Source organism: Lithobates pipiens, unplaced genomic scaffold (genome assembly GCF_037356315.1).
Source record: "Lithobates pipiens isolate NorthernLeopardFrog02 unplaced genomic scaffold, aLitPip1_a1.2 Scaffold_3, whole genome shotgun sequence".
Lineage (NCBI taxonomy): Eukaryota > Metazoa > Chordata > Amphibia > Anura > Ranidae > Lithobates > Lithobates pipiens.
In genome coordinates, this window is record NW_027507790.1 from 101,710,501 (window position 1) to 101,821,713 (window position 111,213).

Sequence of the window (111,213 nt, forward strand, 5' to 3'; positions counted from 1 at the left end):
ATGGGAGGGCAGGTTGATTGTACACAAGTCGATCTATCAATCAGCTTGTGTACAACTAGCCTGTTGGATTTTTCCTGAATCGGTGCTGCCGGCTATAGCCTGCAATACTGGTCATTGTACTCTGATGGCTGGGAAGTCACAGTGGAAGTGATTCCTCCATCCACATCATGTGTGTGGATAAGGGAATTGGATCATTTTGTTTTCCGTTCAACACACTGGTTGAAAAAAAAAAAGAAAAAAAAAAAAGGATGAATGTATGGACTGCTTTATAATTTAAAGTGAGGCTGAACTCACGTTTAAAAAGATGTCTATTGAAGTATGTATTCTTAAAAGAGAAGTATGATTTTTTTTTTTTTTTTTTTTGATTCATCCTTACCTAGGTGGATGCAGCATTGGTCTGATGCTGCATCTGTCCCCCGGCACCTCTAACGTTGAGAACCGAGCGATCGAACACCACCGATCAGAGCCCCATGAGCTCTGCTGCCTCCTCACTCACTGGAGCGCTGGGCTGTGGAGGGGGGGCGGTCGGCTCAGGCTGTCAGGGGCTCGCTGAGAGGGTTTCGGTCCAGGGATCTGGTGGATCTTGACTCCTTGGTTGGGATGACGCTGAGCCTGGACTGACTTCTGTGATGTCAGCAGAGAGCGGACTTCAAAACTAACTGCACTCCTGTGATCCACAGGAGTACACACAAACAAGCTTTGGCTGTACTTCTCCTCTAACTCAGAAAGTCTCTTCTATTGCTCTAAGCCTCCTCTAAACCTGAGAACTCTTCTTTTTTTATGCTAATGTGATCTGTCTGTTAGAGGATGGCTCAGTTGTTCTCCATGGTTCCACGCTATGAAGAAACATTCACTTCTGAGATGGACTAGAGACTATGATCTATGGACTTTGTAGTATCCATAGAGCAGTGTATGACCGCAACTGATGTGGACTACTCATTCCAAACAAACAGAAGGGGGGGGGCATGCAGAGGCCTGGTTGGAATTTAAACCAAGGACGCTAGTGCTGTAAGGCAGGAGTACGAAGCTACTGTGCTACCTGTGTTTTCTTATTACCTTCACCATGTTCAAACTTTAGAACATTTATTTGAAATCGCATGAAGTCAATAGAAAATTATCTTTCACAGATTTCCTCTATACATTGCTCTAGTTAATCCTAGCCTCTGGCTGCCCTGAAACATACCATATAAAGAGTGCAAAGTCCATATGAATCAACTTTCAGTACCCCAACTGGGTACCCACCGGCCACCAAAGTGAAGCTCCAAAAAGGGAGAACAGAGTTACATATGTCAGCAGTCCTCTGTGCAATTTCCCTTCTAAGGACCCAGTAACAATTCCTCCCCTTGTATTTATAGCCCACCACAATGGGGCAGAGCCATGAACACCAGGGAACTGGCAGAATCAACCCCTTCCTAACTTTTGGGCAGCCTGATAGAACACTACATGCTAAATATGTTAAACCAGCACAGTAAGTGACAAAATGAGGTAGGACATAACTAGTTATTACCCCAAAGTAGACACCTTCCTACATGGTGGTCTCTCTGTCATTGAGTTGCAAAGCCTGCGATCACTTATTGCACATCATAAGCACTTTTAGAATTTGCCAATTTAGCCAAGTCTTAATTCTATACCATTAGTCCCTATTCCCAGAAAGAGCTTATCACCTAGGAAAGTTATATAAACAGTGTAGGCTTATTATAGGCATAAGGGAGAAGCCAAAGTAAACATTGGAGGAGAACACTACTTTCCTAGCTGAAATCAAACCCAGGGCTAGTTTACGCACTCCCTATAGTGGTCTACTGGTTAGCATCCTGGCTTTGCAGCACTGGGGTCCTGGTTTCATTTCATAGTAGGGATTTTATCTACTTGACATTTATATATTCTCATGTGTTTATTTGGGTTTCCAGTGGTTGTTCTATTCACCCCTCAACTCAAAATGGTCTTGGTATAGGTAAAACTTACTGAGGAAGTATGGAGCCTGTCAATGCTTAAGCTGCCAAGTACTGCGTGCAATCAGCCCATTCCTGCCGATGGGGACTCAGGGGCTGCAAGGACACAGCTGCTCATCCCTAGTTAACAGAAATGCAGGCGCTCAGCTCCAAATGCACACTGTCTGCATGAAACACCTGGTGGCTTGAGCTGCATAAACACACAACCCATTCATTGACCACGGGTGTAGGTGCCCATGTAAATGAGGCCAAAAATTGCTATGGGTCTCAGTACATGCATCAGATTATAACATCAGGCTATATTAGTACCAAAGCAAATCTTGTTTCTAGTCATATATGCAAATTGTGCTTGATAAATAAAATATTAGAACATGCTTAGTCTACAAAGTGAATGTTCAATAAGTTTAGTGAATGAAGTAAAAATTCACTTTGCAAAAAATGCCCAATCATGTGCAAGGGAGATGAAAAACAGGAATTTTGCTGACACATGATTGGATGATTGTAGTCAGTTTGACCTCATACACTAAACAGTTCAATCTCTGTATTTGCAGACGATACTAAGCTAAGCAGGGCAATAACTTCTCTGCAGGATGCAGGAAGATCTAAACAAATTAATAGGGTGGGCAACTACATGGCAAATGAGGTTAAAAGTAGAAACATGTAAAATAATGCATTTGGGTGGCAAAAATATAAATGCAATCTATACACTGGGGGGAGAACCTCTGGGGGAATCTAGGATGGAAAAGGACCTGGGGGTCCTAGTAGATGACAGGCTCAGCAATAGTATGCAATGCCAAGCTGCGGCTAACAAAGCAAACAGAATATTGGCATGTATTAAAAAAAAGGGATTAACTGCAGAGATAAAACGATAATTCTCCCGCTCTACAAGACTCTGGTCCGGCCGCACCTGGAGTATGCTGTCCAGTTCTGAGCACCAGTCCTCAGGAAGGATGTACTGGAAACGGAGCGAATACAAAGAGGGGCAACAAAGCGAATAAAGGATCTGGAGGATATTAGTTATGAGGAAAGTTTGCGAGCACTGAACTTATTCTCTCTGGAGAAGAGATGCTTGAGAGTGGAAATTATATCAATATACAAATATCATACTGGGGACCGCACAATAGGGATAAAACTTTTTCGTAGAAGGGAGTTTAATAAGACATGTGGCCACTCATTAAAATTCGAGGTTTAACCTTAAACTATGTAAAGGATTCTTTACTGTAAGAGGGGCAGGGATGTGGAATTCCCTTCCACAGGCAGTGGTCTCAGCGGGGGGGCATCGATGGTTTCAAAAACCTTTTAGATAAGCACCTGAATGACTACAACATACAGGGATATACAATGCAATACTGACATATAATCACACACATAGGTTGGACTTGATGGACTTGTGTCTTTTTTCAACCTCACCTACTATGTATGTAACTAAGCTAAGTGACAATTTACTTAACATGAATTCCTTTAGTAAAATTATCCCCTATGTCACTCACATATAACAAACTAGAAAGAATGTCTTGATTATTATTTTACCGCTCTTGCATATGGCTATAAATATAAATATAATTGTATACAGAACTGTTGACTCAAGTTAAAATAGCCATACAGTGAGCGAAATTGACTTTTGTTAAAAGAGCCTGCTAAAAAATGTTTTGGACAAACAGCAGCTGCATCCATTCAGACAGTGTATGGTCAGCACAAGGAAGGCCAGTTCCATTATTTATGACATCAATAGAGTTAGAATTTTGTAAATACAGCAGCATGTTTCATGGCTTTAGACAGAGTATTGGCATATTTCTGAAATTTCTCTGGACATTTACTTTTTCAAAAGAGCTACAATGTTACAGCCTATTTCATTCATAATTGTGCAATGCAAGGGAAGTGATGTGTTAAGTTTACACAAAGCTTCAGAATGTCACTCGTCAGATAAGGCCAACATTCATACATCTACTGCCTATATGAAGGCTGAAGAAATTGTATGTCCCCTTCTACAAGACAGGTGAACACATCCAGGGCTGGGCAAGCGGTGGGCAGGAGGAGCGGCTGCCCTGGGCAGTGTGCGATCATGTGAGATCAAGGAGATTGTGGGAGAGGGGATTTGTGTTGAAACAGGGAATTTGGGGAGTAGCAGGGGGTTAGTATTGTTTTAGGAGGGGAAATTGGGGGGGTGCTAAGAATGGTGAATTAGGGGGATGTGTGTTGAAATGGGGAATTTGGTGGGTAGCAGGGGGTTAGTATTATTTCAGGAGGGGAAATGGGTGGGGGGGATGCTAAGAGTGGTGAATTAGGGGGGTTTGTGTTGAAATGGGGAATTTGGGGGGTAGCAGGGGGTTAGTATTATTTCAGGAGGGGAAATTGGGGGGAGGATGCTATGAGTGGTGAATTAGGGGGGTTTGTGTTGAAATGGGGAATTTGGGGGGTAGCAGGGGGTAAGTATTGTTTCAGGACGGGAAATGGGGGGGTGCTAATAGTGGTGAATTAGGGGGATTTGTGTTGGGAGGGGGGAAGATTTGTGCTAGGAGGGGGTATTTGTGCTTGGAGACAGAAATTTGAAGTGGGGGGAAGATGTGTATTAGGAGGGGACATTTTAAGAGTAGAACATTTGAGCTAGAGGGGGTGAATTTTTTTTTTTTTTGGAGGAGGCATTTGAGCCAGGGGGATTTGGAGGATGGGGGACAAAGATTTGTGCTGAGAGATGGTATTTCAGCAGGGGGGATTTATGCTAAGGGAGTAAGCATGCAGCTTAGTACATAGTGTTTTTGTGGGGGATTTTTTCTGGCACACAATGCTCATACATCTTGGGGGGGGGGGGCACAGTTTGTCATGTTCGCCCTGGGCTGTAGATAACCTTGTCCCAGTAATAACCCCATCCATCCCACATTTCATTCCTTTATACTCTTTATTTATCTTTATACTCTTATTCTACTTTGTCCTGCAATGTACAGAAACCAGTACTTCAGACCTGGGTTCTACAGGTCTGTACAAGGTCTGCAGAGAGACAAATTGTGTTCTGTTTAGTAGAACACAGGAAATAGGGGTGTAGCCCAACAAGTGAGATTTAGGTTTTTTCAGGTTATAAAGTCATAGCTAACACCTAATTGCTACAGGGAACTTCACTGACATCCTTTGCTCCAGTTGAATTGTAACAAGTCAAGCACACCCTGCGTTACTTCCTAGTAGACTAGATATTTGGTGAATAATCACTAACTACTTATGACAGGGAGTCTCTCTAATGACATATTTTGATGTGATTTGCCAATATGAAAGTAAAGCTATACTTTATTCTAAGGATGCTACATTGTATGTTCACCCCCACCAGCCCTCACACTGCCTATATAGCAGTAGTCATCAACTCTGTCCTCAGGGCCCACTAACAGGACAGGCTTAATGTATTACCTTGGGGAGATGCAGACTAGAATACTGCAATCACTGAACAGCAAATGATATCACCTGTCATGTATTTCAGTTATCTTGCAAACCTGGCCTGTTAGTGGGCCCTGAAGACAGGGTTGATGACCACTGCTATATAGGGATGTAAAGCAATACTCCTTCCACAAAATTACTAAACTGACCAAATCACTACTATAATGACAGCGGTGGTGGTACAAGGTTCGGGTGGTATAACTGATGACAAGGTGAAAAAAAAAGTTTTTTTTCGCTGAGATATGAATGGTGTTCTGGGTATCCTCACTACTTCCAGACACTGTAGGTGCAAGTCTGTGTGTCTATTAGGAGAAAGAAACATTGTACAATAGACTTAAACTGGCCATATGTGGATTGAAATTTGGCCAGTTCAGCTGGGAGCGATTGATTTTTTAAATCTGTTGAAGGGGCATGCTGAAAGCATATTTCAGAACAAAGGCTGCAGCCACTGATCAATGTATTCTGATAGCAGTCAGTCCCACTGTCAGTATACAATGTCCTGTCAGGGGGATTCCTCCATCCAACTCGTTTGTGTGGATGGGAGAGTCTTTTCATTTTTTTTTCCATTTAGCCCACTGGCTGAATAGAAGAAAAGTAACTACCTGTATGGCCAGCTTTACTCTGACTTCTAAATGTCTTCCACTATTAAAGTGGTTGTAAACCCTGTTGCAAAACTTGTACCTAGAGGCTTACCTGTAGGTACTGTAATTATCTCCTAAACCGTGCAGGTTTAGGAGATATTTACAATATACCCTTGTGCTGACACCATCGGCACACTGAGGAAATGGTTCGATCGTGCCATTTCTGAAGGGCCTGTGCTGTGACCGGTGGCTCCCACGCGCATGCCATTCACATCGCTGGAGTACGCTAACCCGGAAATAACTCTGGGAGACATGTTGCCGGTCATAGTGGTGTATGTGGATCGCTGCAACAGCTTTGATCTAAGGTAAGTATTTCATAATGAGCTAGTATACGATGCATCCTAGCTCATTATGCCTTTGTCTTGCAGTTTGTTTGTTTTTATATGGGTTTACAACCACTTTAATGGGCAGCTTTAGAATGTAATGTCCTCCTTTCCTGGGGAATGCATATCCTTACTCTGATTTACTATGAGAAGCACAGATCAGAGTTTTCCATTCACACAGCATAACTAAAAACAATATTAAAAGCGGACATAGGACTCTATTTGTATTGTTCAGAATAGCCTGCACAGTGCAGGCATCTGATAGTTGTAAAGTGCATTACTATACAATGAACCATCCAAGCCTTCAGATTTTTTAAAGCTGAAATCCAGGGAAAATTAAAAAAAAAATCCCTTGCATTGGGACTCCCCCGGCAATGCTTGTTTATGCCTTGGGTACCAGTAAAATGTCTTTTGGTGGTGAAACTTAACCATAAAACAAGGCAAATAATGTGTCTAGCCTGTCTGCCTGTTCTTCTGATTTTCTTATTCAAATATTTTATTGAGATGGTACAAAGTTCAATTGACAGAACAGAAAAAATGAAATAAAACAGGGGAATAGCACTAAACATCAATAATGGGGAGTTACAAGTAACATGTCCACAACAATAACAGGAGATGGTAAACATGATCAATATGGGGTTTGTGATACAACAATAGATCAGTAATGTGGGGTATGGATTAGAACATGTTTTATGTTTTAGAAGTGCTAGACATCTAAAACGGGAAAAGAGCTCATGGGTATCCACAGGCGGCACCTCGGAATCAGGTTAAAACATATTAGCAACAGTAGAAATGGGGTGTGTGGGCAAGTAGGCAACACTCCGCTATAGGAGGCTGAATGTGTTATGTCAATTTGAGTGAACTGATTTATGGGAGAGATCTCACCAATGAGGGAAGGCACAATTTCATCAGAGAGAAAGAAGAAAAGGAAATGACAAGAAGTAAGGAGTGAGAGAATCGGTAAGGGGGAAGAAAGTGGGAAAAGATGGGGTGTCGCCAGGAGGAGAAAGGTGGGGTCCAGGGGCAACAGACCTTCGAGCCCTAGAAGATGGAGAGTTAGGGGAGGAGGAGGGTGCCGTCAAAGTCCGGTGGAAGAAAATGGTCCAACCAGGGTTACCAAAAACGGTCATATTTGGAGACTTTGCATGGCTTCAAACTTTGGCGTGGATCATTGCCCTGGTGATCTTTTCTTTTGTCCTCTCTTCATGCATGGTTATCTTGTATGATCTTTTTTTCTGTCCTCTCTCCATGCATGGTTATCTTGTATGATCTTCCATAAATCGGAAAAAGGCTCAGAAAAACATAAGATACTGCAATGCAAAGACAACAAATTTACAAAGATATCTAACCATGTCTGACAATACCTGGCACTGTTATCTTGGTATTATAAACATTGCAACAATTGAATGATTGTGTTAACATTGTGTATCTTTCATTTAAAGTCTATGTGTAACTAGTTACATTGTGTGTTTCTAGTTTTCCAATTATGCTTTAAAAATTGCTCAGAATTGCTGTACTTCTGTGTTACAATATGAGATTGTTGGATGGCTGATGATGGGATAATGCCATGTGTGTATGAAGATAGAAGAAATATCTAAAAAGCTGATAAATACAGAGTTAATTGTTTATCAGGTCAGCGGAGGTGACTAATCAAAAAGGTCAACCGAGCAGATAAAAAGCAGTATTATTTGTTATATGAGTATGCAGGTTTGGGCATGCATCTTGTACAAGAACGCAGACAGGAGTTTTTTTGTTTTATATCAACCTGACAGAACGTGAATGATTATGAACATGGATTTTTTCAAAAATTGCCTGGAGAAACTTAGCCCTACATTTGATTACCTTGTGATTAGTATTGTTTGTGACAAAATATACATTGCTATCGCATGTGCCTTATGGTATAATAGGAAAGCACATACATATGGCTCTCTGCATCTATACAGTATATGGCTCCTTCTGGTGGTCTTTTGGGGCTGAGGAGTTCTCTAACTAGAGACGTCAGAACCTCATGTGGTGCACCTAAACTGGTGTTTGGTTGCTGGCGTTCATGATGCATGTGTTTCTCTGCTCACCCGAGCTTGTCACCTGAGGTGAATCCTGGGGCTGGTTTTAGTACTGCCTTTTCTTTTCTCCCACAGGTTTGTGCTATCCATTTTTGTTTTTCCTCCCTTGCCTCTATCTTCATTAGGCTTCCTAATTTTTCCTTTGCGGGAGCTATTTTTTTCTTTTGTCTGCAGTTCTTGCCTTTCATCTGTGGCTTTTCCTGTGACTGGCATGCATGCACGATCTGGTCCATGTTTTGTGGCTGTTTCTGGTCTCTTGGCTGGATCTGCACTGTGCAGAAGGCCCTGTGTGGCGGCCATCTTTGTTATGGCATGTTCAGGCTCAGGTATGTGTAAGGTGGCTTTTGCAGTGGAAACAGTTCAGTTTCTCCTGGCTTATGCTGCAAGTGAATGGGGGGAGGAGGAAGGCGATTTTGGCACTCTCTGCACAGTGCTGACATCCTTTCTCCAATACTCACTCATGGCACACATGCCTCATTGCAGTACCGCACGCTCTGCCTGCCTCAGCTCCCAGCTACCCCAATGCCCATTGCTGCGCCTCCTATCATTACCTGACCCATAAGTATGGACACTTGGCTTTGACACATTTCTTTTTTTCCCTTTCCCTCATTTAATATATCAATTTGACTCATTTTTGGCACACCATTTCTCGTGTCATAGATATCCATCATATACCAGCTCCTGATCAGTGGCAAAATAGCCATGAAACGCATAGAGCGTTAGATGTTATAGTTACATCCAATCATGCAGTTTTATTAGACTCTAATGTTTTTTACCTAATTAATTCTATTGATCTTCACTATGTGCAATATGTTTATATATGAATTTAGTTTTCTCGATGTATGAACTATGGGATTGATGTTGATGTCTTTGATGCGCAATATTTTCAATAAATACATTTACGATTTATGATGGATTATGGGCTATAGAATGTGCATCCCTGCGCCCTATGTAATGTACCAAATTTACAGCCAATAAATACACATTATCTGATGTCTATTGCTCTTGTTTTGCTTCCAAAATCGCATGCTTTGCCAAAGTCCCAACCCTTTTCTATTTACAATACTTAACTTATTGCTATATAACCAAGACCTTCATCTGCTCAAGTAGGGATCAGTGTTGTACGTAAGAAGAGGAAAAAAGAGTGCCTTTCCATGAACACTGTCTTCATCTTCTGGTGCAACCTAACCCGCTCTCGCTAAAGGTCAAGCGCATCACCATGTGACAACAAGTCCAGTGTCCAGAAGGCACAGAAAGTAACCAGAGTGCCAACAGTGAGAAAAGGGTAAGAACTGCTGGGCCTGTGGTGCAGACCTATTACCAGCCTAATATGTCTGGATATTGCCCCCAAGACGTCTATAATCTAACGGCCTTTCATGGACAAGTAATTAGTGAGCCCCTGAGTTTTCCAGCCACATATGCTGGTGGACTCTGAGCACAATGCCCTGCAGATGAGTTCAGGGCATCACATTTAGCCTTCCTAATCAAGAAGGCCCCAAGCCCATCACAGCCATCCTTATTCACAGACCTAAGGGCACCTTTATCCAAGTCATTCACCCCTGCCTTACGCCTAGCTTCACCAGAGGTAGAAGAAGTTTGGTTGTCCTCTTTGAAGAGTCTAAGCATGTTTTGCATGTCTCTTGGGTCCAGTCATTCATTAGGGTAGTTAAATAGGCCCGGAATAGGATGAACCAAATGACTGCCTTCGAGGTCAGAACATACTTCACATTTTCAAGGCACGCCCTTCCACACTCCCCAATGAATAGAAAAGTGAAGAGGTTGATTCAAGACGAGACGCAGTAGAGATATGAAACTTTACATAAGAAAGCAGCAGGAAAATTACACCCTACCCTAGAGCTTAACGCCTCTTCTCTGATCAAAAGAATGGCATTGCATTTAACATGCATTGCAGTAACACACACCTTACAGCACTGCACCCTACTGCAAAGGTATGGACGCTACCATTATGAATTTTGGCAGGAGAGGTATTCTTCCTAGGAAAGATTCTGTTTCCGTCGGCTGTGTCCTTGATCGATGAATTTACAGATATCTGAGAGATTCATGTCGAGAGGCAGGGGGTGCTTTTAAGCCAGTAATCACAGGATTTCGTGGCAAGTGCAATACAGTTGAGACCCAAAATCTTGAACTCACCATCACCCATGCATTGCTGATTGAGCAGATTATTAGTGCCCTTGGTGAGCTTTGGTGCTTGGTGGATTTTGTGGAAGAAGTAGCATTACTTGTTATCAATATTCCCTTAAGTCAGTTCTGCATTTAATGACAATGAAGAGGGATGTAAAGCCCAGTCCTTGGGCAACAAACCCGTTGTCAGGCAGGGTGGCTTGCAAGTGCCTGTATGATGATTTTTTTTTATACCTCTGACTAGAAGTTGTGACTTTTTCAAGAGACCCACTGCTGCTCAACCCTGGATGTCCTCAGTTTGCTGTGCAGATGGATGGTGCTCACAATCAGCTCTTTATTGCCATATAACAGTGTTTAAGTTTGATAGAGCAGGACACATCCTTGGAATGTTGAACACTCTTTATTAGTCATGATGAATAGTTACATGTACGTCCCAACACGAAGCACTGTTCCAGGAGCAATCTGTGGTTAGTCTGGCCTTCATCCTCATAGGAGGTTGAGGCTCTGGTGAGTTCTCTCTGCTAGTTTGGTCCATTCTACAATCCAGGACTCAAGATCCTTTTGCCAGAATGGGTATGCAAGGGCACCTTCCTGAAGGACGCACAGCCGTGGTCCCTTTGAATCCCTTTATTCCCTACAGGAGGCAGGCTAGTGTGGAGGGGGGCAGGATGACCGATTGTGCACACACATGCTAAAGCCAATCTTTTATATCTGTGGGTGCCTTCTATTGTAAAATTTTGGTGGTTCAGAGTCAGACATTACCCTGCCAGAAAAGCACATTCCGCTCAGGAGATAGATGCCCTTTCTCAGTACAGTATATCAATATTACACGACTGCAATGGGGAATGATTTCAATTCCTCCCTCAGAGTGATTTACAGGTTTTTATTCTCCTCTGTGTCTCATACAAAGAAGACTGGAGGCCAGTGTTGAATTTAAAGGATAAGTTAACTTTTAAATAAATAAATGCAAATTTTTTGGCGGTAAAAAAATTTACATTTAATATTATTTTCTATGGAGCCTGTAAAGCATTGCACAAGCCATCAGCTGATGCCATGCAGGTCTGCAGATCTTTCTGTGTATCTTTGGGCCCTTACATCCCGTACAGGCAAGCAGATACACTGACAGGAAGTATCAATGAACAATCATGGTGCTCCACAGTGCCGTGGTAGTTAATTGAGGACTACTAGCTGACAGCTGCAAAGGATGTCGGGGCTTGTAGTTCACTCACACACAGATCTGTGTAAATAAATTACGCAGTCATGTTGGTGGAGCCCCACATGGCCATGTTGATTTCAAAAAGTGACAGCTAGTACAGAGAACTTCTTCCCATACTGCTGTCACAGGGAAGGGGAGGGGCAGAGGATGCAGCATTGGGAACATGTTACATGTTCCACCCTAAAACGGGGTGGAATATGTAAACATGTTCCTAAAGGTGAACTTATCTTTTAAAGAAACTGAGTCTCGTTGGGAGATGGACATTTTCAGTTTGGGTGTCTTCCTTGTCAAACACACCTCCAAGATGACCACTGCCTTGCTAAAAAAAAAAAAAAAAAAAAAAAAAAAAAGCTGAGGCTAAAGGTGATGGACTGGCTAAGCTTGTCTCCAGACCTAAACCCTATTGAGCATCTGTTTTGGCATCCTCAAACAGAAGGTGGAGAAGCGCGAGGTCTCTATCATCCACCACATCCGTGATGTCGTCATGGAGGAGTGGAAGAGGACTCCAGTGGCAACCTGTGAAGCTCTGGTGAACTCCATGCCCAAGAGGGTTATTTAAGGCAGTGCTGGAAAATAATGGTGGCCACACAAAATATTGATACTCTGTGCCCAATTTGGACATTTTCTCTTAGGGGAGTACTCACTTTTTTTTTTGTTTCCAGCGGTTTAGACATTAATGGATGCGTGTTGAGTTATTCTGAGGGGACAACAAATTTACACTGTTAAACAAGCTGTACACTCGATACTTTACATTGTAGCAAAGTGTAATTTCTTCAGTGTTGTCACATGAAAAGATAGAATAAAATATTTACAAAAATGTGAGGAGTGTACTCACTTTTGTGAGATTGTGTGTGTGTGTGTGTGTGTGTGTGTGTGTGTGTGTGTGTGTGTGTATATATATATATATATATATATATATATATATATATACATACATATACACACACACACACACATCGGTGCATATCTGTGTGTGGATTCCCCCTTACATCAGGGTCCCCAGAGAGGGCCCCCCCCTTACATCAGGGTCCCTAGAGAGCCTCCCTTCTTACATCAGGGTACCCAGAGCACCCATCATTTCATCAGGGCCCCCAGAGTGCCCACCTTACATCAGAGTCGCTTCCTTACATCAGGGACCCCTGAGAGCCTCCCCGATACACCAGGGTCCCCAGGGCTCAGGAGTGAACCACATAAAGAATGCAGGGCCCAGCTGTGCCCATCTATGCAGCCTCACCAGTGCCCAGCACTTCACCCCACACTGTTGTGTCCTCTATCCCCTGCACCCCACTGTAGTATCCTCTGTCCCTTGCAGCCCACTGTAGTATGCCCTGCACCCCCCACCTCACTGTAGTACCCTTTGTCCTCAGCACCCCCCCACCCTACTATAGTGTCATCTGTCCCCTGCACCCCCCACCCCACACTGTGTAGGTACTCTCCTACCTTACACAGCGATCACAGCATCAGAGATCGGCATCACAGGGCTGGATGGGGGCCAGAACTACTGAACTTTTCACATTTACAGGCTGGTGATTGGTTGCTAGGATCATCCAGCAACCAGTCATCTGCTGTTTAATGTAAAAGGTTTACTCCAGCAGTTCCCGCCCCCATACAGCTCTGTGATACTGGCGGCTCGCCGATGTCCAACGAAGGACAGCGGCAGAAATGTCCATGGGCCAGGTGCGGCCCACGGGTTGTCAACCCCTGCACTAGAGACTTGGGGCTATGGGCTGCAGATTCATGGTTTTAGACCCAGTAGCAACCCCCTAGCTATGCCACTGTTTACAGGGTGTTTTTGTCAGGAGAACAGTTGAAAAGAGCTTCTGCAGACCTAAGGAGTCATTTAAAAGTCCAAGACAACCCTAGTTTCACCTTCTCCAATCATTACAAAATCTCCTGATTTTTAACCAAAATTTAGAACAGGGATAAGGTTCAGGTGGGAATTCTTTATTTCTAAAAATGATCTGAGTTGGCTATACCGCCACCTGATCCCCCCCCCCCCCCCCCATGATCAATTACTCTTGATCTTATGTCTTCAGAGAATTCCTTTTTTGGGAGACATGATTCACATCAGCTGATATTTCTTATGAACAGCAATCATAAAATGTTTGAGTGTCTTTTATCAAAGTAGCTCTAAACCACACCTCCAAACTAATTACATTATTTGGACTCCAGGTGTGCAAAATACTGACTCATTTTAGATTGAATTTAAATAATTAGTCTATGGGTTCACTTACTTTGTCCTCCATCCACACATTCAAGGTAGATGGCGAATCTCCCCGCTACCCTTTGTATTCTGATGGCTGGTAGACTTTCCCGGCATCAGAATACACTGATCAGTGCTGCGGGCTATAACTGGAGGCACTAAATGTGTGGCAAAAATTCAACACAGCGGTTGTACAGAAGTCAATTGGTAGGTTGACTTCTATACAACCACCTTGCCCATACATGGATCAAAATTCAGTTAGTCCTAGGCTGAATGTTAAGCGGCATCGCCTGGTTCAACAGAAATCGGCCAACATTTGGCTCTGTGTACCGTAGTCAGTCTGACAGAAGACGACCCCTGCTTGATCGGCTTCTATCGAAGGGGCATGACCAAAAAAAGTTTGCAGAGTGGCTCCCAATCAGCTCTCTCAGCCAATCTCTGAGAGCACTGACTGGAGTGTTGTGGCTGGGTTGTGGGGGGGGGGGGGGGGGTGGATCTCCCTGTCAGAACCCAATAGAACACCATGGGAAATCTCTTTACTAATGTCAGATAGTTAGTACAGCGGCCCCTCCTGAGCTCTGTTTTTTTTTTCCATTCAGCCCTGCTGGGTTGAACAGAATAAAAACCCTACTGGTGTGTACGAGGCTTAAAGCCCGGTACACATGGGCAGAATGTCAGGAGACATTTTCTGATTATAAAAAATAAAAAAATGTCTGACATTCTGCCCATGTGTATGTTGGTTTTTCTGACAGAAGTTGGCCATTGGACTGGCTTCTTTTAGACGCTCATGCTGGAAAACCAGCAGCCGACCGACTCATGATCAGTGCACTTAGCCAATGACAGAGATTGCTGATTGGAATGTTCTGGGGGGGGGGGGGGCACCCCCCGGCATAACACAACTCAGCAGTGGCTCACATGTCAGTTTTTTTTAACCACTTGCTTACTGGGCACTTAAACCCCCCTCAGTCCCAGACCAATTTTCAGCTTTCAGCGATGATGCACTTTGAGTGACAATTACGCGGTCATACAACACTGTACCCAAATGAAATTTTTATCATTTTTTTCCCACAAATAGAGCTTTCTTTTGGTGGTATTTAGTTACAGCTCGGAGTTTTATTTTTTGCTAAACAAACAAAAAAAGATGCAAAAAAAAAAAAAAAAAAAAATCATGTTTTAATAGTTTGTTATAAAATTTTGCAAACGGGTCATTTTTCTCCTTCATTGAAGTGCGCTGATTAGGCGGCACTGATAGGCTGCATTGGTGGGCACTGATGGGCTGCATTGGTGGGCACTGATGGGCTGCATTGGTGGGCACTGATAGGCTGCACCGGTGGGCACTGATAGGCATAGTTAAGGCGGCACTAATAGGCACAGATAAGGCGGCACCGATGGGCACAGATAAGGCGGCACTGATGGGCAAAGATGGGCACAGATAAGATGGCATGGATGGGTGGCACGGATGGGTGGCACGGATGGGCACTGATAGGTACCACAGATAGATGGGACTGATGGGCACTGATAGGTGGCTCTGATAGGTGGCACTGCTGGGCACTGATGGGCGGCACTGCTGGGCACAGATGGGCGGCACTGCTGGGCACTGATGGGCGGCACTGGGGTGCAGCACCTTTGAGGCAGATTGGGTGGCACTGTGGGTGGCACTGTGGGCACTATGGGCACTGACGGGGGGCACTGACGGGGGGCACTTACTTTTGCTTTTATTTTACTTCAGGATGGCACTGCGGGAGGCAGGTGGGCACAGGCAGGTGGCAGGTGGTCCCTTGTATTGATGGCCGTGATCGGGACTAATGTCCCGATCACGGCCGCCGGCGATCGGCTTTTTTTTTCTCTCCTCGCGCTGTCAGCGCGAGGAGGAATAATAGCCGATTACCGGCTCCGTTCTATCACATGATCAGCTGTCATTGGCTGACAGCTGATCACGTGATAAGGGGTCGGGATCGACCCCTTACACGGATCGGTGATCAGGCGAGTCTCACGGACTCGCCGATCACAGAGCGCGCCGCGCGCGCCCCTCAGGGGGCGCGCAGGCCGCTCGTAACCGGGACGACGTCAATAGACGTAGTCCCGGAAATGTAGGTCCGCGCTAATGCCGTCATTTGGCAATAGCGCGGATCTGTAGTGGTTAAGCAACCCAGCAGGTTGTGTACCCGGATTTAGACTCATGCAGGGGAAAAATCTGCTGCCTAAACTAAACATTACAAAGGTTTATCTCTTGACAATTTAGAATCATGTCTATTGCCCTATTGTCTGTATTAAAGTTATCTGCTGTATATGCCACATACGTGCCCAGTTGATGATGTTTACCTGCTGATTGCCTGACCTTACCTATAATGTTATCTAGGTCTTTGTGCAAACGTTTGTCTTACTTCACTTTGTTGGTTTTCCTATATGGCTTTCACACTGAAGAGGTCAAATACAAAATGTGCAGCCCCTCATGTTGTTATTGAAGCTAGGACAATATGAGACAGAAATTAAGGAGTATATGTTGATAAACATTACCAGCATTTTATTTGTCATTTTATATGGGTAATTCTACCACAAGAGTATACAGAATACAAGATACATGGGCATATAATACATGTATCATACTGCTTGAACAGAGAGGTCCTTAAAAGTTAGGGATCTCTTTAAATATTATTCAGGGAGGGAGTTAAGCAATACCAATTTTCTGCACACTGATACATGGACGATCACATGCAGTCAGGTATTCAAAACTTGTCCTTTACTTAAGATTACAGATGTAAACCTGAATATTGTTAGTAAATATATTTTATTATTATTAAATATATTCTACATTAAGCAGAAACTAGCTTTACCTTTAATAGTACAACAGTGGAAAATAGGATTTTTTTGTACTCACCGTAAAATCCTTTTCTCTGTAATTCACCGACTGACAAAGCTCCTCTCTTAGCCATTGGGTTGTTACGCCACCTTTAGGAGAATACTAGGCATTACATGTTATGAAAAAAACAGAACTTTTAGTTCCGCCCAAGGGGCGGTCCCTTAGGTAACAACCCCCCAGGCTGCCATGCAGCCATCAGTACATCAACAAGCAGTATAACGTAAAAAAAATTGGGAGGGGTGGGTTATGTGTCAGTCAGTGAATTACAGAGAAAAGGATTTTATGGTGAGTACAAAAAAATCCTATTTTCTCTTATATTCACCGACTGACACAGCTCCTCTCTTAGCCATTGGGATGTCCCCAAGCAGTGCCAAAATGAGGGGTGGGAAAAAAACATAAAAAACTTCATCCACCATGGCAAGTGGGAACTAGTATGAACTTTACCCACAAAATGATAGTGTATGGAAAAAAACGCCACAAAAAACAAAAAAAACAAACAGGTTGCACCTCAGAGCCCCTACCTTCAAACCACACCAAAACTGCGGTAACAAATGCAACAGTGCATTAACTTAAAGTGGGGTGCCCCCTAAAAAATAAAAAAAATAAAAATAAAATTTAAGTCAGCAGCTACAAATACTGCAGCTGCTGACTTTTAATAAATCGAACACTTACCTGTCACAGGGTCCAGCAATGTCACAGCCGGGCACCCACTGCCCATGTGTGAGCGGCGCAGGGCGCCGTGATACGCCGCACAGTCATCTGGGACACGTGACAGGTCCCAGATGACTGTGCGGCGCGAGGGGAAGTGATGTCACCAGCCTGGGCAATGAAGAAGGCAGACTACGAGGGACCCCCTAGCAACAGGCATTTAGAGGTGAGTAAAAAAAATTTTTTTTTCCTTTTTTTTTTTTTTTAAGAATTTTAAACTATTTTTTATTTTTTGGTGGCAACACCACTTTAAAAAAGGTACTGCATTTTCACCCAAAAACCAGGAAAAAAATAAAATTGCATGTGCAATTGCAACTATACGGCCGCCTGCAAACTTTTGCGGCCAAAACAGGCATCAGCCGATGCACTGACATCTACCTTGTAGAACTTTGTAAAAGTATAAACAGATGACCAGGTCGCCGCTTTACACACTTGAGCGACAGACGCTTGATGATGTCGGAAGGCCCAAGACATTCAGATTGCCCTTGTGGAGTGGGCCGTGCCCGGAAAGGGGGGCACCTGCCTCTTCAAGGCGTAGGCTTGCACTACAATCTGCCTGATCCACCTGGAAATGGTGGCCGACAAGACCACCATGCCTTTCTTTGGACCAGCCACTGAAACAAACAGTGAGTCTGACTTCCAGAAGGGAGCCATGGCAGACAAATACACCCTCAGAGCCTGAACCACGTTCAGGGAATGGAGGGCCACCTCCTTAGGATGTGTTGGCTTAGGACACAGAGATGGTAACACAATGTCCTCATTGATGTGAAACGCCGAGACCACCTTCAGCAGAAAAGAAAGTTGCGGACGCAACACCACCTTATCTTTGTGGATAACCAGATAGGATGACTTGCAGGACAAGGCCGCCAGTTCCGAAACCCTCCTGGCCGATGTGATGGTCACTAGAAAGACCACTTTCAGGGAAAGAGTCAACAGAGGGATCTCTATTTTCAAAAGGCGGTTTTTGCAGCGCCAACAACACCAGGTATAGATCCCACAGAGGTAACGGTGGATGCACCGGAGGAACAACATGGTGGAACCCTTGGACAAAAGTACTCACTAAAGAGTGAGACGCCAGGGGTCACTGAAAAAAAAAAAAAAAAAAAAGACAGCCAAAGCTGATATTTGTCCTTTAATGGTGCTCAAGGCCAATTTCTGGTCTACTCCTCGCTGAAGAAACAGCAGGATTCTGGATATAGAAAAGGAGTGCGCATGCCATCCTTTCTCCTCACACATGTCAGATATATCATCGTACCTGGAAGGCCTACATCTCCGAGAAGATTTCTGTGCTCTCAACATAGTTGTGATCACAGAGTCCGACAGACCCCGGTTCCTCAACACCTGGCTTTCAATAGCCATGCCGTGGATGGAGAATCGTACCTTGAGAAAGAAGGTCTTCTCGCAACGGCAGTCGCCAGGGGGCGTCTGCCACCAGGCGCACTAGGTCTGTGTACCAAGGACACTGGGGCCAATCTGGGGCAATCAGTATGGAAATGTAGCGAAGACCATTTTGGGTTCATCAGCAGTTTTACCGTGACTGAGAGTCCGCAGCTTGTCTGAAGGGAGAAAAATTCTCGCTTCCATGGAGTCCAGCAGCAAGCCTAGGTACTCCAAACGCTGAGTTGGTACGAACACCGACTTCTTTAGGTTCAACAGCCACCCGAATTCCTGCAGGGTATGCATGATGATCGTCACATCCTCCTCTAACTCTGAGGCGGAAGAAGCTCTCAGGAGGAGATCGTCTAGGTAACCCACAATCACGCGTTGCCGCGGCAATGCCAAAACAGGAGCCAATACCTTGGTAAAGACTCGGGGGCTGATGCCAAACCAAAAGGGAAAGCCACAAACTGGTAGTTGGCTTCCCCGACTGCAAACCTCAACATTTTTTGATGCCGGAGGCATATAGGTATGTGCAGGTACGCATCCTGGATGTCTAAGGATGCCAGGGAGTCCCCTTGATGGAGTACAGTGACTACTGAGCAAACTGATTCCATTCTGAACCTCTGTACTTTTAAAAAATAATTGAGGGCTTTTAGATCCAAGATTGGACATACCCCTTCCTTCTTGGGAACTACAAACAGGTTTGAGCAGAACCCCTGTAAACGTTCTGATTCCGGAACAGGTACTAATTACCCCCAAAATCAGCAGGTCCCTTAGGCCGCGTACACACGCGCGGACTGTTCGCCCAACTTTGTCCGCTGAACAGTGTTTGGGCGGACAGTCCGCTCGTGTGTGGGCTTTCAGCGGACAGTTTCAGCGGACAGTTTGACGAACAAGGTTTTACGGAATTTCCGAAAAACTGTCCGCTGAAACCTTGTTTCAGCGAACAGTCCGCCCGTGTGTAGGCTTGTTCGTCAAACTAAGTTCCGCGCATGCTCAGAAAGGATTTACACGCCGAAAGTTATAATGCAGTGTATAGGACGTCGTATTTTTCGTCCCGTCGTACGTGCCGTTCACGTCATCGCGCACGGTTTCAGCAAACTGTTCGTTCGTCGTGTGTGGCCATGTCCGTCCATGCTAATTTTGAGCAGACTGTTTTCCGAAACTGTTGGACGGACAAAGTTGGGCGAACAGTCCGCGCGTGTGTACGCGGCCTTACCGCCCCCAAGAGGGCCTCCCGGCGAGTCGGGAGTACGGATATGCTGGAGGGGAAGACTCCGTTTTGTGGCCAAGAGATGAACTCTATCTTGTAGCCTGGAGGAAATTAGATCGCAGACCCATTGGTCGGTAGCCGAGAGGTCCACCGGACTGCAAACTCCCAAAGGCGACCCCCACCCGAGTTGCGGGTGGGGGCAAACCTTCATGCAGTAGCACTTTTGCTAGCAGGCTTGTGGTTCCAGGGACGCTTTTGTCCTTCAAAAGTCATCCTGTCAGGCTGGGGACGTCTGGCTGAAGCTCCAGGCAGACAAAAAAGCCATTTGTGAACGGAAAATGAGGGCCCTTGCCTACAGCGTGGCTCCTTAGCCTTCCTGGCCTGTGGGAGTAGTGTACTCTTACCACCTGTGGCATTTTTAATAGTGTCATCCAAAGAGCTTGTCGCTAAGGAAGGGTAGATCCGTCAGGGCTTTTTTAGATGCTTGGTCAGCCGACCAGCATTTTAACCAAATCAGGTGCCTCAGCACCACTGCTGACACTGAAGCCCTGGATAACAGAGGGAGGCTATCCAGGGCCACGTCACAAACGTACTTCAGGCCTTACACTAGTTGGTCTGCTAGTTTCACGCAGACAGGAGAAGCCTGTTCTCCCAATTCGCAGTGCAACAGTTTTGCCCACTCAGTTAGTGTCTGCTACACAAGTGCGGATGCCAGTACTGGTCGCATGGTTGACCCCACAACCGTAAACAAGGAACGAGCCACTGCCTCAGCCTTCCTGTCCATGGGATCCTTAAATGCAGGAGTCCCCTTTACCGGGATCGTGGTTACTTTGTTTAACCTGGATACTGGGGGTCCACGACCGGAGGAGCCGACCACTTCTCTCCTCAAAAGGGTAACGCACTGCCATGTATTTGGGGACCGAAAAGGTCAGTTGCGGTCGACCCCATTCCTTGTAAATTAACTTGTCAAAACAAGTCAGATACGGGAACACCTTAGGTGAATGGGCTGGCTTACGGGACCCAAAAGGGACCGCTATATCAGCAGAGGGATCTGCTGGCTCCTGAATCTTCAATGCATCACGCACAGCTGTGATAAGTGCTCCAACCAGCACTTTATCGCGCACGGACCCAGACTCATCCTCACTGTCTCAACGGTCCTGGTCAGCGTCATCTGAAACAACAGAACAGGGGTCACCAGCCTCAGCAGGGCCCCAAGTCTGCATCAGAGCTCTCCCCAGAGGACGGAGGGGCAGGGGCCACTTTATAGCACCTTTGCGCCCATGCACCGCCTCCATCTAGGCAACGAACGAATTGAGGACTGTCGACAAGGTGTCCAGGGGCACTACGCATTCTGCAGGCGAACCCGTTGCAATTGCATGGATTTCAGGGTCAGAAACACCAATTTCTGAAGCCATGCTGACCCTACCCTGTCTGCCCCCTGAAGGGGACAGTGATGGTCCCACCCTCCTAACTGCAGCTGGCTGAGGGGCTCTTTCACGCAGGACTCACCACCCTGGCTGCTTCTGCTCTGTCCAGCAAGTAGTGCCTGTGTTCTCTGTCAGCTCCCAGGTGCAGAGGAATTGCCACGGTGTCATCCAAAGCTGCTGCTTATGTCGCTGAAACCGATCTGCAATGTGCCCAGGCTCAAAGAAAATGGCTGCCAAGCGTCCAGCATAAGGACATAAAGCACTGAGAAAATGGCCGCTGGACTACAGGAAAGCATGCTGCTCCTATATCCCGATGAAAAACGTGCTCAGGCTTCAAGAAAATGGCCACCGGCGTCCAGTATAAAAGACAAAATCACAGGGAAAATGGCCACCAGATACAGAGAGCATGCTGTTACTTGCCCTCACCTAAGATGGCTGCTGAACACTGAAAACCATGAGGAACAGTGACAGAAAATGGCGGTGATCAGCGCTGCAGGGATTACAGACACAGCCTCAACAGACACCCCCAGGGAGAGAAAACACACACCACAGGGCACAGCCAGCCAGCCAGCGCAGCCCCCCCCCCCCCCTGGAGAGCCCCTGCACATGACACACTGCTAAGCAGCCACATGCAGCATCCCCCATAGGAAGGGGGGAGGGAAGATGGGGACAGGGAGAGAAGAGAGGGAGGTGAGGGACCCCGAATCGACCTCCCAGGGAATGCCCAGCTTCTCAGCCCCACTGAGGCAGGGAGAGCTGTACTTACCAGTCCTGAAGAGCTGGGAGACATTCCATCACAGACCCACTCTCCGATCACTACGGGGTGGCTGCTAACCTCGGCACACTGTGACGCAGACATCAGTAGCCCGGTCATATGTACGCCCCGGAGCATAAAAGCTCACGACCACTTCTGGAGCCGAGGTATGTCGTGGCCGGCCTAGCGCATAGCTCCAACCTGCACACACTTGCTGGCCTGGCTGGGGAGACTACAAGGATAAGGGTATCCAGCCTGTCACCCAGCCAGCTGTTGATAGTAGATCACAGGATCTTTCATCTTGCGCAAAAAGCAAAGCTTCTGCAGAAAAAAAGCGGACCGATTGGCCCCTCAGGGTTCCTAGGTCCTTCTCCTTCACTAGGCAAAATAAAACTGATGGCTGCATTACAGGCTGGTGGGTTGTTCTGTGTTTTTTCATAACATGTAATGCCTAGTCTTCTCCTAAAAGGTGGCGTAACAACCCAATGGCTAAGAGAGGAGCTGTGTCAGTCTGTGAATATAAGAGAAAAGCATTAAGTGTCGCCCTTTACATTGCTATATAATAGTTGTAGTAATATCACATACAGTGCTATGCGAAGAATGACAAGAAGTACGAAACAAAAGATGTAACTCAGTTTTTGAGTATTTCAGCATTGTAGAATATGACATTTCATTGTGAATCTGCACTCTGCTGTGCAGGTGCCTGGGATAGCTTTTGTGCTAATGTGAAAAGTTTGAATTGTGTTGTCCATCTAAAAGTTACAGACTGCTTGTTTCTGCATGTAATCATACCATAATCCATGCACATACTGTAAATGTAGACTACAAAGTGAAGATTATATGGTTACCAGCAAAACTGAGAATGTATAGGACATTAGGCCCAATGTATACTTCATCTACCTTCTCAGGTATACTAGACAGGTCATAAGTACAGCTGACAAAGTTTATTCTCAATGACCTGCTTTACAAAAGCACACTGGTCAAGATACTAACATTGCACTTAGGAATACTTATTTGAAGTGGTTGTAAAGGTAAAAGCTTTTTGGTTAGCTTAATGCATTCTCTGCATTAAAGGGGCTGTAAAGGCAGAAGGTTTTTTTTAACTTAAGGCATTCTATGCCTTAAGATAAAAAGCCATCTGTGTGCAGCAGCCCCCCCACCCCCCCCCCCCCCCCAACACTTACCGGAGGTCCCTCTCTGTCCACGAGAGTCTCAGCCGAGACTCTCCTCCCTGATTGGCTGAGACACAGCAGTGACGCCATTGGCTTCCGCTGCTGTCAATCAAAGCCAGCCAAATCAGGGGAGAGAGGGGGCAGAGCCAGGTCATTGCTCTGTGTCTGAATGGACACAGGGAGCTTGGGTGCCCCTATAGTAAGCTGCTTACTGGGGGGGTACTGAACAGGACAGAGGGGCCAGGATCACAGAAGAGGGACCCAAGAAGAGGAAGATCTGGGCTGCTCTGTGCAAAACCCTTTCACAGAGCAGGAAAGCATGACATGTTTGTAATTTTACAAAAATAACTAAACCTTTAGAATCACTTTAAGGGATAGCTTTAAAGTCAAAGTTTACTCTTTTAAAAAAAAAAAAATCAGCACAAGGTCACAATCCATACCATGTGTCCATTGTGCTGTTACCTTCCTTCTTCATCCCCCCCACTGCCATGATCTTTCGGTGTGGTGGAGGTAATGGAGCCAGGAACTCATTAAGATCACCCAACTTTGTCCATTCTTTCTGCCCAGCTCCTTCATTCATAGAAGCCATACTCCAGCTTCTATGAAGGAATAATTATTCATGAATTGAGGGGATTCACCCCTCCCCCAACCATAGAGAAGCCGTAGTTCTGCTTCTATGAATGGAGTAGCTGGCTGTAAAGACCAGGCATAGTCGAGCACTCTTGATGATTGCCTGTCATAGCTCCATTAATCCCCATTCCCAATGCACCAGAAGATAACTGCAGTGGGGGTGGAGAAAAGCCGATAAAGAGGGTTTCCACTTTTCTTTCTTTCTTTTTTTTGTAAACGTAGGGCTTTAATGGCCATTTAACTTAAAATGCTAATTGTCAAAATATGTTCCCTTTTTTTAATTGTAAGGTTGCAAGACATGTCACATGTAGTGCCTGTATAAATGGGCGTTGGGGTTCTGTTTAGGATATCAATTTGAGATGCTTTTGAGATCACTCAGAATTAAAGGAGACATCAGATCAGTAGATGACTTCCAATTGACCGGATTTAAAGAATATGAAAACCTAATAATTCCATTACCGATACAGTAAAACCTTGGTTTGAGAGCGTTTTGCAAGACAAGCAAAATTTTTCTATAAATTTTGACTTGATATACAAGCAATGTCTTGATATACAAGTAGCATTACTTTACAACTGAGTTTAACCAGTTGCCGACCGCCGCACGACGATGTACGTCGATAGCATGGCACGGGCAGGCATATTGGCGTACATGTACGTCCCTTGCCTCCCGCGGGTCGGGGGCCCGATCGGGCCCCCGCCCGGTGCCTGCGGCGGTCGGTATTCGTGCGGGAGCGATCCCGGACGAGGGGACGGCCATTCGTTCATGGCCACCCCCTCGCGATCGCTCCCGACGAATAGGAATCCCCCGTGACATCACTTCCTCTCCTGTAATGTAAACACAGGAGAGGAAGTGATGTATTCTCTCCTCCGTGTCGGTATTTTTCGTTCCGACACGGAGGAGAGCGGATCAGTGAGTTGCACCAACACATCCCACACACAGTAGAACATGCCAGGCACACTCACACCCCCCCTTTACCCCCCGATCACCCCCCCAATTACCCCTGCCCCCCAGTCACAGTGACACCAATGTCATTTTTTTTTTTTTTTTTGCATTGGTGTCATTTGTGACTGTAATAACTGTTAGGGCAGTTAGAGTTAGCCCCCTTTAGTTCTAATGTACCCCCCTAACCCCCCCAATAAAGGTTTAACCCCGTGATCACCCCCCGTCGCCAGTGTCACTAAGGCTGGGTTCACATTGCAGCGGTTTATGAGAACGAATGTGATTCGCACCGCACTGCAGTGCAAATCACATCCGATCTCTGTGCGATTCGAGTTCAGCCATTCGCCGCACCCGCCGCACCCGCCACACCCGCCGCACCCACCGCAAATTCGCACGGGACCCTTTTTTTGGCCCGCAGCAGAATCGGATCGCATGGGTGTTCACACCATGCGATCCGAGTTTGCAGATCGCACTGCGATATGCGAACTGATCTGGGGGTGTCAGTAACATTTCACTGACACTCCCAGCAGTTCGCATAGGGCAGTGTGAACTGCCGCCGGGAGGCATGCGATGCGGGAACCCGCCGCGGATTTGCGGCGTTTCCGCATCGCTCCAGTGTGAACCCAGCCTAATAAGCGATCATTTTTCTGATCGCCGTATTAGTGTCACAGGTGACGCTAGTTAGGCAGGTAGGTATTTAGGTTCGCCGCAGCTTTTTATAGCGCCAGGGACCCCCATATACTACCGCATAAAGCCCCCTGATTGCCCCCTAGTTAACCCTTTCACCAGTGATCACCATATAACTGTTACAGGTGACGCTGGTTGGTTAGTTATTTTTTATAGTTTCAGGGCACCCGCCATTTATTACCTAATAAAGGTTTAACCCCCTGATCACCCGGCGGGTGTCATTTGTGACTAATAACTGTTAGGGCAGTTAGGGTTAGCCCCCTTTAGTTCTAAGGTACCCCCCTAACCCCCCCAATAAAGGTTTAACCCCGTGATCACCCCCCGTCGCCAGTGTCACTAAGGCTGGGTTCACATTGCAGCGGTTTATGAGAACGGATGTGATTCGCACCGCACTGCAGTGCAAATCACATCCGATCTCTGTGCGATTCGAGTTCAGCCATTCGCCGCACCCGCCGCACCCGCCACACCCGCCGCACCCGCCGCAAATTCGCACGGGACCCTTTTTTTGGCCCGCAGCAGAATCGGATCGCATGGGTGTTCACACCATGCGATCCGAGTTTGCAGATCGCACTGCGATATGCGAACTGATCTGGGGGTGTCATTAACATTTCACTGACACTCCCAGCAGTTCGCATAGGGCAGTGTGAACTGCCGCCGGGAGGCATGCGATGCGGGAACCCGCCGCGCATTCGTGGCGTTCCCGCATCGCTCCAGTGTGAACCCAGCCTAATAAGCGATCGTTTTTCTGATCGCTGTATTAGTGTCACAGGTGACGCTAGTTAGGCAGGTAGGTATTTAGGTTCGCCGCAGCTTTTTATAGCGCCAGGGACCCCCATATACTACCGCATAAAGCCCCCTGATTGCCCCCTAGTTAACCCTTTCACCAGTGATCACCATATAACTGTTACAGGTGACGCTGGTTGGTTAGTTATTTTTTTATAGTTTCAGGGCACCCGCCATTTATTACCTAGTCTCACTAGTGTACCCCTAAATTTAGGGGTGTCTACTTTCCAAAATGGGGTCATTTGGGGGGGGTTTGTGCCATCTTGGCATTTTATGGCCTTCAAAACTGTAACGCCCTTAGAAAGCCTGAAGGCGGTGCTTGGTTTTCGGGGCCCCGTACGCGGCTAGGCTCCCAAAAAGTCACACATATGTGGTATCCCCGTACTCAGGAGAAGCAGAAGAATTTATTTTGGGGTGTCATTTCACATATGCCCATGGCATGCGTGAGCAATATATCATTTAGTGACAACTTTGTGAAAAAAAAAAAAAAAAAAAAAAAGTTTGTAATTTTCCCGCAACTTGTGGCAAAATATAAAATATTCCATGGACTCAACATGCCTCTCAGCAAATAGCTTGGGGTGTCTACTTTCTAAAATGGGGTCATTTGTGGGGGTTTTGTGCCATCTTGGCATTTTATGGCCTTCAAAACTGTAATAGGTAGTGAGAAGTGAACTCAAAAATTTACGCCCTTAGAAAGCCTGAAGGCGGTGCTTGGTTTTCGGGGCCCCGTACGCGGCTAGGCTCCCAAAAAGTCCCACATATGTGGTATCCCCGTACTCAGGAGAAGCAGCAGAATTTATTTTGGGGTGTCATTTCACATATGCCCATGGCATGTGTGAGCAATATATCATTTAGTGACAACTTTGTGAAAAAAAAAAAAAAAAAAAAAAGTTTGTAATTTTCCCGCAACTTGTGGCAAAATATAAAATATTCCATGAACTCAACATGCCTCTCAGCAAATAGCTTGGGGTGTCTACTTTCTAAAATGGGGTCATTTGTGGGGGTTTTGTGCCATCTTGGCATTTTATGGCCTTCAAAACTGTAATAGGTAGTGAGAAGTGAACTCAAAAATGTACGCCCTTAGAAAGCCTGAAGGCGGTGCTTGGTTTTCGGGGCCCCGTACGCGGCTAGGCTCCCAAAAAGTCCCACATATGTGGTATCCCCGTACTCAGGAGAAGCAGCAGAATTTATTTTGGGGTGTTATTTCACATACGCCCATAGCATGTGTGAGCAATATATCATTTAGTGACAACTTTGTGTAAAAAAAAAAAAAAATTTTTTTTTTTGTCATTATTCAATCGCTTGAGGCAAAAAAATTAAATATTCAATGGGCTCAACATGCCTCTTATCAATTTCCTTAGGGGGTCTACTTTCCAAAATGGGGTCATTTGGGGGGGTTTTGTACTGCCCTGCCATTTTAGCACCTCAAGAAATGAGATAGGCAGTCGTAAACTAAAAGCTGCGTAAATTGCAGAAAACGTACCTTAGTTTGTAGATGTGACAACTTTTGCGCAAACCAATAAATATACAATTATTGACTTTTTTTTTACCAAAGACATGTGGCTGAATACATTTTGGCCTAAATGTATGACTAAAATTGAGTTTATTGGATTTTTCTAATAACAAAAAGTAGAAAATATCATTTTTTTTCAAAATTTGCGGTCTTTTTACGTTTATATCGCAAAAAATAAAAATCGCAGAGGCAATCAAATACCATCAAAAGAAAGCTCTATTTGTGGGAAGAAAAGGACGCAAATTTTGTTTGGGTACAACATTGCATGACCGCGCAATTACCAGTTAAAGCAGCGCAGTGCCAAAGTGTAAAAAGACCTCTGGTCATTTACCAGCAAAATGGTCCGGTCTGAAAGTGGTTAAAAAGAGAAGAAAGGCGCTTCCAAGTGTAGCAATACAGTTACATTTAATCAAGGTACAACATTTAGCAACTCACATAGTTGATGATTAAAAGAGGCACATCTAAGTATGCAGGCATCCGGGGTAAAGCTGTCCCCACAGACCATCCTCCTCCCCGCCATTGATGCGGTCCCTTCCACGCTGTACTCCACAAGCAGTTCAACCTCGCTTTCAGATAGTTCCACTGCAGGGTAGTTTTCCCCGTTATGATGGCAGACTGACAGCAGTGAGAGCCAGCGGTGCATGTGATGGTCTATGTGGATAGTTTTACCCCGGATGCCTGCATACTTAGATGTGCCTCTTTTGATCATCAACCATGTGAGTTGGTAAATGTTGTACCTTCATTAAATGTAATCATATTGCTACACTTATAGGTGCCTCTCTTCTCTATTATACTCTGGAGCTCCTGCTGGATTTTGCTTCTAATCCCCTGGTGGAAGCTTCCATTTGTGGATGGACATTTTATGGTAATACAACCTATCACATTCCTATAATCTTTTTATATGGACTATAGACTGAAGGACTTAATAAATGGTTGTGGAACGAATCATCTGAGTTTCCATTAATTCTTATGGGGAAATTCTCTTTGATGTACAGGTGCTTTGGATTACAAGCATGTTTCCGGAATGAATTATGCTTGCAATCCAAGGTTTTACTGTATGTGCCTGCTGTACCATGTACTTGTATGAAAAATGATCCTGTTCTTTGTGTTGCTTCGTGTGAAATCCCTGGTGTTCCTGGCATGAGGGCAGTGTGGTCAGTGTTCTGGCTCAGGGAGAACTCAGCCTGTACTTCCATAATCAGACTACCCCTGACACCCCCCACCCCTCCTTTTCACAGCCATTCATTGGGAAGATCAGTGTGCTGCTGCTGCTTCTTCTTCTTCCCCTCCTGCAGTTGAGAACAGAGATTATGTGAATTCTTTAAAAAAGATAAAAAGGGGGGGCATTTATGTTTTTTATATGTATACACAAACGTTTCGCCTTTCATTTAGATTTTAAACTGAATGGGTTGTTTTACAAGGTGAGGGTTAACATATACAGTGCCTTTAATTATTCATACACCCTGACATTTTGTCATGTTACAACCAAAAACGTAAATTTATTTTCGCTGCAATTACAGTTGCAAGTCTTTTTGGGTCTCTACCAGCTTTGCACATCTAGAGAACAACATTTTTGCCCATTCTTCCTTGGAAAATAGCTCAAGCTCTGTTAGATTGGATGGTTTCATCTGAACAGATCACCTTCTTTCACATGTTTGCCGTGTCCCCCGAGTTGTGCTCCTCGCAACCTGCAAACAGAACTTCTTATGGCTTTTTTCTTGGCACTCTTTCATAAAGGCCAGATTTGTGGAGTGCACGACTAAGCCCTTGTACACACGATTGGAGATTCCGACGGAATGTGTCCGATTGGAGCGTTTTGTCGGATATTCCGACTGTGTGTGGTCTGCATCGGACTGTTTCCTTTGACCAAATTTTCCAACTTCCCGGAAATATTTTCCGACAAAATGCTCCGATCGGACATACTCCGATCATGTGTAGAGAATTTCGATCGGACAAAGTGCCATGCATGCTCAGATCAAATTCCTACATCAAAGCTATTGGCTACTAGCCTGAATGTAGTCCCATCATAACAAAATTACGTCATCACGTTTTGAAAGATCGGATTTTCTGACAACTTTGTCCGACTGTGTGTATGGAACAGTTTCGGACAAGATCCATCGGATTCGGTTGTCGGAATCTCCGACCGTGTGTACAAGGGCTAAGATTTGTCCTGTGGACAGATTCTCTCACCTGAGCTGTGGATCGCTGCAGCTCCTCCAAAGTTACCTTGGACCTCTTGGCTGCTTCTCCAATGAATGCTCTCCTTGCCTGGCCTGTCATTTTAGGTGGACACCCATCTATTGAAAAGTTTTCAGTTGTGCCATACTCTTTCCATTTTCAGATGATGGATTGAACAGTGCTCTATGAGATGTTCAAAGCTTGGGATATTTTTATTTTATAACCTAGCCTTGTTTTAAACTTTTTCACAACTTTATCCCTGACCAGTCTGGTGTGTTCCTTGACCTTCATGATGTGGTTTGTTCACTAAAGTTCTCTAATAAACCTCTGAGGGCGTCACTGAACAGCTGTATTTATACTGAGATGAAATTACACACATGCAGACCCATTTTTACTAACTAGGTGGCTTCTGAAGCCAATTGGTTTCACTAGATTTTAGTTAGAAGTATCAGAGTAAAGGGGGCTGAAAACAAATGTAAGCCACACTTTTCAGATATTTGTAAAAAAAAAAGTGAACAATTTATAATTTTCCTTCCAATTATGTGGCACTTTGTGTTGGTCTATCTCATAAAATTTATGTTTTTGGTTGCAACATGGGAAAATGTCAAGGGGTATGAATACTTTTTCAAGGACCTGTACTTTGGGTGGGTTTTGCATTCCAGTAGATAGACTTCTGTAGGACTGCAAATCCCATTTCATGCAAACAAAAGTTCATCAACATAGGGCTTTATAGTTATAGTGTGATCGAATATAAACCATACGATGTAATCCAACAGTGTACAGTACATGCAAGGAAGGCAGATTACTAACTGTTTTCAATGAGAGATCTTCCTGTGGCAGCCCCAAACGAGGACCTAAAAGAACTGGGCAAAGCTGTATTAAAGGAGCTGTAATTAGACAATAGTTCATATCAACATATCGGGTTTCATTAACATATGTGAATTTTCTGTATGAAAACGCAGGTTCTTGCTGGCAGAGCTAACAAAAGAGCCTGCGTAAAATACATGCCTAAAGTACAAACTTAGATGCCTATAATTCTTCCAATTACTTTACGGATGGGTGAGGTGTACATGTAAAAGCTACAGATATGTATAGTCTCGGCATAGCTATTTTTATTTTTGTACACAGGTAAAACACAGTGCACATTTTCATTTGGATGCAGCTGTATGCAAGTCCCTAATAATTTCATATAATGCTGCATTTAGAAGTGTACAAAAACTATACACAGCTAAACACACGTTTTAGCAATTAGACAGCTAGCTGAAACTGGATACTGAGAATTTCTACAAAATTAGGCTACACTGGCATATCAACATTGAGAAGGAAGAGCAATGCTTGGCATGTCCGTTATTCCAAAATGCCTAAGTGGGTGCCAGATCATTCCTGATCTTGAGAACCTATTTGGAGACATAAGAGCGTGCTTCCCAATTTCAAGCATAAAATGTCTAAAAATGTGCATTTTTCAGCATGGTACTGATACTTAACTAAACCCAGGCCCTATAGACAAACCATACACATACTTGTAATGAAATTATGTGTAACATGTGAAATAAAGCATGGGGGTTTTAAAGTAAACAGTTACATAAACATGGGGCAGCCATTGCTGACCTGAATGCTAGGCACCTGGCTTGTATACAAACCCTCCACCCTCAGTACTTTATGGCTGGAACAAGCAAATAAAAAAAAAAAAAAGAATCCCTTAGCATAATTGTTCTTGGTTAGCAACTCAAAGCACTCAAACCAGAGGGTCAGTGTGGAAGCCAAGGAACTAGCATTTTCAAAAGTCTGCAGCCTCAATTTCTTTAAAGGATTATTTTTTTTAAAGGAAAGTGTGTACACACACATATAGATAGATCTATCTATCTATCTATCTATCTATCTATCTATCTATCTATCTATCTATCTATCTATCTATCTATCTATCTATCGACAGACAGACAGACAGACACACCCCCCCAAGTCAGCAGCTGCAATATTAGTAGCTGCTGGCTTTTAATATTTTTTTTTTTTTAGGTGCAGCTCCTCTTTAAGTGCACAAAATTAGAGATTAGAGGGAAAAACCATTAGGCTATGTATTAGAAATAGAGGTCGACCGATATGGGTTTTTCTCTGGCCGATGCCGATACCCATATTTAGAAATTGCCACGGCCGATATATGATGCCGATTTTTTTTGGGCCGATATGTTAGGCCGATTATTTATTTTTTCCCCTTCATCTCATAAAATCTAACAGTTAGACACCTTTCCCACTGGGGTGTTTTTCCAGGCGCTTTAAAATAGCGCCTGTAAAGTGCCTGCAAAACGGCTCCCCTGCAGTCTGTGTGGAAGCCCCGAGTGCTTTCACACTGAGGAGATGCGCTAGCAGGACGTTAAAAAAAAAAAAAAGTCCTGCAAGCAGCATCTTTCAAGTGGTGTATACCGCTCCTCCACCACTCCTGCCCATTGAAATGATTGGGCACCGCTGCCGAAGCACCTGCAATGCGATTTGGCAGCGGCGCTTCACGGGCACATTTAACCCCTTCCTGGGCCGCTAGCTGAATTATAAGTGCCCCGCTAAAATGACGGTAAAGCGCCGCTAAAACTGGCAGCGTTTTACCGTCAACGCCTGCTCGCTCCAGTGTGAAAGCAGCCTTAGTGATACAGAAAATTTCTTACATTTATTAAACAAAACAAACATCCAAACAGTTCACGTGTATGTATAATTTAGAATGAGATATAATATATATAATTTTTTTTTTTTTTTTATATATTACACAAAAACAGGTAATCAAAACTTTTGGATGAACTTTACTTTTTTTTTTAATCTGTGTATTTTTTCCCCAAAAAATTGAGTTTGAAAGACCGCTGCGCAAATACCGTGTGACATAAAATATTGCAACAACCGCTATTTTATTCCCTAGGATCTCTGCTAAAAAAAATATATACAAGTTTTGGGGGTTCTAAGTGAATTTCTAGCAGAAAATACAGGATTTTTATTTGTAAGCATCAAGTGTCAAAAAAGATTTAGTCTTTAAATGGTTAAACTGAGAACTCTACACACTGAGTTGAGTTCATTCATTCAAGTGTAAACATTGCATCTTTTTGATCTTTTCTTGGCAGACTGCCCAGAGAGGAGACAAGTGGCTTCACTCAAGTCTCCAGGCAACTTGCACTGACTTCTATTACTGAAGTCATTTGCAAGTCACGCTGAATACATCGGCCTTTAACAGCACAATCGGCCGATGCCGATTAATTAAAAAACGCCAAATATCGGCCGGCCGATATATATCGGTCGACCTCTAATTAGAAACTAGAGAAGACTATGGCTAGACAACTCTCGATTTGACTGACCAGAACTAAAGCTTCAGCATTGCCCAAGGAAGCAAAAAGCTCAGGCCAGTACATGACCCAACTAGTCGTTGACCAATCTGATGACCATAAAACCCAAATACTGCAGCAACAAAATATTTTCTAATGTAACCTTACAGCCATTTCTATTCTCTGATGTATTTTGCCTTACGGCCATGTGAATATCAATCTGTACACTCACTCACCCTGAAGTGTATATCCCTATGGGTCCGATGCATGGATCAGAACTTTGTCCTTGTATCAGACCCGCATGGATGTACACCCAGGATGCAAGCAGTGATCCATGCAGCCAGCCACCTGTCATCAATTTGCACAAGCTGCCTGCATGGAAACCTGTGCATTACACACAGATGAAAATGGCCCCTTCACACAAGCTTATGGAACAGTACACACCCATGTGAATTAAAGTTTTCTGTTTTTAGTATTCTGTTTAAGCAATTGTCATGAGGTGGTTGTTTGTAGTTTTTAATTGTAAGAAATTTTGATGAGTTATATTTAAATAAATATTCTAAGAGGTTGTAGGAAACTGAAGCAGATAAAGATTTGGTGTTATCCATAGCAATTCATTAGGATATATAGTTTATATCTTTGGAACCTACATAGAGTAAACAGCTTTGTTCTAATTGGCTGCTGTGGGCAAAATACTTGCTTTTGTAAAGATTTCCAACTATGAGGGCCTAGGAGTACTCTACATAAGCTTTGAGCAATAAGGTGCGAACAAATCTACAAGGATCTCACACACACACTGGGATTTGTAGAATTAATAAAATATATGTAACCAGATTTACTGTTGCTTTGTTTGCAAATCACAATTTCCATATATATATATATATATTACAAAAAAAAAACAGGGAAACCATAAACACATGCAACTTTTATGTACATAAAACAAATGTAAACAATTTTGCACAGCTAAACAAAAATATTAAATAAGAACATAAAGTTATAGTGTCCTTTTTAAGTACATGACTTGTTACTGCCATAAGGGTGCAGGGCAAATCTTTAGTATGAAACATAATAGGCTACTTATATCAGAAGCTGATAATCTTTCAGCTGGTAAATGGAGGACACTTCAGTATTATGGTCCCACATGTCTGACATTAGGACATTTAATTACAGCAACGAGGAATGGTTGAACAATTTGCCGGAGACGTCCAAACAGTCCATCATGATGTGCTAGGAGGTTGTCACTCAAATGTCTGAGCCCAGTTCAGCACACTGCTTGTCCGAGATGTGACTGGCCAGAGACTCAATGATGTTGATGAGCAGATGCTGACTCAGTGACCGCAGGTTCGGTAACTTGGCAACCTTCATATAAAAAGGAAAGGAGGAAAAGGATGAGGATTTACTGCGGAAATCACATTGGCTGAACCTGAGATACCCAATCTGACTTCGTAAATCAGTGTTTCAAGAAGATATAAGAAAACCATAAAGTGGACCCAAAACAAATGTAAATCCTGCTAGTAACAGCACTTCCAGGCCTCCTTCAGTTGGCTATTGGGCTGCCAAATCTGAAAATGCCTCTGCAGACCCGCAACTCTGCCCAACAGCAAACAAAAGGAGCTTGAATGGCAGGTTGACAACATTGCTACTAATTGCAAGGCAATGGCTTAGCATTGTCAGCTTGAAACAGGAAGTATTCTCCAGGCCAGAAACGCTACAACAGATGCACAAAAAATTAGAAAATTGTATACATCGAAACATGGCAAACACACTGAAAGCAGATATACTGTCAGATGCTGGGTAGCTTGAGCCAGGCCTATGAGCAGCACTACTGACTGACCAGCCTTACCCTTCATCTTAGCTTACAGCCAATACCCCAACAGTTACGACATGGCAGACACACAACACTGGTCATGCAGCTTGTAATCTGATCTTCCAGTAATCAAACGTGGTAGCTGGAACTGTATTTTTATAGCTTAAAGTGGGGTACCCCTATATAAAAAAAAAAAAAAAAAAAAAAAAATTAAGTCAGCAGCTACAAATACTGCAGCTGCTGACTTTTAATAATTGGACACTTACCTGTCCCAGGGTCCAGCGATGCCGGGGAACGAAGCCCCCCCTCGTTCCCCGCTCCGCTTGCAGCGCCGGCACTCTTACTGTGGGCACCCAGCTGTGACTTCACAACCGGGCACCCAATGCGCATGCGCCACAGGGCGCTGTGATATGCCGCACAGTCATCTGGGACACGTGACAGGTCACAGATGACTGTGCGGCGCGAGGGGAAGTGATGTCACCAGCCCGGGCATTGAAGGAGGAAGACTACGAGGGACCCCCTAGCAACAGGCATTTAAAGGTGAGTAAAAAAAAACATTTTTCCTTTTTTATTTTCTTTTTTTATGAATTTTAAGCTATTTTTTATTTTTTGGTGGCAACACCACCTTAAGAGGATATGTCACATGCATTATGCAAAATTTTTAAAATCATCCCATTTACACATTTGCCCAATATCTAGTTCTGCATTTCAAAATAAGGGGCTCTGTTGACCCAATGACACCTTGCCAGCGCTCCTTCTGTCTCGGCCAGAAAAAAAAAAGAAAAAGAAAATCTCTGTGCTTCTGGATATTAGAGAGCATGTGAAAATGCCCAGGTCTAGCAAATAACCCTAGCCTTAGTATGGTCTTTTGACAGAGGGAGTGATTTCAATGCTCCTGGTACTGGCTTCAATGGAGGAAGAAATAGCCATGAAGTGCTGACAGACTGAGTATAATTGGGCTTAGGCGGCTCCTTAATCACTTCCGCTCTGGAAGGTTTACCCCCTTTATGACCAGGCCATTTTTTGCGATACTTTAACTGACAATTGTGCGGTCGTTCAACGCAGTACACACACACGAAAAATTTTTTATTTTTTCCCCACAAATAGAGATTTCTTTTGGTGGCATTTGATCACCACTGTGGTTTTTATTTTTTGCACTATAAAAAAAAAAAAAAAAAGACCAACAATTTTGAAAATATAAAAAGTGACACTGACACTAATACAGTGATCAGTGCTAAAAATATACACGTCACTGTACTAATGACACTGGCAGGGAAGGGGTTAACACCAGGGGCGATCAGGTTAAATGTCTCCCTAGGGAGTGCTTTCTGTGTGGGGGTGCTTTAACTGTGGGAAGACAGATCTGTTTTCCTGGTTAGCAGAAACACAGGATCTCTGTCTTTCTTTGCCCCAAATCGAGATGTGCCTTGTTTCTCGGGAGCAATCGGTGGGTCAACTGAACCCGCTGATCGGCTCCTACAGTGTCCAATCACAGCGGGAGCTGGTTGCTGTCGGCGCGCTGCAGACCCTGAAGTACGAAATCACGTACCTGGAAGTGATTTCACACAGAAGAGCCGCCGCCCCACAGTATATGTACATGGGGTGGTTGCCGATTCAACACAAGCGATGGTAATGCAGCGATCTCTCCCACTAAGACACCGATTTGTGATAGGAGGGACTCCTCAATTGGCTGTAAGCGCTGATCAAATGCTGGTTTCCCAGCAGGAACTTTCGATAGAAGCCGGTTGTTACACCGGCTTTTGTAGAATAGATAGCCGTACACATGGACAGTCAGTCGGCCTGTTCCTGCTGCACTGGCAGATTTCCAGCTCGTGTGTACGATGCTTTAACATGGGTATTGTCACTTTGCTCTGAATAGGAAAGAGGACAGTAGCCCTTTAAAATTATCCTCATTCTCTCTGCAGCCATCACAAACTTCCTAAACCTTAAATTCCTCTTCCTCGTCTACTCAATTGTGTCAATGGCATTTACAAGGATTTTTATCCACTTGTTCTGTACTGGTTCACTACTTTTCCCACAAATCTGTGCAGGGGTTGTGGTCAAATAAGAGATAAGCCTAGTAATGTCTTGCACCTAGATACCTGTAAAGGTACTGTGCTTCTAAAGAACTGGCGGTGGAGCACTTTTTTTTACAGCTCTGGGTCTGATAATAAAATATTACATAGACCATTTTCAGGAAGTGCACCGGGCATGGCCTAACATCTACAAAACAGAAGTAGGTCCTTGGGAAATGCCATAAACAAAACATACAGACTTTTACTGCAAAGTAGAGATTAAATAAATACAAGAAGCCATGCACAGAGACAGGACAGACAAACTTTTTTTTTTTTTTTTTTTTATTGGTCCACAACTTTAAAGTGGCAAGTGCACGGATATCTAAAACAGATGAACACATTCAGGACATGTAGCTGTGTGTAGCACTGCTCAGACATAATGGAAAAGTGATGAATCCACACAAGCCTATGTTAGTTGAGAGAACAGTATGACAGCCAAAAAGGACCACCTCTGTACAATTACAGTTTGGTAATGGTATAGAAAGACATTGACTTTCATGATCAAATAACAGTGACTGCATAACTTGTATATAAAAAGGAAACATCTGTTTTGTGAAGCCATTAACCAAGATATGCACAATCACCTATTTTTGCAGTCCCAAACCAGTTACATTCACTAGACCAAGCTCTACTTGCTACACCAAGTAGGAAAATAAGCATGTACGAAGAACGTGACAAATGTCCTATCGATTATTTGTACCCACATGTAAAACACACACATACATGGTGAAGTTAGGTTTAAGGGCTGGTAGAAAAGACAGTGCCAACACTGAAGATGATTGGACAACATGGTCCCAGAGCCCAAGAAAAGATGCCACCAACCTTCGTGAACTGATGGACAATAATGTGAAGGCAATGCTTCTTCATATCCAGAGCCTGTGTCTTGTCTGCTGCCTCCAGAATCTAAAAACAAAAAAACAAAACCGACTGATCTCATCAAAAAAAATAAAAAAAATAAAAAAGGGAAAAAAAAAGAGGAAAAGAAAAAGAATCACATTGTACAGGTTTATACCAAGTCTCTCTCCTCTACAAATAAAAAAAACTGACAAACAGTTGCTAGTAGCAATTGAGTTGCTTCCCTGGAGCCATCTCCTTGCATGATGTCATTAGTCTGCAGTTACTGATGAAATTGCTGAGGTAGAAGTAGACGCCTTTATGGCACAGGAAACATTTGCCACATTTATAAAGTTCATCCATTCGCCAAATAAAAACTTTTATACCTGGTCGCCACTTCATTTTCTAGGCCTTTAAAATAACTGCAACTTTCTCCGAGGACATTAGTTTGTGCTGCATGCAAAACACATTCAAGGAATTTATATCAAACTTTAAAGTAAAATAGAAAACCACTCAAAGAGATGAAGATTAACCACTTGACCTCGAGAAAATTTACCCCCTCCCCACCCCTTCATGACCAAAACATGTTTTTGCGATACGGCACTGCATTACTTTAACAGACAATTGAGTGGTCATGCAACGCTGTGCATAAATTAAATTTATGTCCTCCCCCCACAAATGGAGCTTTCTTTTGGTGGTAATTGATCACCACTGCGTTTATTTTTGCACTACAAGACAATTTTGAAAAATTAAATAAAAAATAATAATAATAATAATATACACACATCTACATATTATAAGGAGGATAGGATGGAGCGCTAGCAGAGGTGGCTAATGAGATAAAATAAATAATAAAAGTACAGTTGTTACTTTGAGGCAAAGTCCATTTGCTTCTGGGACCAGACCCTTGTTAAAGGTTCTGGTCAATGTTGGTAGCGGCAGCCAGCTCAGGAGAGCAGAGGAGACTCTATACCAATGAGGAGAGAGAAAGCAGCGCCACTCTAAGTGCGATGTCAATGTAAAAGCTGTTGATGCAAACAGGCATTGTGTTAAAACTATTTAGCGTTCCTGGGTGCTCCCTTCGGCTCCAGCTGGGCAGCGGTGATGGATCAGTGCACGGCCCCTCCGGTGGCGTCCCTAGCTCCGAGGGTGGAGAATATAGCAGGCACGTCAGATGCTTGATAACAGGGGGTGTGGTTGAGCCCGTTTGGAGCATGCATGCTCCTTATATCAGGCATATGATCAGGCCATCTCCAGCAAGGCTTATAAGGAGAGGAAGGAGGTGGCCCAGAGCACTGCAAGGCACAGCAGACCATCGCTAGTCACAAGAAATGTGCAAGGTTTGTTTTTTGGGACTAGCACTGGTCTGCTGTGCCTTGCAGCCCTCTGTGCCGCCCCTTCCTCTCTCCATATAAATCTTGCTAGAGACAGCTGGATCACATGCCTGATGAAGGTGCCCACATTCTCCGAACACAAGCTCAACCACACCCACAAGAGTCTGACGTGCCTGCTATGATATTTTCCACCCTCGGAGCTACGGATGCCTCTGGAGTAGCCGGGGACTGATCCATCACCGCTGCCCAGCTAGAACTGAAGGGAGCACCCAGGAACGCTAAAGACTTAACATAATGGCCGTTTGCAATAACTCAAATAGGAGTTTATTTTTGAAGTGAATTAAGTTACTGTCTACAAACTACAGTATCTATACTGGAATTTTTAATTTACTAGTAATAGACGATTGGCGACTGATAGCGGGACTGTGATATTGTGGTAGACAATTGGACACTGATCCTTGACACTGTATGGGAACCAGTGACAAGTACACATTGATCAGTGCTAAAAATATCCACGGTCACTGTACTAAATGCTGGCTGGGAAGGGTTGAACATCTAGGGCGATCAAAAAGGTCAAGCGTTTGCCTAGCGGGGAAAGAAAATTCATAACTTCTCCTCTGGCAGGACAGAGCTCTGCCTTGTTTACATAAGCAGAGCTCTGTCCTGTGTCTTCCCGCTGATCGGCATCTGCTGTGCATGATCATAGAACTGCCGAAAAAAACTAAAATCTCACTAAATGTACAAAGCGATAAATGCTAGAAACTACCTTTCCCAAAAACTTGCCACCACTTCCAAAGCAATGGCAAATACTAACAACTATTATTTGCCTCTTAATGTCACCTGCCCAGACTTTTCTTCATGCTAATGTCCAATACACAAAGAAGCAGAATTTCTTAAATGATGCAGAATAATAGTTTACCTCCAAATGTATAAATACACGATGAAAACTATATGAAAAATATTTGTATTGTTACTTTCATCCATTTCTAGTGAATATCAATTAACTTCTACAATATAGGCTTATTATGGTTCTTCTGCTTTCACACATGAATCATTAACAAGTAGTAATACCTGAAGCACATTCTCAACTGTCACATTCATTTCCAGGTTCTGCCTGCAATAGGCCTGCAGTCTGTTGCTGAAGAATCCATAGTAATATGGAGCAGAAAACAGGTACCTAAAAGTCAAGTTAAGGATTGATTTCCAAGCATTAGAAGTGTTTATATTTTGACAGGCAGTATGTACAGGCTGTCAGTGTTAAAATGGTAAATTACATGGGGGGAGAGATAGTCTGTTGTGGCTGGGAAAGATCGTCCAATAACACGGAACAAGTTGCCTAGAAGGAGGGGTGCAATTAAAAGTGGTTGTAAACGCAGGTGTTTTTATCTTTATACATTCGTACATTCTATGCATTAGGATAAAACAATTTTCAAGTGTACAGCAGCCCCCCCATACTTACCTGAGCCCCTGTCCGGGGACTATCCTTTGTTGGCCAAGATAGCAGCGGGCACCAATGGCTCCCTCTTGTCAAAGTCATTGAGCCAATTTGGGGGGGTGGGCTTTGGGGCGAAACGCAGCTTAGTGTCTGAATGGACACAGAGCAGTGGCTCAGCTGCCCCCAGAGCAAGCTGCTTGCCGTAGGTGAAGGAGGAAGGGGCAAGGAGCGATGATGAGGGACCCGAGAAGGATCGGGGCTGCTCTGTGCAAAACCACCACACAGAGCAGGGTATTACATGTTCGTTATTTCTAAACCCCCCAAAAAACAAGATTAATATCACTTTAAATTGGAGTTCCACACAGAAATGGAACTTCCAGGGGTCGGAATCCTCCCCCCCTCCGGTGCCACCTTTGGGGGGGCTGGGGAGCAGATCAAATCCAGGTATCTGCTCCCACTGCAAAATATTGGGCCCTTCTCATCCTCTTCCCCCCTGCCTTCTGGGAGACACACAGGTCCCAGAAGACAGCAGGGACCATTCAGAAAACACAGTGCGACTCGCGCATGTGCAGTAAGAAACAGGTTGTAAAGCTGCAAGGCTTCACTACCCATTTCCCTTAAGGATGCCGGTGCCAGTTTCCCCTAAGGATGCTGACTTTGCGGGATACATGGACAGGTAGATTTCCTCATATTAAAAGTCAGCAGCTGCAGTATTTGTAGCTGCTGACTTATTTTACCCAGGCTTAAATCCGCTTTAAGTACATGCAGGTTTTACCATCAAATGGTAAGAATCAGGGCTTTCCTATGTAATCTTGTTATTTTGATTTGTTAATAAAGTGGGCTGGACGCCTTAAAACACACCCTGGCGAGTGGATCAAGTCTTTAGCAGCTCCCTATTTGATGCTAATCCTTAAAATATGTAAATATCAATCTTCAGTTCTCTCATCTATTATTTATACTAGTCATTAAAGCAATTGCAAGGTCCAAATTTTTTTTTTTTTTAGCTAAAATAAAGATGTACTTACCTGCTCTGTACAAGGGTATTGCAGAGCAGTCCCAAACCTCCTCTTTGGAGGCCCCTGGCCAGCACTCTTGGCTCCTCCTTTTCTCTGTGTGCACACACCATCTTGTATCTACAAGTGTATACAGAGTTGGCTATTGTGCAAAGTAGGGTTGCACAGATACCAGATTTGAACCAGCGAGTACAAGTCCCGATTCTTTCGGTCAAGTACCAATACCTTTGCAGTGTGATTTGAGCCCATACAATATGAATGGGCTCAAATTGCACTACAAAGAATTGTATGCAATTTTTATCAGGAATGCGGTGCAATTCCTGTGCAAATGGCATGTGGTTTTCCACACCGCTCCTGTGGGAACCCAGGCCGAAGTCATTATGACAAGCCTGGGTTCACATAGGAGCGGTGGGGAAACTGCATGCGATTCGAACAGGAATTGCACTGCACTCTTGTTCAAATTACTTGATTCTTTGCAGTACGATTTGAGCCCATTCATTTTGTATGGGCTCAAATCACACCACATAAGTTTTGATTTCAGGTATCAGAGTATTGGCACAAGAACTTGTGCAAGTGCTTAGTATCAGCATCAATATCAGTGCAAAGTCTTTACACAAAGCTTCTTGCTGCAACAAAAACAGCTGGCTTTACCTTTTCACTGAGGAAAAATTAGTCAAAGCTTACCTTTCAGTACACACCTTTTCCCCCAATTTAAACAGTATAGGGGTGCATTGAGTCATGAAGCAGTTAGTGACTTTCTCCTGGTAGTTATGTGAATTGCCAAAAGGCCCATCCCTCTGTTCTCTTTGAAGCATTTCAAGGGCCCAATAACTGGTTCCCGAGGCCCTGGGCATAGCACAGCGAGGGCTCTGAACAGTGCTGTACTGTTAGATCAGGCAAATTGTTAGATCAGACAAGTGACGGCAACTGCTCACAGCTTGAAGTGATTATTTTTATTTTATTTTTTAAAACAAAAAGGAACCTTTACAAACATATCATTTATGACCTGCTCTGTGCAAGGGTTTAGCACAGAGTGGCCCGATCCTCCTTTTCTGGGGTCCCCTGGCAGTACTCCTGGCTTCTTGAGTGCCCCCATGGAGAGCCGCTTTCCATGGGGGAACCTGTGCGGGGCACGCTCCCAAGTCCTGCTACTGTGTCCATTGACACAGACAGCAATTCTTTGCCCTGTCCTCCGGGTCACTGGATTTGATTGACAGCAACAGGAACCAATGGCTCCTGCTGCCATCAATCTATCTAATGAGGACCCGAGACAGCAACTGGAGCTGCTGCGCTCGTCGCTGGAATGATCAGGCTCAGGTAAGAAAAAGGGGGGCTCTGGGGGGCAGCTGCAGCACAGAAGGTTTTTCATCTTAATACATAGAATGCATTCAAGTGAAAAACCATGAGGGTTTACAACTCCTTTAAGGCCCCCACTGATGGCTTACATTTTGGCTGTTCATCTAGAGAGACAGTGACAGAATTAAAAAAATAAAAATAAAGCAATTGATTCCCCATCCATGCTCAGGGAGTGGATGGAGGAATCTCCATTACTGGCTATTGTTTTTAGACAGCAGTGGCACCTGTAGCTACTGGTGCTGCCAAAGAGTGACTACATCCAATAGCACAAGCTTCCACCTGGCTAAATATTTTTAGGCTCCAGTCACATCTAGTGATTTGGGATCGTGGGCAGAATTGACAAGATTCTGCCTGCGAGTCCATATCGCACTGCAATGCTGGCAAAATGCTGCACGCTTATTCGGGCGCCATTCATTTTCACGGAAATCACAGCAAACTGTATTGTGTGAAGTTTGTTGCCAAAAAAGAAGCAGGATTTATCGCGGCACAACCACACAGTGTTTAGGTGCCAATGGAAATGAATGGCAACTGACCTAGCGTGTTGCATTTTGCCAGCATTACAGTGCGGTTTGGGATTGTGGGCAGAATTGCGGCAATTCTGCCTGCGATCCTAAATCGCTAGATGTGAATGGTGCCCAAAACTGATTTGTCAACCTTATCAATCTCGCGCATGCGCAGCGAGTTTGTAGCCAAGCCTCATTTTCGTTGTGATTACTATGGCAACCCTGTCATCGGCATAGTGAAAATCACAATTGAGCCTGTGCTCTTTGTGGGATTGCGGAGCGAGGCCGCGATCTTGGCACAGCATGGTATTGCAAGGACTAACGGCACGAGATGTGTGCCATAAAAAAGGGACATTATGTGCATGCACTGGTGACATCAGGGAAGTAAACAGCAACGGATTACAAGAAAAGTAAGTATGATAGAAGATATACAAATACACCAGTTTGCACAGTATGTGCTGATTATTTAAATGAAGTAAATTCTTCTTTGAGAGTTTACAACCACTTTAAAGGTGTTTAGGTCAGGTGAGTTTGCTGACCAATCAAGCACAGTGATACCATGATCATTAAACCAGGTATTGGTACTTTTGGCAGTGTGGGCAGGTGCCAGGTCCTGCTGGAAAATGAAATCAGAATCTCCATAAGGCTGGTCAGCAGAGGGAAGCATGAAGTGCTCTAGATTTTCCTGGTAGAGGGCTGCACTGACTTTGGACTTGATAAAAACACAGTGGACCAACACCAGCAGAAGACATGGCCCCCCAAATCATCACTGACTGTGGAAACTTCACACCGGACCTCATTCAAATTTTCTGAGATACTGAATTTTTGGTTTTCACTCACTGCAAGCCATAATCAAAATTAAAAGAAATGCTTGAAATATATCACTCCGTGTCATAAATATATATAATATACAAGCTTCACTTTTTGCATTGAATTACTGAAATAAATTAACTTTTTGATGATAGTCAAATTTTTTGAGCTATACCTGTACACAAACAAGATCTTATTATTATAATAATTATTATTATTATTGTTGCTGTACACAAACAAGATCTTATGTATCCAACACAGATAAATACGGTGGTATAAATGGAGGGGTGCTTATGTTCTAAACAGTTTTCAGGGCAGCCAATCTGATAACATAAAAGGATACAGTGAATCTTCAGGGGGCATATTCACCTCCCCATAATAGATGTATCGTAGTAGTGACTCAAAAGCTTGTTTGCTGGGCACCATCTCACCAATAGAGATGTTTACTTGACCATCCTCAGGCATGAAAGATCGAAACATAGCCTCGAAATAGCTGCACAGATAAATAGTAAAGTGGAAAGCAGACAATTACATGCATTTACATGCAAGGCCCAATCTAATTGTAGATAAAACAGGACTGCTGCCTCACTGATAAACTGATCTCATTGTTCACTGAACTCCCTTGCAGTCATTTCTGCCATGCGGAAAATCTACTGCATAACTAGAGATACAATTAACAGGATACACATTACAATGTGGTCTAAAAAGGCAACCACTTTGCCTTTATCTACCATGTTTCTAGATCTGCAAGATAGATCAATAGCAATTAAACTGGACATCCCAAATACGATTAAAACATACAATGTGGGCTTGCGTATTTGGGCATTGTTAAACGCATGTCAAACACTTGTCAGCAAATTCCCATTTACCTAAAAATGGTACATAGTGGATGATAGTTCTGAGGCTGCATTTAATCTGCTTTATGCTAGTTTATCTGAAACCAATCCTATTAGAGATGCATTTGCACTGCATGCAAAGGCAGTCAAATACATGCTTTTATGCTGAGCATTTGACAGCAGCTCCCATGTATACAAGCCCTTATATAAGAGTAGAGGTTTGTGGAGGCCATATATCAACATAAAAATGAAATCTTATTGCCCAATATATGCCACTAATGAACAGTAATTAACCAAGATACATCTAATGGCACAAATGAATAAAGTATAGTCAAAGCTATTTTGGCTGTACTTCTCCTGGGGATCACAGGAGTGCAGTTCATTCGGCATCCCCAAGACCGTTTTTCAGCCAACAGTGGGCTAAAGTCTGACATCATTCAGCCATTACAGGATGTGTAAAGATCAAAAACTTTACAGATGTCTGGACCCGCAGCTAGCTCAGCCTCTCAGGGAACCAGCCGCTTCTGACTTCTCCACGGTTTGCCACTCCAGTGAGTGCTGGAGGGGCAGAGCAGAGATTCGGTTACTGGCAGTTAAAAATAAAACCTTGTGTGTGCAACAGGCCCCCTAATACTTACCTAAGAACCATTGGCTCTTGCTGCTGTCAAAGTTAGTGAGCCAATAAGGAGAGAGAGCGAGGGAGGGCAGGGCCACGGCTCAGTGTCTGAATGGACACAGAGCAGCAGCTCAGCTTAGGTGTCCCCATAGCAATCTGCTTGTTGTGGGGGTACTGGGCAGGAGGGAGGGGCCAGGAGCGCTGAAGAGGGACCCGAGAGGAGAATCTGGGCTGCTCTGTGCAAAACCACTGCTCACAGCATATTAGTACAACAATGTTTAAAAATAACAAATTATGGCTGTACTGTTACAGACTATAACACAGCACAGCCATAATGAAGTCAGCAGCCAACAGCCATAGAGCACTTGCTGTGCTCAACATGATGATGATCATCATCAGCACACAGCAGGAAGTCTGGGGACTGCACCTTCCAGAGTAGCCTGTGTGACATATCAATGTGTCACTCTATGCGCAGGAGATGCTGCACCTGCCTGCCTGTGTGAGCAGAATCCATTCGCTAGGGAAGGCATACAGTGGGCGTCAGGATCTTTAATTTGTGTAGGTGCACTGGTGCAGAGCAGAATGCGGTGCGGGATCTGTCTGTTCCCGAAAGTGGAGAAAAAGTCCCTCATCTGCTCTCACCTCCTGGGCCCAGGAAATTACTATACACCCGGGTAATCAAGTTGGTTAATACATTTTTTTTTCTTTTTAGCTAGAAATTACCGTTAATCTATTGAGGTATTGGGGTCCGGGCCCAGTACAACAGGGCTATACTGCCTCATCAACGGCCCTGGATACACCAAGAAATTTACAGCTAGTCATTAACTCTGTTTTAGCTTTTTTTATCATAGACTACAAAAAAAGTATATTTTACCTGGTTCCTAACAGTTGTCTATTGATTCCTGATGTTATATTAAATTGTAGTCTGCCATTTTGTGCGAATGCTAGTTATGCTAGTACACACAAATAGTTTAACGGTAGAAAGATTTAATAGAAGAACTACTCCCAATATTTAGTTCCTGTTTTTTTTAATCAATATGTGCAGCTGTGTAGTGAATGCACACCTGGATCGAGCAGCCAGGATGGCTGTGTGCGCTGGTCTTGGGTGCCCGTCTAGCAGCAACGTAATGTCACAAAAATCTCTTCCTGCGCCTTCAAGATAAGCCTTCATATCCTGAACGAGAGATGTGCCTAAAAACACATGAACACATACATTGGAAAGTAGCAGTAGGAAGTCTTAAGGAATAGAAAATTGTACATCTTTTAGCCAATGGCCACAACTTCTAGCAGTCCAAATCCTACAGCTATGCACTGCTAGGGAAAATGTCCTGGCCTAGAGAGGCCTGACTTGCAACAGATTCAGCTATTTATGGTGCTGACTTTTGGCTTCAGTTATGAACATGACTGCAGCACATATCTGGACTGAGAGCGCCAATATGTATGGTCTGCACAATGACCATGATATATACACAGGCACCATAAGTCATAGCGTATGCGTAATTGGCAAAATTATTCTAATCAATGAATATGTGAAGCTATACTATGCAAAAGAGTTTCTACCAGCCTCTTCTACAGATTATCCAGCAGAACTTAAGAATCTGATTTATGAAACTGGAGCAAAAATAATTGCTTTTCAGATTTATTTCCAATTTGCAGAGCTGTAACATATAACCAAACAGTTTATTTTTTCTGAACTCCATTATACAGTATATGAAGTGAAAGCTAAACCTAAACTTGTTTGCCATGGTAAGCTGCATGGTGTTAGTTTTCTCATTTCTAGTAAGTAAAACCATATATACTGGCCTCCATAATGCAGAATCTGATGTGCAATCACAACTGATGATTGCTCAGTTCTCGGTCTGCTCCGACTGGAGAACAGTGTTAGTTACTCACTGCTTTATGCTCCTCCAGCGCCTACTGTAGCACCAGGCTGGGGAGAGGGAAGGTGTGGCTAGCTCTGTCTCCCAACTGTAAGTTGAAAAGCAGAGAGCGACAGCTGTCAGTCCCCCTGATATTGTCTGGATCCTTCCCATGCTTCCCACGTCTCTGCCCCATCAACTGATAGCAAGCAAAAGCCCACTATCAGCTGACTCTGGGTCACAGGAGGAATACAAAAGTAAGTGTACAGGAGAAGTTTAGCCAAAAAACCTTTAGTCATACTCTTTAATACTAAAAATGCATGCAAGGAAGTGTGGCTTTGATCAACTGAAGAAAAGATGGGGGCTATCATTTTTTTTTATATTATATTCATAAAAAGGCTGATGGCCACAAACATGGGGTTAGAGGGCTGCATGTGGTCCAGAAAACCATTTGGTACATCTAGACCTAGGAGAGACTAAACCGCTTAGAAAGATTGTTACACTACAAAAAAAAAAAAAAAAAAAAAAAGGGTACTTGGTGTAAAACACCAGTAGCATCATATTTTTGTCCACAAAAGCAACAAACCTATATCAACAGGCTGATCTGAGTGAATACGGATGGGAGGCTGCTGTTTCCTGCGCACAATCTCCACAATCAAGGACGATGACAAATGCTCAAACTCTTTCATCATGATCACCTGGTTGAAGTGGGATTCCTTTACTACAAAGTTCAGGCAGTGCTCCTAAAACAGATAAGTAATTAGTGTTAATAACAATCATTATGTAAATATACACAATGAAACAGACTGTCTACTAGGTGTGACATTTTTATTCCAAACCAAAGTACACAAACGTGTTTTTAGAAGCTTGTTTTTCTAGGAGGGATAGTTTGCACAAGACCGTTGGGCAGCTCTAAGTGGGAATGTTAGTACATAGAGTAAAACGTAAAAAAAAAAAAAAAAAAAAAAAAAAAAAAGACTCATCCAGAAAGAGGAGATAATTTACCTATTTTATCAGATAATTATCTTATGGCAGCTAAAGGTAGCAGTGAGACAATAGATAACATATCAGTTATGAAGTAGAATAGGAAACAAATGGTCTGACTCCCATGTCCAGGAATTACCAGCCTCAAACAGGGAGAAACCCTGGTCCTGTTGACATATCTATTATTCCTTTCGTCACCAGAGCAGTTTCTGCATTTTTCCCCACACGTTTAACCACTCTTAACCCCCTCCTGCCCAGGCCAATTTTCAGCTTTCAGCACTGTCACACTTTTAAATGACAACTGCACAGTCATGCAACACTGTACCCAAATTTAATTTTTATCATTATTTTGAGACAAATAGAGCTTTTCTTTTGGTGGCATTTAATCACCACTATTTTTTTTTTTCTTAAGCAAAAAACAAAACAAAGAGTTCTTAGTTTCTGTTAGAAAATTTTGCAAATAGGATTTTTGTACTCACCTTAAAAATACTTTTCTCTGAAGTTCATTGATGGACACGGCAGCTCTTCTTGAGCTTAGGAACGTCCCCAAGCAGTGTCAAAAAACGAGGGGTGGGAACAAGAAAATAACTCCACCCATAACAACCAGAGCTCCTCAACAGAGGAGTTGCAACCTTAAACAGCCACCTGCAAAACCAGGCGGCCGAAGCAAGCATCCTAAGATGCGCTCACCATCAACCTAGTAAAATTTTGTGAAAGTGTGAAAGGACGACCAGGTTGCCACCTTACACACCTGGGAAACGGATGCTTGAGGTCAGAAAGCCCAAGAGGCACCAACTGCCCTGGTAGAATGCGCCGTGACAGGAAAGGAAGGCGTCCTCCCCCTTATGGCACAAGTCTGAACTACAATCTGTCTGATCCATCGAGAGATGGTGGCTGAGGAGACCTCCGAAAAGGAGCTGTAGCAGACAGATACACCCACAGAGCCCAGAATACATCCAAGGAATGCAAAGCCAGCTCTTTGGGGTGACGACCGAGGACATAAGGACGGAAGCACAATGTCCTCATTTAGATGAAAGGCCGAAACAACCTTTGGAAGAAGCGAAGGCTGCGGACGCAGCACAGCCTTATCCGTGTGGAGGATCAAGTAGGGAGACTTGCAAGACAAGGCCGCCAACTCAGAAACCCTCCTGGCAGATGTAATGGCCACTAGAAAGACTTTTTGAGAGAGAGTGTCAATAAGTGAATTTCCCTAATGTTTTCAAATGGCGGTTTCTGAAGCAGAGGGCACCAGATTCAAGTCCCACGGAGGCAGCAATAGTCGAACCCCCTGAACAAATGTACTCACCAATGAATGAGTCGCCAAGGGACGCTGAAAAAAATAAAAAATAAAGCCAAAGCTGATAGCTGCCCCTTAATGGTGCTTAATGCAAGTTTCTGATCCACTCCTCGCTGCAAAAACAGCAGGATCCGGGAAACTGAATATGTACGTGGATGCCACCCCATCCCCTCACACATGGAGATGTAGGCCTTCCACGCACGATAAATCTTCCAAGAAGATAACTTCCGTGCCCTCAACGGTGGATATTACCGAATCCGACAGACCTCGGTCTCTTACGGTAAAGCAGAATGAAGTATTGGACCTTGCAACAGAAGGGCCTCTTGAATCGGCAGTCGCCAACGAACATCCGCACTATCACCGTACCACGGACACTGTGGCTAATCTGGGGCAATCAGAATTAATGGAATCCCCTGGACCTTCACTGTGCGAAGTAGACGTGGTAGAAGTTTGAATGGGGGGGGGGGGGGGGGAGCATAAATCAGTCGATAATGCCCCCATGGAGCCACCAACGCGTCAGGGATCCTTTGACCTGGCCACAAACCTCTGTACCTTCCAATTGAGTCTAGAAGCCAGGAGCTCCACATCTGGCGAGCCCCACCTTAGGCAAAGGAGCCGAAAGACCTCTGCATGTAGCGACCATTCCCCTTTGTCCAGCACCTGACGACTTGGGTAGTCCGCTTGCCAGTTTTGTACACCTGGAATGTACATGGCCGACAGAGCTGCAGCCAAGCTCCTTGTTCCTCCTTGATGGTTGACATAAGCCACCACCATGGCGTTGTACGACTGGATCCTGACCGGATGCCACTGCAGCCTCTGACCATGTGGAGAGGCACTGCCTGATAGCCCGAAGTTCCAGCACGTTGATCGGCAGGCGGGATTCTTCCTGGGTCCACCGACCCTGGGCTGACTGTATGCCCCAAACCCCCCAAACTGGTCAGGCTGGCGTCCGTTGTGATCACCGTCCAATGAAGAGGAAGGAACGACTTCCCGGACTGAAGAGCCGGTGAACTCAGCCACCAGAGCAGTAAGTGGCTACCATGAGACCCAGGGCTCGCATGCCAAAAAGCAGCGACGACCACCCGCGGGACTCCCACAACTTCACTGCAGCTTGTCCGAAGGGAGAAAGACTCTAGCCTCCGAGGAGTCCATAAGCAAGCCCAGGTACTCCAGGGCGTTGAGTCGGCACCAACACCGACTTCAGTAGGTTCAGTACCAAACTCTCGAAGAGATTGCATGGTGAATGCCACAGCCTCCGTTAATTCTGAGGCGGAAGCCGTCCTCAGAAGGAGGTCGTCCAAGTAACCCACGATTGTGATCCCTCTCTGCCTTAGCAAACCAAAATTGGGGCTAGCACCTTGGGGAAGACCCTCAGTGCCGATACCAGGCCAAAAAGGGGAGCTTCAAATTGGTAGTGCTCGTCCCCGACCACAAAATGCAGAAACTTCTGATGCTTAATGCATATGGGGACATGCAAGTATGCGTCCTTGATGTTGAAGGATGCCACAAAATTCCCCTGATGGAGTGCAGTGACCACTGAGTGAACAGATTCCATCTTGAACCTTCGTACTTTCACTAAGCTGTTGAGGGCCTTGAGGTCCAGGACCAGACGGACCCCTTCCTTCTTTGGGACTACAAACAGATTGAAGTAGGAACCTGAAACCTTTCTGGCGTCAGTACAGGTACTATCACCCCGCGCAGCAGCAGGTCCTGTACTGCCCCAAACAGGGCTTCCTGATGAGCCGCAAGAAGATGAAGGTTGGAGGGAAAAAAAAAAAAAAAAAAAAAAAACTATCTTGTACCCTGAGGAAACCAGTTCACAGACCCAATGGTCGGAAAGTAGGGAAGTCCACCAGGCTGCAAACTCCCCAAGACAATCCCCCTCGAGAGTCGGGCAGGGGGAAAACCTTAATGCGTTAACAGATTTGCTCGCAGGCTTGCAAAACCAGGGATGCTTTTGTCCCTCAGCAGGCCCCTTGTCAGACTGGGAACGCTTACATGCTGACCCGGGCGGACGAAAAATCAGTTTCTGAGCAGAAAAGGAGAGTCCTTGCATACGGTGTGGCTCCTTTTCTCGACTGTGGGAGTAACATACTCTTGCCCCCCAGTAATATTCTTAATGTCATCTAGCGAGGCTCCAAATAGCCTCTCTCCATGGAAGGGAAAATCCACCAGTGCTTTCTTAGATGCCTGGTCCGCAGACCAGCATTTCAGCCAAATCAGGCAACGTAGCACTACTGCTGATACTGAGGCTCTAGAGAGCAAGGGGGTCGTATCTAAGGCCACATTCACAGACATACTTAAGGCCCTGCACCAACTGGTCCGTCAGCTCCACGCTGACCAGGGAAGCCTGTTGGTGCTCCAATTCATGACGCAACAATTTAGTCCATTCAGTAAGCATCTGTGACACCAGGGCCATGGCTAACACTGGCCGCAATGCTGACCCCACACCGGTAAACATGCACCAGGCAACCGCCTCAGCCCTTCTGTCGGCAGGGTCCTTGAAAGCAGGAGTTCCTTCCACCGGAATCGTGGTTACCTTCTTTAACCTGGATACCGGTGTGTCAACAATCGGAGATGTCCATTTCTTCAGGAGACTCTCCTCAAAGGGGTAACGCACCGCCATGCTTTTTTGGCACGAACAGTTTTACTGAGAAGTGGGTACCCAACTTGGAACCCACTTATGTGTCTTTACAGAAAACAGTTTAATAGGAAATGGGTACCGATTCAATAGTCAGGAAATGAAAACCTATTTAGCATTGGTAAGGTTACATATTTTAATAAAAAATAATTTTGATTAAAAAAAAAAAAGTTTAATCAAACTATTGAAAATAAGACCTATAACTAAGGCAGATTGGACACCCCCACAGTTCTAAATGCAGTGTGGACAGAGAAGATACTGTTGTTCTACCCTATAAGCAGACCAGAACACATGCAGTACAGAACACCACACGCTATATAAAAAGACAACCAACACATCTGCTTGTTCCCATGCTGTGGAAAGTTAAAACCTTGAGTTGTGAGAATTCGTACCTTTAACTGGTCCAGCTGCAGCTTGTTAGCATTTTCACACACTATGAGGACGTTCTGAAGGTCAACAGATGCTTCAATATACTGAACACATAGCTGCTCCAGCCGTGACAACTTAAAGTGTAAAGCTAATTTATATACATCCATGATGAGGAGAACATCCTCAACGTGACCTAGACGGTGAGAATCAAAGTAATGATTGAAGTAAAGTGATGCCTGCCACTAGCCAAGAAGCATTCAATAATACACGTACAGCACAAAGCAGATGAGGTCTGATTATATTGAATACACACTAAACACACATTTACAAAAATGTATATGTAGCTGATAAAACTACAGTATGATAGCACTCACAGCAGCCAAATCACTTATAGTGAAATTGTTTGGGCTAGCTTGGCGTTCAGCTTTAGGATCAACTAATAACGCCCGTGAGTACATTTCTCAGTGTTCTTACACCTCTCTAGAAAGACCAAAAAAAAAAAAAAAAGTACCAATTACTAAGGGGGTGGTAATTTAGAAAGGAAAAAGTTAGATTTACATCTTGTTAACTGAGCCCCTGTCCTGCCTCCCAGTGATAAGAGCAGAATACAATACATCCTGATACACAGCTGCTCCAAGAAAGGCATGCATAGATGGTAGTTTCAAAAAGACCGATTATCACCACATCAATGGGTAACGGCAGGCAGGAGCAGACCATTCTAAGGGGGTACAGCTAATTAGCTGCCTTGACTTTTTTGCCTGTTTAAAACGGTTTTCCCTGACGAGAAGGCCAGCACTGTATGCAAGTCTGTTTACTCTTCTTCCACCACAAGCATTAAAAAAAGGGGTGCTATGGCTACACAGATAAAAATATCTGTTCAATAATGTAATCATTTCCTGGTTGGAACATCCGAGAAATATATTTTATATTCTTGTCCAGATTATAAAACCGTTGATTAGCAGATATCACTACAGATGTAGAATTAGACAGAACATTAGATGCCCCAAGTTAAATCCCCACTCAAGAGTCAGGACAGTAATCAACTGACTCCCCACGACAAAAGAAAAAAGGTGAAAAAGATAGTCTTCCTGAAATTCTTTGCAGCAAATTCTGCTACATCCTATGCCCAGTTGGCAGTACCACTGACCTTTCCGTGGGTACTTTATCTTGTCTGTATACAGGAACTGCATAAGCAATTCAAATGGCCGTGCTTCAGCATCTCTGATGACTACTTCCAGCATGGGCAGAGATCGCAACAATTTTGCATTGCTACTTTCATTTTCTTGCTTTTGTGGTGCACTTTGACATTCTTCCTCAGAATCGGGATTTAATTTCTGGTAAAACAAAAAATACAAGGAGTATTGTGTATATCAACGCAAAAAAAAAAAAAAACGTACAAAAACCTAACAAATATGACAGAGCAGCCAGTGGCTGATAAAGTTCACAATGACACCTTACTTCCTCATAGTATAGCCATGTGAGGGTGTCTGTTTTAACTATGTTAAAAGGTAACATATCTGTAAACAAGTTCAGGACCAAAGCCCATTTATTTTAATTTTTACTTTTAGAAAGGTCTTTCACTTTTAGGACCTTTTGACTTTTCTGGTTCTCCTTTGCTAAAATGTTTTTATTGCGATTACTTACTTGTCTCTGACGCTCTCTTGCCTGGGTAATCTTTTTTCTTAGCCATTTACATCGCGCAGTCACAATAGCGGTGTGTCCTCTTACTTTCTCCTCTTTCTGGTGACAAAGAAATACAACATTAAGGCATAGCGTTATCTTTCATATCAGAAGACAATACTGAGATTCTGAGCTTTGAATATGAGCATCCCTGCATATACCATAGATCTGGTTATTGATCGTTACATGTTTAATGTGTTCAGAACAGAATGCATACATAAACCTGTTACAGGCGATTGCTTGGTTAACCTGTGACATTTATAGTTCAAAAAGGTTCTTCAGATATAGAATAATTCACTAATGTATGGAGTATTAAATGTGCTCCCTATACACAGAACCCATGTGCATTACTCCCGGTCTCTTAAAAAAAAAAAAAAAAAAAAATTAAAAACTAAACTCACAGGCTTACATACTAAGGCCAATTTTCAAAGGAATGAAATTGATGCTTTTAGGCTGTGGCAGGAACTGAAGCAACCAGTGTAAACTAGATAAATAATGGAAATAAGCCCACCGGAAATGGTGCCCACAGAGCAGTCAAGCCAGGGACCACAATGCCAACAACTGGACTACAGAGTAATAAAGACAAAATTGTATACGGCTGTAGGACCACTATTGTTCTAAATACCCCACGGGTACATTCTGTCACAGTACTGACAACCAGTCCCCAAGATCCGCACTTAGCGTACAGGAGACACCATGGTGGGAAACAGGTCATGCTAATACCAATCCTCAACTTGCCTAATACAACTTACAGCTACAACTTACTTCTCCTAAAATAAATTCCACATCACAGAATTGTTGGTTCTCAAACAGCCTTCCATAGTCCTCATGTAAAGTGCACTTGGGGTAACAGGAGAACTGCAAAAGAAGAAAAAATATTGTACCAATTATATATGACTTGTGCTCAGCAGATCCTAGAGAGCTTTTTTTATCCATTCATAAAATTGTTAGCAAATATATCTCATCTATAAATCAGATTCACTAACAGGTTATATTCCAAGAATGTGCAATCAGGGTTTTGCAACACTTTGATAGCTACCATTAGTACAGTAGGTATCCTCAGAGAAAGAAAAAAACAAAAACAAAAAAAAATAAAACCACGAATAGCAATATATTAGTTCATATTAGAGGATAGAAATATACAGTCATCCATTTTCTTACCTGAAAGCGATACATCTCTCCGCTTCTGACATTATTATCCACCGTCCCGCCAAAGATATACATGGCATCTGCAATCACAGCTGCAGCATGAAACAAGCGGCCACTGGGCAACTATAATACAAACAATGAGTACCCATCACAAAGTATTGAATGCTGCAAAGCCTGCTACAGAGAATAGGAACTATTTCTGTACACAGAGAAATCGTATTTGTACTACAGTTCACTTTAGCCACACTAAATATTAGAAGATCTCTATAGAGAGATATGCATCTATGATATGTATCTCCCATCTAGAGCTATAAACAGAATCACAGAGTTGGAAAAAAGATCACCCCCTTGTATCAGTATTTTGTTGAACCACTTTTTACTTTAATTACAGCCTTTAGTTTGTTGGGGTATGTCTCTACTAACTCTGCACATCTAGACTTTGCAATATTTGCCCATTTTTCTTTGCAGGACTGTTAAAGTTTAGTTAAATTTGATGGTGACCATTTGCGGGCTGCAGTCTTCAAGTCATTCCACAGATTTTCAATGGGGTTTAAGTCTGGGCTCTGTCTAGGCCATAGAAGGACATTCACCTTTTTCTTAAACCACTGTGTGGTAATTTTTGCTGCGTGCTTTGGGTCATTGTCATGTTGGAAGGGAAACCTTCTTCCCATTGACAACTTTCTGGCAGAGGGCAACAGATTTTCCTAAAGTATCTTGCCCCATCCATTTTTCCTTTTATCCTGACAAGTGCTCCAGTCCCTGTTGCAGAACAACCCCATGACAGGATATTAACACCTCCATGCTTTACTGTAGGAATGGTGTTATTGGGATGGTGAGCTGTATTGGATTTCCACCAGACATATGGTTTGGTGTTGAGGCCAAATAATTCAATTTTGGTCTCATCTGACCAGAACACCTTTTTCCATGTGGCCTCGGAATCTTCAAGGTGTGTTTTGGCAAAGCTCAGGCGTGACTGTAAGTGGCCTTTGAGGAGTGGCTTTTTTCTTGCAACTCTCCCATACAAACCACATTTGTGGATGATTTGTGATATTGGTGTCACATGCACACCAAATGACCACTCTGTCAAATTCCTGCAACTGCTTCGGAGTTGCTGTAGGCCTCTTGGTAGCCTCTCTGACCAGTTTCCTCTTGGCTCTTTCATCCAGTTATCCAAATACCTTCCACTTCTTAATATTAGACTTCACTGTGCTTTAGGCATTGATGGAGCCTTTGGCTTTTTTTTTTTTTTAAATATCCATCTCCTGACTTTTGCCTGTCCACAACTATATCCTGGAGATCTTTTGACAGTGCCTTGCCACCTATAGTTGTTTGATTCAGTTGCACTACCAGGGACTGAAATGCTTCAGAAAGTTTATTTCATACTGAACTAATCAAAATGAGCACAACTAAACACTGTTGAAAGTCAAATAGCTTTGTGTGTCATTGAGGTGGTGATTAGCTACACCCAATTGCGTTTACAAGTCATTTTTAGGAGGTGGGTGATCCTTTTTCCAACTCCCAACTACAACTGTTGTGGTTATATCTTTCACTTCAATGTTATAAGTTGCCATGAGTAAATACAGCTGGATAAAACAAACTATGTGTCTTCATTTCAGGCTGCAAAGCAACAAAATGTGATATTAAAAAGGGAGGAGAATCTTTTTTTAGTGTGTGCGTGTGTGTGCGCGCATGCGTGTGTCCCAAAAAAAAGAAAAAAGTTCAGGTGAAGATAAAAAAAAAAAAAATTACACGGAAGCTTTTTATACTGCATGTGCCAAGGCTTAAAATCAGCCGACATTCAACAGTTTGTGGACCTACTGCAGACTAGGTAAAGTAGACAGATTACATGCCAAATGCAATAAGCCATAGCAACCAATATTTGTTTACTGTATTCAAATAAAAAAAAATTAAATATACAAAAGTCGTACTGGATTTCATTCTTTGTGAGCAAAGACTTGCTAGCCTGGTATACTGAAACAGTGATATGAAGGCTACCTCTTTCCTATTAAGAGCTGTATCAACTGAAAATGTATTCCTCCCGTCATCAGCAATCTGTACTTTACTATTATAAAAAGATAATGTTCCCTATGACATAAGAATGCTAAAGTGAACGCAATTTTTATTTAATTAAAATAATAAGCCTGTAATACTTACCTGCTCTGCGCAATGGTTTTGCACAGAGCAGCCCTGATCCTCCTCATCTTGGGTCCCCATCTGCAACAGAAGGAAATGGTGAATGAATGATGCAGCCATGTGGGCGAAGCCCTCCATGGCAACGCGGTTTTCAAATTATGACAGCGAGGGTGAGAAGATCCCCTGCCAGCTGTCACAAGGACTGGGGATCGCCTGCAGATGCTGGAACATGTTACATGTTCCCCCTAAAAACGGGTAGAACATGTACCATGTTCCAAAGGTGAACTTATACTTTAATGCATAGAATGCATGAAGGTAAAAAGGTAAAAAACACAAAAAACAAAACAAAAAAAAACAAAAAAAAAACACTTTAGGGCTTTAAAACCACTTTAAGTTTCAGGTAAGAAGTACAAATTATGCAACTATGTGCACTTCTACTTCTCTGACCATGTTATTTATGACAGCTCAAGGTTTCCAGCTAATGATTAGAAACAGTCTTCATTATAGTTCTCAATCAAGTGATCACCATGACAGGCACACAGAAGACCCTGTCATTTGCAGAAAGAGATGCAGTGGCTGGCAACAGACGTCACCAGGCTGCAACCTTTACTGAACCAGTGTAGATAAAAAAATTACATCTGAAAAAATTGATTAACTTTGCAATAATGGGGAGTTTAATTCTTAGTTTTCTGGCCGCAAAATAACTGGAGAACAGCATGTTTCCAGATAGTGAGCAGGAACCAGTAAGGATGGTTCCAAATCATGGGATCAACCATGACAGCCAAGCATGATCACATACGTTTACAATACTGCTAAATGAATTCAGGGCTTTTAGGCTAAAAGGATCCCCAGTCATGAAAGAGCTAATGGCTGCATTGCTTAATTATCCATTACGTTTTTCACAAATAATTTTTGTTATGCAGCACATGCACAGGAAATAAATGTTAGGATGTTTACAGACAGCATAGGGCTAGCTAAAAGGGATGAAAAATAAAAAAAATGTATATAAAATGTGTGTGTATATATGAAGATCTCACCTCACTATCTGGACTAGGCTGGACCACCTCCCAGGACTGAGAGTCCACATCATAGCAGTGCAATTCATTAGGCAAAGTGTTATCTGCTGCACCCCCAAACACATACAGGTGTCGGTCAAAAGCCACCATTGTGTGTCCATAGCGTCTCTGCGGGGGAGGAGGGGAACCACGCAGTAAATGCTCAGTAGGAATACGCATCCAGCTGTACCACAAGAAATAACATGCATCAGAACAGTAAATCCTGCAACATCTGTGCATTAATAAAATTACTATATGCTGTGTCCGTAGTCTAGGAATCACTACAGACTTTTAAATTTATCTATAACCAAAATGTTTTTTGTAGGAAATGGTTAAAACCATAATGCAGTAGGAAATGGTTAAAATCAGGTCAGTTTATTTGTTTTTCTGTATCTCGTTGGTGAACTATAAACTAAGTGCTAATGTCAGTCATCCACAAGCTAAAAGTTGTGGTACATTGCCCATAAATAGATCATAGAGCACTTTAGGGCTCATGCTGTAAGTGGTGAGCTGTACCATGCACACACAGTGCACTGCTCTCTATTTCTTCAGCAAAATAGCATTACAGCTCATGCTGCAAAACCAATATACTTCACTTATGGTGAATGGAGTGGTTATTCAAGCACAGGGCTGCCAGAATCTAGTGCGCTTACAGTACATATTGTGAATGGAGAATACCTTGTGTATGAACACAGCAGCCGTCTTACTTCTCAACCATGGATAAAAGGACACAGTTGTGACTTCATAGAGCAAATAATTAGTCTAACAGTATGAAGGACATTGTTATAACCAATTGTGAGCTTTTTGAACACAGGATTTACTTTTCTGGCTCAAGATCCCTGTTCATAGCCAGACATTCAGGTGTACGTTTATCAGTTTTAAAAGTAAAACCAAAAAGTTAAAAAGAGTTGTAATTACATGAAAATAATAAGCACTGGCGTGTATTTTGATTTGCTTTTTATGCATATTTTGGCAAACAGCACATTTGAGGTGCCATCAACATTAATGGAACCGCAAGCATGTCATACATTTGGCATGTGTTTTTCCCGGAATGCACAAAAAACACAACAAAGCAGCAAAAAGGGTATCAAAATGCGCACAAAAAAGGCCCAAAAAGCAAAATTTAACATTTTCTTGGGCATGGAGCATTGTGCATTTTTTCAATGCACATTTTGGTGCGTTGGTAGTGTATTTGTCAAATGACAAAATGTGTGGCAAAATGCATGTCTGCTAACTGCATTTGGGGTGCCATTAACAATGAATGGCACCCAAAAGTGCATTGAGTATTTTAACACAATTTTACAGCAATTCAGAATCCTGGCAAGAATTGCACAATTCTGCATTGCTCAGATGAGAATGGGTCCTAAAAGAAAATACATTATAATTACACTGTGTGTGCCAGCGTTATATATTTTAAAATACATATACAGTCATTATTTATATCAATCTAAGCTTGAAAGGAAGCATCCTTCCTCACATCACAGCAGCCTCTCACCCATATTCTCTACCTCTGAGCTGGAGAATATGGGACGCAGAATTTACAGAGATGGCCAGTGAGCACCTTCATAAACTGGTCATCTGTGTAAAAGTGAATGACAGAAGGGTTTGTCCTGTGATGAGACGTGAAGAACGTTCTCCACTCCTCATCTCAGCTTCATAAACTGGCACACCTGAGAGATCATCCGTGCTCATCAGGATCTCAGCTCTTCTGTTTGATAAACTTAAACCTCAGTGTGTGAAATGCATCAGGAAAATATTTGATTCTCACACTTTCTCTGCAAATTCAAATTGGAACAAGTTGTTTGTGATCTTTGCTCCACTTTGGCCAGAAAAGACAAACATTTTATCCCTGCAGACAGCCACTGGGAAGTTACAGCAAGATGGTGGGATCTCTCCACTCTGCTCGATCTGCAAAACAAACACCAAGTCTTCAGTTACACTCACCTGAGGCATGTCACTGAGCAATAAAAAGCACAAAGCAGCCACCCACAGCCACACAGATATTGGGCAGGCAATGATCTTTCATTACCAAGGAGGACTAAAATTACCCAGCCTCACTTATCAGTGGTAAAGACATTAAATAAGAAGGCTGCTAGATGTTTGAAGACTTTTACATTAATTTCATTCTAATCATATATCCATTGAGGTTTGCAGCCTTTAAATACAAAAAAACAACTATGATGAACTCCAGTAATTGTGTAAATTTTATATTACCTCCTCCCAAGTTGATAAATCCCGGTCTTGCAAACTGATTGTCCACATGTCATTTAGTCTAAATACAAGAATACATATCAGTTAATAAAATGTGTGTTCAATAAATACATAGAACCTATACAAAGTGGAGCAATGCGCTTGGTCTATGCAAAGCAGATGGGTGTACTGTTCCTAATTGGTTATTAATTTTAGTTTTGAAATCTCACTGCTTTATTTGTGCAGAGTGTACTGTATGCCCCGCGAGTTAACATTTTTTTTTTAAAGGTTGAAAATTAGAGTGGTATGAGGCAGAACTGAAACCCATATCAGGTCTGTGTGACCCTGGCTGAGAGACATTCCCCAAAACCAATCCGATCGTTACAGCTAGGGATCTGCATTGAGCTAAAATCTAGCACTACTGTCTGAAGTGCAATGGGGAAATTGCCTCCTCTGAGAATACGAGTGAGTGGGCGGGCAGGTGTCGCTGCGGGTGAGAGCCAGCGGGCGGCTCCATGGCTGAGAGCACGGACGGTTCCGTCGGTGAGAGACAGCGGGTGGCTCTGTGGGCGGCCTAGCTCGGTGACAGTGTGTGAGCGGCTGCTGGCCAATCAGGGAGCCGGCGGGCAGGGGAGAAGAGAGATGACATCTGTCACCGCCCGGCGCCTGCCCTGCATCCCCGTCCCCACTGTGCAGTGTGAAGGCAGTGGCAGCAGCAGAGAGATTACTTCATCTCTCTGCTGCTTGACTGGTAATCTGCTGCCTGGGACAGAACAAGAGACAATTATACCCGGCAAGTGACAATCTGCATCGTGCGGCATGGGACATGGAAAGTGACAATCCCAAACGTGTGGCAGGCGACATGCTCGGGGCTCCCACTGATTCTGCATTATGGCAAGTTGAACCATTTAATTTTTTATAACAATGTCATAATAGTAATGCGCTTCAATCATCCTGACACCATAACAACCATGGCGCTGTGATGATTGATGCACTAACACCAGCCATTTCCCTGATAAATTTACCCCAAAAAAACATTTTCTGGCAGTGCCCCTCCCGAGACTAGGCTCTGGATCCACCCCTACTTCATAGAATACACACAGGGTGAACAGTCAGAAAGAGGAACAAAGCTGAACTCTCAACAAAGAAACAGTGGTAAAACAAACCCTAAACCACTCCACCCAAAATGTTGTATGTAACATTACACTTACACGAGAAGGTGGCATACACTAGCACAATCAAACTTTATGAGATAAGTGATGATAACCCACTTTCCTTTAATCACATCATATTTTAAGACATTTATATGACTACATGCCAGTCCTAGGTTTATTTACTCTAATATGCAATACTTTCTATCCAAAGAGAACACTGAATATATTTATACCTGGCATTGCCATCATATCCAGCAAATATCCAAAGTTTATCATTGTATACTGTAGCTCCGTGTGCTGAGCGTGCCACTGGTAATCTAAAAAGGAAAAGATCAGGTAAATAGATGAGATATAAAAGTAAGCAAAAACAAGTCTCCATGTGTTAAAAAGCACCCAAACCAACAAATAATCTGGCCATAAAAAATTATATCATATATATATATATATATATATATATATATATATATATATATAAAATGTTCTAAGCAGAGGAGATTGACGGTGGATTAAGGCTAGACAGTGAAGTGCATGTTTGTGGGAGGAAATTAAATGGGGGCCGAGTTTGTTATAAATGTACATCATGAACATATATTACCCATGTCAAATTATTTTCATGAAAATATGATTTTATACTCTATGCTTGTCAGGCTTCTGGGTTCATTAACAATTAGTCCAGTCCTGTGTATAGAACAGATTTGAAGGTATCCCAACAAATCACCCAGATTAACATAGATCTTGCCATGTAAATATCAGGTTCCCCCCCTACTCACTCGCAACGCCGCCACCCCCGCGGGAGATGGGTGGGAAGGCGGCCTTACCTTAGGAGATAACAAGGAGGAGGGGTAGAGCTGCTGCTCCTCACTCCAGCCGAGGGAAGAGCTGGGCGAACAGACAGATGTTGCTTCTTGTCCTAAAACTCCCTGGCCAATTGGGTATCAGGACCCAGTTCCTTATTGGCCGGGAGGAGAGTCATGAGGACAATAGCGAATATTAAATTCGCTATGGTCACACAACTGGATAAGCAGGCCACCAATGAGATATTGTATAGAGAATAACAACTATTTAACCACTTGCTTACTGGGCACTTAAACCCCCCTTCTGCCCAGACCAATTTTCAGCGCACTTTGAATGACAATTGCGCGGTCATACAACACTGTAACCAAATTAAATTTTTATCATTTTTTTCCACAAATAGAGCTTTCTTTTGGTGGTATTTAATCACAGCTAGGGTTTTTATTTTTTGCTAAACAAAAAAAAATGTTTAATAGTTTGTTATAAAATTTTGCAAACAGGTAAATTTTTCTGCTTCATTGATATGCGCCGATGAGGTGGCACTGATGGGCACCAATAGGCACAGTTAAGGCAATACTGATGGGCACAGATAAGATGGCACTGATGTGCCCTGATGGGTGGCATGGATGGGCACTGAGAGGTGGCACTGATGTGCAGCACTGTTCAGGCAGCACTGTGGGCACTGACAGGTGGCGCTGGTGGGCACCGAGGAGCTGGGGCACATAGCAGTGATCGGGACTGATGTCCCTCTCACTGTCGCCAGTGATCTGCTTTTTTTTTTACTTCTACTCACGCTGTCAGTGCGAGGAGAAAAAATACCCAATTACTGGCTGTGTTGCATCACATGATCAGCTGTCATTGGCTGACAGCTGATCACGTGGTAAGGGGTCGGGATCGTCCCCTTACTCCGATCTGTGATGCAGCAAGTCTCATGGACTCGCTGATCACAGAGCGCGCCCTTCAGGGGGTGCACAGGCCGCTCGTGCATGGGACGACGTCAATAGATGTGGTCCCGGCAATGCAGGTCCGCGCTGTAGTCGTCAATCGGCTATAGCGCGGATCTCTAGAGGTTAAAGTCATATTAGTTTTTCAATGCTAGCGGTGGAAGACTTTCCATAGGTATACACAATTGTTTCAGAAACTGTGCAGCTAGCCTTCCATCAGGGAGCCAATTGAAAGGAATAATTCTTTGGAAGAAAATAGATTTTTTTCAACCGAAAAGCAGTCAAAGGAATAACAGAAACTCACTAAAACACCACCACAGGTAAACAAAAGGAGACCAGTGAACAGAGAATAGGGTGGGAATATAGACGCTGTGCTGGAAGATGCCGTTAACGGCAAGTCTAACAGGGGTTTCCCCCTCCATCATCTTCAAGGACAGCTACTTGAGAGGATAAGCAAGATTCTATAACCTAGGGAGGGACAACAGCCTGAAGCACTTTACTACCATAGTGGGGCCACTGAACACTAAGAGTTGGGAGGATCTCCTAAATTCACTAGACCCTTTCTAGATAAAGCATAAGGCATCTTTTCATGTCCAAAAATCTAAATCTTTCCTCTTCCACATTCTTGGGGGAGGAACAAAAACTAGGAAGGCACTATCTCCTGGGACCTGTGAAAGCTGGAAGAAACTTTGGGCAAGTACAAAGGATTGGCCCTAATCACTACCCTGTCCTCTAAAATCCTCAGGAAAGGGTCCTTACAGAAAAGGGACTGTAGATCAGATTAGAAATCCTTCTCCCTGATGTTCTAGCCAAAACAAAGGTAATCTTTAAGGAAATCAGAGAGGACTCATACAATGGCTCAAAAAGGAGCCCTAGTCAAAGCACATTACTAAAACCAACGACAGATCCCAGGGAGGAATCTGTTTAAACAGCCCTGGGTGTAAGCCTGGTTCTGGCTGAAAGTAACCTCCTGACCAAAGGGTCCTCAGCTAGTCTTTTTTTCTGCAAACAGTCAAGGCAGCAACCTGAACTCTAAGGCCGCCTACACACGGGCGGACTGTTCGCCCAACTTTGTCCGCTGAACAGTGTTTCAGCGGACAGTCCGCTCGTGTGTGGGCTTCAGCGGACAGTTTCAGCGGACAGTCTGACGAACAAAGTTTTTCGTAAATCCCGTAAGACAGTCCGCTGAAACTTGGTTTGAGCGGACAGTCCGCTCGTGTGTAGGCTTGTTCGACAAACTAAGTTTCGCGCATGCTCAGAAAGGATTTACACGGCGAAGGTTGCATTGCAGTGTATTGGACGTCGAATTTCTCGTCCCGTCGTACGTGCCGTTCACGTCATCGCGCACGCTTTCAGCGGACTGTTCGTTCATCGTGTGTGGTCAAGTCCGCTCATGCAAATTTTGAGCGGACTGTTTGGCCGCGTACACACGAGCGGACTGTTCGCCCAACTTTGTCCGCTGAACAGTGTTTGGGCGGACAGTCCGCTCGTGTGTGGGCTTTCAGCGGACAGTTTCAGCGGACAGTTGGACGGACAAGGTTTTTCGGAAATTCCGAAAACCTGTCCGCTGAAACCTTGTTTGAGCGAACAGTCCGCCCGTGTGTAGGCTTGTTCGTCAAACAAAGTTGCGCGCATGCTCAGAAAGGATTTTCACGCCGAAAGCTATAATGCAGTGTATAGGACGTCGTATTTTTCGTCCCGTCGTACGTGCCGTTCACGTCATCGCGCACGGTTTCAGCAAACTGTTCGTCCGTCGTGTGTGGCCATGTCCGTCCATGCTAAGTTTGAGCGGACTGTTTGCCGAAACTGTTGGACGGACAAAGTTGGGCGAACAGTCCGCGCGTGTGTACGCGGCCTTTGTCGGATTGTTTGACAAACTAAGTTGGGCGAACAGTCCGCCCGTGTGTACGCGGCCTTAGGATGCTGACAAATTCCTTTCTCCACTCCCCTCTGTAAAAAATATAATACATAGGGCAGGGCTTGACAAATTTGCTTGGAATCTAGGAGCCAGCTAAAAAAAGTTAGGAGCCAGGTCGGTAACGGCGATCCGGACCTGTCCTTGGCCTGACATGGAGACGAGTGAGGGGAAGATAGCCCCCCGCCACCTGTCTCCAAGTCATTGCCCATAGCTCTTAGAGGGACATTTTATTTTTCAAATGACAATTTTTTTTTTAAATTGCATTTTAGTGTAAATATGAGATCGGAGGTCTCCCTGACCCCAGATCTCATAGTTAAGAGGACATGTCATGCTTTTTTCTATTACAATGGATTTTTACCAGTGAAAAAATTTTTTAAATAAAGTTAAAATAAGAAAACATTTTTTTTTTTTTTTTTTTAAACGCGCCCTGTCCCGTCCGCATATGAAAGCGCGGTTTAAACTACACATGTGAGGTATCGCCGTGATCGGTAGAGCGTGAGAAATAATTCTAGCCCTAGACCTCCTCTGTAACTCAAAACATGCAACCTGTAGAATTTCTTAAACGTCGCCTTTGGAGATTTTAAAGGTTAAAAGTTTGTCGCCATTCCATGAGCGGGTGCAATTTTCAAGCATGACATATTGGGTATCAATTTACTTGGCGTAACATTATCTTTCACAATATAAAAAAAAAAAATTGGGCTAACTTTACTGTTTTTTTTTTTTAACAACTAAAATTATTTTTCCCCCAAAAAGTGCGCTTGTAAGTCCGCTGCGCAAATACGGTGTGACAGACAGTATTGCAACGACTACCATTTTATTCTCTAGGGCAGGGGTGGCCAACCAGACAAAGACCAAAAGCCACATTTTTTACCCAGTTACCGCAAAGAGCCACATCATACGCATGGGCACACATGAACATCACCCCATCCCTTCCTCATACACACATACTTTTGCTCAGCTGGATTTATTGTAAATGTCACACACTGTTTTAACACTACAAAGACCACAGGCCAGTCATTTTCAACAATGAACACTGTGTGCACTCACACAGACAAACTCTGTTTAACCAAATCCATAAACAATAATAGAACAATTTACAATACATACATGGAAAACTGCCCACATGCGCATTTGACGAAAATACTGTAGCAACCCTGCAGTAATGTTGAGTGTTACAATGTTTATGTTAGAGTTCTGTGATGTCCCATGGTCTGTGACTGCGTCTGCCTGGATGTGAGAGCGAGGGGGCGGGGGAGTAGGTGAGAGAGAGCACGCCTGGGTGAGAGAGTGTGAGAGGAGCACGGCGAATGATGAGTTGATGTATAGACTGAGTTTTCCCTGTTTTTGTTTTGGCGTGGTTATGGCCGACAGTAACCAACTTCTGCAAGACGTTCGGCAATAAAAGGAAGTTTATTGAAGAAAGCCTCATTATTCATAACGTGTCCGGTCGGACGCTACAATACCATATTGAACTCAAGCGAAGCGAAACTTGGATATTATAGCGACCCTACAGTATGTGCTGAATGTTACTGAATGTTATGCTGTTTAGAGACTTAAATTAGAGTGTTATGATTTTCCATTGTCTGCGAATGCATCAGGATAGATGAGAGAGCAAGGGGGCGGGGGAGTGAGAGTGAGGGGTGAGCGGAGGTGTGTGTGAGAGCGGATGGCGAATGACTGGAAAAGTGTAAGGAAGACAAACGAAGATTGTTTTTTGTTTGTGTTGTTTTGGCGTGGTTACGGCCAACAGTAATGGAGTTCTGCTGTTGTCAATAAATGACAGTTCATTCGACTACTTCTCGTCATTCTTGCATGTCTGGCAGAACGCTACAATATGAACGTAAGAGCCGCATGGAACCGGGCAAAGAGCCGCATGCGGCTCGGGAGCCGCGAGTTGGCCACCCCTGCTCTAGGGTGTTAGAATAAAAAAAATATATACAATGTTTAGGGGTTCTAAATAAAGGGAAGGAGATAGGCAGGCAATAAAAACAGGCAGGGGAAGCTCCATTAGCATTGCTGGTTGTCATACCAACGGCCAGCACAAGAGGGCGCCAGATTCCAGGAGTCATAGGATCATAGAAGGCCTCAAAGCCACGGCCTCAATTACCGGCCGCCGGTGGAACGGCCCGACGTGATCCCGCTGGGGGGGGGGGGGGGTGTGTTCCGCGGAGACAGGATATCCCCAGCTGTGCTGCCCCAGGCCGCTAATTCTAGTCGCAAGTGTGACCTGGCGCCCGGGTTTCTTCGAGACCTGACATAGGGAGTAGAAAAAGAATCTATTCCTGTCTTCTGCCAGGAAACAAAAGCTTTCCAAACTTTCCTTTACATCTTTCTTGTGACAAACTTACGGCTGTCCAGGATAGTCTCAATAACCCTCTATGAACACCCCCTTAGCTGTAAGATGCACCTCTCAGCCTCCAGGCCATCAAATGGAAGGTCTGTGGGTTTGGACGGAGCACCGGCCCGACGGAGAAGAGCTCTTCTCTCCGCAAGGGTCCAGGGGGGTTCTATTGAGAGAGCTCTCAGCAAAGAGAATCAATTCCTCCTGGGCCTTCAAGGGGCAATCAGGATAATTTATACTTTATCTTGAACTACCAGTGGTAAGAGCGGAAATGAAGGGAAGGCGTAGGCTAGAGTGAAACTCCACAGGAAGGAGAGCACATCTGTACCTAAGGACTCCGTCTCTCTTTGCAGCAAGAAGAAAAACAGTTTCTTGTTGAGACTGGATGCAAAAAGATCCACTCTGGGAACACCCCACTTTAAAATGCGATCTCCTGGAACGTGTCTTGATTCAGTTCCTAACTGCTGGCACTGATGTTTATTCTGCTCCATTAGGCCACCAGAACATTCGCTGTCCCACTGATGTGCACCACCCTGATTGAAGAGACATTGTACTCTGCCCAGGACAGAATCTGCTGAGTTAACAATAGAAGAGTATCCAAACGAGTGCCCCCTTGCATGTTTAGGTATGCCACAGGCGTGGCATTGTCTGAAAAAAAAACAAAAAAAAAAAAAACAACAAGTCCTTTGAAATGACCCTCTCCTCCAGAGCAACTAAAGCCTTCGCCACTGCTAACAGTTCTCTAAAATTCAATGAGTGACATGCCTCCCCTGGCAGCCAGGCTCCCTGGGCCTGCCAGTCCTAGTAAGCAACCCAGCCCCACAGACTGGCAACTGTAGTAATTTTCATTGGGGGATTCTGTGCCCAGTCCTTCCCTCCCTGTAGATGTTCCCACTGCTCCCACCAGGACAGATTGAGAAAATCCTCTCTTGGAAGCTGTATGAGCCGATTCAAAGATTTTTCTGCAATCCCAATAATGCAGAAGACATGCCTGAATGGGCCTGGAATGCAATTGGGCCCATGGCACCCCTGGAATGGCTGCAGTCATTAAGCCCAATAACTGCATGATCTGATGAAGGGAAGCCTGCGGGAGCAACCTGAAGTTCTGCACAGAAAGAAGAATCTTTAAAATCTTTTCTTCCAGAAGAAAAATCTTTTGGGCAAGTGTATTAGGTAACCCAAAAAAAGCATGCTCTGGGAGGGAACCAGGCAAGATTTCTTACGGACCTTTCAGAAATTGGGGTGGAAGGTCAATCAGCAGATTCAGTAAATCCTGAACAAGGCTCTCTCTCTAGAGCAAAGACCAAAAAAATTGTCTAAATATGGAAAGATCGATACCTTCTGTACCCAAAAATAGGCCATCACTTCAACCATGATTTTTGTGAAAATCCTTGGTGTTGCCGAGAGACTAAAAAGGGAGGGCTCTGAACTGCCAATGACTTGGACTGTTTCTCCATGAGAACTGCAAATCTGAGGAACTTTTGATGACTGGCAGATTGGTACATGAAGACAAGTGTCCTGAAGATCCAGGGTTACCATGAACACTCCTGGTAATAACAGATTCCTTACAGAATAAATGTTTTCCATCCGGAATCATCTGTAAACTATAAATCTGTTCAGGACACTTAAGTTGATGACCATTCAAAACCCACCGCAAGTCTTCCTTACCAGAAAGAAGTGAATAAAATCCTCAGAATTTTTAATCTTCCGGAATGGAAGAATAACACCCTCTGTTTCCCACATCGCAATCAGATTCACCATGGCCTGTCGTCTCTTGGTCCCTCAGCAGATGGGCAAGAAAAAACCTCTGCGGTGGGGGGCCTTTTGAATTCCAACCTGTAACCTCTATCATTTGGAGGATAAAAGGATTGCTTGAAACCTCTGCAAATTCCTTGATGAAATGGAACAAACTCCCTCCTACCCTCGCTCTGGTGTCACTGAGGATTTTTGGTAAACCCTGAAGGAGCAAAGTGTGCCCCCCCCCCCCCTTTTTTGCTCATCTTTGTTAAAAGACCACTTATTTGCCTATTCACCTTAAAATTAACTTTGTTCTAAAAGCCACGAAAAGGCCACTTATTATGGGGCTTATTCTTTTGAGAAGATGGCAACCGTTCGCTGTTCTTGGAGGAACGAGCTAGGACTTCCTCTAATGCCACGTACACATGATCAAACAATCTGGTGGAAAAGTCGGGCAAACTCAAGTCCGCCGGACAATCCGCCCGTGTGTAGCCTCCAGCGGACTTTTTTTAACCAAAAGTACGGCGGACTTAGAATGTAGTTTTGCACTCCAATCTTACCACCGGACTCGCATTTCGGCAGACAATCCGGCCGGGTGTATGCCAGTCCACCGTACTTTTGAAATGAACTGACTCTTCCCGCCCGGAGACGCGTGGGGGTCCCCCCCAGGTCCACATCAGACCCTTGTCCGAGCACGCTACCCGGCCGGCCAGGAAAGGGGGGGGGGGGGAGACGGGGGAGACGAGCCCCCCCCCTCCTGAGCCATACCAGGCCGCATGCCCTCAACATGGGGGGGTGCCTTGGGGAAGGGGGGGCCGCATACTCATTGAGTACCCCATACTCATTCACATAGGGTGGGGAGCAGGTATCCGGGGGTCCCCTTATTAAAGGGGGCTCCCAGATTCCGATAAGCCCCCGCCCGCAGACCCCGATAACCAACGGCCAAGGTATTCGGGAAAAGGCCCTTGTCCTCAACATGGGGACAATGTGCTTTGGGGTGGGGGGTCCCCCCTTTCCAAGGCACCCCCCCATGTTGAGGGCACGCGGCCTGGTACGGCTCAGAAGGGGGGGTGCTCGCTCGTCCCCCCCCTTTCCTGGCCGGCCGGGTAGCGTGCTCGGACAGGGGTCTGATGTGGACCTGGGGGGGGGGGCCCCCACGCCGATTTTTCGCTTTAAGTCCATACCAGGTGAGCGGACTTTCCTCCGCGTGTGTGGGCGAGTCCGTTCATTTCAAAAGTATAGCGGATAGTCTGGCGGACTTAGTACGCCGTATTAGTCCGCTGAAAAAGTGCCGTGTGTGGGCAAGTAGCCCGTTCGGAAGTCCGCCGGGTATACGCGGCATAAGGAAGAACCAAATAAGTTTGCCCCTGAGTTTATTCTTGGAGGCAAGATCACCTTCCCAAGTTTTCGGCCAGATGGTCCGTCTAACTGAATTAACCACTTCAGGACCGCCGTATTGCCAATGTACGTCAGCACAATGGCACAGGCAGGCACAATCACGTAGATGTACGTGATTGCCTTCCAGCGGGTGGGGGGTCCAATCGGACCCCCTCCCGTTGGATACGACGGTCCGGTTCCCTCCAGGAGCGCTCCGTGATGAGGGGATGGCCGTTCGTTTTCGGCCACCCCCTCTGGATCGCTCCTGGCCAATGAGAAGCTTCCTCCCACTGTGTATTGTTTACACAGGAAGGAGGAAGTGATGTCATTCTCCTCGGGGCGGTCTTTTTGACCGGACTACGAGGAGAAGACTAATAGTAAGTGTGCACCAACACTACACTGACATGTAGGTACACACAGGCACACAAACCCCCCCCCCCCGATCCCCCTCCCCCTCCCAGTCAGTGTCACTGATTGCATTGATCATTTCTTTACTGATCAATGCATTCAGTGTCAGTTGTGACAGTAAAAACTGTCAGGACAGTTAGTGTTAGGTCCAGGGTAGCCCCCTATCACCCCCCAATAAAGATTTAACCCCCTGATTGCCCCTAGAGTTAACCCTTTCACCCCCTTTTGCCAGTGTCACTAAGCGATCATTTTTCTGATCGCTGCATGTGTCGCTAGGTAGCTAGTTATTTTTTTAGGTTCACCGCCAGGTTTTTATATCGCTAGGTACCCCGATATACTACCCAATAATGTTTTTAACCCCCTGATTGCCGCTAGTTAACCCTTTCACCCCCTTTTGCCAGTGTCACTAAGCGATCATTTTTCTGATCGCTGCATGTGTCGCTAGGTAGCTAGTTATTTTTTTAGGTTCACCGCCAGGTTTTTATAGCGCTAGGTACTCCGATATACTACCCAATAATGGTTTTAACCCCCTGGATTGCCGCTAGTTAACCCTTTCACCCCCTTTTGCCAGTGTCACTAAGCGATCATTTTTCTGATCGCTGCATCAGTGTCGCTAGTGTCGCTAGGTAGCTAGTTATTTTTTTAGGTTCACCGCCAGGTTTTTATAGCGCTAGGTACCCCGATATACTACCCAATAATGGTTTTAACCCCCTGATTGCCGCTAGTTAACCCTTTCACCCCCTTTTGCCATTGTCACTAAGCGATCATTTTTCTGATCGCTGCATGTGTCGCTAGGTAGCTAGTTATTTTTTTAGGTTCACCGCCAGGTTTTTATAGCGCTAGGTACTCCGATATACTACCCAATAATGGTTTTAACCCCCTGATTGCCGCTAGTTAACCCTTTCACCCCCTTTTGCCAGTGTCACTAAGCGATCATTTTTCTGATCACTGCATCAGTGTCGCTAGTGTCGCTAGGTAGCTAGTTATTTTTTTTAGGTTCACCGCCAGGTTTTTATAGCGCTAGGTACCCCGATATACTACCCAATAATGGTTTTAACCCCTTGATTGCTGCTAGTTAACCCTTTCACCAGCGATCACAGTATAAGTGTCACTGGTGACGCTGGTTAGCCAGTTAGTTATTTAGGTTCCCCGTCAGGTTTTTATATAGCGCCAGGGACCCCCATATACTACCTAATAAAAATTTGAACCCCCTGATTGCCCCTAGTTAACCCTTTCACCACTGATCACCGTATAAGTGTTACGGGTGACTCTGGTTAGTTTGTTTTTTATAGCATGAGGGCACCCACCATTTATTACCCAATAAAGGTTTAACCCCCTGATCACCCGACGGGTGATATCAATTAGGTTTTAGGGTCAGGGTCTGCATCGCCCCAGGCAGCGCTAGGTTAGTGCCAGTACCGCTAACACCCACACGCAAAGCATACACCTCCCGTAGTGCTATAGAATCTGAACAGATCAATATCTGATCTGATCAGATCTATACTAGCGTCCCCAGCAGTTTAGGGTTCCAAAAAAACGCATTGTTAGCGGGATCAGCCCAGATACCTGCTAGCACCTGCGTTTTGCCCCTCTGCCCAGCCCACCCAAGTGCAGTATCGATCGATCACTGTCACTTACAAAACACTAAACACATAACTGCAGCGATCGCAGAGTCAGGCCTGATCCCTGCCATCGCTAACAGGTTTTTTGGTAGCATTTTATATTTAAATCCGGAAGGCGGTGCTTGGTTTTCGGGGTCCCGTACGTGGCTAGGCTCCCAAAAAGTCCCCCACATGTGGTATCCCCGTACTCGGGAGAATCAGCAGAATTTATTTTGGGGTGTAATTTGACTTCTGCCCATAGCATGTGTGAGCAATATATCATTTAGTGACAACTTTGTGCAAAAAAAAAAAAAGTTTGTAATCTTCCCGCAACTTTTGGCAAAATATAAAATATTCCATGGACTCAACATGCCTCTCAGTAAATAGCTTGGGTGTCTACTTTCCAAAATGGGGTAATTTGGGGGGGTTTTGTGCTATTTTGGCATTTTATGGCCTTCGAAACTGTGATAGGTAGTGAGGAGTTAAATCAAAAATTTGCACCCTTAGAAATCCTGAAGGTGGTGATTGGTTTTCGGGGTGCCGTGCGCGACTAGACTCCCAAAAAGTCCCACACATGTGGTATCCCCATACTCGGGAGAAGTAGCGGAATATATTTTGGGGTGCAATTCCACATATAACTATGGCATGTGTGAGCAATATATCATTTAGTGACAACTTTTTGTAAAAAAATTTTTTTATTTTTTTTGTCATTATTCAATCCCTTAGGACAAAAAAAATAAATATTCAATGGGCTCAACATACCCATCAGCAATTTCCTTGGGGTGTCTACTTTCCAAAATGGGGTCATTTGGGGGGGATTTGTACTGCCCTGCCATTTTAGCACCTCAAGAAATGAGATCGGCAGTCATAAATTAAAAGCTGTGTAAATTCCAGAAAATGTACTCTAGTTTGTAGACGCTATAACTTTTGCGCAAACCAAAAAATATACGCTTATTGACATTTTTTTTACTAAAGACATGTGGCTGAATAAATTTTGCCCTCAATGTATGACTAAAATTTAGTTTATTCGATTTTTCTTATAACAAAAAGAAGAAAATATCTTTTTTTTTCAAAATTTTCGCTCTTTTTCCATTTATATCGCAAAAAAAAAAAAAAATCGCAGAGGCAATCAAATACCATCAAAAGAAAGCTCTATTTGTGGGAAGAAAAGGACGCAAATTTCGTTTGGGTGCAATATTGCATGACCGCGCAATTACCAGTTAAAGCAGCGCAGTGCGAAATTGGAAAAAGACCTCTGGTCCTTAAGGTGTTTATTGGTCCGGGGCTGAAGTGGTTAATGAGTGCTGAAGTTCTGACCACATTTTACAGAATCTGTTGCCGCAGCAGCCAGGAAAGCAACCAATTTGGCAATAAGGGGTAGAGAATCCATGATCTCCTCTATGGGGGGTGTCAGAGGAGAGAAGGTCATCCAGACGTTGAACCCACACATCTAAATTCCTAGCAACACAGGTGGACACTACAGCTGGTCCTAAAGAAAAGCCAGAGGCATCCCAGGCTTTTACGTAATAAAGAGTCAGCCTTCCTATCCATCTGATCCTTAAGGACTCCGGAGTCCTCAAATAAAAGATTTGACTTTAGATACTTGTGACATACATTTGAAAAAAATGTCCTCAAAATTGGAACTGAAAGGGAAACCTTCTTGTGTCCTCTAGGTTGGAACAACCTTTTTTCAGGATCTTTCCACTTAGAAAGGACCATGTCTGAGTGAATGATGCCAGGAAAAGACCTAGTTTTCCGTCCTTGCAGACCTCTGCACATTTTATCCTGAACAGATTGGGCTTGCTGAGGCAATCTGTTCAGAAGTATATGCTGACTTTAATAGTTCGACAATATCTTCAACTGGAAAAAAAGATAACTAGTTGAGCTACCAGTATCCTCATCCTCTGATGCAGACTCCTCATCAGACGTAGATACCGGATTCTCACCTTCTTCCAAGTCAGAAACATTAGGTGAACTACTGGTCTTTGATGCTAAAAGAGGTAGAGACCTAGCTGAGACTGAAGGCTCCCGAGTCACAGGTTTAGCAGTGGAAGGCCCTAGCCCGGTTACTCTGTCATTAACACCCCTTTCACACCAGGGCGTTTTGCAGGCGCTATAGCGTTATAAATAGCGCCTGCAATTAGCCCTAAAGAAGCTGCACCATTGTGTGTAGTGTGAAAGCCCCGAGGGCTTTCACACTACAGCGGTGCGCTGGCAGGACGTCAGAAAAAAATCCTGCCAGCAGCTTCTTTGGAGCGGTTTGTTTACCGCTCCTCCACCGCTGTTCCCCATTGAAATCAATGGGGCAGCGCTGTAATGCCGCCGGCAAAACGCAGCTATTGCGGCATATTGCCGGCGGTTTTAACCCTTTCGTGGCCGCTAGCGGGGGTAAAAGCACCCCGCTAACGGCCGGAATGCGCCGCAAATACGGCGGTAAAACGCAGCAAAAAATTAGTGGCGTTTTACCGCCGACGCAAAGGGCAGTGTGGTGTGAAAGGGGTCTAAAGGACTGAAAAGAGGCCACTACCTCTTTCATAAAAGTCATCAACTCCTTAAAAGGCAGTAGACCCAGAACCTGCCTTTGATGGACTACAACCCTCAAAAATAGTTTGTTACAACTATCAGAAAGTCTGGCTCTACAGTTCCCACATTTTTTCCTTTACAGGTTTGTCAACCTAGACGAAAAAAAAAAAAAAAAAGGAGGACTTAGACTTACAGTGATGGTATTTCTAAGAGCCTTTCAGGACAACCCTGGAGAGAGCACAGCTCCGCCCCTTTTTTCAGGAAACACTTGCTGACCTTTAAATCCCTCCCCTTCCACCATGGCTTCAGTTACTGTGGCCTCCGGCATACTGGAAAACAAAGCACAGAAAAACCACAAACCACCATGATAGATACCAATTCTAAGCTAGAAAAAGGGAGGGGAAACTAGGGGTTGTCCTGAAAGGCTCTTAGAAATACCGTCACCGGTAAGTCTAAGTCTCCCAAATCGCCTTTCAGGACAACCCTGGAGAGGATAACCGAGAAGCTTACCCTAGGGTGGGACTACTGCCTGCAGCACCTTCCTGCCAAAGGCCTGATCCGCAGCTGACAACAAATCCAACCTGTAGTGTCGGAGAAAGGTTGAATAGCTTGACCACGTGGCCACCTTGTAAATCTGATCAGGCGTAGCACCGGCCCTTTTGGCCCAGGACACTGCTATTGCTCTCGTGGAATGAGCCGCAATCCCTGAGGGAGGCATTTCTCCTTTAGCTCTTAGGCCTCTGTAATTGCCCCTCTGAGCCACCTACCCAGAGTGCTTTTAAAAGCTTTTTCTCCCTTACGAGGGCCTGAAAAGATTATGAAGAGGGCGTTTGATTTTCTGAATTCCTTAGTGACCGACAAGAATTGAAGAAGTCACCTACTTACGTCCAAGGTATGGAAAGCTTCCTCACCTGCATTAGCGGGAGCTGAGGAGAAAGTAGGCAACACTATTTGTTGAGAGCGGTGAACGTTTGAGGAGACTGAGTAGGAAAGCTGGGTCTGTTTGGAGAACTACCCGGTCTGGAAAGACTTTTAGAAAAGGCTCTGTGCCACCAAAAAGATTGTCTTTGAAAAATGTAGTTTTAAAACAAGCGTCTTGTAAGGGTTCAAACGGGGACCCCGTGAGCCCCTGCAAAATAGATAAATCCCAACTGGGAAAACGTTTGAGGGACACTAGCCTATTTCGTCCTAAAAAATCTTGAAATTAGAGTTTCTCCAGATAGAGTCTTTTCAAAGTAAACTGAAAGAGCCGCTACCCGAGTCTTTAAGGTGCTGGCTGCCAATCCTTTCTCCATTCGGTCATTGAGAAATTTGAGGACTGAAATTACACTTTTCACCTGGAAGCCACTGGAGGTACTATAGGAAATAAACTTCTACCATACCTTCTGGTATATGGCTCTAGTCACATCTTTTCTGTTGGAAAGTAGGGTTTTTACTAGCTTGTTGGATAAACCTTTAGCCTTTAGAACAGGCATGTCCAAAGTCCGGCCCGCAGTCCGGTTTTGAACGGCCCGCCTGGTGTGCTGCGGGATCAGGGCTGTCAAATGAGCCGATCCCCGTCACTGTGAGAAGCTCCGTCGGCTTCAAAAGTGAAAGTAAAGTGCAGAGGAGTGTGCTGTGCTCTCTGCTTCCCCCTACAGTGCAGTACCCGGCTGAATGAGGAAATGGAATGGAAAGGTACTGTACTACAAGCTAGATTCGTTTTAAAAAGGCTTTATTTATGTGTATGTGTGTGTGTGCATGTGTGTCTGTATGTATGTGTGTGCATGTGTGTCTGTATGTATGTGTGTGCATGTGTGTCTGTATGTATATGTGTGCATGTGTGTCTGTATGTATATGTGTGCATGTGTGTCTGTATGTATATGTGTGCATGTGTGTCTGTATGTATATGTGTGCATGTGTGTCTGTATGTATATGTGTGCATGTCTGTCTGTATGTATATGTGTGCATGTCTGTCTGTATGTATATGTGTGCATGTCTGTCTGTATGTATGTGCATGTGTGTCTGTATGTATGTGCATGTGTGTCTGTATGTATGTGCATGTGTGTCTGTATGTATGTGCATGTGTGTCTGTATGTGTGTGTGTGCATGTGTGTCTGTATGTGTGTGTGTGTGTGTGTGTGCATGTGTGTCTGTATGTGTGTGTGTGTGTGTGTGTGCATGTGTGTCTGTGTGTGTGCATGTGTGTCTGTATGTGTGTGTGTGTGCATGTCTGTCTGTATGTGTGTGTGTGCATGTCTGTATGTATGTATGTGTGTGCATGTCTGTCTGTATGCATGTGTGTCTGTATGTATGTATGTGTGCATGTGTGTGTGTGCATGTGTGTGTGTGCATGTGTGTGTGTGCATGTGTGTCTGTATGTATGTGTGTCTGTATGTATGTGTGTCTGTATGTATGTGTGTCTGTATGTATGTGTGTCTGTATGTATGTGTGTCTGTATGTATGTGTGTCTGTATGTATGTGTGTCTGTATGTATGTGTGTCTGTATGTATGTGTGTCTGTATGTATGTGTGTCTGTGCATGTGTGTGCATGTCTGTATGTATGTGTGTGCATGTGTGTCTATATATGTGTGTGTGTGTGTGTGCATGTCTGTCTGTATGTATGTGTGTGTGTGTGTATGTGTGTCTGTATGTGCGTGTGTGTGTCTGTATGTGCATGTGTGTCTGTGTGTGTGTGTGTGTGTGTGTGTGTGCGCATGTGTGTGTGTGTGTCTGTGCATGTATGATTGCATGTGTGTGTGTGTGTGTGTCCATGTATGTCTGTATGTATGCGTATGTGCATGTGTGTCTGTATGTATGTGCGTGTATGTCTGTCTGTATGTGTGTGCATGTATGTGTGTCTGTATGTGTGTGCAGCATGTGTGTCTGTATGTATCTGTGTGCATGTATGTGTGTGTGTGTGTGTGTGTGTATGTATGTCTGTATGTGCGTGTATGTATGTGCGTGTATGTCTGTATGTATGTATGTATGTGCCTGTATGTATGTATGTATGTATGTATGTACGTGTGTGCATGTGTCTGTATGTGTGTGTGTGCATGTGTCTGTATGTATGTAAGTATATGCATGTGTCTGTATGTGTATGCATGTGTCTGTATGTGTATGCGTCTGTATGTGTGTATGTCTGTGTGTATGTGTATGCATGTGTGTTACTTTTAATCCAGACCCCCCCCCCCCCCCCCCCCCCCATTCTTGTACCATCAGAACTGCTTTTGTGGTGCTTGTGTGTGTGATAGCAGCCAGGATTGCTGCTCCTCTGAAAAGCAATCCATATACAGATCGCTTTTCAGAGGCATTTGAAAGGTGGTAAAGAGGCATTATGTTGCCTCCTCACCACCTGTTTTAAGCCCGTAAATGTAGCATCACTATACCGCAACTGTGCAGTCTACACAGTTGCGGGGTAGTTGCAGTGCAGGCCCATTCACCATGAGCATACCTCCAGCTGCAGCCACAACATGTGTACACCCCCAGCTGCTCCCTCTGCAGCTAAAGGGGGAGAAGTTGGGGGTGGTAAAAACAGCTTAACCATGTAGTTTTACTGCCCCTCCAATAAGCCCTTGGTTCACATCTGCATGGCTGCATGCTGTGTGTAGGGCAGCCCATGCATTTCAATGGGCTTCCATACCCACAAAAATGCAGGGAAAGAAGTCCCAGAGCTTTTTTTTTTTTTTTTATTGCGCTGCACCAAAAGCACCCCATGTTTCCAATGTGTGGGGTACCATTAAGACTTAACGGTACCCCTAAAGAACAGAGCATTCGTCTGTGTGTCGGGCAAACGAGCGCAACAAAGGCACGAGAATTTTTGTTGGGCCAGGTATGAGTGCTCGAATGACCGAATTTTAATGGTTCAAAGAATGTCAGGCAAAATGGTCAGCCCTCACACATGTTCACTTCATCGAATCTGGCCCTCTTTGAAAAAAGTTTGGACACCCCTGCTTTAGAAGATCTTCCTTAAAAGCCAAGCGGTTAGGTGTAGACGGTCTGCCTCTGGATGAACCAATGATCCTTGTGTTAGAAGGTCCTCCCTGAATGGTAGTCTCCATGGAGGTTCTGCGGCCAGGTTTAGTAGTGTTGCAAACCAAGGCCTTTTTGGCCAGAAGGGCATGATTACAATCATATTGGTCCCTTCCTCCCTGAATTTTCTTAAGACCATCGGAATTAGAGGGAAGGGGGGGGGGGGGGGCATAACACAGGTGATAGTGCCATGGATGCGCTAGAGCATCTATGCCCAAGGCCTGGTCTTCTGGGTGAAGAGAAAAGAACCTGTGGACCTTGGAGTTCTGTTGACTGGCAAATAGGTCTACCTGAGGGAACCCCCACTTTCTGGTAATCAGAAAAACCTCCCGATTCTAGCTCCACTCTGCTTCTATCAGACTTCTGCTGTGCAGATCAACTAACAGATTTTGGGAGCCCTTTAGGTGAATTGCCAACAGGGAGGCTACATTCTGCTCTGCCCAACAGAAAAGTTGATTGGCTAGATCCATAAGACCCTTGCTCCTGGTTCCCCCCTGCTTTAGGACATATGCTACTGCAGTCATTGTCCGAAAGGATATGGACATGATGTCCCTTCACTGTATGGTGAAAAGCTAGGAAAATAGCCCTGAGTTCTTGCCAGTTTGACGACCTTTGGGACTCCGCTTTGGACCAAGTCCCCTGGGCAGTTAGTCCATCCAGATGGGCTCCCCAACCTCAGGCACTTGCATTCGTTGTTAGACGTTTGTCTAGCGGAAAAACCCAAGGGAAGCTTCTCATTAGATTGGCTGAATCCCTCCACCACCAGAGAGCTTGTCTCACCTTTGAGGCAAGCTTGATCTTTTTCTCCAGCGAAACCTGATGAGACCAAGTCTGTAAGATGCACAACTGAAGTGGTCTGGAGTGGAACCTGGACAACTGTACCGCTGGCATTGAGGCCGTGAGAAGCTCTAACACTGCCATGGCTGTGCGGACTGATACTGAACAATTTGTTTGAATTTGCTTTACTGCCATTTGGACTTTTTCCAACTTTGCCTGCGGTAAGAAGACCTTCTCTGGAGGACAGAACCGATTATATCTAGGTTCGATTTCTCCAAGTTGAGGAGCCATCCTAAGTCTCTGAGGTGTACCCGTGCTACCTGCAGATTTGTTAACAGCTGCTCCCTGGAGTCCGCAAAAAACAGCAGGTTGTCTAGATACGGAATTACAGGAATCCGTCTCAACCTTAGTGGCTCCAGGGCTTCCGCCATGATCTTTGTAAAGATCCTGGGGGAAGACGAGAGCCCGAAAGGCAGGGCCCTGAACTGAAGGTGCCAGATCGATGTCCCCAGGTTGACTGCCAAACGAAGGAAACAGGAGGCCTGGGCAATCGGGACATGTAGATAGACCTGAGGGATGCCATGAAGCAGTTTGGGGCTAACAGCTTTGTTATTGAATGGATTGTGCCCATGCAAAAATGTTTGTAGCGGATTGACCTGTTCAAGACTTTTAGATGTAGAATAAACCGATATTTTCCTGAGGGTTTTTTCACCAGGATGATGTGGGAGTAAAAACCTTACCCTTCCTGATGTTTCGGGACCTGGACAACTACCTCCTGCTGGATCAGATCCTGTAACAGGTTCGTCATTGTGGAGGCTTTGTCATGGTCCTTTGGAAGGGGCTCCAGGAACTCCAAACTGTAACCCTGAGCAATAATATTCCTCACAAACTGTCTCGAAGAGGTTTAGCTCCACTGCAGGAGGAAGGCAGACGACCTCCCTCCTACTGGAACTGGACTGTCATTTGTTTTTTGGTGGTGGGTCAGAGAGGGATCTAAAGAGAACCCCTCCTCTACCCTTACCCTTTTGGGGGGCCCAACGGCTTTGGCTGTCCTCCCTACCCTTTCGGGACTGCTGAACAGCACGAAAAATTTTCCTAGCTGCCTGCTTCTTTTTGGCAGGGAAAGCCTTTTTGTCTGCTGTCCTATCCAGAATGGTTTCTAGATCTGGACCGAAAAGAAGATCCCCCGAGAAAGGTAGGCCGCACAGCCTAATTTTGGAAGCCGTATCGCCTGACCAAGTTTTTTAGCCAGACAGCCCACCTAGCAGAATTTACTAGTGCCGAAGACCTGGCTGCCATTTTAATAGAGTCGGCTGATGTGTCGGCCATGTACTTTACAGCCTTCAAGATCAACGGAAAAGACTCCAGAAGATCCTTCCGGGATGTTCCTGCCTCAACGTGACTCGTGACAACGTTCCACCCAGCATTCAAGATTTCTTGCCACCACTGTGGACGCCATAGCTGGTTTGAGGCTAGCCGACACGGAATCCCACGCCTTTTTTAAGAGGGATTCTGCCCTTTTGTCCATTGCATCCTTTAGAACCTTTAGAAATATCCTCAAAGGCTAAATCTGTACAGCGTGATACCTGCGAAAAAGTGACCCGTGGTTTTTTGTTCCAAACTTCTGATTCTTTGTTGTCAAAGGGAAAAATGTATTTTCAAGGTCTTGGAAAGGAAAGGGCCTCTTTCCGGATCATTCCACTCCCTCCTGACTGTATCTGACAATACCCTACGGACTGGAAAGTACCTAGACTTGGCGTCGTCCAGACCCTGGTACATTTTATAATGAATTGACAACTGGACCTTCTCTTCTTGAATATCCAACATTGTGTAAATTGCTTTCAGAAGGCCGTCCACTTCCTCCAAGGAAAACTTACACTTGGAAGAGGAAGATGACAGCTGTAGTTGAACCTCACCCTCTGAATCCCTGAGCGAAGGAAGAGTGCTTGCCCCCTCATCCTCCGAGTCCCAACCCTCCGCATATTTGGAGGTAGACGCCCTGGGACTTAGTGGTGGTTGCTGACTACTGCCCGGATCTGCTGAGCTCTGGACCAGCAGTGTCTTAACAGAGCTCCGGGAACTTGCAAGCTCCTGAACTGAGGAACAAAGATCCCTGTACTGTTGGGAGGATTCCTCCTCAACCAGATCTTTAATGCATGATCTACACAAGGCTTTTTGCCAAGATTCTGGCAGTGGATTCTTGCATGAGAGGCATTTCTTATAGCCTGGGGGTTTGAACGTTTCGGTTTTCCCAAGATAGCTTAAAAAACAAAAAACGATAGATGATGTCTTACTGCAACGACCGATTAATGCCATCAACGGTGCTCACTCACAACCACCACCAGACAGAAGAAACTAGACCCTCAGAGTTACCAGTGCCACCACCAAAAGACTACAGGTCCAAGAGAAGTTACCTCAGACTGTAGCGGCATGCTCCCTTAAGGGAGGTAGCATAGAACAAGAACATACAGCCCATAAGGAGAAGAATATAGAGCACCGCTGTGCCCCTCTTACCTGGGCCTGATCGGTACCTGTGCTGACTGCGAGCTCAGCGGGGGACTGAAAACCAACAGCTGAATTTTAAGCTTCCTGGGTCTGACGTCACTACGCTGCCCGGAATCGGAAACACCGGTGTATGGAGACGCCCCCTGCATTCCTGACGGCCAGAACCACTCGTCGCCCTGCCGGAACAGGAAGCTGCGTCACGTGCCTGCCAGGGAGAAAACCCGGATGCCTCGACCTCCTGTTGGCCACTGCTCCCCTGAGCTGGAAGAGGCTAGGGGGTTCAGAGTGCCCTCCGATCGTACCGGGAGGGAGCTGGGATGGTCGTACTGCTGTTACACAGCACCTCACTGAGGTAAGGCCTTTCAACTCCACCCTGGAGAGAACGCAGCCCTATGCTTCCCGCAAGTTCTTACACCATGGCGGAGGAAACACAATAACTGAAGCAATGGTGGAAGGGGAGGGATTTAAAGGTTGGCAAGTGTTTCCTGAAAAAAGGGGCAGAGCTGCGCTCTCTCCAGGATTGTCCTGAAAGGCGATTTGAGAAAAAAAACTGACTTGTACAGTCCCCCCTGCAGCAGTAGCTCTTTATCCACAGACAAGGGCTTACCCTGGGGGCAATTGGACCTGGATGCCACCGCTGGCTCAACTCGAGTGGGTGCTCCATCCTCAGTCCTGTCCTCAAGTTCCATAGAAGAGAACGTACGTTGGCTGGTATGACTCCGCTGACCGCCGCTGCACTGCTAAACTAGCCGGCTCTTTGTCCGGCACGGTTTCCAAAGCAGCGAGTCTGCATTGTATCACACCGAGATCCTTTGAGAAAACAGCATCCCGGAATTGCATGTCACTTCCGGAGCCATCTTGCCGTGTCAATATGTCTCTCCACACAGCTAGATGCTGGATTTGATAGGGAATTGCTGCTGCTAAACCACCAGGGAGGCAAGTAACCCAATATATACAGGGGGCCCTTCTTGGTCTAAATAGAAAAACACCCCAGACATGGCCACAACCAGTGGCAGCGGGTCCATCCTTATTGTGCAGCGCGACTCGCGCATGCACAGTAGGGAACCGGGAAATGAAGCCAAAAGGCTCCACTTCCTGATTCCCATACCCAAGATGGCGGCGGCAGCACCCAAGAGACGATCGAGAGATTGGCTTCGGGTGCCGACATCGCGGGCGCGCTGGACAGGTAAGTGTCACCATTTTAAAAGTCAGCAGCTGCAGTATTTGTAGCTGCTGGCTTTTAAAAAATAAATAAATAAAAAAATAAAAAAAAATAAAACGCGGACTCCCGCTTTAAAAACAACAAACATTACAGTGTGCTCTTGGAGGGTATGGAAACACAAAACAACTGAGGGTCAGAGGAGGAGGGGGGGGGGGGGGGGGCTATTAAATTGTGTCCGATTTGTGTTTCCTGTAGAGGGCGGAGCCAATCATCTCTCAAGTAGCTGTCCAAGAAGATGGGGGGGGGGGGAACTCAATTGGTGTCAAAGAAAGAAAATATGGCTGCTAGAATGGTCCAGCCATTCACCTGACTTGAATATAATAGAAAATCTATGGAAAGAATTAAAGATTCATAGAAGAGGAGCCCCACAAAACCTTTAAGATTTGAAGACTGTGTGAAATGGGCCAAAATCACACCTGAGCAACGCATGGAACTAGTTTCTCCATATGGGAGGAGTCTTGAAGCTGCCATTACCACCAAAGAATTTTGTACAAAGCAATAAATAAATTTCAGTTAGCGTGTTCAATACTTTTTCACTGTTTCACTCCACATAAGTTAATTTCTGGACTAATTTGTTTTGGTTTCTTTGTACGTGAAGATTGCATGGGTTGTTACTGACACGGAGTGAAAAGGTTCATGTCAATAGCACCTTTAGAAATTATATATATATATATATATATATATATATATATATATATATATATATATATATATATATATATATATATATATATATATATATATATATATATATATATATATATATATATATATATATATATAGAAAAAATGGTGACATGGTTCAAAACTTAATTTTACCCACTGTGTTTTAACCACTTCAGCCCCGGACCATTTTGCTGGTCAAAGACCAGACCACTTTTTGCGATTTGGCACTGCGTCGCTTTAACTGACAATTGCGTGGCCATGCGACGTGGCTACCAAACAAAATTTTTTTTCCCCACATATAGAGCTTTCTTTTGGTGGTATTTGATCACCCCTGCGGGTTTTTATTTTTTGCGCTATAAACAAAAATAATTTTGAAAAAAAAACGAATTTTTTACTTTTTGTTATAATAAATATCCCCCAAAAATATATAAAAAAACATTTTTTTTCCCCTCAGTTTAGGCGGATACGTATTCTTCGACATATTTTTTTTTTTTACCAAAAAGTCACAATAAGCGTTTGATTGGTTTGCACATGTTATAGCGTTTACAAAACAGGGGATAGTTTTATGGCATTTTTATTTTACTAGTAATGGCGGCGATCAGCAATTTTTATCTAGTCACTGCCTAGCGACTAGTGACTGCGACATTATGGCGGACACATGGGACATTTTTGGGACCATTGTCATGTATACAGCAATCACTGCTATATAAATGCAGTGATTCCTGTGTAAATGACACTGGCAGTGAAGGGGTTAACCAGTGGGTGGCAGTGTAGGGGTTTAGTGTTCCTAGGGGTGTGTTAACTGTGGGGGGCTGGGCTTTAATTTAGTGAACACTGATCTCTGCTCCAATCACATGGAGGAGAGATCAGCATCACTAGTCGCTAGGCAGAGCGGGGAAATGCTGTTTACAACGGCATTTCCTCGGTCAGCCGCCCCGTGAGACGATCGCAGGTATGCCTGCGGCGATCGAGTGTGCGGGACCCACGACCGGACTCACGGGGGTCCCGACCAGCATGCGAGCAGGGCGGCATTAAAGATTGGACGTACCTGTATGCCAATATGCCTGCCTGTGCCATTCTGCCGACGTACATTGGCGTGCGCTGGTCGGGAACCAGTTAATATGTATTGCCTACTAAGCATGACAAAAGACAGATCTACAAACCTTCCTTCAATTTTCCATTCTGTCCAGAGACCTGTTGCAAATTTGTACTCAAACAAATCGTTCTTGTTCTTCAGGTTTGAATTGGAGTAGATATCCCCAGTGTAGCCACCTAGAAATATATGTTAATGATATGCATCAGCGCTTATGTTTAGGAAAAAGCTTAAAGGATAAAGTGCACCTTTGGGAACATGTTCCACCTGTTTGTATGCTCCCAATGCAGCAGTCACGGTGCGATTCCTCCCCCCTGTGACAGCAGTACAAAGAAAAGTTCCCCCCGTGATAGCTGTCACTTGATTGTATTTAACTTCAGTTATATTAAAAAAGGCAAAACTTATTTTCATTTTGGATAAAATAATGAAGGGTTAAACCCCTTAGTTTCAGTGAAGGGAACTCTAAGGCTGCATTCACACCTGAGCGTAGCGTTTTCAAGCAGAAAATAGCGCAAATTTACCACGATTCACGTTTTTTTACCGCGATTTTGTGCAGGGCAAAAGGTCACCAATGCTAAAAAGAAAAACGCCCAAATCTGCTCAATTTGAGCGACAAAAAAAGGGTCCGGAACTTGTTTGAGCTTCAGGCAACATGGAGTGGAGATGTGAACCATCTCCATTGAGAATAATAGATTTTTTCCCCTCTAGCGTTTTGTAGCTTCAGGCTTCAAGCTACAAAACGCTCAGGTGTAAATGGGGTCTTAAGGAATATTCATACCAAGACATTTTGGACATCTGCATGCACCCAACTCTGAGGGAACAGTTTGGGGATGGCCTCTTCCTGTTCCACCATGACTGCGCACCAGTGCACAAAGCGAAGTCCAGAAAGACATGGATGAGCGAGATTTGGGTGGAGGAACTTGACTCGCTTGCACAGAGTCCTGACTTCAACCCAATAGAACACATTTGGGATGAATTAGAGCAAAACCTGCGAGCCAGGCCTTTTCGTCCAACATAAGTGCCTGACCTCACAAATGTCCTTCTGGAAGAATGATCAAACATTCCCACAGACAAACCCCTAAACCTTGTGGGCAGCCTTCCCAGAAGAGTTGAAGCAATTATAGCTGCAAAGGGTGGGCCAACTCAATATTGAACCCAATGGACTAAGACTGGGATGCCATTAAAGAGGAACTGCAGTCTGCTCACATAGTTTATAACAAAAACATCTTTGCCATTGTGAAGCTTGCCTCCAACCCCTTTGCATATTTTATATATATTGTGATTCTGTACTTACCAAATATGCTGCAGAAATCTCCCTCCACCGAGTCGGTTTGCAATCATTTTAACTGTGGGCAGCTGAAGCTGGATTTACACAGACACACACCTCCAGCTCTGCAGCTCTCATTGGCCCCCTTATGACTCACCCCCCCCCCGCCTTCCTGGCAAACTCTCATAAGAGTTAGCGAGAGAGAAAGCTGTGCATGATGTGATAAGCCTAGGCTTTTTACAAGAAACAGTAAGGGCTGTATAAGGCATTTACCGTCAGGAAAAAATAAATAAATAAAAAGTGATATTGATAGATATATACACACACACACACACACACACACAAATTATATATATATATTATATTATACACACACACATATACTATATACATATCCAAAGTTAAAAGGGGTTGTAAAGCTTAGTTTTTTTTTTTTCTAAATAGGTTCCTTTAAGCTAGTGCATTGTTGGTTCACTTATCTTTCCTTTGATTTCCCTTCAAAAAAATGTTTTTTTCTTTGTCTGAATTTATCACTTTCTGTTTCTCCTCAGTAAACTTCACACCATCACCCGAGCGGTGTTTAGTCAGCCAGAACAGCTTACCGAGGAGGAACAGGAAGTGATAAATTCAGACAAAGAAAACAAAGAAAAAAAACATTTAGAAGGGAAATCGAAGGAAAAGGTAAGTGAACTAACAATGCACTAGTTTAAAAAGGAACCTATTTAGGAAGAAAAAAAAAAAAAAAAATACATTTACAACCCCTTTAAAACAAACAAGGGCAGAAGATTTAATAGATTGAAAGTAAAAAAAAAAAAAAAAAAAAAAAAAATAATATACTGAAGGGCTGCTTTACAATGCAAGTACAGGCAGGCATCCCAATACTTTTGACAATATAATTTATATATATATACATATACACACACACATACACATATACATATATACACACACACACACACACACACACACACAGTACACTATATATTAGAACTGTCATTTTACTCACCAAACACAAACATGCTGCTTCCATATACCACAGCTGAATGATGATATCTTGGTGCTGGGGGAGTTCCTGTTGTAAAAGCCCTATTAATTTAAGCACATACAAATATTTATTTGCTATAGAACAAATTCCATTCTCTATAACATAGTCCAGAAAGGAAAAAACAAAAACAAAACAGCAATATAAAGATGTTGCTTTTATAGTAATGAATCAAACAAAAAAATTTTGAAAAAAATATAAAAAAGGCTCAACTGCCACCAAAACACTTTGTTTTGGAAAGAGTGGGAAAGAGTTACTGCCTCTGTCCAGTTATATTATCATCTGTGCCCATTTCGGGGCGATTTCCCTTCACTTCCTGTACATCTTAAATACTTCATAAAATAATGAGCTGACACAGAGCAAATAAAGTTATAAAGCAGCCACAATGCTGGCAGAACAAACATGTACCTGCACCAGGAGCAGTCTTTCACATCAAATCTCAGCAAGTCATTTAGCATGTTCTTCCTGCAATAATAAAAAAAAATAATAATAACTATGTTAACACTCATTTCTCCACCTGACATCCTGTGTTAGGCTGGATTCACACCTATGCATTTTTTGTGCTTTTTGCAGATTTGCACTACAGAACGTGTTCCATAGGAAACCATGTTAAATGGACTGTAGTGCAAATCTGCAAAATGCAAAAAGCACTAAAAATGCATAAGTGTGAATCCAGCCTTAAAAAGGAAAGTATACGGTATTTTCAGTCTTTACATTTGGAGTAACATTTACCTACAAGTTAAGATGCCCACCATTTTGCATACTATTTTATAACTTGAGGATTGCATTTCAAAAACTATGCCAATATTGTTCTTTGTCTCTAGTACCTTTATATCAGGCCGTACATTCCAGCTGAAGAATTGCTAAGACAAATTAACTGCATGATAACCCACATGGGGAGTATGTATGCTCAGTCCGAGTAGACTCAAATTGTCCACCCAAAACATTTTCTGTATAGCGCTTGTATTTTCCCTTTATTTACATGGGGTTCCTCCAGGTGCTCTGGTACTGTAATTACACAGCACAGTGTGAAATTAGTCAGGGTTCCTAAATTGCAGATCTTGATCTGGGGTCTGAACTGAACCTAGGGCATAATATGCATGGAGTACTCAGGTTCTCCCTTTATTTGTATTAGGTTCCTACATGTGTTCCAATTTCCTGCAACAAACCAAAAGCATACAAGTAAGCTACTTGCTTTGTCCATAAAAACGGTCCCTAGTGTTTCTCTCCCTTCGGAGACAAAGAACAGTTCTATGGACTCTTTAAATCACTGCATAATATATATGCATATATTTGTCAAAAAATAATTAAAATTAATTGACATTAAGCTGGGACCAGGCTATCTATCCATCGTGGAGCAATTCATCCTCAATATTTAAAGCGGTTGTATACCCGCTAACGTGTTTCTTTTTTTCCAACCTGCAAAAGGAAAAGGCATAATGAGCTAGTATGCACCGCATACTAGCTCATTATGAAATACTTACCTTAGAACGAGGCCCCAACATCTGGCCTGATCCACGCCGAGGGAGCCGATATGCTCCCACAGCGCCGGAGCCCCGATATCGTCACTCCCGTGCATGGGCGTGGGAGATTTCTTCCCGGCAGGGTCCGGCGTCTGCCGGGCTTTCAGCCGCGAATCCCCTTGTGCGCATGCGCCGCTGCAGTCAGCGGCGCATAGCGAGGGGAATATCTCCTAGACCGTACAGGTTTAGGATTTTTTTTTTTTACCTACAGGTAAGCCTTATTATAGGCTTTCCTGTAGGTAAAAGTTAAAAAAATTGACTATACAACCATTTTAAAGCAGAAATCACTGCATCTCCTCAGGTCAATCTCTCAGCAGCCCAGCTAGCCCTGCTCACATACCAGCTGCTCTATGTTAGAGATTAGAAAGCTACCCAATCAATACCGGGGAGGAGGGGCAGAGTGAGCTGGGGAGAGAATTATTTGAATGACTTCAGTGCTTCTACTGTGAAGTTTGGGGAATAATTGCTCCACAGTGCATGCAGCTACAGAAGTCATCAAGGGCTTGTTTTAAAGTAGAACTATAGACAAAGCTATATCCCCCCGGCTCCCCCCCCGCCCATTTTGGCTAGAGCAAGGGATAGTTATAACCCTGCTAGATACCGCGCGCCGTCCCCATCATCATCTGTGTCCCATTGGGGAGATTTACCATCATGTCCTGTCCCGTAGCCAAACAGGAAATCCCTGCAAAATTAAAGGAATCTCTTGGGGACCCCCAGAACAATTGTGCCCATTGGAAGATTTCACCTCTACTACTTTTCTGGGGACAACACAAAATGAGGGATTTTCTTTTACTTTCAATGATAAATGGTAAAGAGGACAGAGTGAAATTTTCCTAACCACTTGAAGACCAAGCCTTTTCTGACACTTTTTGTTTACAAGTTTAAATCAGCATTTTTTTTCTAGAAAATGACATTACATAATATGTTGTGGTTTGTGAAACGCAATTTTTTGGGGGTAATGAATAAAAAATAAAATAAAAAAAATAATAAGATAAAAACACACACCACCACACAACATAACCCAATTTGCTTCTATAGTATTAAAGATGATGTTATGCCGAGTAACTAGATACCCAAAATGCCACTCTTCACAATTGCGCACTCTCATGGAATGGCGACACACTAGGGTACTGAAAAATCTCCATAGGTGATGCTTTAAATGCCTGTACAGGTTACCAGCTTAGCATAACAGAGGAGGTCTAGCACTACACTTATTGCTCCTGCTCCAACATTTGCGGAGATACCTCACATGTGTGGCGCAAACACCATTTCAAATATGCGCGTGTGACTTACATATGCATTCAATTCTGCGCACGAGTATGGAGGGATGGGGGCTCTTTATATATTTTTTTTCCTATTTTTTTTTTCCTATTTTTTTTTTTAAATCAGCCCTTTTTTTAATCATTTTTATTTCAATTATAAGGATGACAGGTCCTCTTTATGGAGAAATATGGGGTAAAAAAAAAACAAAAAAAAAAAATAAAATAAACACAAATCTCTTTACAAAAAAAAAAAAAAGATTTTTTTTTTATATAAAGCAAATTTGTTTACTTCCACCCTGGACCAGAAGTGACGTTGATCCGATCCTCCAAGGCAATAGTGGCGATCAAAGACAATCTAGCCTTTTATCACCTCTGTGACCAGCTGGAGGCACTGGATCGTTTCTCAGATGATCCAGTGGAAGCCATAAGCTGGACAGACACCAGCGAGTGGCGGGCGGGGTGTGGGGGGGGGTTAGGTGGAGTTGGGATTTGATGTTCTCTTCCACTGCTTCTGAAAGCTTTCCAGTGGTCTATGAGCCGCCCTAAACGCTTTCAAGAGAAAGCTGGCTGCAAAAAAAATACCAGAGTGAAAATACTGCATGGGATGGGTCATACAATATTTAAATTTACATATTTTATTTTAAACCTACCCGTTATCACCACCAAAGACATATATAGCATCTTTGTAAGCTACAACAGTGTGTTTACTGCGCCTGTGAAACAAAGAATAGAAAAAGCATATTTAGATGTACAGAAATTCATAAACAAATGTCTAGTTACAAATCTACATAAAGAGAACCTATCAGGCCTCTAATGATTTTAAATCTGCACTTTACTGCAATAGAAGGGAGTATACTTATCTTTCGATCCATTACTCCTACCTTACCTCCATTCTAGTATTGGAGCCTCAGAAAACCTTTTCAACATTTGTCACTTTCATAAATGCCAGATGCCCGTTTCCCTCACTGCGGATCCTTCCACTGACCCAGATGTCATTGCCGATTCCCACAGTGATGTAGGGGGGTCAGAGGGAGAAACCAGTTTACAGCAAGGGTCACACAACTGACACTGCCAGAAGTGTTGAATGCCAAAACTGAAGCACTGTAAAAAAGGTAGGAGAAACAGGCCATCAGGGAGAAGATCAAACATACATGATCTTCTACTGCAGTGGAGTACAGCTCTTGGGGGCCTGACATGGTATATTTATCTAAATAGCTGGTTTTCAATAAAAACCAATGAAAAGCAGTTCCTGAGCTCCACTCAAGTAACCGTTTCAAGGTACAATTATATTAAATCTGCTTGAGAAAACCCATCTCAACAAAATTCTCTGTGGTCATTTTTCTTTCCACTGGCAACCTTACAAGAGAAGTTTGCGATTAAAAAAAAAACAAACAAAAAAACAGTTATACGCACCTAGGTGTTTGTGGCATCAGATGCTGCATCTCTCCTCCGTTGGCTCTGCAGTGAGAACTGAATGATTAAACACTACTGATTGCTCAGTTCTCCCCTTTTGCTTCGAACAGAGAGCCGTGACTGTCAGCCAGCGGCTCCCTGCTCTCCCCTCCTCACTGGAGCACTGGGATGTGTAGGGGCGGGAGGGGCTAACTCAGGCTCTCAGCATATTGCAGAGAGGCAGAGCCAGGTGCTGGCCCAGGTTTTTGGGCAGATACTGAACATATGGTTGGGATCTTTCCCAAAACTGCACCAGTTGAGAGAAGTGAGCTGACAGCAGTCTTAGCCTGCTGTCATCTGAAAACCGGTCACAGGAGGGCAGAACGACATGCACTCCTGTGATCCATAGGAGAAGTACAGCCAAAATAGCTTTGGCCATACTTCTATACCATAATTAGAAATCTCCACAGAGTAGTACTATGGATACAACACTTGGGTATAAATTTGCCACGTTCTGATAGTTGGATTATTGAGAAAATTATAATTTTTTGGATGATGGACTTTTTAGGCATAACAAACAAAAAATATTACAAAAATAGATAAAATCAAGATAATTACATAAAATTTCATAAATCACGCTCATAGGCATATTGTGAATGAATAATGCACCACCTACACACACGTTACAATAAAAAAAAAAATCAGGAGGACCAGACTGATCACTCTAGAGCAGAGGTCTCAAACTGGTGGCCCTTCAGCTGTGGCAAAACTACAAGTCCCATGAGGCATTGCAAGGCTGACAGTTCAAGCATGACCCCCCACAGACAGAGGCATGATGGGACTTGTAGTTTTGCAACAGCTGGAGGGCCACCAGTTTGAGACCCCTGCTCTAGAGAGTTAGAGAATTTGAGTAAGTAGTGCGTCAAAAAAACCCTCAGCTTTGCTCTACATGTTGCGCGTAAACAACGCTTCTTCTCAAATCCCCGTTACCATATCTGCATTTTTTTTTTCAGACTGCCCATACATTTCTAGACACCTGTAAACCCTGGGGAGCAATCCTGATAGCAGGATGGATTTGGCCCAGTGTCAGGGATCACTGAGGTCCACATTTACCAAACATTCTTACACACAGAGTGTTGATGTTATCCAAATGCCTTTCAGTAACCATATACAGTCACGTCGTCAGCAAATGCAAGTCTATTTGTGTGTACCAGAAGAGATGTCTTACCGCTGTCTGAGCGGATACAAAGCAAGCCATAACTTGGGCTGCAGTGTCCACATACTTCCCCCAACAGTACAAGAGGGTTCAGAGGACCCTGCTTGTGACAATTTGCCACCTAAAGAGAGGGGCAAGTGATATAAATGGTAATTACTGTGTGGATGAGTTGATGTAAAAGCTAGAATAATAATACACAGGTGACGAATGGAGCTAGATAACAGGAGGTCTTGGAGGCAAAGGACAGTTTGAGTGACATTTTGAAACTGGTTTGGTGATGTAGCTCAAGGCAGATCTGTGGATGACTTGGTTATGAACAGCGTTATTAGTATGAAAGTATTATTTTAGAGGAAGGTGATTGTTTCAGTTAAAATGGTAAGTTCTTTCGATTAAAGTTAATGAATCCCCACTCCTATCCCTTTTGAGCTACCCCATACTTTAAGAGCAGGTTCACACGGATGCCTTGTGGTTTTTGTGTGCACATCGATTTATCCATGGTTTTAGGTGCGCTCCCACTCACTTCTATTATAACCTGTGTTTTAAAGTGGTTGTAAACCCTTACAAACCACTTTGACCTACAGGTAAGCCTAGACTAAGGCTTACCTGTAGGTCCAAGAAATATCTCTTAAACCTATATGGTTTAGGAGATATTTGCCCGAAAACGGGCACCACTGTCTACGGCGCATGCGCCGTAGACCGCGGCATTTCCAAGAATGGAGCTGCCGCGCTTGTTGACTCCCGTGCGCATGCGCGGGAGTTACGTCATCGCGGCTTCGCCGAATGACAGCGGCGGAGCTGCGAGACGCCACCACCAAGATGGATGCGGTGGACTACAGGGGACAGCGGCGACTTCGCTGGCTCCTGTGTCAGGTAAGTGACACATAATGGACTACTATGCGATGCATAGTAGTCCATTATGCTTTGCCTTTGCAGGGAATTAAAGAGGAAGTAAACTCATCAGGGTTTACTTCCTCTTTAATGAAAACACAAAGTCCCGCTTTCAGAAAACGCACAGTCTAATAAAAGTCAATGGGAATATATGAATACAATCGTGCAGCACCCAAACTACAGTGCACTGGTGCGAGCCCGCTCTAAGGCTAAGGCTTCATGTACACTTGCCCAACTGCAAACAGCGGTCAAAATGTTCCTATCCGAACGCTTTTTTTCCACGTTAAAGCAGTTGAACCTCCCCTTATCACAGCAGCTCCTAAAAGCCTGTGTGTACATGAACACATAAGCTTTTTTTGGAGTTGAGTTTACGAGCTTTGGCACAAAAACCCCAAAAGCTCCTAAACTCAAGTTTAGGAGCTGTAGTGTACATGAATCCTTAGTTTTCACTCCTCTTGCTCCAAGCTGCAGCTTTGCTTTTATACTGTGATGTAGGAGCTGGGGCTCTGTGGGTTGGCCAGAAGTTTGTGGATCTGACACTGCTAGAAGTGTTTTTTTTTATCAGCACTGATATCACTGCCTAGAACTCTCAGAAAGTGCCTTAATAAATACATGTATTAAAATTGTCAGAGGGGTTTGGCTACAAACGGTAAGATTTTGTGACAGGGTTCCTTTGAAACTCAACTCCAGATATAATCTTATTTACATCGTTACATCTTAGACCAATGTAAGCAAGCATATATCATACTTGACGGAGCACTATGAAAGCTTGACAATCACTACTGTAGTCAGCGCTACTACAGTGAACGTCACAGTCATGCAGGATCTGTGCTCTTCCGTATACTGACCATTGAAGATCAGACACTTGACCCTGCCACAAGTCACAGAATGCCTTATATTATTTTTATTGAATGCAAGGTGTTCTCCGATTGGATGACATTGGGAGTGAGGCCTCACCATCCCCTTCTCTTCCTCATTCAACCAGAGAACGGCTTGCAAATCAATGAAAAAAAGTTCCAAAGTATTTTGCGAATGGTGGCCGTGCCAAGTGAGCGACCCCTCATGGTCAGTATGCAGAAGGCCACAGAACCTGGACAGCTGTACTGATCACTGTAACAGCACTGACTACTAAAGCGATTATGAAGCTTTCACAGCGTTCTGTCAGGTAGAAGATATGCTTACTTACCTTGTGCGAAACCGGGCCAATAGAATTATGAAATAAAGCTGACGCCAGCCATCCGTGGATAAAAACGTGGCTATTTCAGCAGGGACTGGCATCCATGTATGGGAACTAGGGCCGAAACAACAAATCGATTAATTGACAACTAATCGATTATGACATTAATTGATTACTATTTTCACAATTGATTAATCGGCCAGTAACAATGGGGTAAAAATAAATAAATAAATAAATAAAATGAGCCCTTTATAGAACAAAAAGTGCAAATAATCTCTACTGTAAATATTACTTTCACTGTTGTACTATGAAGGGCTATTTTTTTATTTTATTTTTTAACCACATTATGTTACTAAACGTCTTAGATCTGGTTCCCACCCATGTGTTTTTGATGCTTTTTGCAGAAACGCACTACAGTTCATTTAACGTTCACATTTATGCTTTTTTCAGGTGCTGGAAAGGGTCCAGGACCTTTTTCAATGCAAAACTGTGCTTGTTCGGTTCAATATACTTCAATGGAGAAGCTGCAGAAAAGCATGTAGTGCGTTATCGCAGCCAAATCTTGTGCGCAAAAATCAACATGCACAGCAAAAAGCACTGCATAAATTGATCAAAAGCAACCTGCATAGGTGTGTACCAAGCCTTATGCTGGCCACACAGATCAATTTTCAGACAAAAATATTAACTCAAAAAATCCTTGTACATTCGCTGAATAAAAGAATCGATTAACCGAAACAATCGGCAAACTAATCAATTATGAAAATAATCGTTAGTTGCAGCCCTAATGGGAACCCTCATTGTACAGATATCAATCAGCTTCTGTATAACCAGCCTGTTGGGTTTTTTCCCGATCGATCTGCGCCACCAGCAGCATCATCATCATCGCATTCCTTTCCTGCTGTCAGAACACAATAGCACAGGAGTAACTCAGAATGAATGGGGGAATCTGAATTTTTCATTCAACTGTTGAAAAAATAAAATAAATAAAATAAAAAGGGGATGGATGGGTGAGGCCTCACTCCCTATGTCAACCAATCGGAGAATACCTTGCATTCAATAACAATCCTTATTCACACTTGTCCACTTTCATCCAGCAAAACTCTTGCATTTTGCTGTATGAAATGTATTACAACTAGAAATCTCATTAGTTTGTATTTGGCCGGTTCACATCTGTGCGTTTTATTGTGAAAGGGAAACGGGTCCATTCATATCTATGTGCGTTCATCACCCCGCACACACTGCAGAACGGTCTAAACGTATCCCCCAAATAATGGTCAGCCACTGAATTAGGGTCACATAATAAGGATATCGTTTGCGGAATCTTGTTAAGCGCTATGTGAAATAATGAGAACCAGACCTGTCACCATCGCTCACCTGGCTCCCACAAACTCATCGCAGGGCAGCAATCTCCTCCAGCGGTGCACACTCTCAAAGGGCCCAAAGTTCAGAGTCAGGTACTCCACACTGTCTGAGCAACTGTGATCGAAGTCCACGCTGGGGGCCACCTTAGACTTGCACGCCATTGGAGCTCAGGCCCTGGACGCCTAGAAGAAGCAGAAATAATCAATAAGGTGCTGCCTGACAGCTTCGTCCTCCACCTAACCGTTCCCAGCCATAGGACAGCATGTCAGCCTCTGCTGCACGGGACACTAAGGGCTCCCCGCACGTAACACGGGCCCCGGGTACAGCAGAGCCATCTGAGGGGCTCATATCAGGAAGAGCCACTGCATACAGGACTGGGAGCGGCGTCTAGCCGACAGGAAGGAAAATAAAAACGTGACAGGAAATGTCAGAGCCGTGTTAGGGAGACTATCTAACCGCACAGCTCTATGGTTAGTAAGCCGTCTATAGCACAAGCAATGAGCTATATCTATTATGGTGCAAGAGTGACATCTAGTGGCTGAAGAACAAACTGCGATACAGGCATCTTCTCTCATGAGAGAAATAAAGCGGTTTCTGAAAATTCTAGCAGGGCTGTTAGGCTAAGACCCCTTTCACACTGAGGCGCTTTTGTGCTAAAAAAAAATAAAAAAAAAATAAAAAAGCGCCTGAAAAGCTCACAAAAACCCATTTCCATTAAATCAATTAATGCTTTTAGGCTACTTTCACACTGGGGCCATGGCTGCGGTAGAGCTAAAGCGCCGCACGCTTTAGCGTTATTTAAGCAGCAGTTTTTGGCCTCTAGTGGGGCGCTTTTAGCCCCACTAAAACGGGTTAAAACCGCCCCTGTTGAGGCGTTTCCAAAATGCTTTTCCGGCACTTCGGAACCGCTGCCCTAAAAATGCGTAAATACCTGGAAACTACCACAATGTGAAAGGAGCCGTACACTGGGGTGGTGTGCTGGAGGGGTGGTGAAAGATCTCCTGCAAGCAACATCTTTGGAGCATGTTTGGAGCGCTAAAAAAAAGCGCTCCTCTGCATTGAAATTAATGGGAAAGCGCCTGAAAAGCGCTTCAAAAGTGCCCAAAAATGGTTCTTTTGAGTCAGGCTGCCTTCAAAAAAGAGCACCACTAACGCCTCAGAAGCGATTGAAAAGCGCAGCAAAAGTGCCCGGCGTTTTATGGTCAGTTTTCAGGCTCCTCAGTGTGAAAGGGGTCCTATTCAGTTCCTCTGCATGGGGCCATCCTAACAATGTATGGAACTTTTAATGACAGAATTCTGAGATTCCAAATAAGGCTACTTTCACACGGGGACAGGCGGGCGCCGGCACTATATTTAGCGCCGCTTTACCATCGTTTTAGCGGTGCTATTCGGTTTTAACCCCAGCCGAAAAAGGGTTAAAGCCACCCACAATGCTTGGCCTGTGGGTTTGCGGCGCTGCCATATTGTTTTCAATGGGAAGGGGCGCTTTAGGAGCAGTGAATACACTGCTCCTATAGTGCTGCAAAGATGTGACTTGCAAAACTTTTGTGACCGTCCTGCAAGCGCACCACTCCAGTGTGAAAGCCCTTGGGGCTTTCACATTGGAGTGAATAGAGCGGCTCTTTCAGGGCACTTTGCAGGCACTATTTTTAATACTATAGTGCCTGCAAAGCGCCTCAGTGTGAAAGTAGCCTAAGAAGTCTGAGATTAAGGCTGCTTTCACACTGAGGCACTTTACAGGCGCTATATCGCTAGAAATAGCATCTGCATAGCGCCTGTAAAGAGCCTCTCCTCCCACTCCAGTGTGAAAACCCGAGTGCTTTCACACTGAAGCTGTGCGCTTGCAGGACAGTAAGCAGCATCTTTGCAGCGCTGTAGGAGTGGTGTACATCACCCAGAGGGCTTTTACACGGGAGCGGTGTGCTGGCAGGACGCTTAAAAAAATCCTGCCAGCAGCATCTTTGGAGCAATGAAGGAGCAGTGTGTACACCGTACCTTCATCGCTCCTGCCCATTGCAATCAATGGGGCAGCGTGGCTATACCGTCGGTGGTTTTAACCCTTTCTTGACCACTAGTGGGGGAGTAAAAGTGGCCCACTAGCAGCCAAATAGCGCTGTAAAATTGACGTTAAAGCAGCATTTTACCACAGGCTCACCCACCGCCCCAGTGAGAAAGGGGCCTTAGAAATGTTACAGAAATCTTTGGACCTCCTTATATCGATCAAATAAAAGGAGTCAAAACTTGTAATTATTGACACATTTCAGCCTCTCACATAGGCCTTAGTTAATAAAATCATATATATTTTATTTTTGAGACATCGTTCTGCCAGGTCTTTTTTTCCCCTTTCTTTGGACAGTTGGAAGCCTGAGTACTGGGGCCATTTGAGCACATGAGTCTTGATCATTGTTTATCATGTTTATCATTAAAGCGGAAGTAAACCCATTGATTTAACAGTTTCAAAAAACAGTTACATAGCACATTGGCTGTGCCTTCAACCAAACTGTCAAACCATCCGATGGCTGGTGTCATAATGGATCACATGTGCAGCATCATGGCAGTTGAAGCTTAAACAGAGGCAAAGATGGCAGCTTCCCTGGCTGAAAACGATAGTAAGGTTTACTTCCACTTTAAGGGCTATTTTGGTGCAGCAGCACTATTTCAATAGATGCTTTCTTAATGTGCACCGCCGTGCAGAGTGTCAGTGGGTGCCAGGGACAGGAATGCAACACATTTTAGTACCCAGCAATCTTTTACAGGTTTTATAGAACAGGATAACTTACTGCCCAATAGTGCTTTTATAGCTCCCGCTAGGACATCACAATCAGAAGCAGTGCAGGATGTATAGCCTCCGAGGAGATATGTTACTACTAAACACCAATGGCAAGGGGACAATTTTATTACCCCATATACACCATTGCTTGGAGGGGAGGCACACTTTTATTATTCCCCTATACACTAATGCTCAAGGGTTTTATAATTCTTACTGACACTTATGCGCAAGGGTGGGTTTTTAAAATTATTCTGATACTAATGCCCAGGGTGGGTTTTTTTTGCCAGTGACCACCAATACAGGGGTACTTTTTTCTTCCAATAATCACAACAATTAATACAAATTGGAGGGTATATTAGAGGGAACAAGAAGAAAAACCTACTGAGTGTGCAGGCAGTACTCGGAAGGAGAACGTGGGAGTAAAATAAGCCCCATTGCTGGTGTCAGTGGCAGTAACAGTAACCCTCCCCCCTTTCATTAGTTATCAGTGGCAGTGATAATTACTCTACTTGCATTGGGGGTCAGTGGTAGAAATAATTAATGCTCCTTTTCTTTGGCAGTAACAGAAATGGCAGTAATTAAACCCTCCCTTTATTGCTGGTCTGTGGCAGTGATAAATAATCCCTCCTCATTCATTGGTGGTCATGGTAGTGATCATTAATGCTCCCATCTCTTTCATTGGTGGTAAGTGGTAGTGATAGTTAATCCCTCCACCCCTATCCTTTTAGATCAGTGTTAGTGATAATTAATGCCCCCACCCACTTCATTGGTGGTCAGCCTTAGTGATAATGAATGCCTCCACCTCCTTCATTGGTGGTCAGCGTTAGTGATAATGAATGTCCCCACCTCCTTTATTGGTGGTCAGTGGTAGTGATAATTAATGTTCCCGGATCCCTTCAATTGTGGTCAGTGGTAGTGATAGTCAATCCCCCATCCCATTCAATGGTGGTCAGTGTTAGTAATAGTTAATGCCCCCACCCCTTTCATTGCTGGTCAGTGCTAGTGATAGTTAACCCCACCCCTTTTATTGTGGATTAGTGTTAGTGATAATTAAGGCCCCCACTCCCTTCATTGGTGGTCAGTGGTAGTGATAGTCAATCCTCCCACTCATTTCATTGGTGGCCAGTATTGGTGATAGTCCATGTCCTCACTCCTTTCATTGGTGTTCAGTGTTGGTAGTAATTAATGCCCCCACTCCCTTCATTGGTGGTCAGTGATAGTCAATCCCACCATCCCTTTCATTGATGGTCAGTGTTAGTGATAGTTAATGCCCTCACTCCTTACATTGGTGGTCAGTGGTAGTAATAATAAATTCCCCCACCCCTTTCATTGGTGGTCAGTGGTAGTGATAATTAACCCCCTCCCCCCATGGCTTTCAAGGCGGTCAGTTGTTTTCCTTATTGATCACATTCTCCTGCACTGCTGCCTCTATACTCAGCATGTCTGGTTAGATAATTTGAAAGATAAGAGTCTCACATTTACTTTTCAGGTTTGTACCTAACAATGTTAAAGTATTGAGCTAAGAAGCAAAACATAATCATCTTAAGCATGCAAAATACCTAATACACAAGGTAAAGTCATAACGTACATCAGTGAGTAATTGTGAAATTAAGTCTAAAGGAAAGGTAACATAGTTTATAGAGGACTGATTTATGTATATTTTGTTTTTTTTATATTTAAACAGAGGTGTCAGTTTTAGCCTGGGAAAACATAATAAAAAGTTTATTAGCTGATACTATATAAAACAGCTGAGTCTGAAAAGCATAAAAGAAAACAAATGACAATGGCAAACATATTCACATGCAATCCATGACTCTGCATTTCTTAAATGTCAGTTTTTTTTAAATGGCAACATAGTGTCTGGAACTTTTGTCTTGCAGCACTGTGGTTTTGTGTTCAGGTTCTATTTCTTGGAATTAGTTGCATGGAGTTTGTATGTTATCCTTTTGTTCTGTTGATTGTTCTATTTTCTGAATTCATATAGTGGTTGACATACTTTCTCCTAGCAATGCAGGTATTATGTCATGAGTTAAGTAAGGACATTAGAATGTCAGCTCCTTTGGTGGCAGGTGCTGATGCAAATGGACAAATGTTCTCTTTAAAGCACTGCAGACCAAATTGACAGAATGGGTAAAGTAAACATATTTTCTATTTTTTTCCAAATCAGTCAACCAACCAATTCCCTCTCAATATTTATCTACATTGTGACTCTCTTTACAGTACATTTTTGGGTATGGGTAGTATTGACATCCCATTCCCCCATATGAAAGTAATCTATGCCTAAACAACTGATTGGCAAGTCTGAAATCAGTTGTGTGTATTTATGTGGGAAAGGGGCATTTTTGCAGATTAAGGCCCCATTCACACCTGTTTTTTCTGAAACACATGTTTTTGTGGTTTCTTGCACGTTTTTCCCATGACATGTGTAGCGCCGGTACTCCTAATAAGTACACGCTATGTCTGTAAATTTAGCTTTTACCCAAAACTGTAGTTGAGTTTTGGGGTTAATCCGTTTCCGAGCCTCGGAACTGGCTAGTTTGAGGTGCAGTAACTGGAAGGAGAATTCTAAGGTGTTGCAGTGCTGTCTTGGGTTTGGAGAGGCCCAGCAACTCTACATGCAACCAGGGGAGGACTCTTCACTAAGAGGGCCACGCACGAGGCTGGTTGCTTGGTAAGAGCCTGGAAGCTGAGCTGCCATGGACATTGATTGAATCCACATTGCTTACGGTATCACCGGACCGGCTGCAAGATTCTGGTACAGTAAGAAAAGTTCCTACCTCTATCCTTCCGGTTACAATTAAGTTTTTCAACCAAGTCTATGTGAGAGACTTTGCAAAGCTAGAATTACCTGTTGGCTGCTAGATCCAAGGTCAAGGATTTATCCAACAGTTAAAGAATCCAGTTACGAGTGGCTATTCCCTAGATTATGTACAGAGAGAGACTTTTACTGAAGTCAGCAGTTCCAAGCACCTGAGCTAAACTTTACCCTGATACCCTCTATTTCCAACTTAGAGACTGAGTTTGTTCAACTGTTTTATGCAAAATAAAAATCCTAACAAGGAATTCACGTGTCGGTCTCTACAGTTACTGGGTCATCAACCCTGGGAACCCCTAGACAAGGACAACGAGTTACCAGCTGGTGGAGGTAATCGGTAAGCCCAGAAAAATTGAGCCACTCCTTTGGGGGCAAGTTCTACATGTGTGGGCTTGTAGTCCGGGATTTGCCGTTACCTCTCGCAATGGAGAAAGACATACATGTGAGTTTATTGGAATAGAGGGTGACGTTTTTGGACTGCGCCATTTTTGACCAAGGAAAAGACTTTCACTGTGGTGCGTAAGCATAGGAGGAGCCCTGCAGAAAAGGCTGCGAAATTGCACAACCAGAGGAACCAGTGGGAGGAGTCTACGCCTGTTTTGTCTTCCTACACAAGGCACTGGGTGAGTGTGATGCAAGAATAGAGTGGAGCTAGTCACGCTTGTTTCGCTGCAGAAAAAGACGTTTATGAGCAACCATGTTCTGTGTCCTGGGTGTACCGTCTGCTCCAGGACCTAGGATGCTATCAGTCAGAGGTCCTACCAGCACGCAGATACCTGGCACCGTACTGACTGACACAGGAATCTGCCTGCTGCCGTAGGGGCGGTTCATACTTTATACCGTTGGGGATGTTGAGGCCCTCGATATGCTCTGCGGAGGATGTGACGGTCTAATCGCAAGTCCTCGACCGTTTGCTCACTGTCGGAGGTGCAGGGACTATGTTTTTAAGGTGAAGCAACCTACTGAATCGCCTCGGGATTATCACATGGACTGGGCCACAGCCGTGCCAACCGTGGAGGCTATAGTCTATGCTCTGGCTGTGAGGCCTAATGCTTCGGCCTCATCCACCGTTGCTGGTGCCTTAAACAAGGACATTGCTTTTTCTCGGGCCAGAGAATCTACTCCCCGGGTTATGGACACAGCCTCGTCTACTACCATGCCTGCTTTGGAGAAAGTGTAACCGGTAAAGCCTTCCCGTAACCGCAAGGAAGGACCACACCCCAGTGGCAGCACATCAAAATAAGGCGATTCCCTGGGAGAAACAAACCCAAACTACTGGTGAGAAATCTGGGGAACTTGTGGGGAAAGGGACTGAAAAAGGCTATGTGCTAGTAGAGGAATCACAGGACTCTGATTTAGATTCCTCCTATTCCTCTTCTGAAGTTGAGGAACTGTTTGACGGAATGTCTCAGGAACTGTTATGGGCCTGTGGGGATGATGTAACCGCTACCTGTGCTGACTTTTCGGGCTGGCTAGCCCCTACTTCAAGGAGCGCAACGCCACGGGTGGAAACCCCATCTGTTAGTGGTGCACTGTTGCCAAAACCTGCAAACTTGCCAACTCTCAAGAGCAATGCTACGGCCCTGGTGAAGACTTGCCAGGTCTCAGAGACTCTTGAACAAATGGGTGGCAACAGAGTATGGACATGAGTTTCCTTATGTGCCTAGGGAAATCATGGACATTATTGAGGAAAATCGTGAGAAGTGGTATGAGGAAGATGTCTGGGACTACCTTAAAGTTCCAAAGCTACTTTGTAAGAAGGCATTCTGCCGGGAGATATATGAATGTTTTCAGGGATGTCTACAACACTGGAGCTATGGTCGGCCCATTTAAGTGGACAAAGTTGTCATTTGCAGGCCAGATAAAGACAGTGCCGTGTACTTCATCACTACCGTGGATGAATATGGAAGAGACTTATTTCTGCCAGATCCCCCATTTTACTGGTGAACCGCTTTTTGAACTGTGTCTTTGATTGCAGTAAGAGTTTCCTCCCTCTTTATTGCATTTTCTTGAAAGTATAAGGACTGTGGGTATTTTAGGCAGGTCAGTTATTAGAGAGCTATGTGTCAAGCTTACCATATGGGTCACAGTACTTATTTTCAGGAAAGGACTTGTAGTTACAGTGGCTCTGACCACTAGGTGGCATGGGTCGATGCAAAAAGTAGTGGTTCTTTTGTTTTAGGAAAAGACAAAGTAAAGCACTTAGTTGTTTTAGAAAAAAAGTTTTAGACTTAGAAGAGAGAATTCTATTGAGTCTGGGATAGAATTCTGCTTTCTAACAAACAGTGTAATGTGTTTGTGTTGCTGTTGTGTTTTCTTTTTCAGGATTCACTGAGATCGTCTGTCAAGCTGCCGGAGAATGGGTGGTGTAGATAGATAGGATTGTGTGGTATGTTTACAGTCTGTTAATGTGAACTCGTTTTATTGTGGCAAATCTTAAACATGTTGTTATCCCTTTTTCCTTCCTTATCCCAACACCTCAAAAGCTCAGGTGCTTAACCATTTTTTTGTAGTGTTAGGAAGTTTTTCAGTGAGATGATGAGGACATGACCGAGGGGAGTGTGTAGCGCCGGTACTCCTAATGAGTACGCACTATGTCTGTAAATTTAGTTTTTGCCCAAAACTGTAGTTGAGTTTTGGGGTAATTGTTCTAAATTATGCTTTGGCATCAGTTTGGCTGGGCTGTATTAAGGTTCTGCCTGGTCATAGGTGGGGTTCGCACCTATGAGAGGCATTAAAACACAGTCTGGTTGGACACATTGGTTACCAATCTCTCTCTCGGAACCAATCAGTGGGCGTTTGTCTCGCTGTGTATTCCGGGAGAGGATACTTAAGGTGCTGAAGTCACGTAGTTCTGGGTTCTGGTCCAGAAGTTGTTTCTGACTCTGTGGTCTTGGTCCTCCTGACCAGCCCCCAGAGGCCCTCATGGCCTGGGGTGCGGATCCATCCATTTCTGAGCCTTGGAACTGGCTAATTCGAGGCGCAGTAACTGGAAGGAGATTTCTAAGGTGTTCAGGTGCCGTCTTGGGTTTGGAGAGGCCCAGCAACTCTACATGCAACCAGGGGAGGACTCTTCAGTAAGAGGGCCACACACGAGGCTGGCTGCTCGGTAAGAGCCTGGAAGCTGAGCTGTTATGGACATTGATTGAATCCACATTTCTTACGGTATCACTGGACCGGCTGCAAGATTCTGGTACAGTAAGAAAAGTTCCTACCTCTATCCTTCCGGTTACAGCTAAGTTTTTCAACCAAGTCTGTGTGAGAGACTTTGCAAAGCTAGAATTACCTGTTGGCTGCTAGATCCAAGGTCAAGGATTTATCCAACAGTTAAAGAATCCAGTTGCGAGTGGCTATTCCCTAGATTATGTACAGAGAGAGACTTTTATTGAAGTCAGCAGTTCCAATCATCTGAGCTAAACTTTACCCTGATACCCTTTATTCCCAACTTAGATACTGAGTTTGTTCAACTGTTTTATGCAAAATAAAAATCCTAACAAGGAATTCAAGTGTCTCTACAGTTACTGGGTCACCAACCCTGGGAACCCCTAGACAAGGACAACAAGTTACGAGCTGGTGGAGGTAATCGGTAAGCCCAGAAAAATTCAGCCTCTCCTTTGGGGGTAAGTGCTACACATGCATAGGGCAGCCCATTGACTTTGACCTACGCATGACAAACACAACAAAGTAGCTCATGGATCTTTTTTTTGCGTGTTGGTTTGTGTGTTTTTTACAGCGGGTTTTGCATTTGTTGAGTGTTCTTGAACATGGCAAAACACGCGTTTGCTTGCCGCGTTTGGGGTGCCATTGACAATAAATAATGTTGCAGGCTTGACCCACAGATGTGGATGAAGCCAACTTGTGTATTACTTCCCGTGGTGAAAGGAAAGAAAGTCAAATCATCTATGATTTGTCTTAAACTGGCTACACATTATACTTGTTCAATTGTTCTTGTTCAATTTTCCTTTAGCATTCTATTTACATTTACCAAAACCATATACTATAATGCCAAAAGGAAATTGACCAAAAAAAATTAGGGAAGTGACAAGAGACTGCATTTGAAGTGACAAGTGGTTACATTAGAATGTTACTTCTCTTGTTTAGAACAAGCAGTGCCAATTAATTGTGGTCATGTACTCTGCTCTATGCCCACTACACATTCAATAGTCCATAACCTCTAGTTCATCTCAGGAGTGGGAAAAATAGGATGGCTACATTGTTTCATACAGTGGGACCATGGAGAATGAATGTAGCTATGCTCTAACAGGAATTTAGATCACAGCAGCCAAAATAAAAGGAATTTGGATGAGTTGCAAGAAGCTGATATGCAATAGAAGGTACTTTACTGAGTTGGGAATACATACTTGAATAGAATTTCTTTTTAAATTACCGTTTAGCACCTTTCTCATCTGTGTATGTTGATAGAGATATGGTGTCTGCTAAGGCCACCACATTGTCATTTAGAATCAATAGAGTGTGTGACTAAGCAAGTTTATTTTCCCCCATTAATAGCTTGAGACGAGCTAGCCATCTGAGAGGAAGATTCTAGCATAAGAGGGCTTTGGAATGAGGGATAAGGAGAGGTGAGTGATGTACTAAACTGTAAGCTGTGTGTGTGGCACTTTGGACTGAATAGAAGGAAGGCTTGGTAGGAGATTGCAGAAGAGAACTGGGTTAGATTAAGAATAACCACAGTTTATGACAGACCACTAGGCAGACTGATAAAGCAAAATTAAACACAGACTCTGCTGCTTTCATTTCCGCAATGGGATAAGCAAAGCACTCCTTGAAGGGAGGGGAATTTATTCGGAGGTTATGCTAAGAGAAGAAGATATATGTTCAAAGAGAAAGCATAGACAAGCACCAAGGAGAATCCTGAGTTACTTTAGCGAAAGATAGAGAAAAGGCAGAGAAGGTGAAAATAGCTGTGTATGTAAATAAGGATTTCCTGCAATTAAAATTTGGTTAAAAAGGATGCAGAATTAGACCAATTAATATGTTGTTTAGTCTCATGCTTGATGAACTAAGTGCTTTTGAAATTTTAAAGACTCTATCACCCCCTCAGCATTAGAGCAGTCTGAGGAATATTAGAGTTCTATTTTTTTACTAGGGTATAGAGAATCATATGTCTAAAAATTCCATAGCTGACAAGTGTCCTCAATCTTGCAGGACAGTCCCAGGATTTGGGACACTGCCCCATAGACAGACTGTCCTGTAGGACCCAGGAAGAACAAGATCAATGCAGATCGGCAGCAGGGTGCCTCGTGCTGGAAAGTTTGCTGTTTTCTAAATTCACCGCAAAACCACTGACAACCAATTAAAGAGTTGGGGGTTTAATTATTACTGACATTAACCACCAATGAAAGCGGGGGGGGGGGGGGTTATTAATACTGCATGGGGGGGATAATTATTACTGGCAATGACCACCAATGTAATGGGGCGTTATTTATTGCTGCCACTGACCACCAATGAAAGAGGCATTAATAATACTGTCACTCACTGACCACTAGTGAAAGTGGTGGCTTTAAAACTACTGCCACTGACCACCAATGCTGTGGTTAATTATTGCTCCTATTGACACCAATGTTGTGGGTTACTATTACTGCCACTGGAGGCCAGCAATGTGGCCTTTTTTACTCCCCTTTTTCTTTAATGTACTTCCTGCCCAGTAAGTGTAAATCATAATAATCACACTGCATTTTTCTTCTCAGTATCTTCAAGATGTCCCTCCTAATTGTTTTAAAATGTTGGTAATCATTGATTTTTGGCCAGCTGTTCCCTCTTGAAGATGCTTCCTGAATCCCCCTAAATACGCCAGGGTCATGGTGCTGACCATATCACCCCTAATTTAGTTTCTTAGCTGTGGAAATTATAAGGTGGATGATCAGTTTGGTTGTCTGTGCCTTACAACCCACCTAGATCCTTCACATCGCCTCTCCATTCTACCCCCACCCCCTCTAACCGCCTTCACTATCTTCTCCCCTCCGTTGCCTTCCTTTTCCCTTTTTCCCTTTTTTATTCATCTAATAGGACAAACAAACAAACTTTATTGAATTTTTGGTGCCAGTGCGCTATATGTAAAAAAAAAAAAGTCCCCATGAAATAATGTTTTTTTTTATGTAAAAATCGGATAACATAAACTTGATCTATGTAAATTATATGTTTTTTTCTGCAGAAATGTATAATACCCCATGAAGGATAAATCCTAACATCAAGTGACCTTGCCCAAGCTGGTTTCTAATATGAAAAGTGCAGTGACCCAGAACATTCCCCTTTACTGTCTAGTACAAGTTTATGAACAGTGAAATTAGGAATTTGTAGTAGAGTTTATTCCGCTGTAAGCTAGGTTTCCTTGCGGTGCGGCTGTGGTGGTGCAGCTCCTGTCACTCAGGTGATAAAGGAACTGGGCATTTAACTGAGGTGTGGGCATAGCTTTGGGTTGATGGGAAAGTGGGAAATCCAAAGAAGGCAGAATGCCGGTCATGGAGCACTTGCTCGTGTTTTCCTTTTTTGGGGGAAAGCTGAGTTTTTCAGGTCCTTAGAATAAGTGTATAGTGATATACAACTACTTTATCAGACTAGGCAAGAGCTGTGAGCACTTCTAACATGTTTTCCTGGCACCAAGATTAAAAAGGTGACGGGAGGGAACTCCAGCTAATTGACAGTCTCAGCTCTGTTCCTATATGCTGTGTGAAGCGTTGGGGGGGGGGGGTGTTGGGGGTGCTGAAGGGGGTGACCCTTTCTTCCAATCAGCTCTCAGAGCTCTCCTTACTGAGCTCTGCAGAGTGTAACTTCAGCTCCAAGCTCCCTTTTTTTCTGATTGGCTGTAAAGCAGAACAGACTGCCGATAAACAGATACAACCTACGTAGGAGGATTTGTTTCATCTCTGTATGTCAGCTGCAGCCAGTCACTTCACTGAGTACATGTAAGGGTTTACAAGGGAAACACTATACTGTATCTACTAATAAATAGCTTGTGTATGGGAAGAACTTAGGCATTCCACAGTTATCAGCACAGTACAAAGCACACAGTATACTATCACTGATGTTCTTTTGGCATACAACCATACGTTTTTTTTTTTACTTTCTCTGGGTCAGACAGTTTAAATCAAGCTATCCTGAGCAATCTTATTTTTTTATTATCAGGGAAGATGTCAATAGTTCCTAAAGCTGTCAGGTAATTCTGTCCATTGCACAATATCTACAAACACTCATAAACCTTACACGGCCCTGTTGGCCATTTACTTACCTGTCTTAACTGTTTTTCAGTTTGTTTAATATTCAACCAGAAGTCCTGAGACAAATGATTGCTCTTTAACACTAATGATAATAATAATAACTAGGTGGCAAATGGCAAACCTTTTTTAAACTCAGTTAAAACTTTATCTTTTTAATGGGGGGGGGGGGTTGCATTTAAGCTGCATAAAAGGTAAAAAAAATATGTGAGTTGTTTTCATTTTTTTTTAGGTTACTGCTTTACTACTATATGAACCTGCCCCATGATAGCTTTCTGGTGACCCAGGCCACAGGTAACAGCTGTAATACAGAGCTCAGTGGCTCATGAGTTTCTAGCAGTCCAAAGGTCAAAGGCCCCTTAGTAGGCCTTTGGCCTCAATATTTTTTGAGTTATAAACTCAGAACAGGCATGCAGGCACCATAGTAGTGATGAGCTGACCATACCTGGGTTCGATTCAAGCACAGTTTGGCAAACATGAAATCAGGTGCCGAATCTGAACCTCCCTATAGTTAATCCTAGCCATTTTCTAGGCTACAAGGCAAAGGATTTTCCAACGAATAATGTATGAGGCTTGGCATTGCCATGGGTTACATGTACCAAAGCAGAACAAACTTAAAAAAGTGATTTAAGTAATGGTTAAAGTGAAACATTAAAAATGGAAATCTCCATTAAATAACATGTCGGAATAGTGCCCTGACCCTGCCTGTGAAGTGGTGTATCCT

At 44.0% G+C, this 111,213-nt stretch overlaps 1 protein-coding gene across 3 annotated transcripts; it reads right to left on the minus strand.

Moving 5' to 3' along the window:
• Nucleotides 1–34,403: 34,403 nt before the first annotated feature.
• Nucleotides 34,404–98,085, minus strand: LZTR1 (leucine zipper like post translational regulator 1). 3 transcript variants are annotated; one of them, XM_077462112.1, is made up of 21 exons: nucleotides 97,685–98,085; nucleotides 92,288–92,350; nucleotides 89,261–89,317; nucleotides 88,817–88,896; nucleotides 86,614–86,722; nucleotides 62,862–62,945; nucleotides 61,499–61,556; nucleotides 61,053–61,192; nucleotides 59,267–59,468; nucleotides 58,251–58,310; nucleotides 56,109–56,219; nucleotides 55,713–55,805; nucleotides 54,912–55,007; nucleotides 54,415–54,601; nucleotides 53,291–53,460; nucleotides 48,563–48,719; nucleotides 47,182–47,308; nucleotides 45,009–45,158; nucleotides 40,620–40,725; nucleotides 38,203–38,283; nucleotides 34,404–34,857 (listed from the first exon to the last, which is right to left on the minus strand). In XM_077462112.1, exons 1-21 carry the CDS (start codon nucleotides 97,831–97,833, stop codon nucleotides 34,741–34,743), a joined length of 2,397 nt encoding a protein of 798 aa, XP_077318238.1. In that variant the 5' UTR covers nucleotides 97,834–98,085; the 3' UTR covers nucleotides 34,404–34,740. The 3 variants fall into 3 exon arrangements, with proteins under 3 accessions (XP_077318238.1, XP_077318239.1, XP_077318240.1); XM_077462113.1 differs by lacking the exon at nucleotides 58,251–58,310; XM_077462114.1 differs by lacking the exon at nucleotides 34,404–34,857 and having other exon boundaries at nucleotides 38,203–38,307.
• Between the last annotated feature and the right edge of the window lie 13,128 nt (nucleotides 98,086–111,213).

What these genes read in the sequence shown, in the direction of transcription:
- LZTR1 (XM_077462112.1), bottom strand. Translation starts at nt 97,833, where the DNA reads ATGGCGTGCAAGTCTAAGGTGGCCCCCAGCGTGGACTTCGATCACAGT. An exon ending in GGATATGATGGCAATGCCAG is followed by an intron (nt 61,557 to 62,861) that starts GTATAAATATAT and finishes TCTTGTATTTAG; the next exon opens with ACTAAATGACATGTGGACAA. An exon ending in AAAACCATTGCGCAGAGCAG is followed by an intron (nt 56,220 to 58,250) that starts GTAAGTATTACA and finishes TTTGTATTATAG; the next exon opens with TTGCCCAGTGGCCGCTTGTT.